This window comes from Lepidochelys kempii, chromosome 3 (genome assembly GCF_965140265.1).
Source record: "Lepidochelys kempii isolate rLepKem1 chromosome 3, rLepKem1.hap2, whole genome shotgun sequence".
NCBI classification, from domain to species: domain Eukaryota; kingdom Metazoa; phylum Chordata; order Testudines; family Cheloniidae; genus Lepidochelys; species Lepidochelys kempii.
Genome location: NC_133258.1, coordinates 191,846,404 through 191,990,582, shown reverse-complemented (window position 1 = coordinate 191,990,582; position 144,179 = coordinate 191,846,404). Strand labels below are relative to the sequence as shown.

Genomic DNA, 144,179 nt, shown 5'->3' with positions numbered 1-144,179 from the left:
CCCCAGTGCTGGAAAAGGAGGAGACTCCCCGGGTATTGCTGCACCAGGGATGACGAGGGGGAACGTTGGGAGCAGATGATGCAATGACCTCCTGGCAGTGTGTGTAGATTGCACTCCCTGCACCCCTGTGTGGGGAGGAGGAGCTGCTCTGTCAGGGACAGGGATGGGGAGGGACCAAACAGGGCGGTTAGTGAGAGGCTGCCTTGGGCCCAGACTCACGGCTGCTCCTCGCTCGGTTCCATTCTGGCCAGGCTCCTGAGGATATTGAGGAAGAAGGCTCTGCAGGTGGCCTCAGAGCCTAAGCCCTGGTCTACACTAGGACTTTAGGTCGAATTTAGCAGCGTTAAATCGATTTAAACCTGCACCCGTCCACACAGTGAAGCCCTTTATTTCGACTTAAAGGGCTCTTAAAATCGATTTCCTTACTCCACCCCTGACAAGGGGATTAGCGCTTAAATCGACTTTGCCGGCTCGAATTTGGGGTACTGTGGACACAATTCGATGGTATTGGGCTCCGGGAGCTGTCCCAGAGTGCTCCATTCTGACCGCTCTGGACAGCACTCTCAACTCAGATGCTCTGGCCAGGTAGACAGGAAAAGAACCGCAAACTTTTGAATCTCATTTGCTGTTTGGCCAGCGTGGCAAGCTGCAGGTGACCATGCAGAGCTCATCAGCACAGGTAACCATGATGGAGTCCCAGAATCGCAAAAGAGCTCCAGCATGGACCGAACGGGAGGTACGGGATCTGATCGCTGTTTGGGGAGAGGAATCCGTGCTATCAGAACTCCGTTCCAGTTTTCGAAATGCCAAAACCTTTGTGAAAATCTCCCAGGGCATGAAGGACAAAGGCCATAACAGGGACCCGAAGCAGTGCCGCGTGAAACTGAAGGAGCTGAGGCAAGCCTACCAGAAAACCAGAGAGGCGAACAGCCGCTCTGGGTCAGAGCCCCAAACATGCCGCTTCTATGATGAGCTGTATGCCATTTTAGGGGGTTCAGCCACCACTACCCCAGCCGTGTTGTTTGACTCCTTCAATGGAGATGGAGGCAATACGGAAGTAGGTTTTGGGGACAAAGAAGATGAGGAGGAGGAGGAGGTTGTAGATAGCTCACAGCAAGCAAGCGGAGAAACCGGTTTTCCCGACAGCCAGGAACTGTTTCTCACCCTAGACCTGGAGCCAGTACCCCCCGAACCTACCCAAGGCTGCCTCCTGGACCCAGCAGGCGGAGAAGGGACCTCTGGTGAGTGTACCTTTTAAAATGCTATACATGGTTTAAAAGCAAGCATGTGAAAGGATTACTTTGCCCTGGCATTTGCGGTTCTCCTAGATGTCGTCCTAAAGCCTTTGCAAAAGGTTTCTGGGGAGGGCAGCCTTATTTCGTCTTTCATGGTAGGACACTTTACCACTCCAGGCCAGTAACACGTACTCGGGAATCACTGTAGAACAAAGCATTGCAGTGTACGTTTGCTGGCATTCAACCAAAATCCGTTCTTTATCTCTCTGTGTTATCCTCAGGAGAGTGAGATATAATTCATGGTCACCTGGTTGAAATAGAGTGCTTTTCTTCAGGGGACACTCAGAGGAGCCCATTCCTGCTGGGCTGTTTGCCTGTGGCTAAACAGAAATGTTCCCCGCTGTTAGCCACAGGGAGGGGGGAAGGTTGAGGGGGTAGTCACGCGGTGGGAGGAGGCAAAATGCGACCTTGTAACGAAAGCACATGTGCTATGTATGTAATGTTAACAGCAAGGTTTACCCTGAAAGAGTGTAGCGACTGTTTTATAAAATGTGTCTTTTTAAATACCGCTGTCCCTTTTTTTTCTCCACCAGCTGCATGTGTTTCAATGATCACAGGATCTTCTCCTTCCCAGAGGCTAGTGAAGCTTAGAAAGAAAAAAAAAACGCACTCGCGCTGAAATGTTCTCCGAGCTCATGCTGTCCTCCCACACTGACAGAGCACAGACGAATGCGTGGAGGCAAATAATGTCAGAGTGCAGGAAAGCACAAAATGACCGGGAGGAGAGGTGGAGGGCTGAAGAGAGTAAGTGGTGGGCTGAAGAGAGTAAGTGCCGGGCTGAAGACAGGGCTGAAGCTCAAATGTGGCGGTAGCGTGATGAGAGGAGGTAGGATTCATTGCTGAGGCTGCTGCAGGACCAAACCAGTATGCTCCAGTGTATGGTTGAACTGCAGCAAAGGCAGCTGGAGCACAGGCTGCCACTGCTGCCCCTCTGTAACCAACCGCCCTCCTCCCCAAGTTCCATAGCCTCCACACCCAGACGCCCAAGAATGCGGTGGGGGGGCCTCCGGCCAACCAGCCACTCCACGACAGAGGATTGCCCAAAAAAAAGAAGGCTGTCATTCAATACATTTTAAAGTTGTAAACTTTTAAAGTGCTGTGCTTAAAGTGCTGTGTGGCATTTTCCTTCCCTCCTCCACCACCCCTCCTGGGATACCTTGGTAGTCATCTCCCTATTTGTGTGATGAATGAATAACGAATGCATGACTGTGAAGCAGCAATGACTTTATTGCCTCTGCAAGCAATGATTAAAGGGAGGAGGGGAGGGTGGTTAGCTTACAGGGAAGTAGAGTGAACCAAGGGGCGGGGGGTTTCATCAAGGAGAAACAAACAGAACTTTCACACCGTAGCCTGGCCAGTCATGAAACTGGTTTTGAAAGCGCCTCTGATGCGTACCGCGCCCTCCTGTGCTCTTCTAACCACCCTGGTGTCTGGCTGCGTGTAACCAGCAGCTAGGTGATTTGCCTCAGCCTCCCACCCCGCCATAAACGTCTCCCCCTTACTCTCACAGATATTGTGGAGCACACAGCAAGCAGTAATAACAGTGGGAATATTGGTTTCGCTGAGGTCTAAGCGAGTCAGTAAACTGCGCCAGCGCGCCTTTAAACGTCCAAATGCACATTCTACCACCATTCTGCACTTGCTCAGCCTGTAGTTGAACAGCTCCTGACTACTGTCCAGGCTGCCTGTGTACGGCTTCATGAGCCATGGCATTAAGGGGTAGGCTGGGTCCCCAAGGATACATATAGGCATTTCAACATCCCCAACAGTTATTTTCTGGTCTGGGAATAAAGTCCCTTCCTGCAGCTTTTGAAACAGACCAGAGTTCCTGAAGATGCGAGCATCATGCACCTTTCCCGGCCATCCCACGTTGATGTTGGTGAAACGTCCCTTGTGATCCACCAGAGCTTGCAGCACTATCGAAAAGTACCCCTTGCGGTTTATGTACTCGGCGGCTTGGTGCTCCGGTGCCAAGATAGGGATATGGGTTCCGTCTATGGCCCCACCACAGTTAGGGAATCCCATTGCAGCAAAGCCATCCACTATGACCTGCACATTTCCCAGGGTCACTACCCTTGATATCAGCAGATCTTTGATTGCGTGAGCTACTTGCATAACAGCAGCCCCCACAGTAGATTTGCCCACTCCAAATTGATTCCCGACTGACCGGTAGCTGTCTGGCGTTGCAAGCTTCCACAGGGCTATCGCCACTCGCTTCTCAACTGTGAGGGCTGCTCTCATCTTGGTATTCATGCGCTTCAGGGCAGGGGAAAGCAAGTCACAAAGTTCCATGAAAGTGCCCTTACGCATGCGAAAGTTTCGCAGCCACTGGGAATCGTCCCAGACCTGCAACACTATGCGGTCCCACCAGTCTGTGCTTGTTTCCCGAGCCCAGAATCGGCGTTCCACAGCATGAACCTGCCCCATTAGCACCATGATGCATGCATTGTCAGGGCCCATGCTTTCAGAGAAATCTGTGTCCATGTCCTGATCACTCACGGGACCGCGCTGACGTCACCTCCTCGCCCGGTATCTCGTTGCCATGTTCTGGTGCTGCATATACTGCTGGATAATGCGTGTGGTGGTTAATGTGCTCCTAATTGCCAAAATGAGCTCAGCGGCCTCCATGCTTGCCTTGGTATGGCGTCCGCACAGAAAAAAGGCGCGGAACGATTGTCTGCCGTTGCTCTGACGGAGGGAGGGGCGACTGACGACACGGCTTACAGGGTTGGCTTCAGGGAGCTAAAATCAACAAAGGGTGTGCCTGTACATCAAGGAGTATTTCAGGCAGGACTGCACGGAGGGTTCCAATAAGAAATGGTGCACCTAAGTTATCGTTGTTATTGGAACAAGGAGGTTAGCCTGGCCTCTGATTGATACATGGCTAGATTTACCTCGCTGCACCTTCTCTGTGAGTGACTGCAGTGTGATCTAGACAGGGGAGGAGGCAAATGAGTACAAAACAAATCTGGTCTATTTCTTGTTCTGACCCACTCCATCTATCTTTTACATCTTTGGCTGGCAGCAGACGGTGCAGAAGGACTGCATGCCATCCACATCTCATGGCTGCTTGGCAGAAGATGGTACAGTACGACTGCTAGCCATCTTCATCTCTTGCCTGCCTGGCATAAGATGGTACAATACAACTGCTAGCAATCCTCATCTCTTGCCTGCCTGGCAGAAGATGGTACAGTACGACTGCTAGCAGTCCGTATCGCCTGCCGCTCACCATAAGACGGTTCAATAGGACTGGAGGACTAAAGAGAATGACCTGGTCAAGTCACTCCAAATTTAGTCCCTGCGCCCATGTCTGCCCAGGCGCTCCCAGCCGACGTGGCCAGGAGCACCTCGGACACGACGAGGACAACTACCAATCGTATTGCACCGTCTGCTGCCAGAAGGCAATGGGTTGCTGCTACTGTGCAGCAAAGCCGTACCGCGTCTGCCAGCACCCAGGAGACATAGGGTGACGGTTACCTGAGCTGGCTCCATGCTTGCCGTGGTATGGTGTCTGCACAGGTAACTCATGAAAAAAGGCGCGAAACGATTGTCTGCCCTTGCTTTCACGGAGGGAGGGAGGGAACGGGGGCCTGACAACACGTACCCAGAACCACCCGCGACAATGTTTTAGCCCCATCAGAGTGCTCCATTGTGAGTGCTCTGGACAGCACTCTCAGATGCCCGATTGTTTGCCATTGCTCTGACGCTGGGAGGGGCGCTTACAGGGTTGGCTTCAGGGAGCTAAAATCAACAAAGGGGATGGCTTTACATCAAGGAGTATTTCAGGCAGGACTTCACTGAGGGTTCCAATAAGAAATGGTGCACCTAAGTTATTGTCCTTATTGGAACAAGAAGGTTAGCCTGGCCTCTGATTGATACATGGCTAGATTTACCTCACTGCACCTTCTCTGTAAGTGACTGCAGTGTGATCTAGAAGAATGAGTCCCCTAGACAGGGGAGGGGGGGAAGCAAATGAGTACAAAACAAATCTGGTCTATTTCTTGTTTTGATCCACTCCATCTATCTTTTACATCTTTGGCTGGCAGCAGATGGTGCAGAAGGACTCCATGCCATCCACATCTCATGGCTGCTCGGCAGAAGATGGTACAGTACGACTGCTAGCAGTCAGTATCGCCTGCCCGCTCACCATAAGACGGTTCAATAGGACTGACTGCAGGACTAAAGAGAATGACCTGCTCAAGTCACTCCAAATTTAGTCCCTGCGCCCATGTCTGCCCAGGCGCTCCTGATCGACCTCACAGAGGCGACCAGGAGCACCTCAGACATGACGATGACGGCTACCAGTCGTACTGTACCGTCTGCTGCCACAAGGCACGGGGTTGCTGCTACTGTGTAGCAATGCCGTACCACGTCTGCCAGCACCCAGGAGACATAGGGTGACGGTTACCTGAGCGGGCTCCATGCTTGCCGTGGTATGGCGTCTGCACAGGTAACTCAGGAAAAAAGGCGCGAAATGATTGTCTGCCCTTGCTTTCACGGGGGGAGGGAGGGAACGGGGGCCTGACGATATGTACCCAGAACCACCCGCGACAATGTTTTAGCCCCATCAGGCATTGGGATCTCAACCCAGAATTCCAATGGGCAGCGGAGACTGCGGGAACTGTGGGATAGCTACCCACAGTGCAATGCTCCGGAAGTCGACGCTTACCTTGGTACCGAGGTACCATGTACCGAGACCCGGTGCTGTTGAGGCCCCCGGCTAAGAGTCACTGCCCCTCCCACTCCCCGCTCACCTCCCAAGGGTTACTCCTGTGGCAGAGGTGCTGGGAAGGTTCACACTCTCCTGGCTGGGCCGTTCTTTTCCCTCCAGTTACTTTGCAGTGGCTTTGGGGAGAGGCTCACTCCCAGGATCAGATAGAGGAGGGGGCAGCAGGGTCCAGGGAACAGGCTCTATTCCTACCCTGCCACTGTCTGTCTGGGAAACCTTGGCCTTGTCATTCCCTGGCTCGGTGCCTCAGTTTCCATTCTCGCCAGTCTGGGCCTATTTCCCTGCAGTTTCACGTCCGGGTTGGTACCAGTGCCGCCTCCGCACTGCACGGTCTAATACCAGCTCCTCTCTCCTGCCAGCACCACGACAGCTGCCCTGGAGCCAGAGCTAGAGACCCACCTCCTTCGAGCTGCCCCGCATGCCGTCTTCACCCTGGGCACGGAGAAGGACACCACCCACCTCCAGGTAGATCATGCTTAAATCATGGATCGAAGGGCCTGCTGTCATCCTGCCATGAATCCTGGCTAATTGCCTGCAGTGGGATGTGAATGAGGGAGGCCAGGATATGTGTTTTGGGGGTCTCACCAGCGCTTCCCAGAGACCCTTCTTCCCATCCTGTGGCAGGTGTAGCCCCAGTTTCCCTAGCTCTGAGCCATGGCTCTCCCTTGCTTTGCAGGATCTGCATAGGGTCTTGCCAAACCTCATGGATGCCCTGCTGGGGAACCTGCTGGTAGAGTCCCCAGACAGCGACAGGCTCCACGACATCTTGGAGGTGAGCCCGATTTGAGGGGTAGGGGTAATTTTACCTTAACTCTTCGATCCATTCTCCAGTGTGTCCTCCTAGCTGGGCCCCCAGTGGTCTGTCCTTGATCAGGGCAGTCAGTGCAATGCAGTGTCAGGCCCTTCCTCCTTGATGGACTGAGGAAGGAGCTGGGACTTCAAGCCAGAGCTCTGCCTGGTTCTGTTGAGCAGTAACCATAGGGCCCCTGGCTGGCTTGGGGAGTGAGAGTCTGAACCCCTCCTATAAGATCTAGAAGATCGTCCTCAGAGAAGAGTCATGGGCTCCTTTCTTGAGAAACAGGAGGACCCCAGAGAATGAGCCCTTCTCTCCAAGATACCCTGAGATTCCTGGGGGGATTGTGCTCACACTCAGTCCCTTCACCCAACCAAGGACTTGAGAGCCAGGGAGGGAGTTTAGGGCGGATGGGACCAGCCCCGACACCAAACATTCTTCCAATCTAGAGAGACAATGACAAGTTTTGACCTGCAGGATACAAGCATAGTCCTGGGGGCAACAATCCCTTTCTAAAGCCCTGCGATCAAAGAATTTGATATTCCACCCTGCGCACAATGTCTCAGCCCTCTGGGGATGTGGGACGCGGGGTTCTCATTTCCACAATACGTGCACCTGCCCATTGATCCTGAGCTGCCTCCTTTCCCCGCAGCCCATGAACTACTGGATCATGTCTAGAGTGTCCCAGGAGAGAGTCAGGGCTATTAGAAGCAGCACAGCCCTCCTCAGATTCACCATCACCCTCCCTGAGTTAGATGTAAGTGACCTGTGACCCCAGCTTCCTGACTCCAGGCATAGGTGGGCTGGCTTCAACTGGCTGTAGGATCTGGTGCTGCAGGGGCTGTGGGTTAGGAGTGTTCCTCTTGGGGGGCAGAGTGAGAGCAGAGAATGAGCATGGCTTGAGTCCATTACTTCTTGTCCTGGTTAAGTGGTGACTCTGGGCTTTTAAGGGGACCATGCTCTAGGCTCATGCCTTCGTGTCATCCTGGAGCAGCTGAGGAAGCAAGTCCTCATGGAGGGCCCTGCCCACATCCCTGTGCTCCAGGCTCCCTTGGGAGCAGAGGAAATTAAGGGTCTAGCTCTAGCTTCTATCCTCTAGCATTTCCTGTAGAGGGGCTGAGGGGAAGGAGAGTCCTGTCCCAGGGGGGACTGGGAGCTGACAGGGAAATGCTGATGGAGTCCCCTCTCCCTCTCCCTTCCATTAGAACGCAGCAGAATTCCCCAGGATGGGTCACCGTGTGGCAGAGCTGGCTCTGTTCATCAGTGACCCAGCCAAGGACATGAGCCGGCAGGCCAAGGAGGGGGTTTACCGGCTCTACCAGCTGCTGCTGCACCAGAGGGGTAAGGAACCCAGCTGGGAAAAGGCACCCCATAGAAGAGTGAGACTGGGACCCCAGGCAGTTTCTCTCAGACTGACCCCGTCTGGCGGTTGAGTCTCTCTGTATCTCCGTTCTTCACCACCCCCTGCAATTCTCTTGGGCCAGGCACGCAGCAAGGACTCTGCCCACTGTGCAGCCACCAATGGGATTGGAAGGACACAAGCACGGCAACCAGAATCACAGATGTGGGTGTGTGTCTCTTTCCCGGGGCTGACCATCCATGAGGCTGAAGACCTGTGGTGCTGGGCCTGGCACCAGGAGAGCAGGCTTCTGGGCTACAGGAACACAGCCAGGGTCGGGGAGGTAAGGACACTCTGCCAGGGCATGAGACAGCTCAGGGAGTTGAGGGGGGCAGTGGCTGGGTCCTCTGCAGTGGCTGCCTCGTGGATGCGGCAGAACACTAAACCCTGGTGCAACAGGAGCAGGTCATCCCTTCCCTCAGGCAGTTGCTGAGGGAGAGATCCTGCCTTCCTTCAGAGCCTTCAAGGTAGAGGTCCTTCCTCTTGCCTGGTCTGCCCACAAGTCCTCGTCCAGTCTGTGCACCCCGTGCAGGTGTGATGGAGCTGGGCTGGCTGAGGCCAGAGCAGCTCCTTAACCCCTTCTTCCCGAATGTGGGGTTTGTATTCCCCATCACAAGTCCACACAGAGGGGAAAAAACCTTGAAGATACAGCTTTTCATACTGTTAATGGCTAAAAGGCCTAGCAGGCCTGAGTTCGTATTTTGCCAAGGAGAGCTTTTTGTTATCTTGCAGACGCAGATCTAATGCTGCAGATGCATATTTTGGGTAGCGAATTATTATCTCATGAAGCAGTGACAATGTAAATTTTGAATCCTTTTTTATCCTGGCTTCTCTTTAACTCCTTGGAAGGCGACTTTAGATGATGCTTCATGCAGCAGGCATTCTTTTGCCCTGTGTCGTCCGGGCTTTTCTGTTGCTGGATTCGAGAGGAGGGTTGGTGAGAATGCACTCTGCTGCCTGCAGAACGCTGCATTCTAACCAAAAGTATATTACTTTGGGTCCTGATTTTGTTCTGCTCCCGGAAGGTGAAGTTTGGAAGTTTTTGATGGAGCATGAAACAAAGTGAGAGTCAGTACTGGGAAAAGTCCCCAAAAGACGACTTGAGCCTACCCTGCATCAACCAAATCCAGCCTCTTAATTTCTTTGGTATTGATTAAAAGTAAAATCAATGTGACTCACACACCTGCATAGGGTGTGCATGTGTGAATCCTCCAAGGGCAGAAATGAGATGGAGTGTACTTGAGACTTTATGAGTGATATCGACCCATTCCACAAAGTTGGAAATCATGGCCTTGTGGACAGACAGAAAGGAAAGTGGGTTATTCTTTCTTCCTCCCCCCATGGCAATATAATGAAAATATCCTCTATTTCATTCCATTGGAAGACACTTCCAGACCTGCTGTGTCAAGCCTGCTGCCTGGGACTGCGGGTGCTACAAGTGGCCAGCAGTGGGCCAGAATGAGGAGAACCATGCAGTAGTTTTTGGAGATGGGGCAGTGAGGAACAAGGAGCACCTTGCTTTCTAAAGAGCCAAGGAGGAAAGGAATCATGAGAACAGCCCACGAGGTTAAGAAATGGCAGGGAGAGCCTCATTGATCCCCATTTCAAAGACAGAGAAAGTGAGGAACCAGGTGGGAGAGTGACTTGGCCAGGATCACATTATCACTCAGTGGCAGGACTGCATACAACCCATTCCCTGCTCTCATCACTGGACCCTGCTGCCCCTCCTGTATGACCCCTCCAGCCATCTTCTCCCATTGGCCATCCCCACCACTCTCCAATACCAGGCTTCTTTCCATAATGAAAGCAGGCTTGTAACAGAGTTCACTCACCGATAGGTGCCCCTTCCTGGCAAGGCCTGGTGTCACAGCTTTCTTGCTGGGCTAGCGCCCCCGCTGATAGTCGCTAGGGCACTCTGGCAGTTTTTTGGTGTGGAACTCAGCCCTTCAGCCAGGCGACCGTCTTTTAGTCCGCTCCTTCCTGGGTCGCGCTCATCCCAAACTAAAAGTCCAAAAATGTCTTTAACAGAAACAAGGTCTTCCATCCCTTTGAGGGCTCTTCCTCAGCCTGATTTTGGCTCGGCCTGCCCTTGCTGGCCTTGGGAGCCCTTTCTATGGCCTTGTATGTCCCCTTCCTTAGAGACCATGGGAGAACCAGTCTTACCCTGGACTCTAGGTTGTGCCCCAAGGCCCTGTATCGAACAGCTAGGCCTGCTCCTGTACCTTTGCTGCGGTTTTCCTTGGTTTTCCCCTCAGGTGGAGCTCTCTCTGTAATGCATTTGGCCTAGCTAGCTCCAGGCTTTATAGCCCACAGGCCAAGCCCCCCTCTTATATACCCTTCTCCTTAGAAGCTGGCCCACATGGGGGGCAAGTTCTATTCTTGTCCAAGCTTCATCCCTCATCATCTCGTCACTGTCACCAGCTCTGCGCTTGTACAGCCTGGGCGCACAGTGTCTCCAGCTCCACTGCCAGCTTGCTCACCAGAATTAAGAGGCAATCCTTCTCTTCTGCAGTGTCCCAGCGCTCTTCCTGCAGCCACTCACTCGTTCTCATTAACCACTGCTTGCAGAGCCTCTTCCGAAGCCATTAGCTTCTCCTGTATCCTTTTTGCTACTGCCACTGCATATGCCAAAACCTTTTCAGACAGGGTCTGAGAACGCAGCATGGACTGCTCCACCCTGGTGTTTGTCCCTACTTCAGTCTGCTTCATCTCTGGGCCAACTGTTTTGTCCTTCACCTCCCTGCAGCACCCGACAGGGTGTGTTGGTGGAGGGTCTGCAAGGTCCACGGCCATCCCTGCCACCTCCACGTTACCTGCCTCATGTGGGTTTGTGTCAGAGGACATCTTCTCCTTTCTTTCTACCTTCCTGGGGCCCGGGACCCTCATTTTGCCACTTAGCAATTTCCTAAGCAGGCCGTGTCTTTTCATATGGCCTGTTTCTCTGCACCCAAAACAAAGAACTCTTGTCCCCCATCTTGGCATTAGGCCACGCTTGTACACTTTCTCATGCCCTGCTCTCCTGGGCTAACCTTCTCAGCACAGCACAGCCATGCTTTCCTTGTCTGCTCTTTTTGTCCATGGGCATAGCAGACCCTGGGTTGATTTCCTTTTGCAGGATCTCTCACGGGCATTGCTGCTGCTTCGTCTGTAGCTCCACCTGCACCTCCTTCTACTTCTGTTGGTTTTCTAGGAGCTGCTGGAGAAACCCCTAGACCTGCTTCGGCCTCTTAACCAGTCCCTGGAACTGAAGTGGGAAATCCAGTGACCAGCTCAGTCCCTCCATACACCCGCTTGGGAGGACAGACCTTCCTTCAGCAACCACGACTTCCATCAGCCCTCATGGATCACAGGGGGAATTCAAACCTCCTGACTATGCCAATCATAAACTAATTTACTCATCGTTATGTGCCCCCCCTGGCGGCGAGGCTTAGCATCACAGCCCTTTCACTGGGCTAGTGTCCCTCAGCGATGGTTGCTCCAGCACCATGGCAGTTTCTCTGCCTGGTAACTCAGCCCTCTGGCCAGGTCACCACCTTTAGTCCACCCTTCTGGGGCCCAGCTTGTCTCACACTAAAAGCCCAAAGAGGTCATTCCACAGAAAGAAGTCCTTCTGCCATCGCTGGGGCTCTTGCTCAGCCTGCAGCCCCCTTGCTGGGATTGGTAATCCTCTACGGGTGCGTGTACGCTCCCTTCTTTGGGGCCTGTCAAGGTTCCTTCCCCACTCTGAACTCTAGGGTACAGATGTGGGGACCTGCATGAAAACCTCCTAAGCTTATTTTTACCAGCTTAGGTTAAAACTTCCCCGAGGTACAAACTATTTTAACTTTTGCCCATGTACTTTATTGCTGCCACCACCAAACGTCTAACAGATATATAACTGGGAAAGAGCCCATTTGGAAACGTCTTTCCCCCCAAAATCCTCCCAAACCCTACACCCCCTTTCCTGGGGAAGGTTTGATAAAAATCCTCACCAATTTGCATAGGTGAACACAGACCCAAACCCTTGGATCTTAAGAACAATGAAAAAACAATCAGATTCTTAAAAGAAAATTTTTAATAGAAGAAAAAGTAAAAGAATCACCTCTGTAAAATCAGGATGGTAAATACCTTACAGGGTAATTAGATTCAAAACATAGAGAATCCCTCTAGGCAAAACCTTAAGTTACAAAAAGACACAAAAAAAGGAATCTACATTCCATTCAGCACAGCTTATTTTATCAGCCATTTAAAGAAAACAGAATCTAACGCGTATCTAGCTAAATTACTTACTAAGTTCTAAGACTCCATTCCTGTTTTGTTCCCAGCAAAAGCATCACACAGAGAAAGAGGGAGAGAGAGAGAGGCTTTGTTTCTCCCTCCCCGCAGCTTTTGAAAGTATCTTGTCTCCTCATTGGTCATTTTGGTCAGGTGCCAGCGAGGTTATCCAAGCTTCTTAACCCTTTACAGATTAAATGGTTTTTCCTTTGGCCAGGAGGGATTTTAAAGGTGTTTACCCTTCCCTTTATATTTATGACAGGGCCAGTAGGGGAACCCAGTCCCACCCTAACATTGGTAGCAGCCCAGAGCCCTGTACCCAACAGCTAGGTCTGCTCCTTTTTCTTTGCTGCAGTTTTCCCTGGGCACTTCCTACCTCCCTTCTCAAGTTCCCTCTAGGCTATCCTTGCTGCTCTGAATTTCCTACCTTGTTCTCATTCCTGTTGATACCCCAGCTGGGCTGTATCACTACTGAAGTCTGGCTCTTTGGGCTGGGTGGTACATAGTGCCTCTGAGTTAGGGCTCATTGTGTAATCAGCTTGGCTAAGCCCCAGGCCCCCTGTTACAGGCCTGCTCTGCCCACTCCTACTGTTCCTGGGCTGGGGTCCTTGCTCCCCATTTCAGACCTGGTTTCCAGAGGAGCTGAGTACACACAGACCCCACTGCCTGGAACTGGAGTTTGCTTGTTCTGGTGACTCTGACATTCAGGACCTTCATCATTCAGTGGCTGACAGGTGTGGTGAGGGGGCTGGAGAAACCCCACTGCTGAGTGGAAGGAGGTCAAAGAGTTGGGATTCTGGGAGCTGAAGGGTTCATTTGCTCTGCTGCGGGAAGTGGAGCTGGAGACCAGAGATGCCATGTGAGTGAGACTACCAGATGCTCTCTTCATGCCCGAGGGGCTAGAGCCTCCTACCAGAAATACTCTCATGAGTCCAGATTCAAGGACATCTCTGGGGAACCCCTTCCTACGAACAAAACCAGGGTGGTACGATGATGGAGAAGTCTCTGTCCCAGAGCTGGGAGCCAGGGACGGGGGAAGCTCCCAGCCAGGCTATGCATCGGGGATCCCATTTCTCCCCCAAGAGACCCACATGCCCAAGGAGTAAATGGCTCTTACTTCCATGAGGGAGTGGGGTCTTCCATCTAAGCCTCGTTGAGACCCATCATTGCTTGTTTTGATGGGACAAGGTGACCTGTTCCCACTGCTCCCTGAGGTGGCTCGGCTGCAGGCTGCATCCGTCTGGAATCCCAGGGCCTGGAAGACAGCTGGGAAGGAGGCTCCTATTCACTTCACACCAAGAGACCCCGTAGAAGGGAAATAAAGGGCAGGAGGTGAAGCTAGCCCTGAGCCTCTGTCCAACCCCACCTCCTCAAACGTGGAGCTTTCCCAGCTTCAGTGGGGCTAGGGGCTGTGGCCCTGACACAATGGCCCTTCTGCACCATAAGCGGCGGGTAGAGCTCTGCCTGAGAGCAGCGGGAGTGGGATAGGGGTAGACCAAGGAAAGGGAATGAATGAATGATGAATCTTGCCCATATGCTCAGGGTTTAGCTGATCACCATATTTGGGGTCGGGAAGGAATTTTCCTCCAGGGCAGATTGGAAGAGGCCCTGGAGGTTTTTCGCCTTCCTCTGTAGCATGGGGCACGGGTCACTTGCTGGAGATTCTCTGCTCTTTGAAGTCTTTAAACTACGATTTGAGGACTTCAATAGCACAGATATAGGTGTGAGGCTTTTTTTTTTTTTTGTAGGAGTGGGTGGGTGAGGTTCTGTGGCCTGCGTTGTGCAGGAGGTCAGACTAGATGATCATAATGGTCCCTTCTGACCTAAATAACTATGAATCTGTGAATGGGTGTGAGGGAAAGAGCTCCTGCCCCAGATGAAGGAATTTGGGGGGCAGAGGGAAGGACCCTGCTCCACAGAGAGAGGAGGGAGTTTTAGTGAGTGCCAGGGGGCTTCATTTCCCCTTCCACTAGCTCCCCATTTACAGGGAGCCAGAGCAGTACCTGCAGCAGGGAGCGGGAGTTGCCGGTGGCCTCAGAGGCGCAGCCCCTGCAGTGCCTCAGGCACCTGGCGCACGTGCCGGATGATGCGAAGCTGGCGCATCACTTTGGCCGTGACGTCCTCCTGCTGCAAGGGAACGAGAACCTGTCAGAGACTCCGATGACCCCGAGGAATCAGGGGGGATTAAGGGCACCTGGAACCAGCAGCATTTCCACCCAGCACCTGCCCACCTCTGAGGGATGGATTCACCCTCCTGACCCTCAGAATGGAGCCTTGTTGTCCTTTCTAGTGACCTCCAGTGCCAACCCCCCTCCTTGTAGGGTGAGTTCCTGCCACCTCCCCATCAGTGCCCTAACAGCAGTTCTACCTCCAAACCACAGCTCAAGTTCTCAGAACCTTCTCCTCCAGGTTGGGCAGGGAGGGGGCTCTAGCCGGGGGGCAGGAGGGATTCTGGCAGTAGTGAAGTGGGATGCGGGGAGGTAGAGAGATCTTTCCCCAAGTCATCCCAGCCACTAATGCTGAAGCCGCAGGATGGCAGCCCTGGTGATGGGGCAGATCAGCAGCCCCTGCTGCCTGAATCCTCCCGTTCTCTCTACGTGGTGGCTCGGGTGACTGTGAGGATGTGACTCAGCAGGGAGGGGGGAGTGTTGACCTGGGAATGTGCCCTGGGGATGGGAGACCTGAGAGCCTGTCACCTGAGCCAGGAGGGGGAGGGGGAGGTAACACCTCTGCCCAGGAATGTGAACAGAGGCTGCAGCAGGGAACCTGCTGGGTGGTTTTAGTTTCAGTTTGGGGCTGGGGAGAGGAACACAGGGAACCCCAGGGCTGGGGTCTAAGCTCCCTGCTCCCCCAGAAGGACGTGATTGAGGGGTCCTGGTTGTACCCACAAGCTCTGTTGTGGACTATGTTCCTGTTGTCCAATAAACCTTCTGTTTTACTGGCTGGCTGAGAGTCTCAGTGGATCCCAGGAAGAGGGGTGCAGGGCCTGGACTCCCCCACACTCCGTGACAGTGACATGGACACTTGGCCACTGGGAACTGGGTGCAGCCCTGTGGGACAGGAGAGGCTTGCGGAGGGCACTTAGGGGACTCTTCTGCCCTTCCCAAGAGTGATAGCACCGTGTCCTAAGAACATAAGTCCATGATGCTAAAGCGCTGCTCCAGGGACAAGCTGGTTCCCCCCTCCTCATGGAGGTGAATTCATCTCCCTTCCCAGAAGCACCTGCTCTCACTCTAATTTCCCACCAGGCTCCTTGCTGCCAGGCCAGAAAATGGTGAAAGGATGGGAATGAGGCCTGGGCCCCGCCCCAATCACCTGAGTCTAATGCAGCTGCTTACCTTGTCCCCCACCAGCTGCTGGGCTTCTCCCAGGAGGGAGTAGGTGAGGAGCAGCCCAGCCTGGCTGACACACAGCAGGGGGTCATGGATGGCCAGCACCACCGTCCGGAGGAAGAATCTTCTGTGCCCCTCCGAGAAGAACTTTCCGAAGACCTAAAACCAACAGGATGTGAGGCATTAGCAGATTGCCCATAGCCAGGCTCCAAATCCTGGGGCTAGAACGGCATCTCCATCGAGTGGCCCAAGGATGCAGCCACTGCAGAGGACCCAGCCACGCCCCCCCCCCCCCCCCCGGCACTCCCTGAGCTGTCTCATGGCCTGGCAGAGTGTCCTTACCTCCCCGACCCTGGCTGTGTTCCTGTTGCCCAGAAGCCTGCTGTCCTGGTGCCAGGCCCAGCACCACAGGTCTTCGGCCTCATGGATGGTCAGCCCCGGGAAAGAGACACACACCCACATCTGTCATTCTGGCTGCAGTGCTTGTGTCCTTCCAATCCCATTGGTGGCTACACAGTGGGCAGAGTCCTCGCTGCGTGCCTGGCCCAACAGAATTGGTGCAGCAGCAGCTGGTAGAGCCCCTCTGGTGCAGCAGCAGCTGGTAGAGCCGGTAAACCCCCTCCCTGGCCTGCCAGCTCGTGTCCTTGGCTGGGTCACTGATGAACAGAGCCAGCTCTGCCACACGGTGACCCATCCTGGGGAATTCTGCTGCGTTCTAATGGAAGGGAGAGGGAGAGGGGACTCCATCAGCATTTTCCTGTCAGTTCCCAGTCCCCCCTGGGACAGGACTCTCCTTCCCCTCAGCCCTTCTGCAGGAGATGCTAGAGGACAGAAGCTAGAGCTAGACTCTTAATTTCCTCTGCTCCCAAGGGAGCCTGGAGCACAGGGATGTGGGCAGGGCCCTCCATGAGGACTTGCTTCCCCAGCTGCTCCAGGATGACACGAAGGCATGAGCCTGGAGCATGGTCCCCTTAAAAGCCCAGAGTCACCACTTAACCAGGACAAGAAGTAATGGACTCAAGCCATGCTCATTCTCTGCTCTCACTCTGCCTCCCCAAGAGGAACACTCCTAACCCACAGCCCCTGCAGCACCAGATCCTACAGCCAGTTGGAGCCAGCCCACCTATGCCTGGAGTCAGGAAGCTGGGGTCACAGGTCACTTACATCTAACTCAGGGAGGGTGATGGTGAATCTGAGGAGGGCTGTGCTGCTTCTAATAGCCTGGCTCTCTCCTGGGACACTCTAGACATGATCCAGTAGTTCATGGGCTGCGGGGAAAGGAGGCAGCTCAGGATCAATGGGCAGGTGCACGTATTGTGCAAATGAGAACCCCGCGTCCCACATCCCCAGAGGGCTGAGACATTATGCGCAGGGTGGAATATCTAATTCTTTGATCGCAGGGCTTTAGAAAGGGATTGTTGCCCCCAGGACTATGTTTGTATCCTGCAGGTCACAACTTGTCATTGTCTCTCTAGATTGGAAGAATGTCTGGTGTCGGGGCTGGTCCCATCCGCCCTAAACTCCCTCCCTGGCTCTCAAGTCCTTGGTTGGGTGAAGGGACTGAGTGTGAGCACAATCCCCCCAGGAATCTCAGGGTACCTTGGAGAGAAGGGCTCATTCTCTGGGGTCCTCCTGTTTCTCAAGAAAGGAGCCCATGACTCTTCTCTGAGGACGATCTTCTAGATCTTATAGGAGGGGTTCAGACTCTCACTCCCCAAGCCAGCCAGGGGCCCTATGGTTACTGCTCAACAGAACCAGGCAGAGCTCTGGCTTGAAGTCCCAGCTCCTTCCTCAGTCCATCAAGGAGGAAGGGCCTGACACTGCATTGCACTGACTGCCCTGACCAAGGACAGACCACTGGGGGCCCAGCTAGGAGGACACACTGGAGAATGGATCGAAGAGTTAAGGTAAAATTACCCCTACCCCTCAAATCGGGCTCACCTCCAAGATGTCGTGGAGCCTGTCGCTGTCTGGGGACTCTACCAGCAGGTTCCCCAGCAGGGCATCCATGAGGTTTGGCAAGACCCTATGCAGATCCTGCAAAGCAAGGGAGAGCCATGGCTCAGAGCTAGGGAAACTGGGGCTACACCTGCCACAGGATGGGAAGAAGGGTCTCTGGGAAGCGCTGGTGAGACCCCCAAAACACATATCCTGGCCTCCCTCATTCACATCCCACTGCAGGCAATTAGCCAGGATTCATGGCAGGATGACAGCAGGCCCTTCGATCCATGATTTAAGCATGATCTACCTGGAGGTGGGTGGTGTCCTTCTCCGTGCCCAGGGTGAAGACGGCATGCGGGGCAGCTCGAAGGAGGTGGGTCTCTAGCTCTGGCTCCAGGGCAGCTGTCGTGGTGCTGGCAGGAGAGAGGAGCTGGTATTAGACCGTGCAGTGCAGAGGCGGCACTGGTACCAACCCGGACGTGAAACTGCAGGGAAATAGACACATCTTGACGAGAATGGAAACTGAGGCACCGAGCCAGGGAATGACAAGGCCAAGGTTTCCCAGACAGACAGTGGCAAGGTAGGAATAGAGCCTGTTCCCTGGACCCTGCTGCCCCCTCCTCTATCTGATCCCGGGAGTGAGCCTCTCCCCAAAGCCACTGCAAAGTAACTGGAGGGAAAAGAACGGCCCAGCCAGGAGAGTGTGAACCTTCCCAGCACCTCTGCCACAGGAGTCACCCTTGGGAGGGGCAGTGACTCCCAGCCGGGGGCCTCAGCAGCACCGGGATTCGGGGAACCAGGGGGAGGGTCTCGGTACCTGAGGTTGCCCACAGCAATCAGGGAGTTAGCAAGGATGACGCTGGGTGGAGAGATATCAGGCAGCTCCTCAATGAGCTCCTGTGACACCCAAAGGAGACAAAGGAGCGTGAGATTTGGGCCTGACTGACGCTTCTGAGTAAGGAGATAACACAGCCAGCACCCCACACAGCCCGCAGGTCCCCCCACCTGCCTCCTGCTCCTCCGATTCCTACGCAGTAGTGACCAATCTCAGAATTTCTCCCATCTCTTCTCCCCAATCTTCAGCCCCAGCAATCCCTGGCCTCAGCTACCCCCCCCCAGCACCAGCCATCCCCCATCCATTAGGCTGGGGTGACCGCTGCCCCTCCCATATCTCTGTCCTCCCTCCAGCGGCTGGGCGCCGTGTCTCTCTCACCACAATAATCTCTACAACAGCCGCCTAGCAGCAGTGCGGCTCCAATGTGTCCTGCTCTCTCTGCTGTGCAGCGAGACACGCAGGGTGGATGGCATGCAGGAACATGAGCTGCTGGGCCTCGTCCTGCACCCATCAGGAGTGGGGTTAGGGGAGACAGAGCCAGTTAGCCAGGGACCTCCCTGCCTCACCCACGCCAGCTGCAGGACTCAGGCCTGAATGGGGGGTAGTCCAAATCACCCACGACTCCTACACAAGCAGAGTCAGGAATTGGGACAGTGCCTGTGGGGGGAGGAGACCCTGGCTGGTGTATGACAAACACCCCAATCGTGGGGGTCCCAGATGATGGTAGAGAAAAGTCCCCGTTAGGGCTGGTGGATCATCGGAGACAAGACGGTCTGCAGGGGGTCAGGGTGCTGGGAAGGGGCAGGACAATCTCAGTTCCAGCACAGCTGGGGAATGTTTTCACCTTTTCTTGGCCTTGCAGTTGCTCTTGGGTGTTCTTGACAGCAGCCTCCTCCATGGCAACGTTCACCCATTCCTCCTCCTCGTCCTCCGAGTCCCTGGCGGTCCCTGCACCAGGGACAGAAGTGGGGAGGCTAACTCCTGTTCCACTCGGAGGAAAGACAGGGGCATGGTGGGGCAATGTGCCCCCTCTCCACCTCTAGGACCCGGGGGGGGGGGGATCAGACCCCACACTCCCACCTCTCAGTGATGCCTTCAGCCCCCAACTCCTTCAGGAGCCCAAAGCTAAGAGAGCCCCCCAGACTGTCCTGGACTTCCTGCGTGGTGTTCACCTACCCCAACCTGGAGCATCAAGGACCAAAGTGGAAGCATCTAGTATCGGTGGGGTTTATGTGGCTCAGGCCTGACACCTGGGCTGGGGATCTGCCCGCAAAGCACTGGTCGAGTGCCTGGGCCCAGGGTGGCTTCTCACAGTCCCCTCCTCACCTCTTCCTGAGTCCAGCCTGGCTTCTCAGCTGAAACAAAGCAGCAGCGCCCCTCCCTGAGTCCCAGGAGCTGCTGCTGTTCCATGGGGAGTGGGCCAAGTTACTGGTGCTGGGACAGAGACCCTTCACCTTCTGCCCTGGGGGGGCTGGAATGTCCTCAGTGACCGGGCAGGGCAATACCTCCTCCTGGGAATCAGGGCTGAGCTCCTGGGACCTGTGCTTCCCACACAACAAACCCCAGAGCCACCCAGCCCGGCTCCCCTCCTGGGTTGGGTCCTACCTGCCCAGCCGCATCCTGGGACAGCTCCATTTCGGCCTGGCTGGTGCCTCTCCCATCTCGGTGCCTGCACTGGGAGCGGGTTTCCTCCACCAGAAGGCTGGGCGCTTCCACCTCCTGGCTCAGGCGGGAACTCCTTCCCCGCCAGAGGGGACAAAGGGACCGCTCTGCTCCTGGGGAAGATGGCAGCTGCTTCCCTCAGGCTCTGAGGCCACCTGCAGAGCCTTCTTTCTCAACATCCTCAGGAGCCTGGCTAGAATGGAACCGAGCGAGGAGCAGCCATGAGTGTGGGCCCAAGGCAGCCTCTCACTAACCGCCCTGTTTGGTCCCTCCCCATCCCTGTCCCTGACAGAGCAGCTCCTCCTCCCCACACAGGGGTGCAGGGAGTGCAATCTACACACACTGCCAGGAGTTCATTGCATCATCTGCTCCCAACGTTCCCCCTCGTCATCCCTGGTGCAGCAATACCCGGGGAGTCTCCTCCTTTTCCAGCACTGGAGTCAGTCACAAAGACCACCTGTCACTTTGGAGGAACAGTTCCCACCTCCATCCCAGGCCACACCCCCCCTCCAGGCTAGAGAAGGAACAGAATCCAGGAGTCCAGATTTCTCCTGGGAAACCATTCCTCACGTCATAGTCCCTAGACATAGCAAGCCCTGGGTCTCCTTGTTTCCCATTGATTTCCATGCTCAGCAGCTCACAGGGTCTAGCCCAGTTCAGAGACTCTCAGCCTTGGGAACAGTCTCCCACAAGGGAAGGGCTGGGAGCCCCATTGCTGGGACCTTTCCAAACACACTGGAGATGGCTCTGGAGAAGCCCCTCCCCTGACTGAAAGCGAGGGACTCCTGGGGTCGCTTTGCAAATCCAATCTCCTTTTGGAGAGATTCTCTCCCCCTCTTTCTGCCTCTCCCCAGACAGACGGGGGATGCCACAGAGGAACCCTAATGCCACTCACTTGCTCTAGGTGATAAAGCGATGCATGGTGGATGTTCAGGGTGGCCAGCTGTTGCTCTCCCACCTCCTCATTCTCCAAGCCCAAGGCAGCCTGGAAAGGGTGGTGACCTGAGGAATTACCCTGCCGAGCCAGCAGGCAGGGTGGTGACACTGGGTGATTGACTGGCTGTGAAGAAAGAGTCTGTCTTATTGCCAAGAGACGGAGTAACTCAGCCAGCAGCAGGGGGTGCAGAACATTGCCCTAGTGCAGGGGAGACAGCGCCTCCCAGATCGTGACATCCCAGCACTTTACACAGCTTCCTGGAGCCTGCTGCTTTTATCAATTTCAAAATAATAAAATACAAATCAAATAGAATATTTCAGGTCTTCAATTAGGTCATAATCTGATCTGAGTAAATGTGATAGGACACCTCTTATTATCTCCTGCTCCAAGTGATACTCTCCAATGGATCCCCATCCTCCCCGCACCGTGAGGTAGGTAGGAGCGGATTCTTATCCCTACTTGAAAGAGGGAGAAGCAAAGACTGAGAAAGGAGAATTGACTTGTCTTAGGTCACACAGCCAGTCAGTGGCAGAGTTGGGAATAGGACCCAAGAGCCCAGACTTTCAGACTAACCATTGCATCTTGAATTTCATACATTGAATGACCTGAATAAAGAAAAGGAGTACCTGTGGCACCTTAGAGACTAACCAATTTACTTGAGCATAAGTTTTCGTGAGTTACAGCATCCGATGAAGTCAGCTGTAGCTCACGAAAGTTTACGCTCAAATAAATTGGTTAGTCTCTAAGGTGCCACAAGTACTCCTTTTCTTTTTGCGAATACAGACTAACACGGCTGTTACTCTGAGAACTCAATAAAGTGTTCTCAGATGAACAACCACAGTTCAAAGTAATTATTCACAAAGTATTTTAGAAGAACTGGAATGTTAGAGAGAATCATGAACTGCTCAGAGACAATTAATGCCGAGAAGCAGCAAAATTTGTCAACCATACGACTGGTTAGGTCTTATTTACTTGGTCTTAGAAGAGACCAACAGGACTGAGTCAACTCCCTGTTAATAATCCCCTGCTCAGCCAATCAGGGGAGAGGGGTGGGAGGCTGTGGGTTCTCACCAGAGAGCAGAAAGGATGGCTCCGGTCACCAGTGGGGATCACTGTCCAAGCACTATTTCAGTTCCACATTTTTGGGGAACATCCCACAATGGGAACTGCAGAGCACCCCCGGACACACACATACACATACCCCTCTCCTGGTGGTGGGATGGGGAACAGAGGTAAGGACAAAAGAAGTAAGAGATGAAGAGAAAGGAGGAAGGGATGGAGGAAAAGGTAAAACCAAAAGGACACACCCTAATCTCCCCAGTGATTCTAAGGGACAAAATCCTAGGTGGGGAATAAAATTCTGCCACCTTAAACTAGCGTTTTCCATGCCTAGATTTCAGCTGGCACCAGATGGATCAGACTGAACAGGTTCCAAACCTCTCAGAGGCTCTTACCTTCTCAACAGGGACATCTGTTTTCTCGTAAAATCTGTAAAAGGAAAGGAGGAAACTCCAAGGAGATTTCTCCTCGCGCTCACGAATGTAAACCCTAATACTCTCTCAGTCCTCAAAGAGAGACCTTGAGTAGGAATCTTGCTGAAGCAAAGCCACGGGGATCTCTTGACGTTTCCCTGGCCCTGTGCCCCTGTCCTGTCTGGATGATGTCAGCATCTCTCTGTGAGGTCACCACCTTCCCATCACGTTTGACCAATAGGCTGAGCTCCTGCAAAAGGCCTTTGTGATCTCACTGCCACACCCATCCCTCCCCTCCACAGCTAATGTCCTGCTGCTGTCAATGAGGGTTCATTCTGGGAAGCAAGCCAGCTAGACACAGTGGTGCAGGGAGTGCAATATACATACACTGCCAGGAGTTCATTGCATCATCTGCTCCCAGCGTTCCCCCTCGTCATCCCTGGTGCAGCAATACCCGGGGAGTCTCCTCCTTTTCCAGCACTGGGGTCAGTCACAAAGACCATTGGTCACTTTGAACAAGCAGCTTCCTCCTGCCATTCCAGGCCACACTCCCAACCCAGGCTAGAGAAGGAACAGAATCCAGGAGTCCAGACTTCTCCTAGGAAACCATTCCCCACGTCAAGGTCCACCTCAGCCAATCGGGGTAAAGGCTGAAGGGCGGGAGGCTGCGGTTTCTCACCAGAGAGCCCAAAGGATGGCCCCGGTCACCGGTGGGGATCACTGTCCGAGCACTATTTCAGCCCCACATTTTTGGGTGGCCATCCCACAATGGAAGCTGCAGAGCACCCCCCGGGGGACACAAACACACACCCCTCTCCTGGTGGTGGGATGGGGAACTGGGGAAAGGACAAAAGAAGTAAGAGATGAAGAGAAAGGAGGGAGGGATGGAGGAAAAGGTAAAACCACCCAAAGGACAAACCCTAATGTCCCCAGTGATTCTAAGGGACAAAATCCTAGGTGGGGAATAAAATTCTGCCACCTTAAACTAGGGTTTTCCATGCCTAGAATTCACCTGGCACCAGATGGATCAGATTGAACAGGTTCCAAACCTCTCAGAGGCTCTTACCTTCTCAACAGGGACATCTGTTTTCTTGTAAAATCTGTAAAAGGAAAGGAGAAAACTCCAAAGAGGTTCCTCCTCGTGCTCACGTACGTGAACCCTAATACTCTCTCAGTCCTCAAAGAGAGACCTCGAGAAGGAGACTTCCTGAAGCAAAGCCACAGGGATCTCTGGACATTCCCCTGGCCCTACGCCCCTGTCCTGCCTGGCTGATGTCAGCATCTCTCTGTGAGGTCACCACCTCCCCATCACATTTGACCAATAGGCTGAGCTCCTGCAAAAGGCCTTTGTGATCTCAATGCCACACCCACCCCTCCGCTGCAGAGCTGATGTCCTGCCGCTGTCCAGACACTTTGGAGGTTTCAGCTACTAGTACCCTGTGGATCATCCCACTCAATGAGGGTTCATTCCAGGAAGGAAGCCGGCTAGACAGTAAAACATCAGAGGCTGCTCCCAAGGCTACACTCAGTTTTTCAGAAATTAGGAGACTGTATGGCCAGAAGAGGCCATTAGAGCATCTCATCTGACCCCCTGCATATCACAGGTCTCCTGTAGACCACAATAGCTCCTTTTGGGACAAACACGTTCCAGGTAGGCATCTAGTCTTCATTAAATGACATGAAGAGATGGAGAATCCACCACTTTCCTTGGTGGCTAGTTCCTGTGGTGAATCATCCTCGCTGTTGAATATTTGTTCCTTATTTGAAATATGAATTTCTCTCTTTTCACCTTCCAGCCATTGGGTCTTGTGATGCCGTGCTCTGCTAGATTAACGACCCCCTTCATATCCCATATTTTCTCTCCATTAACGCACTTCAACACTTCAATGAAGTCACCTTTCAATCTTCTTTCAATAAGCTAAACAGGTTGAGCTCTTTCAATAGCTCACTAGAAGGCATTTTTCTCCACCCCTCAGAACATTTGGTGGCTCTTTGCTGCCCCAGCTCCAAGGTCTCAACATCTTTTTCAAATGAGACCACCAAAACCGTATTCCAGGGTATGTCTACACTATGAAATTAGGTCGAATTTATAGAAGTTGGTTTTGTAGAAAGCGTTTTTTATACAGTTGATTGTGTGTGTCCCCACCCAAATGCTCTAAGTGCATATAGTCGGCGGAGTGTGTTCACAGTACCGAGGCAACCGTCCACTTCCGGAGCGTTGCACTGTGGGTAGCTATCCCACAGTTCCCGCAGTCTCCACTGCCCATCTGAATTCTGGGTAGAAATCCCAGTGCCTGATGGGACTAAAACATTGTGGCGGGTGGTTCTGGGTACATATCGACAGGCCCCTCTTCCCTCCCTCCTTCCGTGAAAGCAAGGGGAGACAATCATTTTGTGCCTTTTTTCTTGAGTTACCTGTGCAGATGCCATATCACAGCAAGCATGGAGCCCGCTCAACTAACCTTCACCGTATGTCTCCTGGGTGCTGGCATACGTGGTAATGCATTGCTGCACAGCAGCAGTTTATTGCCTTTTGGCAGCAGACAGTGCAGTATGACTGATAGCCGTCGTCGATGTAGTCCTGGGTGCTCTTTTAACCGACCTCGATGAGGTCAGGGGCGCCTGGGCAAACATGGGAGTGACTCAGCCAGGTCATTACCCTTTTAAGTTTCGTCTCATGGCGATTCAGTCCTACCGGCAGTGCACTGTCTTTTAATCAGCAGCCAGAAGATGATGGCCAGCAGTCATACTGCACCATCTTCTGCCGAGCACCCAGGAGATGATGATGGCTAGCGGTCGTACTGCACAGTCTGCTGCCAGCAAGATGTATAAAGAGAGATGAAGTGGCTCAAAACAAGAAATAGACCAGATTTGTTTTGTATTCATTTTCTCCTCCCTCCCTCCGTGAAATCAACGGCCTGCTAAACCCAGTTTTGAGTCCTATCCTTGAGGTTTTGAGTTCTATCCTTGAGGGAGTCATTCTGTTTCTCGCAAAGCCACCCCCTTTGTTGATTTTAGTTCCCTGTAAGCCAACCCCGTAAGCCATGTCGTCTCATGTGATCCCTCCCTCCGTCAGAGCAATAGCAGACAATCGTTCCACGCCTTTTTTCTGTGCAGACACCATATCACGGCAAGCATGGAGCCCGCTCAGATCACTTTGGCAATTAGGAGCACATTAAACACCACATGCATTATCCAGCAGTATATGCAGCACCAGAACCTGGCAAAGCGAAACCAGGCAAATAGGCAACATTAGCGCGGTGACGAGAGCAATGAGGACATGGACACAGACTTCTCTCAAAGCACGGGCCCTGGCAATGTGGGCATCATGGTGCTAATGGGGCAGGTTCATGCCGTGGAACGCCGATTCTGGGCTCAGGAAACAAGCACCGACTGGTGGGACCACATAGTGTTGCAGCTCTGGAACGATTCCCAGTAGCTGTGAAACTTCTGTATGCATAAGGGCACTTTCATGGAACTTTGTGACTTACTTTCCCCTGCCCTGAGGCGCACGAATACCAAGATGAGAGGAGCCCTCACAGTTGAGAAGAGAGTGGCAATAGTCCTGTGGAAGCTTGCAACGCCAGACAGCTACCGGTCAGTCAGGAATCAATTTGGAGTGGGCAAATCTACTGTGGGGGATGCTGTGATGCAAGTAGCCAATGCAATCAAAGATCTGCTGATATCAAGGGTAGTGACCCTGGGAAATGTGCAGGTCATAGGCGATGGCTTTGCTGCAATGGGATTCCCTAACTCTGGTGGGGCCATAGATGGAACCATATCCCTATCTTGGCACCGGAGCACCAAACCGGCGAGTACATAACCAAAAGGGGTACTTTTTAGTAGTGCTGCAAGCACTGGTGGATCACAAGGGATGTTTCATCAACATAAACGTGGGATGGCCGAGACAGGAACATGACGCTCGCATCTTCAGGAACTCTGGTCTGTTTCAAAAGCTGCAGGAAGGGACTTTATTCCCAGACCAGAAAATAACCCTTGGGGATGTTGAAATGCCTACTGTTATCCTTGGGGACCCAGCCTACCCCTTAATGCCATGGCTCATGAAGCTGTACACAGGCAGCCTGGACAGTAGTCAGGAGCTGTTCAACTACAGGCTGAGCAAGTGCAGAATGGTGGTAGAATGTGCTTTTGGACTTTTAAAAGCTCGCTGGCGCAGTTTACTGACTCGGTTAGACCTCAGCAAAACCAATATTCCCATTGTTATTACAGCTTGCTCTGCGCTCCACAATATCTGTGAGAGTAAGGGGGAGACGTTTCTGGTGGGGTGGGAGGTTGAGGCAAATCGCCTGGCCGCTGGTTTCGCACAGCCAGACACCAGGGCGGTTAGAAGAGCACAGCAGGGAGCAGTGCGCATGAGAGAAGCTTTGAAAACCAGTTGCATGACTGGCTAGGCTACGGTGTGACAGTTCTGTTTGTTTCTCCTTGATGAAACCCCCTGCCCCTTGGTTCACTTTACTTCCCTGTAAGCTAACCACCCTCCCCTCCTCCCTTTGATCACCCCTTGCAGAGGCAATAAAGACATTGTTGCTTCACATTCATGCATTCTTTATTCATTCATCACACAAATAGGGGGATAACTGCCAAGGTAGCCCAGGAGGGGTGGTGGAGGAGAGAAGCACCAGGAGGGGTGGTGGAGGAGGGAAGGACAAGGCCACACAGCACTTTAAAAGTTTAAAACTTTAAAACTTATTGAATGCCAGCCTTCTGTTGCTTGGGCAATCTTCTGTGGTGGAGTGGCTGGGTGGCCAGAGGTCCCCCACCGAGTTCTTGGGCGTCTGGGTGTGGAGGCTATGGAACTTGGGGAGTAGGGCGGTTGGTTACACAGGGGCTGTAGCGGCAGTCTGTGCTCCTGCTGTCTTTCCTGCAGCTCAACCATATGCTGGAGCATATTAGTTTGATCCTCCAGCAGCCTCAGCATTGAATCCTGCCTCCTCTCATCACGCTGCCGCCACCTTTCAGCTTCAGCCCTCTCTTCAGCCCACCACTTACGCTCTTCAGCCCGCCACCTCTCCTCCCGGTCATTTTGTGCTTTCCTGCACTCTGACATTGTCTGCCTCCACGCATTCGTCTGTGCTCCGTCAGTGTGGGAGGACAGCATGAGCTCACAGAACATTTCATCGTCAGTGCCTTTTTTTTCACCTTCTAGTCTTTGCTAGCTTCTGGGAAGGAGAAGATCCTGTGATCCTTGTAACACATGCAGCTGGTGGAGAAAAAAAAAGGGACAGTGGTATTTAAAAAGACACATTTTATAGAACAATGGGTACACTCTTTCACGGTAAACCTTACTGTTAACATTATATACATAGCACATGTGCTTTCGTTACAAGGTCGTATTTTGCCTCCCTGCAGCGCGTGGTTAACAGTGGGGAACATTTCTGTTCAGCCACAGGCAAACAGCCCAGCAGGAATGGGCACCTCTGAATGTCCCCTTAAGAAAAGCACCCTATTTCAACCAGGTGACCATGAATAAGATCACGCTTCTTAGGATAACACAGAGAGATAAAGAACGGATGTTGTTTGAATGCCAGCAATCATACACTGCAATGCTTTGTTCTACAATGATTCCCGAGTACGTGCTACTGGCCTGAAGTGGTAAAGTGTCCTACCATGGTGGATGGAATAAGGCTGCCCTCCCCAGAAACCTTTTGCAAAGGCTTTGGGAGTACATCCAGGAGAGCCGCGAATGCCAGGGCAAATTTTTCATTCAACATGCTTGCTTTTAAACCATGTATAGTATTTTAAAAGGTACACTCACCAGAGGTCCCTTCTCTGCCTGGTAGGTCCGGGAGGCAGCCTTGGGTGGGTTTGCGGGGGTACTAGCTCCAGGTCCAGGGTGAGAAACAGTTCCTAACTGTCGGGAAAACTGGTTTCTCCGCTTGCTTGCTGTGAGCTATTTACAACGTCATCATCATCTTCTTCTTCATCCCCAAAACCTGCTTCCGTGTTGCCTCCATCTCCATTGAAGGAATCAAACAACACGGCTGGGGTAGTGGTGGCTGAACCCCCTAAAATGGCATGCAGCTCATCATAGAAGCAGCACGTTTTGGGCTCTGACCTGGAGCGGCCGTTTGTCTCTCTGGTTTTCTGGTAGGCTTGCCTCAGCTCCTTAAGTTTCACGCGGCACTGCTTCAGGTCCCTGTGATGGCCTCTGTCATTCATGCCCTGGGAGATTTTGAAAAATGTTTTGGCATTTCGAAAACTGGAACGTAGTTCTGATAGCACAGATTCCTCTCCCCATACAGAGATCACATCCCATACCTCCCGTTCGGTCCATGCTGGAGCTCTTCTGCGATTCTGGGACTCCATCATGGTCACCTCTGCTAATGAGCTCTGCATGGTCACCTCTGCTGATGAGCTCTGCATGGTCACCTGCAGCTTGCCATGCTGGCCAAACTGGAAATTGAAATTCAAAACTTCGCGGGCCTTTTCCTGTCTACCTGGCCAGTGCATCTGAGTTGAGAGTGCTGTCCAGAACGGTCACAATGGAGCACTCTGGGATACCTCATGGAGAGCAATGCTGTCTAATTGTGTCCACAGTATCCCAAATTTGACCCAGCAAGGCCGATTTCAGCGCTAATCCCCTTGTCGGGGGTGGAGTAAGGAAATTGATTTTAAGAGCCCTTTAAGTCGAAGAAAAGGGCTTCATCGTGTGGACTGGTCCAAGTTTAAATCGATTTAACACTGCTAAATTCGACCTCAACTTCTAGGGTAAACCAGGGCTTACTGATGCTGTGTCACCTCCCTATCCTGCTCATGGCTCTGCTCCTACGTCTAATGATGCCTTTAGCCCTGTTCACCACAACATCACACTGGGAGCTCATGTTGACGGGCTTCTCCACTATGGCCCAGAAAACCCTTTCAGAGTCACTGCTTTCCTGGACACACTTCCCCATTCTGGAGGTGTGACCAGCATGCCCTGTTGCTAGCTATAGGACCTTGCATTTGGCTCTGGTCAAATTTCTTTGCTTTGAATGGGTCCAGTTTGCCAAATGAGCCAGATCCCTCTGTATCACTGCCCTCTCCTCATCATTAATTACCACGCTGCCAGTATTTTGTCACCCATCAATATTATCAGCAGGGATTGTATGTTTGCTCCTAAATCACTGATAAAAATTATTTTAAAAAATTTGTCCTTGAGAGCTTCTTCAGAGGCTTAGTACCCAGGACCAGCGCCCCACAGCACAGTGGGAGGAGACTCTGGCTGGTCTGTGACAAACACCCCTATTTTGGGGGTCCCAGATCATAGTGGAGAAAAATCCCTGTTAGAGCTGGTGGATCATCAGAGACAAGACCCTCTGCAGGGGGTCAGGGTGCTGGGAAAGGGCAGGACAATCTCAGTCCCAGCACAGCTGGGGAAGGTTTCTACCTTTTCTCGGCCTTGGAGCTACTCTCGGATGTTCTTCAGAGCAGGCTCCTCATGGCCATGTCCACAGTCACCTCCTTCTCGTCCTCTGAATCTCTGGAGGTCCCTGCACCAGGGAGAGAAGGGGACAGGGTGACTCCTGCTGCCACGTGGGGAAAGGACAGGGACATGGTGCGGCAATGTTGCCCCTTCCCACCTGCGGGACCCAGGGCAGATCAGGAACCACACTTCCCCCTCTCAGTGATGCCTTCAGCCCCCAACTCCTTCAGGAGCCCATAGCAAAGAGACCCACCCTCCCCCACAGTGTCCTGGACTCACCTGCCCCCACCTGGAGCATTAAGGACCAAAGTGGCAGCATCTAGTATCAGTGGGGTTCATGTGGCTCAAGCCAGACACCTGGGCTGGGGACCCGTCCCCACAACACTGGTCGAGTGCCTGGGCCCAGGGTGTTCACAGCCCCCTCCTCACCCCTCCCTGAGCCCAGCCTGGTTCCTCACCTGGAACAAAGCAGCAGCGCACCTCGGCCTGGCTGCTGCCTCAGGCCCCGGCGCTGCTGCTGTCCCATGGGGAGTGGGCCGAGCTGCTGGTGCTTGGACAGGGTTCCTCCACCTCCTGCCTTCGGGAGGCTGGAAGGTCCTCAGTGACTGGGCAGGGCGATGCCTCCTGCTGGGAATCAGGACTGGGATTCTGGGGCCCGTGCTTCCCACACAACAAGCCCCAGAGCCACCCTGCCCGGCTCCCCTCTTCGGCTGAATCCTGCCTGCCCAGACACATCCTGGGACAGCTCCATTTCAGCCGAGCTGGTGCCCCTTCCACCTCAGCACCTGCATCCGGAGCAGGTTTCCTCCTCCAGAAAGCTGGGCGCTTCCACCTCCTGGCTCGGGCGGGAACTCCTTCCCCACCAGAGGGGACAAAGGGACCGCTCTGCTCCTGGGGAAGATGGCAGCTGCTTCCCTCAGGCTCTGAGGCCACCTGCAGAGCCTTCTTTCTCAACATCCTCAGGAGCCTGGCCAGAATGGAACCGAGCGAGGAGCAGCCGTGAGTCTGGGCCCAAGGCAGCCTCTCACTAACCAGCCTTTTTGTCCCTCCCCATCCCTGTCTCTGCCAGAGCAGCTCCTCCTCCCCCCACAGGGGTGCAGGGAGTGCAATCTACACACACTGCCAGGAGTTCATTGCATCATCTGCTCCCAACGTTCCCCCTCGTCATCCCTCGTGCAGCAATACCCGGGGAGTCTCCTCCTTTTCCAGCACTGGGGTCAGTCACAAAGACCACCTGTCACTTTGGACAAGCAGCTCCCTCCTCCATCCCAGGCCACACCCCCCCTCCAGGCTAGAGAAGGAACAGAATCCAGGAGTCCAGATTTCTCCTGGGAAACCATTCCCCACGTCAAAGTCCCTAGGCATAGCAAGCCCTGGGTCTCCTTGTTTCCCATTGATTTCCATGCTCAGCAGCTCACAGGGTCTAGCCCAGTTCAGAGACTCTCAGCCTTCGGAACAGTCTCCCACAAGGGAAGGGCTGGGAGCCCCATTGCTGGGACCTTTCCAAACACACTGGAGATGGCTCTGGAGAAGCCCCTCCCCTGACTGAAAGCGAGGGACTGCTGGGGTCGCTTTGCAAATCCGATCTCCTTTTGGAGAGATTCTCTCCTCCTCTTTCTGCCTCTCCCCAGACAGACGGGGGATGCCACAGAGGAACCCTAATGCCACTCACTTGCTCTAGGTGATGGAGAGATGGATGGCGGATGTTCAGGGTGGCCAGCTTTCGCTTGCCCTCCTCCTCATTCTCCAAGCTCAAGGCAGGCTGGAAAGGGTGGTGACCTGAGGAATTACCCTGCCGAGCCAGCAGGCAGGGTGAGGACACTGGGCGATCGACTGGCTGTGAAAACAAGAATCTGTCTTATTGCCAAGGGACGGAGTAACTCAGCCAGCAGCAGGGGGTGCAGAACACTGCCCTAGTGCAGGGGAGACAGCGCCTCCCAGATCCTGACTTCCCAGCACTTTACACACCTTTCTGGAGCCTGCTGCTTTTATCAATTTCAAAATAATAAAATACAAATCAAATAGAATATTTCAGCTCTTCGATTAGGTCATAATCTGATCTGAGTAAACGTGATAGGACACCTCATACTATGCACTGCTCCGAGTGACACGCTCCAATGGATCCCCATCTTCTCCCCACCGTGAGTTAGATAGGAGCGGATTGTTATCCCTACTTGAAAGAGAGAGAACCTAAGGCTGAGAAAGGAGAATTGACTTGTCTGTCTGACAGTCAGTGGCAGAGTTGGGAATAGGACCCAAGAGCCCAGACTTTCAGACTAACCATCGCATCTTGAATTTCATACATTGAATGACCTGAATAAAGAAAAGGAGTACTTGTGGCACCTTAGAGACTAACCAGTTTATTTGAGCATAAGTTTTCGTGAACTACAGCATCCGATGAAGTCAGCTGTAGATCACGAAAGCTTATGCTCAAATAAATTGGTTAGTCTCTAAGGTGCCACAAGTACTCCTTTTCTTTTTGCGAATACAGACTAACACGGCTGTTACTCTGAGACCTGAATAAAGTGTTCTCAAATGAACAACCACAGTTCAAAGTAATTATTCACAAAGTATTTTAGAAGAACTGGAACGTTAGAGCGAATCATGAACTGCTCAGAAACCATTAATGCAGAGAAGCAGCAAAATTTGTCAACCATATGACTGGTTAGGTCTTATTTACTTGGTCTTAGAAGAGACCAACAAGGACCTGAGTCAACTCCCTGTTAATAATCCCCTACTTAGCCAATCAGGGTAGAGGGGCGGTAGGCTGCGGGTTCTCACCAGAGAACACAAAGGATGGCCCCGGTCACCAGTGGGGATCACTGTCCGAGCACTATTTCAGTCCCACATTTTTGGGAAACATCCCACAATGGGAACTGCAGAGCACCCCCGGACACACACATACATACACACACACTGGGGAACAGGGGTAAGGACAAAAGAAGTAAGAGATGAAGAGAAAGGAGGGAGGGATGGAGGAAAAGTAAAACCAAAAGGACCCGCCCTAATCTGCCCAGTGATTCTAAGGGACAAAATCACAGGTGGGGATTAAAATTCTGCCACCTTAAACTAGTGTTTTCCATGCCTAGATTTCAGCTGGCACCAGATGGATCAGATTGAACAGGTTCCAAACCTCTCAGAGGCTCTTATCTTCTCAACAGGAACATCTGTTTTCTCATAAAATCTGTAAAAGGAAAGGAGGAAACTCCAAGGGGATTCCTCCTCGCGCTCACGAACGTAAACCCTAATACTCTCTCAGTCCTCAAAGAGAGACCTTGAGTAGGAATCTTGCTGAAGCAAAGCCACGGGGATCTCTTGACTTTTCCCTGGACCTGTGGCCCTGTCCTGTCTGGATGATGTGAGCATCTCTCTGTGAGGTCACCACCTCCCCATCACCTTTGACCAATAGGCTGAGCTCCTGCAAAAGGCCTTTGTGATCTCAATGCCACAACCACCCCTCCCCTGCACAGCTAATCTTCTGATGCTAGCCAGACACTTTGGAGGTTTGAATTACTCCCTGTGGATCACCCCACTCAATGAGGGTTCATTCTGGGAAGCAAACCGGCTAGACAGTAAAACATCAGAGGCTGCTCCCAGTGCTACACTCAGTTTTTCAGAAATTAGGAGACTGTATGGCCAGAAGAGGCCATTACAGCATCTCATCTGACCCCCTGCATATCACAGGCCTCCTGTAGACCACAATAGCTCCTTTTGGGACAAACACATTCCAGAAAGGCATCTAGTCTTCATTAAACGACATCAAGGGATGGAGAATCCACCACTTTCCTTGGCAGCTAGTTCCTGTGGTGAATCATCCTCGCTGTTGAATATTTGTTCCTTATTTGAAATATGAATTTCTCTCTTTTCACCTTCCAGCCATTGGTCTTGTGATGCCGTGCTCTGTTAGATTAACGAGCCACTTCATACCCAATATTTTCTCTCCATTATGGCACTTCAACACTTCAATGAAGTCACCTTTCAATCTTCTTTCAATAAGCTAAACGGGTTGAGCTCTTTCAATAGCTCAGTAGAAGGCATTTTTCTCCAGCCCTCAGAACATTTGGTGGCTCTTTGCTGCCCCAGCTCCAGTGTCTCAATATCTTTTTCAAATGAGGACACCAAAACCGGATGCCGTATTCCAATCTCAGTCTCACTCATGCTCTGTCACCTCCCTATCCTACTAACCACTCTGCTCCTACGTCTAATGATGGCTTTAGCCCTGTTCACCACAGCATCACACTGGGAGCTCATGTTGACGAGCTTCTCCACTTTGGCCCCAAAATCCCTTTCAGAGTCACTGCTTTTCTCGACACACTTCCCCATTCTGGAGGTGTGACCGGCATGCCCTGTTGCTAGCTACAGGACCTTGCATTTGGCTCTGGTCAAATTTCTTTGCTTTGAATGGGTCCAGTTTACCAAATGAGCCAGATCCCTCTGTATCACTGCCCTCTCCTCATCAGTAATTACCACGCTGCCAGTATTTTGTCACCCATCAGTCTTCTCAGCAGGGATTGTATGTTCGCTCCCAAATCACTGATAAATATTATTTTAAAAAATTTGTCCTTGAGAGCTTCTTCAGAGCCTTAGTACCCAGGACCTCCTCCCCACAGCACAGTGAGAAAAGGCCGTCCAGCCCTGCTGGTACATAGTGGAGAAGCACAGAACAAACACACCTTTATGACCTGTGCTGTCCATAGGCTCTGAAAAACATGTGGGGGTCAGCAGCTTACAAATGCACTACAGGCCTGTGTTGTAGACAGGTCCCAATGGTGTCTCGGTTTCCCACCCTCTAAAATGGGGAGAGCCAACAAAACCTTGATTAGCTCTATTTGATAGTTGGGGAAACCGAGGCACTCAGCATTGAAGACACTCACTCATAAGCCCAAATGCAGGAATACAAAATGGCAGGTCTTCTGATAGCCAGTCCTGGGACCTAGCCCCGCTTATCCTGGCCTCACTACTCTAACTTTGGTCACAGCCTCCTTGGCTTTTCCTCCATGTCCCTTAACCCCACGTCACTGCAGAAGAAAGATTTTCTGTTAGCCAGCTGGCTCTAATACACGTGGATGTCATTCCAAAAGACGTGGTCTTGCTCAGTTCCATTTTATGGTTGGCGGAAGGAACCACTTGGTGACATTCTAGGGCCTGAGTTATACGGGCCAAAGGATTTCCTCTTCCATTGTGTCGTCAGCACCTTTGAGAGGAAGAAGTTGCTGTTAGCCCACAGCTTTCCGGTTTCAACCTGTCCCAGGGTGACATGGCCAGGAAAGGGGTTTGAGCTGAACTGCACCTAGCCCAGGTTATGCAGCTCCCTAGGGTGAAGGGAATAAGTGTGCGGGTCACGTGACAAGAAGCAGTATATGACTCAGACTCAGGCCTCTTGAGAGATATAAGGGCAGCCTGTGCTCAGCCAGGAGAGAGACCCCAAGGGGCGTAGGCATGGGAGGGGCTTGGATAGTCCTTGTAAGGTCAGGGACAAGCCAGCTAGGGGACAGGCTGAGAACTTAGGACAAGACCCTAGGAGGGAACAACATGGTAGTTCAGGTGATGGGGCAGACAGTCCACTTGGGTTAGGCTTTCAGGGCCAGACACCCACAGGTGTCCAGTGATGAGAGCAGGGAATGGGTTGTATGCAGTCCTGCCACTGAGTGATAACGTGATCCTGGCCAAGTCGCTCTCCCACCTGGTTCCTCACTTTCTTTGTCTTTGAAATGGGGATCAAGAAAGTGTTTGATCCACTGTTCTTGCTTCCCAAATCCCTGCCGTCCTTGCCCCACACAGGCCTTTGCCCTGTTCCTCAAACTTTCATGCGCATGTTAGTACTGTGTTGCTCCCAACTGCAAGGTCTCATGTACACTCTCCTGCCAGCAAACTGAAGCCGCCCCTTGATCCAGAACAGGAATTGCAGTTCCTGTGCACTGCCCTGAATGGAGTATAGACCATGGGCATGGGGAAGGCAAACACTCACATCCAGGGAGATCATCAGCCTACTCCTCTGCCCCAAGAAGGCCTCTGGTTTTTGCTCTTTTCGGTAGCCGAAGCTGCTGAGTTGGGGGTGCGGTGGACAGAGATGGGAACAGGCCAGAGGATTAATCAAGTGTCAGGGAGAGACTCCCCCTCTGTGGGAAATTATGTTGCCCCTCTGTGGGGAATCCCTTCCTTGCAGATGCTGTGCTTTGGTTCCTGGACTCTGCCAGGAAGTCCAGCTCCCACCCCTAGCAGCTTAGCTGTTCCCTACCTTGCTCGGCACCAAGCCCGCTGCAGAGAATTGCTCTGGGAAGGACTGCAGAGCCAGCTGTCATCCTGGCTGGTGTAGCCCCAGGTTTCATAACCCTGACCCATGGTCTCCGTCCCCTGACAGGCTCTGAAGAAGGCCTGCCCAGAGACACGGATGCCATGCTGAAGAGCCTGCTGACAGCAACCCCCAGCACATACAGACTTCAGCACATCTTGGAGGTGAGCATAATGGGCAGGGGCAGCAGGAATCTTACCTTAGTCCTGGGGAGGCCTGGAAATGAGAGACTGGATGATCCACATTTCCATTGGGTCCTGCTACCTGAGAGCCATTGGGCCACCCGTGGTCAGGGCAGTCAGTGCAGAGCAGTGTTGGGGTCTTTCCTCCTTCAGGGCCAGAGGGAAGGTGCTGGTGCTCGACAACAGGGCTCTGCCTGGTTCTGTTGAGCACTAGCTCCAAGGCTGCAGGCAGGCTTGCGGAGTGAGAGCATCAGACCCCTGTGAGGTCCAGGAGAAGGTCCTCCGAGAACAGCACTGGCTCCTTCCTAGGAAGCTGCTGAGATTCTCAAGGAGGGATTAATCCCTTCTCTCCCATGCACACAGAGGATTGTAAGGAGCAGGTCGTTGTCCTTTGTCCAACAGAGACCTGTCCTAGGTCTCACCCACAAACCTGGGAGAGAGCTGGGAACTTGACTGGGTCCTACCCCAGCACTTGCCCTGGTACACTCTCTTCTCCCCTCCCCCCTTGGCGATTTAGCTATGGCTCTATGAACGAGAAACAAACAGGAACATCTTCTCCATCTCTAAGCCAAACTGGTTTATTAAGTCTGACCGCTCAACATATTTTAGGGGGCGTATTTTCAGTACATGTACAGAACTCATTATACCCCACTTGGACCTACATCACACAAGGATAGTCATGACCAGATTGTTGTCAGCTTTCCAAACATAAGAACGGCCATACTGGGTCAGATCCAAGGTCCATCTAGTCCCATATCCTGTCTTCTGACAGTGGCCAATACCAGGTGCCCAAGAGGAAATGAACAGAACAGGTAATCATCAAGTGGTCCATCCCTTGTCGTTCATTCTCAGCTTCTGGCAAACAGAGGCTAGGCACAGCATCCTTCCCCATCCTGGCTAATAGCCATTGATGGACCTGTCCTCTATGAACTTACCTAGTTCTTTGCTGAACCCTGTTATAGTCTTGGTCTTCACAACATCCTCTGACAAGGAGTTCCACAGGTTGACTGTGCGTTGTGTGAAAAAATACTTCCTTTTTTTAGTTCTAAACCTGCTGCCAATTAATTTCATTTGGTGACCCCTAGTTCTTGAACGATGAGAAGGAGTAAATAACACTTCCTTATTTACTTTCTCCACACCAGTCATGATTTTAAAGACCTCTATCATATCCCCCCTTAGTCGTCTCTTTTCTAAGCTGAAAAGTCCCAGTCTTCTTAATCTCTCCTCATTTGGAAGCTGCTCCATACCCCTAATCATTTTTGTTGCCCTTTTTCTGAACCTTTTCCAATTCCGATATATCTTTCTGAGATGGGGTGACCACATCTGCACACAGTATTCAAGATGTAGGCATACCATGGATTTATATAGAGGCAATATGATATTTTCTGTCTTATTATCTATCCCTTCCTTAATGATTCCCAACATTTTGTTCACATTTTTGACTGCCACTGCATATTGAGTGGATGTTTTCAGAGAACTATCCACAATGACTCCAAGATCTTTTTCTTGAGTGGTCACAGCTAATTTAGACCCCATTATTTTATAGAGAGAGTTGGGATTGTATTTTCCAATGTCCATTGCTTTGCATTTTTCAACACTGAATTTTGAACATTGCCATTTTGTTGCCCCGCCAGGTGGGATCCTTTTGTAGCTCTTCGCAGTCTGCTTGGGACTTAACTATCTTGAGTAGTTTTTTTTATCACCTGCAAATTTTGACACCTCACTGTTCACTGTCCCAGCCTCTCACACAGATGTATCCTGCAGCAGTCCAGCTGAGGGAGCAGTGGGGACAGGTGATCTCATCCTGTCAAACCAAGCAACATGGATCTCATTGAGGCTCAGATGGAAGATCCCATGCATCTCCTGGAGGTAAGAACTGTTCACTCTTCCTGCCACTTGGGGCTCTTGCAACAAATGGGGGTTCCTGCTCCATATCCTGGTTGGGAGCTTTCCCTGCCCCTGCATCTCAGCCCTGGCACAGAGACCTATTTCTCATCATGATATCCTCCTTTTATTCTCAGAGGATGTGTCCAGGATCCTGGATAATGTTTTCTGCAGGAGGTTTGAGCAGGGAGAGATCACTCACTGTCTTCAACCCGGGTCTGCAGGGTTCATGGGAGCAGCCACACTCCAACCCTCCACCTGGAAGTCTGCTGAAAATTGCTTACCTAGGACCCATGAAGTTCAGCCCCAGTTTGAGGCTTTATTCCTGAGGTCCTATTGGAGGAGTCCCAAAGAAGCTAATTGGCCCTCTGGCCCTGCTTAAGACAGCAGCAGGAACAGGAAGCTGACTGAACACCAGGGCTGCTCCGTGTTCTGGACCGTGTGCTGCCTGTTTCTTCTGCCACTCCCCTGGCTTGATTTCCTGGCATCTGATTTGTGGTTGTGATCGCAAGTTTGTCTTATGCTTCTGATCTTCCAGAATCCTGACCCAGCTGACTTGCAACTCCTGTCATGTGAGTGTGGACTCTGGCTCTGACCAGTAGGTCTAGCTGCCCTTGACCCACCTGTGACATTGACTTTTGGACAATTTCTCCAATGTTCTTTTTTGCTTGTCCGGCAAGATACACCAGTGCCTTGGCTCCCAAAGTCCTGAGGGATAGCGCTTGTATTGCCCCCATCCCCATCCCAGCTGCTTTTCCTATGGGAATCTCTCTAGAGCAGAGGAGAAATCTGCTCTTCTCTTAGGATCAGTCCCAGCAGTAATTCCACCCTGGCCGCAGCTCAGCTACTTTGTTTACCTGGGATCAGGAACCACTTTTGAAGCCCTTAGCTGGTGGATGGAGGTGGGAGCAGAGGCTGAAGCTCCAGCAGTTTCCACCAAAGAACACCAGCCTGTCTTTCTATCGTCTGTCTAGGGCTCACCATCCATCTTGGAGCTGAACACCAGATAGGAGCTGATAGATGTTCATGTTCTTGTGTGTGATGGAGCTGTGTGCCAGAGAGGGCCAGGAGAAGATGCTCCATGTGTGGCCAGGACCAGGCTAAACAGCCCGTAATGCTAGGTGAGTCAAACCATGGCCACATATAGACATCTTGGGCATCCATGGGGACTGAATCTGGGCGCTTCGCTGCCAAGAGCACAACTCACTCCAACTTGAGTCATTATGGTAGTGACCCCTGCCAGCCCCTCTGAGGGGCGGGGGGGGAGGTCAGTATTAACTCTGTTAGCTGAGGCACAGGGATGGAAAGCAACTGGCTGCAAGGTCACACACAACATCACTGACAGAGGCAGGAAGGAAGCATGGTACTGATACCAGTCCAGCTCCAACCACTAGACTTCACCTACTTCCAAAGCCAGAGAACCCAGGAGCCATGACTCTGACAGCTAGATCTTAAATGACAAGACCAACCTCCCTCCCACTCAGGAAGCCACAGAAGGGACCATCTGCTGACCTCCCCTTTGTAATGCCACTGTCAGAGACCATTGGTAGTGGGTGCCAAGTGACTGAGCAGGGAATTCCTTGAAAGACTTCTAGAGACTTGCAGGTGTTTCATTGTGACCCTCTGGAAGCTGTGGAAAGAGAGCTACATTGAGGAGACTCTTCTGCTCTAACAAAGTGTTTCTGTTCTCCTAGACAGTCAGCCAGTGAGGCCAGGTCGCAGAATGTGGAAGAGCTGTTTGGCGATGGGTTGGAGGATTCACCATGTAGGTGGCAGCAGCTGCTGTGCCCTCATCTTGCCAGGTCACATAGCTCTGCACCCAGGCATATTCTGCCGGGACATTTCCCATCACCTCCCTCAGCTCGAAAGCACCTTGGGTGGAAAATTTTCCCTCCTACAGTCACACCCACCCAGCCCTGTCCCTCTGCCAGTTTCTCCAGCCTCAGCCCATGGGCCCCAGGGTTGTGAAAATGCCCCTGGGTGTGTATGGTCCTGTCCCCGCCATGTCCTGGGGAGAGCAGCTGGCCCCAGACCACAGGGAGGGATCCAGCAGTGGCCCAAACACCAACTGACACCTGGGGAGCCAGCAGGGCTGGGCAGAGTGGGACGGGCCATGGGGCCTTGCTCCCTGCCTGGGATGGGGTGGGGCTGGCCGGTCCAGGCTAATGGGGTTGTGGGCAGCCCCATTAGGGCCAGATCTGGACCTGCGCCAGGACTGTGGTGGTGTCAAACCCCAAGCCCGTGAGCACCAGGGGACACTGCAGGGTGAATGGGATCCCCCTGGGCCCGGCCTGCCCCAGATCCCTCTCCGCTCAGCCAACGCAGCCTGCCCCAGATCCCCCTGGGCCCAGGCCACCCCTACTCCAACAGGACACACCTGGGGATCAGACTGTGACGAGATCAGCTCCTGAGAAAGCCCCAGCTCAGACACTCACAGGGACAAATTTGCCCCGGAGCACAGAGTGACACTCACACGCTGACAGCACACACCTGAACATACTCCGCACCCAGATGCATACCCTTGCACTTTGCGCACACACACACGCCCACTGCTCATACACATTGAGCACACACACACTGATATACACTGCACACACACACACACACACTCCGACTCTCTCTCTCTCACACACACGGCAGGGGACACACCCAGGAGAGACGACTGTGCCGCACGTCCTCTCCAGCCCTTGCCTTTCCCCCAGACCCTGAGACTCAGGTGTTGCTGGGGGTAGGAGGGGGCAGGACACAGCTCCCACTGACTTGGTTGGACATGGGCATCTCCAGAAGCCAGGCCTGCCCCTCCCCTGGCTGGGTTGCTGCCCCTCGTGACATCCAGGGACTTGGTCAGGGAACCCATCTCTGAGGGGAACTGGCTGGGGCTGGGGGTTGTGATTATGGGGTACCCAGGGCACCCAGTAAGGGGGTAGATTCACTGGGGCACTAGGGCCATGCGGTTGGAGAGTCTAGGAGCCAGGACTTCTGGGTTCTATCCCTGTCTCTGGGAGAGGAGTGGTATCTAGTGGTTAGAGCAGCGGGGCTGGGACCAGAACTCCTGGGTTCTATTCCCATCCTTGGGGAAATACTGGGTTGAGCATCGCAGGGGCAGGGGCACCAGGCACTGGGGCTGTGCGGTTCTCAGTGTCTCAGGACCCTGCCCTGTGCCTGTTTCCCACCTAACTCCCTGCCCCACCCAACATCTCTGGGCCTCTCAGTGGGAGGACCTGCCCCATCCCAAACCCAACTTCCAAGTTGGGATCCATATAAGAACACTCGAAGGGGAAGGAGATTCAGGGATGCTCAGCTCAGTCAGCAGCTGGATCCATCTCTGAGGGGAGCCCCAGGAGTCACATGAGCCGAGAACAGACCCCAGACAGAGGGAGGGTCACTGTGGATTGAACCCAGGGAGGTGGGAGCAGAATTGAGCCCTGACCCCACTGCACACAGGGATGACTCCGCATTGAAGCTGGGGATAGAGATCAGAAACATTGCAAGAGAGTGAATGCCTAACCCTCCACCTCACCCTAACCGTAACTCTAATCCTAACCCTAACCCTGAAACTCATCCTAACCCTAATTCTAACCCTAAACCGCACCCTCACCCCAACCTTAACTCTACCACGAACTCTAACCTTAACCCAAACCCTCACCCTAACCCTACCCCAATCCCTAACTCTAATCCTAACCCTAACCTTAACCCTAAACTTCACCCTCACCCTAATCCATGACCCTAACCTCTAACACTCACTCTCACCCCCTTCCTAACCCTCACCTAAATCCTAACCCTAACTCTCAACCTCACCCTAACCCTAAACTTCACCCTCACCCTAAACCTAACCCTCAGCCTTACCATAACCACTAACCCAAATCCTAACCTTGACCCTCACCCCAACTCCTAAACCTAACTCTAATCCTAACCCCTAAACTAATATTAAGCCTAACCCTCACCCTAAATCCTAACCCTAGCCCTTAACCCTAACTCTCAACTTCACCCTAACCACAATCTCTAACCCTCACCCTCAATCCTAACCCTAACCTTACCCAAACCCTAACTCTAAATGCTAACATTCAACCTCACCCTAACCGTTAACCTCACCTTAACCCCTAATCTTAACCCTAATCCCTAACTCTAATCCTAACCCTCACTCTAAATTTAACCCTAACCCTTGCCCCTAAACCTAACAAACACAAACCCTAACCGCTCTCCCGTACTCTCACCCCTAAACCTAACCCTAATCCGAACCCCTCACCCTCACATTAACCCTAACCCTCACTCTAACTCTAATCCCAACCCTAAAGTTAACACTAACCCATCTCATCCTAACCCTCACCCTAACTCCAAACCACTAACTCTAACCCTCAACCTTACCCTAGCTAAAAACCCTAACCCTCAACTCTAACCATAACCCAAACCCTCACCCTAACCCTCACTCTAACGCTCACATGAACTCTAACCCTATCTCAAACCCTACCCTTAATCTAACCACTAACCCTCACCCCGATTCTAACCCTAACTCACTATTGCCTCCTCTCTATATTAGGTTCTCTGTCCAGCTCTCTTCTTTTCCTTCTGAGCCAACTGCTCTTAAACCTCACCCATCAGTTTGCTTGGTTCTCATTGTAAAACATTTTACAATACTTTGTATGAAAGATGCTCTGTCAGGGCTTGTCTAAACACCATTCTATCGGTTTAAAACCCATGTAAATTAGTATGCCCCCAGTGTGGATCCAATTATAAGCACCTGCAATAGAGGTTGTGACAACTGAACTATTTCAGTTAAAAAAAAATCAAGTTTTATATCAGTACAAAAACTGCGTATAGACCAGGACTACAAAATGAGCTTAAGAGGAGGTGGTTTATTGCACCAGGCTACTGCTTTCTCCTCATTGCTCTTCTGTGCAATCCCTTTTGTTTTCCATTCTCCCACTGCTGCTTCCCTTCCATGAATTCATTTACCCTTTTCCTGAACCCACCTGTACAATGTCCTCTGACCTCCCTGCTTTTCTCTTCCCCTGAAGAATTCTCTAACACTTCCCCTTATTACAAAGGCTGGACTCAAGCAGTCAACAGTAAAGTGATATGTAGAAATCTCTTTGCCCCAGGAGCAAAGAGGAAGCATTGTCAACTAGCTGGAGGCTGGGTGAGGGTAAGAGGATGACTGAATTCCCTTCCTATTGTATGTGGGGTTTCAACTTTAGACTTAAAGAGGTTTATTGGGGAAACTTAACCCTTATTTCCATTTCAAGGAGAGTTCTACTATAATAATTAATGTTAAAATGGCACAGGGGGGGCTGTAACCTGAATTAAGTCAGAGTAAATCCAGCTCAGTTACTCATAGTATGCATCCGATGAAGTGAGCTGTAGCTCACGAAAGCTTATGCTCAAATAAATTGGTTAGTCTCTAAGGTGCCACAAGTCCTCCTTTTCTTTTGGCGAATACAGACTAACACGGCTGTTACTCTGAAACCTGTCATAGTAGTTTCTGCACTAGTAAAAGATAAAACTTAACTGCTGATTTTTGTTTCTGTGACTGAATACACACTAGGAGCAGGTCAGGGGACTAGGAAGGAGGTACTACTACAATCACTCTTGTGACTGTAACCGTACTTCAAGTAGAACCTGATGGTAAAGAAGGCCAGACTGAAAGAGTTCATACCCAGTAGCTTTGATGCTTATACTGTAGTCAATCCCCTCCATTTCCCATGCCGGGGCGATTTTTCACTCTAGTGGACTCTTCACTGTCACAGGTTTCTGCTTCATATGAATTTCAAGTAAAAAAACCAAACAAACGTGTAAATGTTTTTTCCATTTTTTTCAAAAAGTGCATAATGAAAAGTCAATCCAGGACTTAACATCTGTTTAACTTAGCAGATGTTTAAAAATAATTACATTGTATAGTTTATATCTCATTTAGGGTTTTTACAAGAAGCTGTTCTGATAAAGTGAAAAATAAAAATAAACTCTGTATTTATACATTTTTTCCAGTGAAGTTTCTACTACATATTTGCAAATGTCACTGGTGTGAATGGCTAAATATTTACAGTAAAAACAGTCAGTTCTGTGCCATTTCTTGCTATTTAAGATCCATGTCTGGTTTCTTATCTTTCCAGTTCTGCTTCCAGTATTTCTCCCCATGTATCAGCATCCATGGGATACATGCTTTTTTCTGGTAAGCCACAGCGTGAGTGAATGTTGCTATATTTTCCACTCAGCCATTCATGCTTCACTTTGCTCTTCCAGTAGTTTCTCAGTAGAGTGACCTGATACAGAGTAAACAGTTAAAAAACCTTGAAAAAGTTGAATAAATTAAGCAGAAGTCAATGTAAACATTGGAAGTTGGGAGAACTCAAGTTTTACACCAGAAGAAGCATCTGCATAACACATTTGGGTGTCTGGGACCTCAATGCAATACATAGATGTACAAATGCCCTCTAGTGGACCAGGGCTTTAACTTCACATTTTCTGTGTAATATGAGCATCATTCTCACTTCTCAAATCTTCTGCCTCTCATCCCCACCCTTTCAGGCTAAATCCCTACCCTAAAGTAAAACTTCTAAAATATCTTTCTATTTCTCTTCCCTATCCTGCGAGCCCCAAAATAATCTAAACTCTCTTGTGTGCTCATGCAGCAGGGTGGTTGGGTTTCTCTTCCCTGCTCATGCAGGTACTAACTTATTGACGTTTTGACACACGTAGCTTGTTACCTCAACCCTGGATATAAGGAGGTAGAAGTAGCTGTCTGGGAGAGGGATCTAGGGTAGAGAAGGCCTAAGGGAGGAGACTTGGAAATGGCCATATAACCGGAGAAAGACTAGACTAGGATTTGTGATATTTGCTTTGTTAATGAAGTCAGATGCCAGGAAGGTGTTGAGTTTGGATTTCAGTGTGTCTACTATCTTCAGAGCAGCGTGAGTATTCCATCTGCTCACAGCCCTGCCTCCTTATGAGCTCTTGCCTCAAACTGAACTACTAAAACACTTCCTCAGAGAGGAAATGAGTCTGAAACTGTGTAACTCTGAGTTCACTGACCAGTGATCTATGCAGAGGTAGACTTAAAACCCCAAAAGAGGTGGCTGTATCCTACTTTCTTTCAAACTAGTGCTGGTTCAGGGTGGTGGTTGCAATGTCTGAATTCATTCCCTCTCTGATCTGCTATGTCTTGCAGGTGATAGCTGTCATAAAAACGGACATACTGGGTTAGACCAGTGGTCCATCTAGCCCAGCAGCCTGTCTTCTGACAGTGGCCAGTGCCAGGTGCTTAAGAGGGAATGAACAGAACAGGTAATCATCAAGTAATCCATCCCCTGTCACCCATTCCCAGCTCTGGCAGAGGCTAGGGAAACTTCAGAGCATGGTTTTGAATCCCTGCCCATCCTGGCTAATAGGTCCATCAATGGCTATCCTCCATGAACGTATCTAGTTCTTTTTGAACCCTGTTATAGTCTTGGCCTTCACAACATCCTCTGGTAAAGAGTTCCACAGATTGACTGTGTGTTGTGTGAAGAAATACTTCCTTTTGTTTGTTTTAAATTTGCTGCCTATTAATTTCATTTGAAGACCCTAAATTCTTGTGTTAGATATGAGAAGGTGTTATTTACTCTTATTTAATTTCTCCACACCAGCCATGATTTTCTAGACCTCTATCATATCCGTAGTAGTCTCTTTTCCAAGATGAAAAGTCCATTTTATTAATCTCTCCTCATATGGAAGCTGTTCCACACCCCTAATCATGTTTGATGCTCTTTTCTGTATTTTTTCAAATTCCAATATACCTTTTTTGAGATGGGATGACACATCTGCATGCAGTATTCAAAATATGGGCATATCATGGATTTATACAGAAGCAATATGATATTTTCTTATTATCTACCCCCTTTCCTAATTATTCCCAACATTTTGTTAACTTTCTTGACTGCTGCACATTGAGTGGATGTTTTCAGAGAACTATCCACAATGACTCCAAGATCTCTCTCTTGAGTGGTAACAGCTAATTTAGATCCCATTGTTTTATATGTATAGTAGGGATTTCCAGTGTGCATTTCTTTGCATTTATCTACATTGAATTTCATCTGTCATTTTGTTGCCAAGTCACCTAGTTTCATGAGATCCTTTTGTAGCTCTTCGCAGTCTGCCTGAGACTTAACTACCTTGAGTAATTTTATATCATCTACAAATTTTGCCACCTCACTGTTTACCCCTTTTTCCAGCTCATTTATGAATATGTTGAACAGTACTGGTTGCAGTACAGACCCTGGGGGGACACCACTATTTACCTCTCTCCGTTCTGAAAACTGACCATTTATTCCTACCCTTTGTTTCCTATCTTTTAACCAGTTACTGATCCAGGAGAGGACCTTCTTATGCTGTGAGTAGGGCTCTACCAAATTCACGGCCATGAGCATCACAGACTGTGAAATCTGGTCTTTTGTGTGTTTTTACCCTATACTATACAGATTTCATGGGGGAGGCCAGCATTTCTCAAATTGGGGGGTCACAAGGTTATTTTAAGGAATCTGAACCCAACTCTGAAGGAAGCAATGCAGAAGTAAGGGTGGCATGGTATGGTATTGCCACCCTTACTTCTGCACAGCTGCTGGCAAGGCACTGCCTTCAGAGCTGGGCACCTGGCCAACAGTTGCCACTCTCCAGCTGCCCAGGTCTGAAGACAGCACAGAAGTAAGGGTGGCAATACCATACCATGCCACCCTTACTTCTGCATTGCTTCCTTCAGAGTTGGGTGGCCGGAGAGAGGCAGCTACTGACTGATGGCCCAGCTCTGCAGGCAGCAGCGCAGAAGTAAAGATGGCAATACCATACCATGCCATCCTTACTTCTGCGCTGCTGCTGGCAGCGGCTCTGCCTTCAGAGCTGAGCTTCCGACCAGCAGCTGCTGCTCTCCAGCTGTCTAGCTCTGAAGGCAGCGCTGCTGCCAGCACCAGTACAGAAGTATGGGTAGCAGTACAGCAACCCCCGCTACAATAAACTTGCAACCCCCCACAACTCCTTTTTGGGTCAGGAGCCCTACAATTACAACACCATGACATTTCAGATTTAAATAGCTGAAATCATGAAATTTACACTTTTAAAAATCCTATCACCAATGACCAAATTGGACCGTGAATTTGGTAGGACCCTACTTAGGAGAGCTTACTTTGCTTAAGAGCCTTTGGTGAGGAACCTTGTCAAAGACTTTCTGAAGATCTCAGTACGCTATATCCACTGGATCACCCTTGTCCACATGCTTGTTGACCCCCTCAAAGAATTCTAGCAGATTGCTGAGGCATGATTTCCCTTAACACTTTTTGTAGACTCTTCCCCCAACAAATCATGTTCATCTATGTGTCTGATAATTCTTTTCTTTACTATAGTTTCAGCCAATTTGCCTGGTACTGAAGTTAGGCTTACTGACCCATAATTGCCAGGATTGCCTCTGGGACCTTTTTTTTTTTTTTTAAATTAGCATCACATTAGCTGTCCTGCAGTCATCTGGTACAGAAGCTGATTTAAATGATAAGTTTAGTAGTTCTGTAACTTCATATTTTAGTTCCTTCTGAACTACTGGGTGAATACCATCTGGTCCTGGAGACTTATTACTGTTTAATTTATTAATTTGTTCCAAAACCTCTCTAATGACACCTCAGTCTGGGGGTAGCCATGTTAGTCTGTATCCACAAAAACAAGGAGTCCGGTGGCACCTTAAAGACTAGGGGATTTATTTGGGCATAAGCTTTCATGGGTAAAAAACTACTTCTTCAGAAGAAGTGGGGTTTTTTTACTCACAAAAGCTTATACCTCAGTCTGGGACATTCCTCAGATTTGTCACCTAAAAAGAATGGCTCAAGTTTGGAAATCTGGCCCCACTGATTGTTTAGCAGGCTTCCTGCTTCTGATGTACTTAAAAATGTTTTCGTTGTTACTTTGAGTCTTTCGCTGGCTGTTCTTCAAATTCTTTTTTGGCCTTCCTAATTATATGTTAGCTTGCCAGAGTTTATGCTTTCTCTATTCCTCAACAGGATTTCACTCAACATGTTCAGCTCCTCCTCACTGTTTTGAGTAGCAGCTGCAATAGTGCTGGGTAAGGGGGTTCTAAAGCAGCTGGTTCTTTGACCCCTAGCTGTATCTAGCTTAAGAGGTATGTAGGGGCAAAAACCTCTAGATCAGCGATTCTAGGAACCCCTTCTCTCCCAACAGTATTTCACTGAAGTAAAATTATGGGGATCATGTATGTAAAACTTTGTCCCTTTCTCAATGTGTTCCATTCCAGAGCTGGACTGATCACTTCTCAAGGATCAGGTAGTTCATTGTCTCTATGATACTCTTATTTTTTGGCATTTCTGCACAGACTGCCAGTTGTGATGGTGTTTGTGATACTATTTCACTACAGCCTGGTCTACACTACAGAGTTAGGTTGATACAAGGTGGCTTATTATGATCTAATTATTTCAGTGTCTACATTAGAATGCTGCTTCTGACGAAGTAAGTCACCTGTTACGCTGACATAACTCCACCTCCATGAGAGGTGTAGCGCTTATGTTGATGCAGTTAGACAGTGATCAACTGACACGGCCTGTTGGCTGTCAGCCCCAAGGGGGGGCTGTCAGCTGGAGTCCTTCTACTCTCTGATGGTGATAGCCTGAGCTGTCAGCTGTGGGAGCTGGCTTGCAGCTGGGGCCCCCAAGCCCTGGTGTGGAGAGCTGGGTGCCAGGTGAGCCCTGCACCCCACTGACAGCTTGGGCTGGTAGGCTCCAGAGCTGTGTCCTATAATGCCCCACTTCAGTTGGTGGAAACACTCCTGCCGACTGAAGGAGCAAGTGGGGACGTGAACTTCCTCTTTTAATTACTGTGGTGGCTGTACTTCGACTTAGGTCAACTTAATTTTGTAGTGTAAACAAGCCCTGAGACCTCACTGGCTGTAACTATTAGATGGTAACAACTTTGAGTTGCTCTTGACCTTGGATGGATCAGAAATGCTGATCAGAAGAGAACCTCTAATATCTTAATGCTCATCCCAAAAGCTATCCAGTTTCCCAAAGCTAGACAGTCCATGTTCTTAAATTTACCTTCCATGAATATCCATTTCCTCTATCACAGTCTATCTCTCGCTGACAGACAGCTCTTACAGTTAAACAGTGGTGTTTCCACAAATAGTCACTGTTCTCAATTGCACAATTCCAGCTCTTGCATGTCATTGCAGCTTTGCATAAGCTCTGAATATCCAATTCACTGAAAATTTTAAAACTGACTTCTGGAGGCAGCAGCGTCACAAAGTCCTCCCGACTTTCTTCTTTTTTCTTGGCTGGTGGAAGGATGGTCAGTTCTTTACACGAAGCGACTGCCTGTTTGTTCTTCTTTGAGGCTTTCTGCATAATTTAAGGCCTCAATACACCCACCATGAGTAACCCTGGGGGTGAGGAAGTACAGTGGTCACTAAACAGCCTGACATGTAGGTGGTTACATGCCGTTATCACGGATCTCAATTACATAATACATGGAGTTAACTTTCACCAAGTTAATGCATCCGATGAAGTGAGCTGTAGCTCACGAAAGCTTATGCTCAAATAAATTGGTTAGTCTCTAAGGTGCCACAAGTCCTCCTTTTTTCTAATTTTGAAGGTTATGTTAAAGCGTCTCACATATTAAACAGTGGGCTGTGCCTTGTGCCCAGGCTGGCCCAGCCCTCAAGCAGTGCCGGGTGGGTCACTGGTGCTCTCGTTTGCCCAGCACTCAGCAATCACTCCATTGTTGTACAGGGCCCTGTGCGAAGGCTAGGCTAGCCGAGCCCCAGGTGTTAGGCCAGAGACTGACGGGTGCCCGGCCTGTGCTCAACCATCAGGCGCCCTTTGCCGAGCCCAGCCCCGCCGGGGAGCTCGCCTGGCCAAGCCGTGGCTGGAGCCAGCTCTCATCCCCCCCAGCCGCCGCCGGCGAAGGCAGGTGGAAGGAAACTCCAACCCCGCAGGCCGCCCCCCTACCTGGCCCCACGCTGCTGCCCCCAGCTGACGGTTTAAACGTCTCCCCCATTCGAACGTGTTTGTTTACCCCACCGGCTTCCCGAGGCAATGCGCATGCGGAGGGGGCTGTTGGGGGCGGTGCACGCCGGGATTTGTAGTTTCCCCGCGGCGACGCTCACGCGCGGCCGGGCGGGGAGGGTGACAGTTGGAAACTACCCTTTCCGGGATGGCCGGCCCAGGGGTGGGCGGCGGTGCGGGGATTTAAACACAAACAGCGGCCGCCGGCCCCGCCTCCCGGCACAGAGGGAAACGGAAGGGGGCCGAAGGGGACAGCGGGGCCTGCTCCCTGTCCGCAGGCGGAGAGCCCCCGTCCCAGCGACGCCCATGCCGGGCTTCGAGCTAGCGCCCGCGGACGGGGGCTACCCGGTGGCGCTGCCGCCCGGCCAGACAGTGCTGGGAAGAGGCCCCCTGCTGGGAGTAAGTCTGGCTCCTCGCAGGGCGGAGGGGGGGCTCCCTGACCCCGCTGCCCAGTACGGCCGCTGCAGCCCCCAGCCCAGGAACCGCCTCTGGGGGGAGGCCTGGCGCGGGCCTGCCCGGGGCCCCAGGCTGGCCCGGACGCCGCGCACCCCGCTGGGCGAAGAGGCCTCTCCCCCACCGCTGGGTGACGCTCCGACAGGGAGCCATTATCCCTGTCAGCTGCCCCGTCGCTGTGCAGGCCCCGGCGTCGGCAGCCCCGGCCTGGGGCAGATCTGACACAGCGGGAGGCTTTTATTCGCCTTCTCTTTGCCATAGAGTCTGGGGCCGGAAGGGGCCATGGGCTCAGCTGGTCACCAGACCCACCAGTATAGCCCAGGCTCTCAGACTTCACCCGCTGACCCCAGGGCTGAGCCCCGTCTGGGGGAAGGCCTTATGGGGAATCCGGGGAGGTGGGCGGATGGACGCCTGCCCATGTCTAACGGCCCTTCCCCCAGCCTTGTCGGAGGGACCACTGGGCCTGGGAACCAGATGGAGAAGGTGGGGGGGAGCAACTAAGGAATAACAGGGTCAGGAGCGAGGGTCATAGGTTCAAAACTAGGGATTCAGAGGAGGACACTGAGCAGAGAAACCTCTGACAGTGCCCACTGTTCCTCAGAGCTGTCTAGGGATCCAGCGGACCTCTGCCCAGATGCGTGAAATCAGGGAGGAGCGGAAATAGGTCCCACAGTCGCAAAGCACCCACTCATCTATCATCCTCCTCCTGGTGTTGTAGATGGCTACCTTGGCCAGGGCCAGGAGGAGGTTAATGAGGCAGTCTTGCAACTTGGTGGGGCCATGGACAGAGTGTGCAAATATAAACAGGTGTGGGGAAAAGTGCTGCCAGAACATAGGGGCTGCAACCTGGTGCATTTGAGATAAGCATGCACCAGGTTCTCCCTCACAGCACAAAAGGGGCAGGCGTTGGGGATGGGGGTGAACTGCACTAGGTACACGCCTGTGCTCACGGTTTCACAGAGGGGCCGCCAACCGATATCCCCAGCAGGCTGTGGGACCAGGGTGGATTAGAGGCTGGGGAAGGTGGAAGCAGAGCCCTCCAGCTCCTTTCAAGCATTTCTCCATAATCTGGAATGGTAGGAAACTTGTGTTAACAAAAACGACGATTCTCCTTTAACGTGACTCTAGGAGCTGGGGCTTTAAGAGAAACTCTAAACATTGAGACTAATAAATCGTATGGGTTGGTGATGCTGACTCATTTTCCTGTTTGCATAAACATCTCCTGATTCTCTCCCAAATCAGAGGAAATTAGGGGTCAAACTGTGGAGAGGGAATAGCATCAGTCCCCCAAACTTTCTGCTAACACAAACTAAGTTCTGCTCTGAGACATGAAAGCAAGAGTTCACTTTTCAGCAGCTGACAAGAACGTCTGAGGAACAGTTGGGGGTGCGGGGGGGGGGAATGGGGAAATAGTTTTACTTTGTGTAATGACCCATCCACTCCCAGTCTTTATTCAAGCCTAAGTTAATTGTATCCAGTTTGCAAATTAATTCCAATTCAGCAATCTCTCCTTGGAGTCTGTTTTTGAACTGGGAGTGGATGGGTCATTACACAAAGTAAAACTATTTCCCCATGTTTATTCCCCCTGCACCCCCCACTGTTCCTCAGACATTCTTGTCAGCTGCTGGAAATGGCCCACCTTGATTATCACTACAAAAGGTCGTGCCCCCCTCCGGTAATAGCTCACCTTAAATGATCACTCTCCTTACAGTGTGTATGGTAACACCCATTGTTTCATGTTCTCTATGTATATAAATCTCCCCACTGTATTTTCCACTGAATGCATCTGATGAAGTGAGCTGTAGCTCATGAAAGCTTGTGCTCAGATAAATTTGTTAGTCTCTAAGGTGCCACAAGTACTCCTTTTTGCGAATACAGACTAACACGGCTGCTACTCTGAAACCTGTCAATTTTCTCAATAGTAACTTCAGGTATACTTGTAACAATAGGTTGGTAATAACATTTCAGAAAGATGTGACTTAAATTGGCAGTGTCTCTTTCAACAAAACTTTTTTTGCAGGTAGGTTCGAGGTATGTCTACACTATGGGTGCTACAGTGACAGCTGTACAGCTTTAGCACCATAATGTAGACATGTCCTACATCTATAAAGGGGTTTTTCCACATCCCTGAGTGGCAGTAGCTGGGCCAGCAGAAGAATTCTTAACTTAGAATTCTTAAGGTTGGCTTGACTATGGTGCTCAAGAGTTCCTTTCTTACACCCCTAAGCGATGTACTTATGTCAGTCTCAATGTTCAGTGTAGACCAGGGCTTGTACTCACTTCACTCAGCCATATCAGCACTTAGTGCCTAATTGCTATGGTACCTTTCTCTAGGTGGCACATGTGGCTGCATTTACATTTATATACAAGTTTGTTAAGTAGTTTTAGATATGGGGGAGAGAATTCAAGATAATCTAATACAAATGGTGTTAGTATTTTTAAACTCATTTAAAACAGTAGGATACATTTTTGCCCTTAATTACACCCTATACAAACCAGTGGATTTAACTAGGGGGAGAATTTGATCAGCTGTTTTCTGTGTTTAATTTACTCTTCTGTAATGCTAGTGCCCACACTCAGAATAGTTTGCATGAAGGTGAGAAAAGTGAGATTGACTAGAAAAGGTTGTGAAACTGATCAGTGTGGATTCATCATACTAGATGTGGAATGCAAAAAGGAAACTGTGCAAGTAGTGGAAAGTAAATAAAACTTTGTGTTCTACACATTCTAATATACCAAATTACTTAACATTCCATCTTTTTTTCCAGCTCTGAGGTGTACACATGTCTGCATAATCCCAGCCCAGAGGGCTAAGCACCATATTAACTACCTGGATGGATATATCCCATTTATGCTGTTAAAGAAGCCATCTGCTGTTGTTTGTAGTGGTAGGAAAGGAGTAGTGAGGGGAGGGAACAAGTCCTTTTAAAATAAATTCTTCGGGTTGCATTCAAATTGGGCCTTTTTCACATTTAGATATCCTTTATTGCCTGGGGTTTTTTGCACTGAACCATTATTTTGCATTTGTCCCTTTGACTGGTCTTCCTCTGAAGAGGGCAGATACATTTTTCCAATTGAAAAGATGGCCATTTGTTGTTTCTCTCGTACACCTGGGTTCACTTTTGTATTTTAAGAGCATCTATAATGTAGTTTTAAGCTGAGTTCTTGGCTGGTTCAAAGAGTTGTGCACAGGGCAGTGTTTCTTCATGGGATGTATTTCATAATTGGACCACTAGGCTGTTACTGATCTATGCTGTTGAATTATATTTGACTTTAGTTTAACTGAGGCATTTTTTCATTTTGTAAATTTTTATGGCTTGAATATATTCCTTACTAATTCATAGAATACCTCCCAGCTGACTTCTAATATATTTTACTTTGTCAGCATTTGCTTTAATAAGAACTGCTTTAGTTGCTTATCTGCATGCTTAATTGATTTTCAAAGGTTAAACTGGTAGCTAAAGAATGGAGGAGGACTGCTTCATGAGGCTCCCAGACCTGCTGTTGTAATATGTTAGACTTAACTGCTCTATGATCTTTGGATTACTGAAGAGCTGAGGAAGGCTTGACTTGGGGGAGGCTGCAGATAAGATCTTTGCAAGCAATGCTTCCCCTATTTAATGTGGGGATGTGTGAAAGATTTATTTGGATCACTTTCTCTGGCTCTGGAAATGTCAGTAGATATGAGCAGGGCATTGGTAGTGGGAACACTTCTTCCCATATTAACTACATTGTCCTTCTGTGGAAAGAGATGAAATCATGTCCATTATGTCAAAACCTCATTTGTAGAACTGGAGTATGGCTGAAAAAATGTAAGACACCTACTAGCCAGAGACCAGTAGGAAAGATGAGCAGTGGTGGGGGAGTTTGAAGGATCCAAAGGCAACACTCTGAGAATTCTAGCCCTCACACCCAACTGTTGGTAGCAGGGCTGGTGCTGGGATTCTTATCAGTGGACTCGGCTCAGATGCTCCGGTTTTCGTATTGGTTTCTGCCTAGTGGGTGTTGGAAAATTGAAAGCCATACCAGCAGCCTCTGGCTGATAAAAAAGAAAGAATATTCTCCCAGCTTACTCCCTCAGAACCTCCTGATTGCTGCAGAGCCATGCTGGCTTGGGTGTCTCTGTTGCTTTACCCCGCCTTCACTCTCAGCAATCAGAGTGGTGCTGGGAAGGATCTATAGATTGAGGTGGATCTCTGTTACGCTCCCCAGGCCTCTGTTTTGTTTTTTTTATTCTAATGCTTACATCTGCTAGTGTTCATAGCTTTCTCAAACAGCAGAGTGTAACTGATCTATCAGTTGTTTGCAGATGAAGAGCTCTGTGTCACTTGAAAGCTAGTTTCTCTTACCAACAGAAGTTTGTCCCATAAAAGATATTCCCTCATCCACCTTGTCACTGTTACCTGTTTCATTGACCACAGGTTCTTAATAGCAAAGGACACTCTGAGTCCTTTTGATTTCTCTCTGTCACCTGGCAAAACTAAGAGCAGCAGAGATATGGGAACAATGTCTTCTAACTCAGTGTAAATTCTTTTATTTCTATAAAGGCTAGATCTATGAACATTGTAGGCGAAAACCATGGAAGTTGCAGACCCCAGCTCAGATAATATCCACTACCAATAGATGGAAGTACCCACAATGACTATCCCAAATATCAATGCAGGTCCCATGATCACATGTGTTTGGCTTCCTCACTGACATATAGCCGACGTACCCTGGGACCACATCAGCACACACACACACCCAGTTATGATGGTGATGTAGTCTGCTACCATCTTTGTTCATGGAGTCTGTTGGTTCTTATTCACATACCTCAGATGGGCATGAAGAATGCTTGGCAGTCTGGCAGAATCATGGACACTAATGTGCTACTGCACACCTTCCAAGCACCTTGAGGTTATTGTGTGTACAAGGGTCTATGACCATTAGCCATTAATTAGGATCCTGTGGTATCAAGGGTTTGTTTTTGCCACAGTAGCAGCTTGATGGATTATTTTGCTAGTTAATTATCTTGTTTTGAATTGGACTCTGATTCCTCACAAGGATAGTAAATTTTGTTGTTCCTGTCCAACAGCAGTACACATTCTTATTGTCATGGGGTTTCTAGTGACTTGGACCTAATAGGATGTTCTCAGTAATCACACAGCACCTTGTTTCTTACTTTGAGCAAGGGGTTGGACTAGATGACCTCCTGAGGTCCCTTCCAACCCTGATATTCTATGATTCAATGATAACCCTGCTATATATACACCATACACATGCTTACTGTATTCCATCTCTGGCTTGGAACATTTCACACAATGTGCCACCTCTTAATTTATGCTGCTTTTGCCATTAAGGGTGTGAATTTCTCCTGGACTCATACCCATTCCCTTTCTCCCATCTGTGACACCCCGTTTATGTCCCGATTTAGTGCGCTCTAAACTGTTTCATCTTCCTTCTCAAGATAATACATTAGGACCCTCTCCTGAAGTAGCACATTTATGCTTATCCTGTGCAAGCTTTGTTTCTTTCCCTAGCTTTGCTCTTGCAGCACTTGTTTAATATTTTGCATGTAATGTTTGTAGTAAGTGCTTACAACGAGAGGAAAAAGTCTGATTTTTTTCAATTGAATTTATACTGGTCAAATTTAACAGGTTTTACCTTCAGTAATCTCTCAGATGTATTTTCTTGTATAATAATCTCATATATAACGACTGTGTTTTCTCTTATGAATTTATTTGGTTAAGTGAAGTAACATAGTTCCTCACTAGAGGTCACAACATACACTTGTAAGGCTGGTAGCAGTTTTCTGCCAGTTTGAATACACATCTTTAAACCTAATAAACATTGAGAGAAATGAATTACAGTTTCCTACAAAGATGTAATTGGATCTTTTTGCTGTCTTGAATGTCACACTTAAAGGAAATGCATGAACAGGAAAAACTTTCCTTGCAAATAGCAGCAGGTTTCTAGTTAATCCATCAATATTAGTTTTGCTGCACATACAGAAGAGAGAGCTCTCTCACTGTAATAAATGATATTAAAACAAATGACTCTGGCAAAATCTCATTAGAGCGCCAAACGAAAAAACAGGAGAATTAGCATCTATTACATTGGATTAAAAATTATCTCAATTTTTTAATATATCAATTTTTTAAAACAATGAGTTCCTCACAAAATGTTCTTGTAATGCCAGTTCTTAGGCGCTAACAACTTTTTTCCTGAGTTTTGTAAGCCTCAGGGTACTGTCTCTATTTCAGTTTTTGTGTCAGTGTTTCTAGGTTTAACTGTTTGTCTACTGTGGTGATGGTGGTGAAATTTACTGGAGTTACCCTGAAACTTTCTTTATAGAAAACATGAATTCCTGCTTTCTGTGTGCTAGTAGCTTTGAGACCAGCACAGCACTCTATAACATTTCAAGACACATTACTGTCTCTTCTGAGTAGCATTGTCAGACCTTGAAAAATCATAAGATTTTGACAAATGGTAAATTCTGGGGTTTTTTGCTTGCCTTTGGATTTTTGAGCTGGCAGGGCTCATATTCTCAAGCTTTTCTCCACACTGAGGCTAGAAAGTTCATTTCTGGATTTAAAACAGTATAACTTCAGGCACCCAGTTCTGAAAATCTTGATCTTAACGTTTTAATCTAGTTCAAATTACGAATTCTTTTTTTTAAAACTAATTGTGTTATGTGGAACTACTTACAAGGAGTCAGAAACCTACAGCCTGCATGAACTGTACTCAATGAAACCTTTTAATCTGCCTATTGGTTTATCTTGATTTGATTTTTGTTTGCTGTAATGATTCAAGATATGAGTGCCATAATTTGCTCTTATCTCAACGGTCTGTCTTCTTTTCAGATTACAGACAAGAGAGTATCCCGAAAACATGCCATATTGGAAGTGGTGGGTGACCAGCTTCGCATCAAACCGGTAACTTGACTTTTTTGTTGTTTCTGTAACAGTCAAGCTACACCAGAAAAAAGCTACTTTGATATCAGATACACATGGATCTAAGTAATGCTTAATGAAAATCTGTGTAAGAAGTAGAAATTGATCAGGAATGTCTGAAAATGAAGCTACTGAATTTAATGTGGTGATCCATAGACTCAACACTGCTTTTTCTAAAAGGTGATTGTGGGGTGAAACTGGCATTCTCCAAGGATGGGAACATGGTTTACAAACATCAGTATACTCATTATACCTGTCTGGTGTTATCCCCATTTTTTCGAGACTGTGAGTTGCCTCAGTTCACAGGGGGGGGGAAAAAGGATGGTAGAGTAATGAACAAGAGACAGTTCTCCTGACCATGCCCCCCTCCCCTCATTCTGTACAGACCACCCCTTTTCTCATTGGCATATCTGTATTCTGCCATCAAATGATTTCCAATAATTTACTTTTATTTTTGTCTTTTACAACAGTGTAACATTAGAAATACCTAAGAAATATAGAACATAATTATGGAAATGCTGATTGTGACTCCATTGTTAGTTCAGTTTTCCACTTAAAGCAGGGATAAATCCTCTTTTGTATGAAAAATAGTGCATCCTCACTAAGTTTACAGCACTTACTGAGTACAGGATGAATTTTCTGAAAATTTGTAAGAAAATCTGATAATTTCTTGAAGTGAAAATTAAATTGAGTCCTTTAAGAAAATTAACTTTTATCATGAATGATCTTAATGGAATAACACAGATTCTTAAGAACATAAAGTTAAGAATAGCCATACTGGATCAGACATTTGGTCCATCTAGTTCAAGATCCTGTCTTCCCACATTGGCTGGTGCCAAATGCTTTAGAGGGTATGAACAGAACAGGATAGTTCATTGAGTGATCCATCCCGTGTCATGCAGTCCCAGTGTCTGGCAGTCAGAGGTTTAGGGACACCCAGAGCATGGGATTGAGTCCCTGACCATCTTGGCTAATAGCAATTGATGGAAATATCCTCTGTGAAGTTATCTAATTCTTTTTTGAACTCAGTTATACTTCTGTCCTTCACAGTATCCCCGGCAACAAGTTACACAGGCTGATTCTGTTGTCTGAAGGAGTACTTCCTTATATGTGTTTTGAACCTGCTGCCTGTTAATTTTATTGGGTGACCACAGATCGTGTGTTATGTGAAGGGGTCAATAGCACTTCCTTATTCACTTTCTCGACACCATTAATGATTTTATAGACCCCTCAGATCCTCCATCAGTCATCCCTTTTCCAAGATGAACAATCCCAATCTTTTTAATCTCTTCTCATATGGAAGCTATTCCATACCCTTATCATTTTTGTTGCTCTTTTCTGTACTTTTCCCAATTCTAGTAGATCTTTTTGAGCTGGGGCGAACAGAACTGCATGTAGTATTCAAGGTGTGGGCATACCATGGATTTATATAGTGGCATTATGATATATTCTGTCTTGTTATCTATGCCTTTCCTACTAATTCCTAAAATTCTGTTAGCTTTTTTGACTGTCGCTGCTTATTGATTGGATGTTTTCAGAGAACTACACATGATGACTCCAAGATCTTTCTTGAGTGGTAACAGCTAATTTAGACCCTATCATTTTGTATGTATAGGTGGGTTTATGTTTTCCAATGTGCATTACTTTACATTTATCAACACTGAATTTCATCTGTCATTTTGTTGCCCAGACATGCAGTTTTCTGAGATCCCTTTGTAACTCTTCACAGTCAGCTTTGGACTTAACTATCTTGAGTAGTTTTGGATTGTCTGCAGACTTTTCCTCACTGTTTACCCCTTTTCCAGATTATTTATCAATATGTTGAACAGCGCTGGTCCTGGTACAGATCCTTGGAGGACCCTATTCTTTACCTCTCTTAACTGTGAAATCGGATCATTTATTGCTATCCTTTGTTTCCTATCTTTTAACCAATTATTGATCCATGAAAGGACCTTCCCTCTTATCCTATGACTACTTAGTTTGCATAGGAGCCTTTGGTGAGGGACCTTGTCAAAGGCTTTCTGAAAGGTCAAGTACATTATATTCACTGGATCACCCTTGTCCACATGTTTGTTTGACTCCCACAAATAATTCTAATAGATTAGTGAGGTGTGATTTCTCTTTACAAAAGCCATGTTGACTCTTCACAAACATATCGTATTCATCTGTGTGTCTGATAATTCTGTTCTTTACTATAATTTCAACCAATTTGCCTGGTATGGAAGTTAGGTTTACTGGCTTGTAATTGCCAGGATTGCCTCTGGAGTCATCTGGTACAGAGGATGATTTAAGCCTCTTTCAGGACTTGCTGCTCTAACAAGCAGTCATTAATGATGTTTAGAAAATTTACTTCTACCTCCTGTTCTGAGGTGACATGTTTCCAGTCAACATGAGGATAGGTGAAATCCCTCATTCTTGTTGGGTTTTCTGTTTTTGTAGCCTCTCTAATCTCCCTGAGAATTTCACAATCACTGTCACCGTCCTGGGCACGGAGTGTAATCCTACTGCTATATTCTTTTTATTCAAGCATGTAATTTTGATTCATTTAAAATTTTAAATATGGTGTATATATGGTGAATAGACATATCTATTCAGGGGACACCATCATAGGGTCTAATCACATCAGCCACACCATCAGAGGCTCATTCACCTGCACATCTACCAATGTGATATATGCCATCATGTGCCAGCAATGCCCCTCTGCCATGTACATTGGCAAAACTGGACAGTCTCTACGTAAAAGAATCAACGGACACAAATCAGACATCAAGAATTATAACATTCAAGAACCAGTCGGAGAACACTTCAATCTCTTTGGTCGCTCGATTACAGACCTAAAAGTGGCAATTCTTCAACAAAAAAACTTCAAAAACAGACTCCAACGAGAGACTGCTGAATTGGAATTAATTTGCAAACTGGATACAATTAACTTAGGCTTGAATAAAGAGTGGGAGTGGATGTGTCATTACACAAAGTAAAACTATTTCCCCATGTTTATTTCCCCTCGTACTGTTCTTATAAAGTGCTGGAAATTGCCCACCTTGATTATCATTACAAAAGGTTCCCGCCCCCGCTCTCCTGCTGGTATTAGCTCACCTTTCCTGATCACTCTTGTTACAGTGTGTATGGTAACACCCATTGTTTCATGTTCTCTGTGTATATAAAATCTCACCACTATACTTTCAACGGTACGCATCCGATGAAGTGAGCTGTAGCTCATGAAAGCTTATGCTCTAATAAATTGGTTAGTCTCTAAGGTGCCACAAGTACTCCTTTTCTTTTTGCAAATACAGACTAACACGGCTGCTACTCTGAAACCTACTAAATAACCTTAGTAGAGCATTTGGTCAGTTCCTGTAGAAAGGAACTCGCAAAGTTAAGTTCTCATCAAGAAGCACTTAAGAAACAATGCATCTTGGAATGCTCCAATCCACATAAAAAGTCTTCCTGGAGACATTCAAGATACCATGCGGGCAATGGCTTCTGCCTGTAAAAACTGAGTGTCATGCATGGACATGTGACTTGCCCAGGTGACCCCAGAACTCCATCTTGGAGCTGGACTTTGCATAGGAGAGAAGAGGGGGTCTCCACCCACAAGAGAAAGTCTATTTAAGCCCATGGGAGACCCCTCCATTTTGTCTTCAGCTGGCTAAGGAGGTAGCCTCTCCACTCCTAAGGATACCTGAAAGAAAGTGGAACAAAAGACAGTAACTACAGGGGGTGTGAATGATTGCTGGACCTGGACTAGAAGGAGATTAGTCTGTAAAAGGAAACTTACTGGAACTGGTGAGGTTTCGTCTGAATTCAGTTTCATTAGACATGGACTTGTGGGTTTTATTTTATTTCGCTTGATAATTCACTTTGTTCTGTCTGTTACTACTTGGAACCGCTTAAATCCTACTTTCTGTATTTAATAAAATCACTTTTTATTTATTAATTAACTCAGAGTGTGTTTTAATACTGGTGGGGGTGTGGGAGGGGAACAGTTGTGCATATCTCTCTATCAGTGTTACAGAGGGTGAACAATTTATGAGTTTACCCCGTATAAGCTTTATACAGGGTAAAACAGATTTATTCAGGGTTTGGACCCCATTGGGAGTTTGGCATCCGAGTGTTAAAGACAGGCACACTTCTGTGAGCTGCTTTCAGTTAAGCCTACAGCTGTTAGGGGACGTGGTTCAGACCTGGGTCTGGGTTTGCAGCAGGCTAGTGGGTCTGTCTCAAACCAAGCAGGGTGCTGGAGTCCTAAGCTGATTGGGCAGGAAAGCAGGGGCAGAAGTAGTCTTGGCACATCAGGTGGCAGCGCCCAGGGGGTTTCTGTGATCCAACCCCTCACACACATGCCCAAGCCACCGGAGGCATCTCTGTTTGAGGAGTGTTTGCATGCAGTGTCGGTGACTGTGTCCCTCCAGGAGATTCCAAAAATTTGACGAAGGCAATGCATGTCAAAGCTGTTGAGCCTCTTTTCCTGATGAGCATATAAGGTCCGTGTCTCGCTCCCACACAAAAGTGTGCTGATAACACATGCACACAGATCTTTGTGTGTTCTGTCAGTTTGTTGTTTTGCCAGTGTAGGTGTGTTGTGGCAGGTTTTCCAATGTGGATCTTGAGTTCTGTTTCAAGTGAAAGGTTGACTGTGAGAGTGGACCCCAGGTATATGAACTTGTGCACCACTTCAAATTCATAGTTGTTGATCTTGCTTCCTCAACCCCTGGAAACATTATGCTCATATTTTTTAGGCTTATGGTAAGCCCAAAGTCTTGACAGGCTTTGGAAAAACTGTCCATAAGGTTTTGGAGATGAGCTTCTCTGTGGGTTGTCACTGCTGAGTCATGAGCAAAGAGGAGGTGTTGGTTAAGGGCCTCTGAGTCTTGGTTTTAGATCTGAGTCTTGCAAGATTGAACAGCTTTCCATCAGATCTTGTGTGCAAGTAGATTCCCTCAGTTGAGGAACCAAAAGCTTGTTTTAATAGTAAGGAGAAGAAGATCACAAACAGAGTTGTGGCAAGTACACAGCCTTGCTTAATTCTGCTACAAATCTGGAAGGCCTCAGAGACTGAGCTGTTGTATTGAACTATGCCGTCCATGTTTTCAAGGAAGGATTGAATCATGCTTAAAAGCTTGTGGGGGACATCCAATCTTTTTTAGAAGTGCAAATAGTCCACTTTTACTGACAAAGTCAAAAGCCTTTGTGACATCATCGAAGGCTATGTAAAGGGGATTTTTTTTTTGTTCTCTGCATTTCTCTTGTAGTTGTCTCAGTGAGAAGATTGTCACGTGAAGAGAAGGGAGTTACTTTATAAGTGGAGAACCAATGTTGAAGGCCAATTCAGTCAGAGTGGATGTGGTCCACTCCCAATAATTGATGAGGAGGTGTCAATACCAAGAGAGGGGAAATTGCTTTTGTAATGAGCCAGCCACTCCCAGTCCCTATTCAAGCCCAAATTAATGATGTTAAGTTTCCAAATGAATTGTAGCTTTGCAGTTTCTCTTTGAAGTCTGTTTTTGAAGTTTTTTTTGTTGAAGAATAACTACTTTTAAATCTGTGATAGAATGTCCAGGGAGATTGAAGTGTTCTCCTCCTGACTTTTTTGTATGTTACCATTTCTGATGTCCGATTTTTGTCCGTTTATCCTTTTATGTAGAGACTGTCCAGTTTGGCCAATGTACATGGCAGAGGGGCATTGCTGACACATTGTGGCATATAACACATTAGTAGATGTGCAGGTGAATGAGCCCCTGATGGTGTGGATGGTGTCATTGGGTCCTATGATGATGTCACTAGAGTATATATGGGGACAGAGAAGGCAATGGGGTTTGTTACAGGGATTGGTTCCTGGGTTAGTGTTTCTGTGGTGTGGTGTGTGGTTGCTGGTGAGTATGTGCTTCAGGTTTGGGGGCTGTCTGTAAGTGAGGATTGGCCTGCCTCCCAAGGCCTGTGCGAGTGAGGGATCGTTTTCCAGGATAGGTTGTAGATTGTCAATGATGCACTGGAGAGGTTTTAGCTGAAGGCTGTACGTGATGGCCAATGGTGTTCTGTTATTTTCCTTGGTGGGCCTGTCCTGTAGTAGATGACTTCTGAGTACCCGTCTCGCTCTGTCAATCTGTTTCCTCACTTCCCCAGGTGAGTATTGTAGTTTTAAGAATGCTTGATAGAGATCATGTAGGTGTTTGTCTGAGGGATTAGAGCAAATGCAGTTGTATCTTAGGGCTTGGCTGTAGACAATGGATTGTGTGATGTGTCCTGGATGGAAGCTGGAGGCATGTAGGTAAATATAGCAGTCAGTAGGTTTCCGGTATAGGGTGGTGTTTATGTGGCCATCACTTATTTGCACTGTAGTGTCCAGGAAGTGGATCTCTTGTGTGGACTGGTCCAGGCTGTGGCTGATGGTGTGGTGGAAATTGTTGAAATCCAGGTGGAATTATTCAAGGGTCTCATTCCGGTGGGTCCATATGATAAAGATGTCGTCAATATAGCATAAGTAGAGGAGGGATGCTAGGGAATGAGAGCTGAGGAAGTGTTGTTCTAAGTCAGCCACTCTTCAAAGAGAAACTGCAGAGCTACAATTCATTTGGAAACTTAATACCATCTTTGGGCTTGAATAGGGACTGGGAGTGGCTGGCTCACTACAAAAGCAATTTTCCCTCTCTTGGTATTAACACCTCCTCATCACTTATTGGGAGGGGACTACATCCACCGTGACTGAATTGGTCTTCAACATTGGTTCTCCACTTGTAAGGTAACTCCCTTCTCTTCATGTGCCATAATATATTTATGCCTGTATCTGTAATTTTCACTTCATGCATGTGAAGAAGTGGGTTTTTTACCCACGAAAGCTTATGCCCAAATAAATCTGTTAGTCTTTAAGGTGCCACCGGAGTCCTCGTTGTTTTTGTGGATATAGACTAACACGGCTACCCCTTTGATACTTGAAAACGTTGTGTTGATAATAGATGTTTAAGCTCTGAAGCCGCACTGTGATTCAGGATAGATTCAGTCTGCAAGGGTCCGAAATCTGTTTAGGACAACTTGGGCAAAGGCTTTTCCCATAAGGCTAAGAAGGGAAATGTCACGATATTTGTTACTGTAGCTCCTGTCACCCTTGTTTTTATAAAGAGTGATGATCATAGAATCAAAGAATATCAGGGTTGGAAGGGACCTCAGGAGGTCATCTAGTCCAACTCCCTGCTCAAAGCAGGACCAATCCCCAACTAAATCATCCCAGCCAGGGCTTTGTCAAGCCTGACCTTAAAAATATCTAAGGAAGGAGATTCCACCACCTCCCTACGTAACGCATTCCAGTGTTTCACCACCCTCCTAGTGAAAAAGTTTATCCTAATATCCAACCTAAACTTCCCCCACTGCAACTTGAGACCATTACTCCTTGTTCGGTCATCAGCTACCACTGAGAACAGTCTAGATCCATCCTCTTTGGAACCCCCTTTCAGGTAGTTGAAAGCAGCTATCAAATCCCCCCTCATTCTTCTCTTCCACAGACTAAACAATCCCAGTTCCCTCAGCCTCTCCTCGTAAGTCATGTGTTCCAGTCCCCTAATCATTTTTGTTGCCCTCCGCTGGACTCTTTCCAATTTTTCCACATCCTTCTTGTAGTGTGGGGCCCAAAACTGGACACAATACTCCAGATGAGGCCTCACCAATGTCGAATAGAGGGGAATGATCATGTCCCTCGATCTGCTGGCAATGCCCCTACATATACATCCCAAAATGCAATTGGCCTTCTTGGCAACAAGGGCACACTTTGACTCATATCCAGCTTCTCGTCCACTGTAACCCCTAGGTCCTTTTCTGCAGAACTGCTGCCTCGCCATTCGGTCCCTAGTCTGTAGCAGTGCATGGGATTCTTCCATCCTGAGTGCAGGACTCTGCACTTGTCCTTCTTGAACCTCATCAGATTTCTTTTGGGCCAATCCTCTAATTTGTCTAGGTTCCTCTATATCCTATCCCTACCCTCCAGCGTATCTACCTCTCCTCCCAGTTTAGTGTCATCTGCAAACTTGCTGAGGGTGCAATCCACACCATCCTCCAGATCATTTATGAAGATATTGAACAAAACCGGCCTGAGGACTGACCCTTGGGGCACTCCACTTGATACTGGCTGCTAACTAGACATGGAGCCATTGATCACTACCCTTTGAGCCCGACAATCTAGCCAACTTTCTATCCACCTTATAGTCCATTCATCCAGCCCATACTTCTTTAACTTGCTGGCAAGAATACTGTGGGAGACAGTGTCAAAAGCTTTGTTAAAGTCAAGGAATAACATGTCCACTGCTTTCCCCTCATCCACAGAGCCAGTTATCTCGTCATAGAAGGCAATTAGATTAGTCAGGCATGACTTGCCCTTGGTGAATCCATGCTGACTGTTCCAGATCACTTTCCTCTCCTCTAAGTGCTTCAGAATTGATTCCTTGAGGACCTGCTCCATGATTTTTCCAGGGACTGAGGTGAGGCTGATTGGCCTGTAGTTCCCAGGATCCTCCTTCTTACCTTTTTTAAAGATGGGCACTACATTAGCCTTTTTCCAGTTGTCCGGGACTTCCCCGGATTGCCATGAGTTTTCAAAGATAATGGCCAATGGCTCTGTAATCACATCCGCCAACTCCTTTAGCACTCTCGGATGCAGCGCATCCAGCCCCATGGACTTGTGCTTGTCCAGCTTTTCTAAATAGTCCCGAACCACTTCTTTCTCCACAGAGGACTGGTCACCTCCTCCCCATGCTGTGCTGCCCAGTGCAGTAGTTTGGGAGCTGACCTTGTTCGTGAAGACAGAGGCAAAAAAAGCATTGAGTACATTAACTTTTTCCACATCCTCTGTCATGAGACTGCCTCCCTCATTCAGTAAGGGGCCCACACTTCCCTTGAGTTTCTTCTTGTTGCTAACATACCTGAAGAAACCCTTCTTGTTACTCTTAACATCCCTTGCTAGCTGCAACTCCAGGTGTGATTTGGCCTTCCTGATTTCACTTCTGCATGCCCGAGCAATATTTTTATACTCATCCCTGGTCATTTGTCCAATCTTTCACTTCTTGTAAACCTCTTTTTTGTGTTTAAGATCAGCAAGGATTTCACTTTAAACCAAGCTGGTCGCCTGCCATATTTACTATTTTTTCTATACATCGGGATGGTTTGTCCCTGTAACCTCAGTAAGGATTCTTTAAAATACAGCCAGCTCTCCTGGACTCCTTTCCCCCTCATGTTATTCTCCCAGGGGATCCTGCCCATCAGTTCCCTGAGGGAGTCAAAGTCTGCTTTTCTGAAGTCCAGGGTCCGTATTCTGCTGCTCTCCTTTCTTCCCTGTGTCAGGATCCTGAACTCGACCATCTCATGGTCACTGCCTCCCAGGTTCCCATTCACTTTAGCTTCCCCTACTAATTCTTCCTGGTTTGTGAGCAGCAGGTCAAGAAGAGGTCTGCCCCTAGTTGGTTCCTCCAGCACTTGCATCAGGAAATTGTCCCCTACATTTTCCAAAAACTTCCTGGATTGTCTGTGCACCGCTGTATTGCTCTCCCAGCAGATATCAGGGTGATTGAAGTCTCCTATGAGAACCAGGGCCTGCGATCTAGTAACTTCCGTGAGTTGCCGGAAGAAAGCCTCGTCCACCTCATCCCCCTGGTCCGGTGGTCTATAGCAGACTCCCACCACGACATCACCCTTGTTGCTCACACTTCTCAACTTAATGCAGAGTCACTCAGGTTTTTCTGCAGTTTCATACTTGAGCTCTGAGCAGTCATACTGCTCCCTTACATACAGTGCAACTCCCCCACCTTTTCTGCCCTGCCTGTCCTTCCTGAACAGTTTATATCCATCCATGACAGTACTCCAGTCATGTGAGTTATCCCACCAAGTCTTTGTTTCCAGTCACATCATAATTCCTTGACTGTGCCAGGACTTCCAGTTCTCCCTGCTTGTTTCCCAGGCTTCTTGCATTTGTGTATAGGCACTTGCGGTAACTTGCTGATCGTCCCTCTTTCTCAGTATGAGGCAGGAGCCCTGCCCCTCTCGCGTGCTCCTGCTCGTGCTTCCTCCCGGTATCCACTTCCCCACTTACCTCAGGGCTTTGGTCTCCTTCCACTGGTGAACCTAGTTTAAATCCCTCCTCACTAGATTAGCCAGCCTGCTTGCGAAGATGCTCTTCCCTCTCTTCGTTAGGTGGAGCCTGTCTCTGCCTAGCACACCTCCTTCTTGGAACACCATCCCATGGTCAAATAATCCAAAGCCTTCTCTCCGACACCACCTGCGTAGCTATTTGTTGACTTTCACGATTCGACGGTCTCTACCCAGGCCTTTTCCTTCCACGGGGAGGATGGACGAGAAGACCACTTGCGCCTCAAACTCCTTTATCCTTCTTCCCAGAGCCACGTAGTCTGCAGTGATCCACTCAAGGTCATTCTTGGCAGTATCATTGGTGCCCACGTGAAGAAGCAGGAAGGGGTAGCGATCCGAGGGCTTGATGAGTCTCGGCAGTCTCTCCGTCACATCGTGAATCCTAGCTCCTGGCAAGCAGGCATCTCTCATTTCTTGCGGCACTTAGCCTTCTTTCCAGCACAGGCAGAGCAGTTTCTGAAGATGTTGCAGTAGAATAGGTTTTCTGCATTTTATGACCTCTGATGGTATGCAGTCTTTTCCAGGGGTCTTTCCATTGGGGAGATATATATGACAAGGCTAAGCTCTTCAACAGTTGGTTCATCATTGAGTTGGTTCATAACAGGAAGGCTTTCAGTGGTGTTGATGGCTGCATCCCTAACAATATTTTCATAAGAGTAAAGATCAGAGTAGTGTTCCACCCAGTGATTCATCTGCTTGGTGTGGTCGCTGATTGTTTCCACTGTTGTTGATTTCAGTGGGGCTCTCTTCTTTGAAGTTGGACCCAAGATTTCTTGATCCCCTCATACATGTTTCTGACATGCATAACACTGTTTAAAACTGCCCTACTGATAAGACTGGCATCCGATCTCACCTGTTCCAAATACTATATAAGCATATATATAATGTAGCCATGGGAATGATTATAGGACATGTTGTCATGTCTGGTATGCCTATGTTCTCCAAGACTTCGTGTGATGAATAAGAGGGAGCAGATGAAGTTTTAAGCAGAAGTTACTAGTAACTACTGCAAATTACTTGGAAGCTTCTTCAACCAAATCACAAACTGAATATTGACAAACAACTATGAGCCTCTAACGTGTATTACATGAATATCTATGCAGCACTGACTGAACTCCAAATGTCCTGATCTAGCGATCAATGTCCTTGGAGTAGACTCTCAAATGGACTTCAAGGGGCAGTCTCTTCCTTATGTTCCAAAAGTCCAGGCCAGATTTCTAGCCAGAATATTTTTAGGACATTACTATCTAGTCTAGATATTAGAATATGCTATATTTTATAAATTATTTCTGCAGTATCTTTCAGTATAGTTTCTTCATTACACCAATAAATAGGGAAAGGAAAAAGAAAATATATCAATACGTCTGTCAGTTTTCCCGCAAATCATCTGCGTGTTTGCATGTGGCATTGTTTTAGTCTTATGCAAAACAGGCAGTTCTCTTTAGCTAATGTTGCTTTACTTTTAAGATCAAATCTGTTCATATAGCTGGTAAAATGTTGGTGCTAATACACTTTTCCAAAGTAGTTGGACCAGCTGCTGTTGCAGTTAATGCTCACCCTTATTTTCACTAAGATAATCAAACTTTAAACCTACCATTAAAACTGAAATATAATGCTAAAAATTAAAGGTAGATCCTGAATTCTAGTTTAAACTTCAGATCTAGGGAGTGAGAGAAACCAAATAGAATCTAATAGTTTATTTTCAGCTGAAGATATTCTGTTTAAATGTACCATCTGAACAATGTAGCAAAGGCTTGTCAAGCAGTGCAGAGATTTTTAGGACAAGTGCTGTACCATTTACCAGTGCCTTATTCTAAACATGACTGACTGAAAACCTTTTCAAGAGGGACAACATACTGTGGTGTTACTGTACATAGGATTAAATATATGTTTTTGCACTGAATGCTGGCCAAATAGTTGGGACGTATCCAAAGAAAAATTTGTTGTGTATTAACACAGCAGAGAGTCCACTCAGTTTTTAAGTGATGCTCTCTTCACAGCTTTGCATTCAAGAATATAAAATAGCTTTTGAACTGAGGGAATGGTGTTGGTTCCTAAACTGCATATTATACCACTTAGGTAGTATATAATTTCAGGACTGGCTTTTTGTTTCTAAAGCAGTGTAGTACTGTGGGACAGTGTTTTATTTCAAGTCTGTTCTGCTGTTGAGGAGAGGCAAAATATTTCTCCGACTAAGATAAGTGACTGAATTTTGGTGTGCTGACTTGCTAGCAGTAAACAAATTAATGTGACATCAGGATATTATGATTAATTGCTTTATTGAAAATGAGTGATTTGGGAAATAATATTCAAAGAGCAGGATGTATAAATATCTTTCCCAACTATTCCCAGGGTAATAGTCATATGAACTAGGACAGATTTTAACATTTGTTAAAATGAAAGAATCAAACTGTAGATGTCTTCTGACAAGGTTGTTTGTTGACGGGTTGCTGTTCTGCGGCAGCTTTGGAATCTCTAACTCCCTCCCATACATCTGAAGTCATAACCTAGAGCACGGGTTCTCAAACTGGGGCTCAGGACCCCTCAAGGGGTCACAAGGCTATTACATGGGTGGTCGCGAGCTGTCATCCTCCACCCCAAATCCTGCTTTGCCTCCAACATTTATAATGGTGTTAAATATATAAACACGTGTTTTTAATTTATAAGGGGGGTCGAACTCAGAAGCTTGCTGTGTGAAAGGGGTCACCAGTAAAAAAAAGTTTGAGAACCACTGACCCAGAGACATAACTGTCCAATTTTGTGCAGTTCTGTATGACCGTGACATTACCCAGCGTACAATCTGGACTGATGAACAGCTGCGTCCCCTCAGTTCTCTCACCTGGGGTGTCTTTTACACTGCTTTGCTTAGAGCTACCATTCCTAGTCTGCTCCCTCTCAAACTCCAGCATGTAAATTACTCCCAGTTATACTCTGAGTGCTACCGTCAGCCACTCTTGAATTACACTGCAAAGTAACACCCGCAGATTTCCAGTCTTTCCTCAGAAATGTACATCTTGTACTGCCCAGCTCTCTCCTGGACAACACAAGCTCATAAGATTTGTCACTTTGTTAATGGAAAATAATATGCACAAATCCTGTTATCCGAAATGGAGTTTCCCAAACACTTCAATCTAAACACACTGGTTGAGATAAAACAAGTTTAATTAACTACAAAAGAGAGATTTTAAGTGATTACAAGTAATGAAGCATAAAAGTCAAACTTGTTACAAGAAAATAAAAGTAAATCTCAACTAATGCCTAACTTAACAAGCTAGAGTGAATTCAAAGCAAAGGTCTCCCTCACTACATATTTTAGCAGTCTTACTGGCTGAATCTTTCAGTCAGGATCCCTCTCCCAGTCCAAAGCTGTTCCCTTTGTTCTTCAGGTGTTGTGGATGCTGTGGGTAAAGTTAAAAGAGCAATAATTTGGAGCGTCTCCACTCTTTCCTTTTATAATCCTTTCTCTTCTTTGAGAATCATCTCCAGCTGAGATTCAGGAGACATAAAGTCTGTGTCAATCCGAACCCTCAGCTGTTTTTGTCAAGATGTAGATTTCTGCTCATGTCCTCTTTCCTGCCAAAGAATGGTCAGTTAACCAGGTGATAGTCCATTTAATTTGTTGACACCTGCTTGAGGCGTTGGATAACCTTTTTGTCTCTGGGTGGTTTGTGACTCTTCCCCAGACTCAGAACATATCATTAGTAATATCTTGCAGTAGAATCCTATAACTTTACATAGTGTTGCTTCACATTTTACCAAGAGTTTTCAAATGATACACAAGGCATACTTTGTATGAAATTTATCATAGTCATGTAAAAGGGGTGAACATAGGGGTATACCTTGTCACCCATTTCATGCCATTTTAATAGGTTGATTTGCATATTTGAAAATAACTATAATAACTATAAACTTCCATTTAGAAAAAATGGCAGTTCAGTGCTAGTGAAAGGCAGTGGTGTGACATCCCTGATGTATGAAATTCTATATATATTTGGACAAGTTTTCTACTGCTCTGTCAGCATGCCTTAAGGCTAGTCTGGGGCAGAGCATATTCTCTAGAGCATTGGTTCTCAAACTTATTTGATTGTGCCCCCCTTCTGTGTGTCTGTAGTCATTTACACCTCTCCCCCAAGTACATATACCATCATGCAGCTGCGTAGGGAGAGTGGAGAGCAGTGGCTGCTGGCTGGGCACTCAGCTCTGAAGGCAGTGCACCCCAGGAGCAACGCAAAAATAAGGGTGGCAATGTAAAAAGTGATATTCGTCAATATCACTTTTCACAGCAGACTTAGCACCCCCTTGCTGCTGCTACTCCGGGGCTGACAGCTGGAGCTCTGCCATCTCCAGGGGAGAGACGAGGGGAAGAGAGGCTGAGCTGCCTCGCAGTGAGGGATTGGGGAGTGGGGGAAGGAGAGCACCAGCCCGATGAGGGATTGATTAGGCAGGAGGGAAGAGAGTCCTAGGTCAACAGGGCTCTGGATTTCTCCTTTATCCCTGCCTCCTGAGTGTCCATGTCCCTTCTGCATGAGACCCAGCCACCTGGGGCCAACAGCCAGAGCTTTATAATAATAATAATTAATAATAATAATAAAAAAGGCAGGGTGGGGGAGCACAGAACCTGCACCTCCCTTGGCACATTCCTGTGCATCCTTTGGGAGGCCTACCCCATAGTTTGAGAACCACTGCTCTAGACCAGTGGTTCTCAACCTATTTTCTTGTTGTGTGTTTTCAGTGGTCTGCAAACACATGCTACAATGAAGTACCCGTCCTGTTCTTAAAGGGACAGCTCCTATTAACTGAGCTACACGCTATTTTTCATTGTATTTCTAATGTAACATCCCAATTCATTTGTTTTGCATTATAAAATTATTGCAGTTACTCAAGGGACTTCACATTCTTCACAGAAATAATGTGTATGTATTCATATATGTATAATTTGTTTATACTACATACAAAATGCTATACTAAAAGAACATGAAGTTTGCCAAGTCAAGCACTCACACTTGGAAATGCCTGAATTAAGTTTGCCTGAGCATTATGGTACAGTATGTACTTTCATGATTGCATTCTATTTTTTTCTCCTGTGTGGTTGGTCGGCAAGATTTGGACCCAGGATCTTCAGATGCACAGCATACACTTCTTCTGCTTGAGCTAAAGAAGCAACTAGAAGCCAAAGTAGGCTAATGGAGAGTAGAGGAAAATGATGCAGTTTGCTGGTGTGTTACACAACTATTTGTGATAACCAGCACACAACTGCTGTATCAGGATTACTGTGTTATCTTCCTACTTTTGGTAGCTGAGTGTTGTTTAGTGGTTAGAGCAGTGATTACAGATGGGGTAACCAAGCTCATAGGGCTGGGACAGTCATTCTGAAAGATAGTGTGGTCAAGAAGATAGCACTTGGCGCTTTCATAGTAGAGACCTAGGTTCTATTCCCAGCTCTGTCAGAACTGGCTTTGTGGAACTTGTACAACTTCTCACTTTGTAAAAGGCTGTTTGGGGGAATGTTGTTTGCCTAGTTGTTTGCCTCTGATTCTAGGGCTTGTCTACACTGGCAAGTTTCTGTGCAGTAAAGCAGCTTTTTGTGCTGAAACTGCAGACGTGTACACACTGCCAAGCCACTTTGTGCGCAGAAACTCCTCAGTTGCAGCTCTGCAAAAAAACCCACCTCGATGAGAATTGTAAGGCTATTTGCACAGAGGCTCCAGCGCTCTATTGCCAATGTAGATACTTGATTGCTTTCTGCGCTGTAATTGGCCTTCAGGGCTGTCCTGTAATGCCTTAAGTGACCATGCTCCTTGTTTTGAACTGGGCTGCCTTGGAGACATGCACCCCTCCCATTTCAAATCAAAGTTTCTGACAGCTGTTGCTCCGGGACACAAAGCAAACCATTAATGTGGAGTGCTCCTGCTGTTGAACACAGAGAGGTGTCTGTGTGTGAGAGGCTGATGTCGGGGTTTCCCCTCCCCCTGCCTCAGGACTGGTTGCTTCCTCCCGCTGTCTGAACTTACAAGACAGCATGCTGACACACTCTGTCCCCCAAAACAGTCTCTCTCTCCCCCACCACACATACTCCCTGTGTCACGCTCTTCCCCGCCCCCACACTTCAGTTGAAAAGCAGCTGGCAATGCAGTAGGATGCCCATGGAACAATGGGATTGGGAAACCTGCATCATGTGATGCTGGGCCTGCCCCATGAGGCATTGCAAACCTTTCCCAAAGCGCCCTGCTGCCAATTGCACCGTGGGATAGCTACCACAATGCACTGCTGTCTTTGCCATTGCAAGAACTGCTAATGTGGATGTGACAGCAGTTTAATTCCAGCATTTGAATAAAAATGGTATAACTTGTGGCGCAGAAACTTGCCAGTGTAGACATACCATTAGAGGTGTGAGTGAAGCTTTGGTCAGTGATTAGGATTGTCAACTGTGCAGCAATACGAACAGCACTCAGCTGAAGAAATGAGACAAGTACCCATGTGTGACGGGTTCCCCCCGGGGTGCCAGCTTGAACTGGGGTAACACTGAGCCCCCCAGACCGACTAGCCTGGGCTTCCTTTACACTGTACTGCTGTGACCAACCTGCCAAGCCCCCTCCCAGGCTCCAGCACACACACCCTGCTACGGTACATACAGATGCTGTGATCAACTCTGCACAGGGAGGCTACAGCTAAGGAACTGCCCAGCTACTCAAGTGCACACCCCCTTCTTAAGGGTAAACCCAAAATTATACCATCTTGCGCTGCACAGAGATCTGTACAGCGTAAACTCCTGACAGTTGCCCCCCCCTCAATTGTGGAGAAGGATATGTACAACAGATTTCTGCCCCAAGTTATAAATTCCCACACACTGGCTTTAGACAAAGCAAAAGTTGACTCGGGGGGGGGGGGGGGGCTTATACTGGCTGGACCTCCTGAGCAGCAGCCCTGTGTGGGGCAATCTGTGTGCGGGCAGCTCAGTTGGGGATCCAGGTGGAGGGGCGGTTTGGCTGAACAGGGACTTGTTGGGTGGGTTCTGGGTACAATGGTAATGGGATTCTGCAGGGGGGTCCAGGTGAAGGTGGTTTGGGCTCAGCATGGGGGGGTCTGGGTGTGGGGGATTAGTGGGGGTTCCAGATGCTGGTGGAGTGGTGCTCAGTGGGGTGGGGAACCAGGTGCAGCTGGTTGGCACTTGGTGGGGTGGGGATCTGGGTGTGGGTGGCTCGTCAGGGTGGTCCAGTTGCAGGGGGAGTGGGGCTCACTGGGGTGGGGGGGCTCGGTGAGGTAACGGGGTCTGGATGCATGGGGGTTGGGTGGATGGGGGAGCAGCTCCCTATACAGGGATCCCTCCCCCTGCAGCTGAGGAGTGATGGATGCAGGAAGCGAGTGTGTGTGGGGAGTTCGGAGAGCTTCCTGCAGCTGGGGAAGAAATCTGGGGGTGGGTCTGACCTGGCCCCGGATGCCATGCAGGGAAAGAGGAAGTCCCATGCTCCCCAGCCAAACTGGGACTAGCAGCTGATTCTGGCACAGGGTAGGAGCCACTGGCCAGGTCTTCCCCAGTGCCGCCCTGTGCCCCACAGTGATTTACCTCACCGCTGGCTGCCCTGGGCATCTGAAACATAATGCTGTGGAGAGTCACATGACTGCTCTTGTGGCTTCCCTTTGCTTCCCTATCAGAAAGTCATTCTTCTGCGGGGAAGCAAAGAATCCCTCCAGGAGTAGAATTTTCAAGCTTCTGAAAGTTGTTACATAGTTTATGCTGGCTTGTCTGGAAAATTAAACTACTGTTTGCCTTTCTTGCACCGCTAACAACTTGATTGTAACTGAACAACTTAGATCCAATTTCATGGCTTCTGAGTCATCACAGACCTCTGATCAGAGTGCACATTTGAACAAGTTCTACCTCAGACCTTTGCCGTGTTCTTCTCCCAAAGCATTAGTTGTGTGGCTGACGCACAGTAGGCCCATATTTTCCCATCTCGGACTGGCGGTTAATTTCTACTGTTCTTTTCTGCCACTCTTCCTTCAGCCTCTCTTTCCTCTGATTCGTAGTTCAGGGCTGCTGTGCTTGATGTCACTCAGAATTTGTCTACACTGCAGTAAAATAGGAAAAACAGAGGTGTTAAAGAACTTTATTTTAAAAATTGTCAGAAGTTGCAGGAGTTGTCTTCAAGCAGGATAATCGTGGAGGACCAATCATAGTTGAAGAAGGATAGAGTACCACTATTTTTTTCCCCAATTCCCTAGACACATCAAAGACAAGTAATGACTTTAACTTTTACATTTATCCGGAAGAGCACACAACCTTTTTTCTTGACAGAGTTCATAGGTATTTTTCAAAAACTGTTTACAGTTAGAGGAATGTGGAACAGATCAGAAGATAAGATAAATGTGTCATGCTTCTGAAATTTAACCCTGTGCTTTTTATATTGCAGGAATAGAATCTTATTGTGATGTGCGTATGCTGTAAGGACAGGGAAGTTTTCAGAGATCTTCACTTTATTTTCTTGTCTAAATAAATTAAACAAAGTTCATACTGTTATCTCACTCCCCATCACTGAATTATTAATTTTAATTATTCTCTGTGAATGTAAATAAATGCCATCTGTCAGCCAGTTAGAAATGTAAATAAGTAGTGATTGCAATCTTTGCAACTACAGCTTGTAGAATTGAACGGAGAAGCCGAGAAGATGACCTAGGTGACTTTATTCTATAGGGAACAATTATAATGCTGAGGTCACCTAAAATTGATTAGTAGTACCCAAGTGCTTAACTTTATTAAGTGCCATTGATTCCAATTGGACTGTTTAGTGTGTGATACACAGTACATAGATAATTTTTTTTGCAGGATACAGGCCTAGCTCTTCCTAGCTGCGGACTCTCCCAGCACATTGGACAGTAGTTCTTATGTACGCAAGCTCATAGCAAACATGATTTTCTATAAGCTTTCTCCATGAAAATCAAAGTAGTTTTGATGGCTAATAGAATTAAATGCACTAATTCATATACTTCATCTAATATATCCTGTGTCTAAAATCTTAGATATTCACAAAGGTAGGTAGTTTTGAAGTCTGACTGTTGAGACTAGAGAGATCAATAAAAGGTTAATCTACAAGAAGGGCTGGATTAACCCGTCCCTGGTCCCTAGGGAAACATACACTTCTGGGATCCTGCCTTCTAATCTGAATAACAGCAGCAGCCTCCGGTTCCTTTTTTTTTATTCATTGCTGGTCCCAAAAGAGGCATTGTTTGCTATAATAGTCACAAAATGACGGGAAATGCAAGCATAAAGGTGGGAGGACACGGAGGAGGAGAGACGGAAGGAAGGGAAAAATACACTTCAGTGATGTTCCCTCCCATACATGCCATTGCAGTAAATTCCCATCCCAGACAGTACGTTTACTACTGTTGTCTGTACACTTACTACTAGTGGCTTCTTTATCCAGTGCCACCTTCCTCTCCTTTACTATGTTGGGAATGGAAAAGTGAGTCTCTGTTGTGTGGTGGAAGGGTGAGGACTATCTCTTCCCACTCATCCACTGGTGCAGATGTGTGCGTGAACTGAAAAAACTTCACTCACTTGAGTGAGTGGTGGCGTTACCTAGCACACGGGTCATAATACCCCTCAAGTAAGTGAAGTTCTTTCAGTTCACGCAAAAATCTGCATTGGCCAAAGCAAAACGTTGGTCGTTCTCCCCCCGCCCTCCCAATTGGGGTCCTACTAAGCATATGCCTAGTTTGCCTATGAGTTGCTCTGGTCCAATCTGCAAGGTGTAATTTATCAAATGAGTCATTTAAAAGGTTTAGAACACTGAAAATATTGGATTTTTTTTTCAACATTTTCCCCAGAATTAAATCTTACCTAGACCTCTGGTGTAAAATTGGTACAGGAATTATTTCATCTTCATAGAAACCAAACAAAATTTAACTATAAATGGAAATATCAACTCAGCCTTATAGCTTCTATTGAACAGCTACCAGTACATACATAATATCGATATAAAAAAAAGTTTATAAGTGGGAATCAGTTGTTTTTTCTAATACTGTACTTTATTTCTATTTAACATACTAACAACTATTCAAAGGTTGCAGCCGTATCTGGAATGGTGTTAGTAACTGAGTCAATGCTTCGCTGCGTAATGTAAGCTACTAGGATTCCTACGGCATAGCACATGGTGTACCAATGTTCTTTTTTAAATTGACAGGTCCATGTAAATCCTTGTTTTTATCAATCACCTGAGAATAGCCATCTATTACCATTGGAAACAGATGAATGGCACGCTTTGAGCCCAGGTGACAGCTTTTCCCTGTTAATCGACAAATACATTTTCAAGGTCCTCTCTACACACTCAGATGTGGAAAGCACACTAAGGTAACGATATCTGATGTGGAAAAACCAATAGTAATACTAGTTGTAACAGAAACTTGTTAATTATAGTTTTCTAAGGCACAACAGATCTTGAATGAACAAAAAATAAATCCAAATAAACATCTGCTTAAAGTCAAGTTTAAATTATTTTATCTCTTCATTAAGAAGATAGAGGGAAAGCATGAAGTAACTAGATCAATCCATATCCGATATATACTGCAGTCCCAATCCTGGAGCCCCAGTGAGTGATTTATTGTAGTATCTGGCGGGGAGGTTGTGGGGAATGAGAAACATGTACCTGCTTTATCATTCGTACCTGTCAGTGTTTTAATAAATAGAATCAAAAGCGCTTTTGTATCTCATGGGTGAGATTTTCAAAGGCATGGCACCCAACTTCCATTGAAAACCTGTGTTGTAGAAAGTGTGGGGAAAATTGAACTTTACTTAAATAGGTAGTATAATGTTAAATGTAATTTTAATTTAAAAAATAAGCTTTGCTTAGCAACCAATAAAAGGATTCTATGTCCATACATCCTGATCTTACAAGTAGGAATCTTGTTTTAAAGACATTTTAGATGTAACCCTTTAGATCTAACTTTTTTTCTGGTAAGTGAGTTACCAAAATATTTATTGGTGGAGGAGCAGAAAAATTACCACGAACACCACTCTTGGGGGACAACTGATTTGAAAGAATGAAACATTTACATTGCTGATAGACACTGTATGTCAGATGGTTCCTATAGTAACCAAAAATTACTGCATACCTTACATTTTCAATCCATTGTGCATTTTCTTTGATACTACACACTGTCCAAGTTGTGGAGAGGAGAGAGCTAGTAGACGGGCAAATGTTAAAGTACAGTTGAAGATCCTGAATCATATTTTAAACTCTTAGAAATTTTTAAACTTCAGAATTTTTTTTTAAAATACACTGACTTCTAGTTTTCCCAAGGGCACTAAAGTTGTCCACAAGCCTCAAGACTGGAACAGCCAACAAGATTTCTGTTTTTTAAAAAAAGCAAAAACCTTTGTAAAGATTGAAAAATGTAAATAGATGAGTGTCAAATTTCAGCCTAGCGCAAATGTTTATCAATTGCCAGCTATTTTATGACAAAACAATGTATGTTGAATTATACAAGTGTGTAAGTAGAAATTAAACCTATGCGCAAATACCGTGCTGAATTAGGCCCCAAATGAAGAAGTGCATTTAATTTATTATATATAGTCTTGTTTACTATTTCTGATTTATAAAGCAACAACAATCTGTACTCTCTACTTTGAAATAAGCTAGTAGGAGAGAATGAAAAATGAGCTACTGCTACAGGGAATGAAAAATGAATGTTTGTTTGAGATATGAGAGCTGGGAATGAAAGTTGGCTTTTCTTTCTGTTCTATTTTAGGATTTTATGCTGCTGATTACTTCTGTAATATTTGTATCTTTTAGAATTTGAATAACATACTTCAAAACCTGTATTCATTTTATGGTAAAAATTATCATTTACAATACTACTACTGCGTTATTGAAAATTAACAGCTCCTACAGTTAAATGAAGGCAGAAACCAATTTATTTTATGGTCAGTAATGCAAATCTAGTTTCACCTTGTCATATTGGGGTTTTGTATGGTCTTGGATCGTAAGTTGTGCTGACTGATGATTTGTTGCTTTTAGGCAACCATGTAGTTTGTTGCCTAGATACATCATAGTAAAAAATTGCCAACAGACTTAAGAGAACGTTATTCTAGCACCATTAATATGTATGGTAGATGCAATACAGTAGAGGTTTCTTGTTGGTCTCTTAATATCTGAAACTGAGGTTTGCTTCTATGTTATGACATTTGAGTGGAAATAGACATTTAGAATACAAATAAACTTGTGTTCAGTTCAAATAGATAAAGGAAGTTTTTGAATTTTTTTTCCACTAAAAGATGCATTTTAATATACTATAGGAAAAATAGCAAGATTGCTGCAGATGAAACAGCAAATAAATCCTCTTCAAGTGGTCATCCTATCAAGATGTCTTGTGATCCATCTTTAGTAGAATTAACATCATGTTCCAATAATAACATACAAGTGAAAGTACATTCTCTATTGGAAAGGACAGCAGAAATTCCAAAAAATGAGACTTCTTCCAAGAGTTTGGTGGGTGTTAATATCTGATTAAATATTGCAACATGTCTGTATTTTTGGAAGGGTGGTCTGAAAATCGGGTAAAATGAAAATTGTTTTTGTTCTTGTCTCTGTACCTTTTTAAAACCCATCATGGGGGAGTAGGTTCTTTGACAAATCAAGAGGCTGTTTGAGAATACATTATCTTGATTTTATGTACTATAATAGAATTTCCAAAAAATTTTTGCTTATCACAAAAGCCGTAAGCTGACGTGCCTGAACTTTTCCTTATACCTTATAAACAGGTGCAAAGCAGTAAAAGATTTCTTCAGAACAAAGAATGGCTTTGTAAGTGAGTGATATCAGAAATAAAATCTGTATTTTGTGGGAGAAACAAGTGTTGAGTTCTGCTTATGTCCTTACAAATCCTGTTGCGTTCCAAAGCACCGTGATATACTGAAAAAAAGGGTAAGGTCAGGACTCTGACTGTGAACAGGGACGTGCCCCAAAAGCCATTGCCTAGGGGAATGTACAACACAACACAGTGCTTGTACCCTGCTGAAAAGCCTCTGAAGTTCACATGTATCTAGAACTGTCGACACACTGTTCTGGGTCTAGGTCAGGGAATAAGATCCACATGTATTGTTCACACAGCTTCTTCCAGTTGGTTACAGCTCTGGAACTGTGTGTTCAGGATCAGACAGAATACAGAAAAAAGGTTCATATTACCCTGCTTTTGTAGTGTTAATGTTTCCTTATGTTTGTGGTAAAGAGGCTTAGAGCCAGAGTTTGCAAACAGAACCGAATTTTCAAAACTCTAATGTCTTGTTATCTTACTCTGGCGGAGTAAAAATGGCTTTCAGATAGTGTAATTATTGAGATGCCAATTTGATTTTATTTTTACTACTGTTGCTTTTCTAATGGAGAAAGCAATATAATGCAAAGACAGATGCAGGACAATTGCTCTTTGATAACATACTATAGCTGATATTTTTCTTTATAAGTACAATTGAAATGCCAGCCTTCATCACACTTACGAGACTTCCAAAATATATTTTATCCCTTCTTAAAAGCAGAGGTTGTCCTGGTTTAAAACTGACTATACCAGTCAACGATCATGTCATAAACAGAGTTTGTATGTTTTTCTTGTTTCTCTAGCCCAGTTCTGGAGTCTTTGTTTCTGAGCATAACTTAACTGGGAGCGAAATAGCCACTTGAGAAATGCTGAACATTTTTGCATCTCCCATTCTGTATAGTAATTCAGTGTTCCTTACTCTCACTGTCTCCAGGCTTTCTGATGCTTCAGTGGCCACAAACCATGTGGCATCGGTGGCAAGGTATCAGTGAGATCTTTTATGAACCTTTTGGTCTGTAAATGAACATAGGCTTTCTTCTGAGTGTTAAGGAGGTTTTAACTGTGGGAGTAAAGAGAGGCTTCTTTAAATACTGATTGGCTGAGAGAGTAGGAGGTGCCAAAATGTTCAGCATTATGACTGACTTTTGCTTCCGTTAAGCTGTACCTACAAGAAAACCAGGTCTGTTTAGGCTGTTTATGAAGACAAAGCTGCTTACAAATGTCTTTTGAACAAAGTCTTTTTTTCATAGTTTCTGTATCCTAAAACTAGAAAAAAAAAAAAGTACTGTGGTACTAATCAACAAACATTATTTCAGTTTTTTTCTGCTAGTTGTAACGAAAGTGAGGAGCTAAAACCTGTCTGGAGGAAAAGGATGCTTCCATCTTGGATGTTGCAAGGAGACCTCATGGTTCAAAGTCTTTCAACTCCAGTCACTAAAAGAGGTAAGTTAGTAATGCAATACAAAGTACTTATGACAATATGCATATTCTCTGCTTTAATCTCTTCTGACCCATTGATATGGGAAAGTGCAGGTATAAACTGATTATTTTTCCCCCACGGAATCCTCTTTACATTCATCTTTATAGTTTGACAGATGGCTGAACATATTCGCTTCTGTTGCTTCCTTTGTCTCACGTTATCGTCTCTGGTGTTTGCAGCATGCATCCAAAGAGAGGGTGAGTGAGCTAACAGTAAGCTGATGTTTTAGCACTTTTATTTTGACCTGTAAGCCTGACACGGAGGGCACATTTGCCTTCCCAAAAGCTTGTTGACAATTTCTTTCTTTTACATGTTTGGTTTTGTTAATTCTTTTTCTTGATAGATTACACCTTGATGACAGGTTTACCTATATAACAATACTGGTCAGTTTTATAGTGCCTGTTATTCCAAAAAAACATGTCTTGAAGTTTTTTTTTCCAAATTTCAACAGCATCAGCAATACTTCAGCAATCTTTCTGCAATTTGTCCAAGGCTATGGAAATAGGTGTCAGTGTATTTAGCATATCTTCTACATTTGTCTTTAGTTTGTTGTTGACTACTTTTATCATTCTCTAGTATAGAAAGACAAGGTGGGCAAAGTAAAGTCTTTTATTGAACCAACTTCTGAGCTACACACCTTGTCTCCTGGGACCAACACAGTTACAACAACTCTGCAATTTACCAGTATAGTAAGACATGGTAGGCAGCCCAAAAATGAGTTCGCTAACCAGTTCTTCCAGATTATTCAGACAAGTCTGCAGCATCATCTTCAAAGTCATTGCCTTCCGAGAAGCATTTTTCATAATATTTCATTCTGAGAACCAGACCTTGCATCTTTTTGCGGCACTGTTTATATTTGGCACGTGTTCCTTTTTTTAACCCAGAGGTACAGGGATTTCTTGAAGAGATTCCCTGTTTTATGACTTGCAGCCAGTGCTGTTTTTTTCCTCTAGTTCCCAGATGTTGAAGTCAACACTAGAGGCTGCACTCTGAAGAATGTTGTCCCTTTTTTCCCACCCTGTCCTTTGCACTGACACCAGCATTGCTTCTTTCTGGTTGCACACGTTGCTCCTTCTCTCTTGTTACATAAGTCCCCTGTTTGTTTGTATCTCTGTCTGTGTACACATGCAAGGAGCTACAGCAAGGCCATTAATTTGAAGTGGCTTGAAGCAAGGGCTGGTAATTAGTGGGCAGATCACTGTTTTCCCACAAGCTAGAGAGTAAGTTTTCATGGTGGGTGGAGTCATAAATATTCAGAATTTGAGAACTGAGCCAAGCAGAGCTAAGACAGGGAGAAGAGTTTGTCTCATCTGCAAATCAGATCAATAAGCTCTCTATTCCTACATCCAGGTCATTAATAAACAACACCAAACCCTAAAGAGATCCCTGTAGAGCCTCACTTGGGATCTCCCTCCAATCTGATGTCATTCCATTCTTTGTTTGTGGTTGTTTAATCAATTATGTATCCACTTAATGGTGGTTCAGCTAAGGCTGCATTTCTCCTGCCTACTTATCAGAATGTCATGTGGGACTATGTCAAAGCCTCGCTGAAGTCCTGGTATATTATGTCCACTGCATTTCCCCCTATCCTTTCTATCAAAGAAGGAAATCAAGCTGTTTTGGTATGATTTGTTCTTAGTAAATCCATGGTGGCTGCTAGTGATTACCCTTTCATCCTCCAGGTATTTTCAAATTGAATGTTTTATACCTTGCTCTAGTAGCTTCCCAGATATCGAAGGATTGGTCCTTTGATTGGTCTATAGTTTCCTGGCTCCTTTTCCCTCCTTTTTAAAGATGGGCACTACATTAGCCTTTCTCCAGTCTTCTAGGACCTGTCGTGAGGTCTTGAAGATTGCATTCAAGGTTGGATCCCATAAATGTCCTCCTTTTCTTTTTCTTTAAGGTGGTGGAGTAACAAGAGGCAAAGGGAGAGGAAAAAACAATATGGAACCATCAAAGTCAAGAGCAAATGTGCAAGGGAGAAAACGGTTAGCTTGTGAAGAGCATTTAGGGGATTTCAAAGAGATGGGACAGGATCAGGGAAAAAAGAGCAAAACTACTGAAGAGGAAGCCACTGGCCCCCCATCACGGGTAATGTTTTTTGTATGTTGCTGAGTCCCATTATTTCAATATTATTGAAGTGCAGTTAGCAATGTTAGAGCTTTAAAACTGGTTCATCTCTTATAACTATCTTCAGCTTTTTATCTCATGATAAAATGTTTATCCCAGATAAAACGTGCCTTACCAGTGTTGTACAAACTAGAAACAGGAATTACTTTAAGGTAAAACAAGAAACCTAGGATATAAAGTACTGTTAAGATTCTTCTGTCAATGATCTGCCACCCCTAGTGCTAACTGTACTACCCGTATCCGTGTTTTGGGGTTCAAAAATTGAAATATACCATAGGATAATCTGAAGGTTTTTAAAAATTAGTGGTGATAATTTGGTAGTATTTTATGTTTTAATCCCATTTACTAATGGCTTTTTTCCAACATATGTTAGAAGGTAACAGATTTTGGCTTGATGGTTTAGTTTTAGAAAAGATGAAGAAACCTCCATGTCTTTATTTTCTGTAATTTTTCCTCTTATTGATAGTTATGTTTTTTCTGATACTTTTACCTTCTGTGAATTTGCTCAGGTTTTTGTGGTTTGTTTTGTTTTGTTATTTTTGTCAGTAGCACCATTTACCAGCGTTGAGATTAGTGCAGGGAAGAGTGGAAGGGGATTTATTTTTAATAGCAGTGATTTATTATAAGATATAGTTTTGTTGTCCTCATGTATGTTTTTGTGGCTTGTATGATCACCTGCTGAAATGTTATTTACCTCAGTCTGTAGTTCTAAGACTTCTTTATGGCTTCCCCTCCACTATCATAAACATTCCATAAATTTTCTCTAGTTCATAGAGGAGGCAGGATGTGAAGTTTTTGTTATAGGGTATCTTGGTTTTTAGATTTTAATATGTGATTTTGGTGGAGATGCTGGTAGTGTGGGAAAGCTAGGTCAGGCAACTGGGCTTTACATTTTCTTTGGAAGGCACCCAGATTTGTGGTCATTCCGATCTCTTCCAGAAGTGAGTTCTACAGTTGTTGACTAGTTGCCAAGAAAGCTGTATGGATCTGAATCTTTGGGTTGCCAGTTCCATTGTTTCAGTGGAATTTATCTGTTGTGGGATGTCATGATCAGTGACTGGCCCCTAAGGTAACTTGGGCAAATTTAATAGGAGTGCTTTAAAAATTAAGACAAAAATCTTGAATTTGATTTAGTGTTCAACAAGAAGCTAGTGAAGAGAACCGAGCATAGGGTGACGTGCTCTTGGCTCAGTATTGCTGAGTGAGCAAGCTGCTGTGTTCTGAACCAACTGGAGCTCTTTTAAGGCTGTCAGTTCTATTTCTAGATCCAGAACGTTGAAGTAATCAAGACTAGAGGCTGCAAATGTATCGAACACTATGGTTAATTTTTAATCCTGCACATGGAAAGAGGCTGCTTTTTTTTTGCATCCATGACTTTTTTTGATAGATATCCAGAAGCAGTGAGGATTGTAGGAGATCATGAAGTCTGTTGGACGGTCACAACAATCTGAGGGCAAACTCCATCAATGGAAGCTGATGATATTGAGGTGACAGGTTCTTCAGTGCTTCCTTCGGTCTGCCAGCATCACTGTAATCTTTCCTTGATTCAGCTGATACCTGGTGCTATCTAATGTGATGGGAATATAAAGCTTGGTTTTGTCTGCAAGTTGCTAAATCTATAGAGGTGCTGTTTTGCAATCTCCGCTAGCTGCTTTGCAAAGATGCTGAGCAGACTATAGCAGAGGCTGGATTCTTTGCTATTCCCCAGGAAGGGATCTGGAAATTGAGAAGCAGGTGACTGTCTGGATGCAGTCTTATTGAAGCCATCTTAGTTCAATCCTATAAACCTCATCTGTGAGGCAGAGCAGCATTATTTCATGGACAGCTACATTAAGTGGTGTGGGTAGCTGCAGAAATTGGAGGATTTCATAACTTATGTTGGAGAAAAGGTGGCAATTTTTGCTTTTTCCATGGCTAACTCATAGATTTGCAAGAATTCCTTGTGCTTGAGTGTCTGCCTGTGCTGTTGCCTTCAGTGCTTGAGTTTTCTTCTTTCCTTCTGTCTCAGGTTATCTGAGACCCATGGTGATCTGGGAGACGAGGGGAATAGACACCTGTTTTAGCCTCAGTGGCTGTGTTTGATGCCTGGGCGGTGTCATCTATTTCATGTCTTTTTTTGTGGGATGGAATTTCCTAAAAAGATGTTTTGGGATTAGACTAAATCATGACCTTTTGTGAGTAGGCCATTTTAGTAGGTTCTTGTTGCTTGGGTGGGGGGAACTTTCTGATCTCAGTCCAAAGCAGGTGCCTGTTGGTCAATAAGTTTTTCCTACCTTATCTGTAGCCATGTCCTAGGCAAAAACTAGCTCATGTGTGAGCTGTTTTTTTTTTTTTTCACTACTACTACTTGGGTGACAAGCTGAGAAGTAAAATGATAATGAGTTAACAAATGCTGGTGAAAGAACTTTTGTTTTCTGGCAGCAGAAGTCATCATTTTATTGTCAATATAGTGGCTGTTTGAGTTTTCATAAACACAGAGCGTGACATACAGTATGTGCCTTAGTTTTGTTTTGCTACACAGAGGAAACAAGAATTCACATGGCAACTTCTGCAAAACGTTGTCACCATTTTCTTTCTTGCTGCTAGGATTGTAAACATAATTACTGGCAACTAATTATGAAAAAGCCACATTTTGTGATAAGATAATGAGGCTTTCCCTGAAAAATGTTTGCCTTTGAACATCTATTTAAAAAAAAAAATCTTAAAAAGAAAGTCTTCTACCAGTCACTTGATTTGATTTTAATGGTTAAAAGATCTTTCTTACATCAAAAATTAACATGTGAATTTATCATTATGGGCATGTCAGAGATTTTTTTTAACTATGCATTTTCAGCCATTAAACTATATTGTGATCAGATTACACTGCGAAGACTGTCCACATTATTTTACCTTTAATGTGTTTACCTTGGAATAAGCTCATCATGAACAGCTTAAACCTTATGGATTGTTTCTTGTCTCTTGATGTAAAAATATTCAGTTTGCCAGACTTAGTATTTCAAATGTGGACTTAGAAGTGTTAACAACACTGGAGAGAGAAAGATTGCATGGAGCATTCCTTATAAGGGCCACCCGGCTTTGTGAAAAAGTTAATTCCTTAGTGCGGTTGGAGAATTAGAACAGAAAGTCCCTTCTCTTTAAATAGAGAGTAAATGGCGGAGAATCTACTGTCAAAATACAACCCCTGCATTAGGCAGAAAAGACATGGCTTATACTCTCCCAGGACTTGAAAAATTAACCATGCACCTACTAGTTGGAGAATGAAGCCTATTATCCACACAGAACCCATCCTTGGAAGTGAAATTTCACTCTGTTACAGTAAGTTTGGAAATTATGTGTACGTACCTTGAGATCTGTATTTATGTAACAATTTGAAAAAAGCCTTTCAATATTAATTTAAAATGTTCAATATTCATGAAACCCTATCAATATTAACTTAAAATATTACATTTTACAACACAAAGCTAGGGCTGCCAACTTTGGTTGGATGAATTCCTGGAGGTTTCATCACATGACATAATCTTCAATTAAAGATTAATCTTTAATTCCTGGAGACTCAAGGACAATCCTGGAGGGCTGACAACCCTACTTAAAGCATGCATCGGACTTCACAGGCATGAGACAAAGTCCCCAAGGAGCTTATAATGTAACAGCCTGCTCCTATAGATGTTTACTGCAGAGCACAGTGCTTAACATGATAAGCTTCCCTATTGAGTAGTGTACCCTAAAAGTACACTTTCCTCATGACAAATGATATAGCGAATGAGTTATAGGGTTGATAATGGAACTCTGGTTGCAGCTCTGAATATGAAGCTGTACTGAGTGGTTCCATATTCAAAGTAGCTTTTAATTATCTTTAACTCAAACACAACGTAACCAGTTTTCTTTAGACTTTGCAGAAAAAAATTAGCTGGTTGAATGCCATTCTGCAATTAATTCATTGTTTCAAACATGGAAACACTAATTACTAGATGAGCCATAAAACCCTAGTGCTTCAGCCTCAGAACATTATTCCACTATTACCATACTTAGCTAGGGGAAAAAAATCTCATATAGGGTTGAAGTACAGAAGTACCTCTTCGATTCACTCTAAGCTGCAGCCAGCCAACAGAAAGTGCGTGTTTGACGTGATTGCCATGACCATCACAAGTAATAAAACGGTTGTCTATAACTTTACTTAATTGCTCTTTTCTTCAGTGAGACTACTGTGCTTGGAAGTAAGTGTTTGTAGCTTAATTAGACATAATATAGACAAAGGAATGGATAAAGGGTTGCTGTGGGGGAAAATATCATACAAGATAGAGGGGGATGTTAGTTGGGCCATTCAGTCAATCTCCCTGCAAATGCAGGATTATTACCTAGCGCACTTTTTGTGTTTTGTGCAGTCTAGTTTTAAGTCTCAGACAATGAGGGTGGTCAATAGGTGGACTGTGGCCCAGATCCAGACTGCCAGATGCTTTTGAACAGACAGCAAAATCTTTTTATTTACTTATTATTATCATTGTTGTTTTTGTATTGTCTCTGGAGTCTGATCTTGACTATACCTTGACCAAGAAATTTGGACCTTGACAAAAAAGTAATTGACTACCCCTGTTTTAACTGCTCCTCTTGTGAGACTATACAGCAGGGGTGGGCAAAATACGGCCCATTTAACATTTCTGTCCAGCCCGCAATGACTAACATTTTTGTCCTCGCGGTGCAGCAGGGCACTCAGGCAGGCTGCCTGTATGCCATGGCCCCATGCTGATCCTGGAAGCGTCCGGCTGCTGCTGGCATGTCTCTGCGTGCCCCTGGTGGGGGGAGGGGAGGCAGCTCCCAGGAAACTGGAGGAAACCGGCCCATGGGAGCTGCAGGGACGGTGCTTGCAGGCACGGGCAGCGCACAGAGACCTGCTGCCCCCCTCCCCACAAAGGGGCGTGCAGAGACGTTGCAGCAGCAGGCTGCTTCTGGGACCGATGTGGGGCCACAGCATGCAGGCAACCTGCCTGAGCCCTGCTCCGCCGCCGGCTGGGAGCTGCCTGTGGTAAGCGCCTCCCAGCCAGAGCCTTCACCTCGCACCCCCTCCTGCACCCTAACCCCCTGCCCCAGGTCAGAACCCCCTCCTAAACCCAAACTCCCTCGCAGACCCCGCACCCTCTACTGCACCCTCAGTTTTTGCGCGAATTATTTTATTAGGTGACACTGCAGCAGAGGGGTAGGATTTAAAAATTTCATTAATATAGTAGAAATGTGCAGCCCGTGATGACTTACCAAAATTCATGGAGTGGCCCCCTTGTGAAAACTATTGCCCACCCCTGCTATACAGTATATCTAATTATCAGGAAGGCTTACTTGATATTGAATAAATTTTATCCCACTAGTCATATCAGTGTTTATTTTTGACATTCATTTGGTTAGTTTCAGATTTTTAAAGGAACGTGCGCGCGCACAAAAAAGAGTCCAAGCTGCTAAATCAGAGAAATACCACAAACTTCTCAAAATCATATTACTATGAACTGAAATAAATGTACTGGAGGGGAGCCTTTCTACAATTAACACTGTAGACCTCATAACAGTTTTGTAGTATATTAAAGCACTATGTAATGTGTATATACAGTCTGTAGCATTTGTGTTTCTAGATTAGAGCTGCATGAATAACTGGTTTTTCATTCACTGGCAGTTCCAAAAAATTGTGGAAAACTTCATATTGGGTGAACCCAAACCTGAAATTTTCTTGAATTTTTGTTAAATCAAAAAGTCAGAAAAAAATAGTTTGGAGTTGAGTGAAACCTTTTATTTGAAACTTTTTGTTTGCTTCAGGTATTTTTAACGCTTTTTCAGTAGTGCAAAGGAAATTTTGGAAATGAGCTAGAATGACAAGGGGATTTAGGTGCCATTCACGAAACTGAGGAAGTGCCTGTGTCCCCCATTTATACTTAAGTCAAATTGCTAGGGCGCTCACCTGGGATGTGGGAGACCCAGATTTGAATCCACACTCTAAAGCAGGGACTGAACGCAGGTGTCTCCCTTTTAGATTAGTGTCCTAACTACCAGGCTTTAGTGTCTATCTCTCTCTGTCTTTGTGTGTCTCTCTCATCCAGTGAACATGGGAGGGGGGCGATCTGAGTTAAAGTCCCTGCCCCAGAGCAGGGATTCAGATCTGGGTTTTCGAGCCTATGTGAGGGCTCTAATCACAAGGCTATTGGTTTTGTGAATGTTGCCTACATCCCCTTCTGAATCTAGCCCACGAAATCAAAAAGTTTAATTTTGGAAATGTTGAAAAAAATAGTTTCAGCATTTCTAATTTTTTTCCACCTGAAACAAATTGACAAAATCTACATGAATTTGCAAATGGTTTTGATTTGACCTGAATCTGCATTTTGGACTGAAGGAAGTTTCAGCCAAAAATTTTTCCCAGCCCTAGTCCCGGATAGTAAATAGGGGAGCATATGCCTTATAGAAAGAATCTTACACAAGTTATTGAGATAGAGGCTATACTATGTATGTATATATGTATGTATTTATAACTGAGAGAGACCTCACAAAATTAAAAGGAAGAATTTGTTAGCCAAAGGTTCCAGCTCTGACCACAATAGTTTTGACAAACTCTAATCTGTTTCTTGATAAAGATAGAGTCCTGAACTCAAGCTTCTGATTTAAATTTTATTATAAACACAGAAAAGATTTGTTTTAAAAATTGTACTTGATTGTATCATCTCCTCTGTAGGAACATATGTCCTGAATGTTTATGATGGCAGAATCTGAAACCTGCTTACATTCAGAAGTACATTATTCCATGAGTGGTCCATAGAACTATTTGCACAGTAAGGCACTCTAAAGATTGTTGTGATCTTTTATTTTCTATTTCACAGGATGCATCGGGAATACCTCTTAGCAGGGCTATGAGGAAAGTGGAAGAGAATGATGATAAGACTGTGTCACAAAAGATTGAAAGTTCTGTGGAGAAAAGTGATTGTCAGCTCCACAGCAAGAGGCCTGACCACAGGCTAGATGCAAAAAGCCAGTTCTCCACTGACACAAATAAAATGAACGAAAGGGAAAACAAATATGAGGTAATCCATTCTGCAAGCCAACAGACTCACCAGGACAAGCCATCCCACTCTCATGTTTCCCTAGCTGACACTCAAGAGCTTGATTTAAATCAGGATCCTGAAGCTGAAGATTTTAACTCAGCCAGAAGCACAGATGCTCTACAGAGTTCTAAACAAACCAAGCAGAAGAGAACACCCTGCATGTATGGGACAGGTTGCTACAGGTAAAGTGGAATTGTAATTAAGCTAGGTTTCAGAGTAACAGCCGTGTTAGTCTGTATTCACAAAAAGAAAAGGAGTACTTGTGGCACCTTAGAGACTAACCAATTTATTTGCTAGATTCAAATTACGCTAGCAAGTTACTACTTACCCCAAATGGGAGATAATGGTCAATTCATTAGTTTCCTTTTTAAAAATATTGTAAGGAAAGGATTAGAAAAGATCAAATAGAGTAGCAATCTTTTTAGAAGCATAAAAAGGGATATTCTGGAAATGTTACTGACCAGTCAATATAACCTCAGCAGGGGGCGAAATAGGTCAGCAAATTAGAAACCACAGTTCAATAAGCAATAGAACAACTTGCACCAGGCAGTTGCAAGTACAGTAGAGAAAAGGAATTGAATTGGAGAGAATGGCCGACGTGTGTGTATTTTATTAACCGACAAAGATTTTATTAGAAATTGTAATTTTATGTATGTGCATTTGTTGAAGCAATTGCATGTTCTATCTTCTCCCAACAGTTAATTCTTCTTCAAGTAGTGTCCCGATGGGTACTCCACTCTAGGTGCACTTTTGCACCCTGCACATTTGATCAGAGATTTCTCATAGCAGTGTCTGTTCGGGCTGTGCACGTGCCAGCTGCCCTCAGTTGCTTCCCAGCTGCCTCGGCCCAAGATGGATCTCTGGCCGTTGTCCCCATTGAGATTACCTCAACTGTGTCCCAGTTTTTATTCTAGTTCGTAGCATCCGTGTAATTAGTTAGTAAGTAGTAGCAGCTTTCATTTCCTAGTTTAAAAAAAAAATGTTTTCCCATATATATTATATAGATATTACTTAGTAGATGGTTCTTGTTCACTGGGAGGTTATCATACGCCTATGTTTCAGACGTTGATTTGTCATGCTAAGAAACAGTCCTGGTAACCAACAGGCACTCCTGGTGCATCTGTTGTCTCAGGGAATTACACGTTGCCCAGAAGTGTAACTTCTGTCTGTCGTTAGAATCTAGAGCCAGAAATAACAAGGAGATCAAACTTCCCCTCCACATGATGAAGAGCTCTCTGTGCCCAGCTTTTGACCCAGGTCAAGGGTCCCCTCTCCCCATCCTTCTGGGTATATTGGTCTCCGAGCAAGTCTGCTGCCTCCACTGTCTCTGAGCCACGCTCCTCAAGGGCATCTAAGAGGAAGACCCAAGGCTCCTCTCATAAATCTTCCAAAGACCATGCTCAGAGTTCTCCAGGTCAGGAATCTACCTCAAAAAAGCCGTTGTCGTTAGTACTGAAGTAGCTGAAGACACCATCTGCTCTCCAGTCCAGTACCCATGAGGCTGCTGGTTCCTCAGGTATCGAGGGCACTGCTAGACCAAAAACCAGCCAAACCTCAGGCCTGGAAAGATCATCAGTACTGTCAGCAAACCAGGAAAGATCATCAGTAGTGTCAGCAGACTGAGGTGGCAAGAAGAGCTCTTCCTCTCCTGCCTCGGTACTGAGGAAGCCTGCTCGAGTTCCTACTGCACTTCCCTTGGAGGGACCGAGACTCACTGTACTTTCAGCTCCTTTTGCCACTATTACCTTGGTGCAGACCACAGACTCGGTACAGCAGGAGCTTTTGTTTTCCCAGGGACCTGACTGTATCTGAGATGCCCAAATCTCTGCTGTTCAGCTCTGGCATATTTTCAATACCAAGATCACCGGAAATTCACCTGGTATCGATAGTTTCATCTCATTTCTCTGGGTGCTCCATCAGTCTCTAGTGAGTTTAAGGAACAGGATTCTGATGAAGACCTTGTCTCAGTTTCCCAAATATTGGTCCAGGGCTCTCCTCCTCACCCTTATAGAGGCCCCTTTCCAGAAGTCTCTGAGCTTATGACCACTCGTGGCCCAAGATCGCAGCCACCATCTCACTGGTTTGAACACCCATGGGTGCCCCCTCCTATAACACCTTCTTGGCCATACTGGGATCCTTGGTTAGACTATTGCCAGAAATTTTTTAGGACTTCAGGCACAGCCCATCACAGAGAGAGGCAGCCTTCATTGCCTGCCCTCTCTAGGAGTCCTGATCCTCAAGAAGAAACCTCTGAGATGCTGAGCCCATGAAGAGGTCTCTCCTGCAGCCAACATCTCCTGATGAAGCAGTTTTGCCTCCTCCTCCATCCTTGGTCAGTGATTTTAAGCAGTTTCAGGATCTGGTCAAGAGAATTGCTGACTCGCTCTGCAGATATCTCTCAAGGAAGTTTGCCTCCTCATAAGCTGCTTGACATCCTTCAGAAAGCCTCATCTGCCTGCATAGCCTTAACTGTCAATGAGACCCTTCTGGACCCCACAAAGATCATTCAACACATCTGAGTTTCTATTCCACCTACATGCAAAAGAGTGGATAAGAAATACTACGTTCCAGACTGAGTTTTTATTTTCTCATCACTTTTTTAATTCTTTGGTGGTTAACGTAGTTAACAAATGTGGAAGGCAGCATCATGCTAAATCCACACCCCATGACAAAGATCGTAAGCGTCTAGAACTACTTGGTAGAAAATCTTATTTGTCAGCCTCCTTACAATTTAGAATTGTGAACTACAAGGTGTTAATGGTGAAATATAAATATATAAACTTCACCAAACTGAACTCTTTTGTGGACCACCTACTGGCGGAGCATGGAAAGCAATTCAAGGCAATTATTGGGTAAGGCCAACTGCTTGACAGAAAATCACTACAAGCAGCTCTCTTGATGCTGTTGATACTGCCACCTGTTTGATTTCTACAGTGGCAGTTCTGAGAAGGGCTTCCTGGCTCCAGCTCTCCAGATTTTCTAAAGAAGTCCTTAATAAGGTGGAAGACCTCCCTTTTGATGGTTCTAAACTGTCTGCAGATAGCACAGATGATTCTCTGTGCATGTTAAAGGACTCCAGGGCTACTTTGCATTCTCGTGGGATTTATACACCTGCCTACAAAAGAATGTTCAGCAATTCCCAGACAGCTGAGAGATCCCATACTGCCCAATTCCCAACCTCCCAGAGGTGGTATGAATCACATCAGAAGAGAGAGAAATTCCAGAGAAGGAAACCATCCACCTTTCAGCTTTGACCTCTCATCCTTTCATCTCCAAACAGTAATTTTGATGGGCTGGTCCAGGGTCTGAATTACTATCCTCATCCTTACCAGCTGTATCAATTCACCTGCCTTCCTCCCTTTGGCACCTGCCTTTACCACTTCAGGCAGGCTTGGAGTCTATCACTACAGATAAATGGGTGTTGGAGGTCATCTCCACAGGGTACATCATCCACTTTTTCACTCTTCCATCGACAACACTTCTTTTCAATCCCTCTTCAGGGACCCCTCTCACAAGAACTTGGTTCGTCAAGGCAGAGACTCTCTCCTACACTTGGGGGCTACAAAACAGTTCCCATGCAGCACAGAGGAAAGGGGATATGTTCCAGGTTCATTCTGGTAACAAAAAAGAATGACCATTAGAGACCCACCACATATTCTATATTCCATAAACAAGAGCTGTGTCCTGCTCCAGAGGCAGTCTGGGTCACTGATCCCGGGGATATGCCTTTCACCTTCATTGGTTGTCGGATCTACTGAATGCATTCCCACCCACTCCTCAAATAGCCAAAGTTCTACTCAAAATAAAAAAGAACAAAGCCAGAGTCATCCTAATAGTTCTGACCTGTCCCAGACAAACATAGTTTCCTTACCTGTTACAGCTGACCGTTCACTCTCCAGGCCGCTCCTCATCTCCTCTACTGGGAAGATCCTTCGCCCCAGTCTCCCTGAGTGCTTCGTCTCAAAACATTGTTGGTTGATGGCTCTTGGGATTAGAGACAACCTGATCAGAGGAGGTAAAAAAGTACTGTTACCCAGCAGAAAACAGTCTATTCGCTATGCATACTTTCAAAAATGGACAAGATTTGTCTGTTGGTGTGACCTCAAATGTATTCCATTGATGACCTCATTGCTGCCAGCTATACTGGACTGTATCCTAACACTAAAAAGTTTGGGACTATTGCTGAGCTCCATTAGAGTCCATCTGGCAGCATCATTGCTTTCCATTCTCAAATAGAGGGTTATTCCATTTTTGCCCACCCAACAACAGTGAAATCCTTCAGGGGGTTTGGAAATCTCTTTGGGACCTCAGTCTGGTTCTTAAATGCCTTACAAGACCACCATTTGAACCAATGGCTACTTGTTCACTCCTCCATTTATCCATGAAAACTGGATTGCTGACAGCCGTCATGTCGGCAAGCCCCCCTTTCACAGTATTTTTAAAGGACAAGGTCACATTGGTGATCATGCCCCAGATTTTTACCTAAAGTCTCTGAGTTCCATGCTTTGGGAGAATGAATTTGAATCTGCAGACAGTGATATCACATCACCTTTGTTCCAAGGATAAGATAGTGTCACTAATGGCTATGTGACAGTTTCCATTATCCCTAATCACAACAACTCCAGATTTGCTTTAGAATGAAATAAATTGGGTCAATGTTCAATTCAGTTGTGAGCCAACCCCATTGTCTAGGCTCTCTCAGGACAATAGTAAAGGCTAAATTCTTACATGCTGATTTGTTTTTCATGTGTGTTTGTGCCAGCCCAAATGGTTCTCCCTGTCAATAGATGGTTGTTGGTCTGCTGCTGCTGTTGTTTGTTTGCGCTGCATTAATGCCTAGATGGGGCAACCAAAATCAGGCTCCCTCTGTACAAGGTGCTGTATATACATAGTACAAAACTGTCCCTGCTTCATGGTGCTTACAGTGTAAATAGACAAAGGGTGGTGGAAAGACTGTATATCCCCATTTTCCAGATGGGGAATAATCAAGTGATTTGTCCAGGGTTTTAAAAGGAGTGTGTGGTACAACCAGGAACTGAACTAGGATCTCCAGAGTCCCAAGCCAGTGCTTTAACCAAACCACAATACCATACTTTGTCTCAAGTAGTCTCAGCTTAATTTACTCAGCTTGAGTCTGGAAGCTGTTGCATCCTTTATACAGGGACAGTTGTGTTTCATGTCTGCACTTCTTAGAAGGGACAGATATAGAACCTGTTGTCTGAACTGGCAGAACAGGACCCACAGGAACTCTTGGCTTTGCATACACATTTTTTTCTAAATATGTTATATGTTACTCCCTTCTGAAAATGGAATATCTTTAGTTTTCCTTAAACTTAAACTTAGCCCAGCATTTGATAAGCCTCTCTAAGTTCTCTCTTCCAGTAAACTTAATGATGGAGTATGTTACTATAGACACATGCTAGCATGTCAGAACTTTAGATTTAAACTCTTCAGGTTTACAATCAATAGTGTAATAGCTATGGTTTGTGATTGCATTTTTGTTAATAGGACTCCAATGGTGGTGATACTGTAGCAGCAAAGTCATTGTTTTTTTAAAAAATTGATGTTCCAAATGACTTTGTTGCTTGTATACCTATCAAAAGCCTTCTAGGAAATCAATGAGAATTAAAATCCAATCTATTGATTCAAATCAGCTCGACTGACTTTGTAACTGGTTTGATTAAAGACCCTTTAGCTAGTCAGGAATCTTAAAAAACTGTAGTAAATAGCTCATTGTCACAGCAGGAAGATTTTTCCTGGTGGTTAATTCCTTTGATTTTTGGTAACTGTCATTTTTTGTTCAAATGCTTTGTTTAGCAGCAAGTTGGGTATATAATAACTAAAATTTTCTATAAATTACTGTAAAGCTGCAGGTATTAAATAACTCAGGTATATCAAGTATAATTTTAAAGCTTTTATTTTACAAAGCCGCATAGCTTGTGAATCTTTATAGGCATATAAAATACTCTTGTAAGTAATGTACTGAACTTACTTACACAAGAAAAACCATGTTGTTCTGGTCAGCTGAACATTAGTGTTCTCCACTGTCCAAGAGTTTATTATAGAATTCAGCCATTTCGACAGTGTAGCATATGGGTCATTCCCTAGTGTAATGGATGTGGTGTTCCTTTACTTTTGTCTGAATTGTTTTGTGCCTTAGAAAAGTAGAAAGTTAACTGTAAGTACAGCAATGGGGAGAATGAGTAGATTGTTCTTCTGCTGTCAAGAAGGGAAACATTGGCTTATCTATGGTATATAATTTGATGCTTTTATTGTGCATGCTGGTAACATTGAGCAGAACATGAAATGAAAGCAGAACAGCTAGGACTTCGTCAGACAGGACAGGGTAGAGTTTAATATTTTATTTGCCCTGATGGCCATTTAAGCTTCTTCACACATAGTATGTAATTTGACAGTTAACTTAAATCACTCAGTGTCCCTAAGAAATCTGTATGCTTGATTGAACAAAAAATGATCAGAAAGACCTCCTCTGGTGAAAGGCCAATTATTCAGTGATCTTCATGTTTTGTATAAAGTATCCCTAAAAAGAAAACTGACATATAAAATTCTGTAACTTCTAGACATGACTGCTGTTGGATTTGAGGCATTAGATAGAAACCTACTGCTGTCTGAATCTTGGAGTGGAAATGAACATAAAAATCAATTCAAGAGCATTATTTTCTTTTGGATCGTTCTGGAAGCTGTTAGTTAACCTTGGTGGTCTTCTATTCTCCTTGCTTATCTAGGTAACATATTAGCATTACCTCTAGAAAAATAATTGAACCAACTGACTCTAGGAAGGTTTGGTTTGATGATTATTCTTAAACAAAAAAGGTCAGTTGATTTCCCAAGACATCATTAATTTGGTTGTGCTTAATCTGACGGAAGGAAGTGATGATGATCTCTAAAGGGTTCGGTGGTAGTTTAAAAAGATAAAATGACTGTTAAATGCAACTTTAGAGTGTCTGTCTGCAGTTAGTGCACGCAACTTCAAGTGTGGCCTAGTGGGTTGAGCAGAACACTGAGTCTGGATTCAAGTGGTATAGTTGACAATAACTAGCTGTGTGACTTTTGACAAATCACTTACCTTATCATCAGTTAACCCATCTATAAATGGGTATATTTGTATAGTGCTTTGAAATCCTTGTACTACATAAAAGTACATTATGCTGTTAATAGTTTTAGTATCTGGTCTCAGATGTAGCAGAAGCTTCACAATCACCTGCTTCAAATTTTTGAGTTTCTGCATGGGTCACAGGATTGGAGTAAAATGAGCTTAATATGATTGTATAGAGCACTTTGTAGAAGCTACAGCTGAAATCCCCAGACTTCTCACTATGGTGGCACTGATGTGCTGAGGCTGGTAGTACTCAGTGGCTTTCGTGGTCGTATAGATGATTCTTCTTAGGGGTTCATGGCCACTATGACAATCGTGGAGTTGTCCCACGTGGCTTCTGGCTTCGTGTATATAGCAATCCTACTGTCTGAACTAGTGTCTGGAATGGGATTGTAATTTATGAATGTAATGATTGCATCTTACATGTCATGGTCCAATAATTATATCTTGCAGTTTGAGATTCGGGCATTCCTTTTTTTGTCAGAGAAAAGAGCCTATTTTCATGGTCTGCTCAAGTAGACTGAGGAAGATGCATTTTGGCATCTTGTACGCCTGTCAGCGAGAGAGAGAAAGACAAAGAATTGTGTAAATATGCCTATAGGTGTTTGTATTTATTTATGGATTTTAAAAGATAAAAATTGCGAATACAAAAGAGGCTGCAGTTTAACTGTTTAAGTAGGGCAAGTAAAACAGCAATCATTAATGTGTATATTGTATGGAAATAGTTAATTGAAACATACTTTGGAAGATGACCGCTAAGGGAGATGTACTATAGTAGGGTAGTTTACTGTTCTAGGAACTGATCTGAAGAGTTGGGTGTCAGGAAAATAAGACCCAGCTATTCCTAAGTAAGGACTTGTCTCTACAACTGGGTTATCAGTTTTGTAGGTATCTTGTAATAGAGTTTTACCTCTCCATAGAAAGACTTTTTTCCTCATGTCCCATCTTGGTACAGAAGTACTGAAAAAAGCACATGAAGTTTGTATCAGGCCATTAGTTACCATATACTACTTCAATTTGAAGTCAATGGGGAAAACTCCTATTTAACTTTTATCGGAGCACAATCAAGTCCCGTGAGCTAAGACAAAGAAACTGAAAACTTTTATATGATTTGCTATGAAGATAGGTCTTAAATGACTAACATTACAGAATTGAAGCTTACCACGACATACAAAGCCACAAACAGATGAATAATTATGCATTGTGGAATATAAACTTGCTTGAATTAGCTGCACAGCATTCCCCATTCCTGTATGCACATGAGTAGTGAATGTCATATTGTTTACTTTTACTTACATATGTTCCTTAATATCACAGGAAGAATCCAGTTCATTTTCAGCAGTTCAGTCACCCTGGTGACCGCGATTATCATGATGTGGCGGTTGTAAGTCAAGATGATGATGATGACAGACCTGAATGTCCATATGGAACTACTTGTTATAGGTAAGAAACATAATTCAATACAGTTGTCTGTCTATTTGTAAAGCAAGACATATTTTAACTGGGAGCTATGCAAACAAAATGACGATACAGTAGTGTGTAGTTCTTGAAATTAAATCTTGGGTATAGCTTACTGTTGTGGCATTTTTTTGATAGGGTTATGTTTTATTGCCATCTGAAGCTTGCCTTGAACAGTCCTATAGCATTTTTGTCACTAATATTATTTGTTGCAAAGGTACCTCTGATAGTGACCTGATCTAACAGGTTTCAGAGTGGAAGCTGTGTTAGTCTGTATCAGCAAAAACAAGGAGTCGTCCTTGTGGCACAATAGAGACTAAGGGATTTATTTGGGCATAAGCTTTCGTGGGCTAAAACCCACTTCATCAGATGCATGGAGTGGAAAATACAGGAGGCAGGTATAAATACACAGCACATGAAAAGACAGGAGTTGCCTTAACAAGTGGGGGGTGGGGTTGTCAGTGGTTAACGAGCCAATTCAGTTAAGGTGGAAGTGGCCTATTCAATTGGCTTGTTAACACTGACACCCCCTCCACTTGTTAAGGCAACTCCTGTCTTTTCATGTGCTGTGTATTTATACCTGCCTCCTGTATTTTCCACTCCATGCATCTGATGAAGTGGGTTTTAGCCCACAAAGCTTATGGCCAAATAAATTTGTTAGGCTCTAAGGTGCCACAAGGACTCCTCATTGTTTTTGCTGATCCAACAGGCATGTTAAAAAAGATAAACCTTACATCCACAATGGGAATGTCGGTGAATAAGTTTCCAAAGTTATGGAGGTTGAAGGTCTATCTACCCTTTATATCCTTTATTTGAAAGAGAGAATGATTTACTCATTCACTACAGCTTATCTGACAAGTGCTTTTTTTTGGTATGCCATGTTGTTGTAGCCATGTTGGTCCCAGGATATTAGAAAAGATGGGTGAAGTAACATATTTTAAAGGCTCAAGTTCTGTTGATGAGAGAGAGACAAGCTTTCAAGCTTACAGAGCTCTTCTTCAAGTCTGAAGAAAAAAGTACACATTCTTTTTGGGCTAGCATTAGTATCCTGACTTCTTATACTCGTGTCTTACATCTAATCTGTCACAACAAATACAAATATTTTAATATTCAACACTTTGATTTCTTAGAATAACATGCACACAATTTAATTCACTTTTAAAATATGTCTTGATAAGTAGTAAAGTCCACCTCATGGTGTGAAAGTTCTGCATTTTCTTTTAATGTATATTTAGAATTTGGACAATTGATTGTTTGAAAAGATATCAGCAAGTTTCACTTCACTGCTCAATATACACAGTTAGAGGTTTATCCAGCTGAAATTAATGGCTGCTAGACTTACTGGGCAAAGTCATGTCTTGAAAAGTTGTCAGCATTTCTATTGGGACGTACTGATGCATGAACAACTTCCTTTAACATTACTGACCTCTATACACACAAGTCTAAAAAAAATTCCCCATAGCTTGTTTGGAAACTGGTGACTCTAAAGATGTTCTTAAAGTGCAGTTCTCCTTTGAAAAATGACAGAACCAACACAGCTTCAAGAGAGAGAGTTGGATGCTGTTTTGGTTTGTGCATCAATGTAATTTTTATAAAAACGAAGGAGTCCTTGTGGCACCTTAGAGACTAACAAATTTATTTGGGCATAAGCTTTTGTGGGCTAAAACCCACTTCATCAGATGCATGGAGTGAAAAATACAGTAAGCAGTATATATATTACAGCACATGAAAAGATGGGAGTTGCCTTACCAAGTGGGGGGTCAGTGCTAACAAGGCAAATTTAATTAAGGTGGAAGTGATCTATTCTCAACAGTTGATTACTTTTGTAGTGCTAACGAGGCCAATGCAATCAAGGTGGACATCGCTCATTTCCAACAGTTGACAAGAAGGTGTGAGTGTCAGCAGAGGGAAAATTACTTTTTGTAGTGACCGATCCTCTCCCAATCTTTATTCAGGCCTAATTTGATGGTGTCCAGTTTGCAAATTAATTCCAGTTCTGCAGTTTCTCCTTGAAGTCAGTTTTTGAAGTTTTTTTGTTGAAGGATGGCCACTTTTAAGTCTGTTATTGAGAGTCCAGGGAGATTGAAGTGCTCTCCTACTGGTTTTTGAATGTTAGAAATCTTGATGTCTGATTTGTATCCATTTATTCTTTTGCATAGAGACTGTCTGGTTTGGCCAATGTACATGGCAGAGGGGCATTGCTGGCACATGATGGCATATATCACATTGGTAGATATGCAGGTGAATGAGCCCCTGATGGTGTGGCTGATGTGGTTAGGACCTATGATGGCTCCGGGGTGTCAACGGCGCACAGTGGGGCTAAGGCAGGCTCTCTGCCTGCCCTGGCTCCGCGCCGCTCCCAGAAGCAGCCAGTATGTCCAGCTGTGGTTCCTGGGGGTGGGGTGGGGCAGGGCAGGTGGCTCCGCAGTGCACTGCCCTTGCCTGTGGGTAGCACCCCTGAAGCTCCCATTAGCCGCCAATTCCCAGTGGGAGCTGCAGGGGGCAGTTAGGGTGACCAGATGCCGTGATTTTATAGGGACAGTCCCGATATTTGGGGCTTTGTCTTATATAGGCTCCTATTACCCCCCACCCCCATCCTGATTTTTCACACTTGCTGTCTGGTCACCCTAGAGTCAGCGCCTGCAGGCAAGGGCAGTGCACAGAGCCCTCTGCCACCTCCTCCCCAAGGGGCTGCAGGGATGTGGTGCCATCTGCTTCCGGGAGCAGCACAGGTCCAGGGCAGGCAGGAGCCTGCCTTAGCTCAACTGCACCATGGGGCTGGCAATCCTGTGGGCCAGACTGAAAGCCCTGATGGGCCAGATCTAGCCCGCGGGCTGTAGTTTGCCCTCCCCTGGGCTAACTACATTTTAAGAACCATTATCTGTCTCTAAATCAGGGATGGACGAACTTTTTGGCCCGAGGGCCACATGGGCGTTCTGAAACTCTATGGAGGGCCGGGTAGGGAAGGTTGTGCCTCCCCAAAGAGCCTGGCCCCTGCCCTCTATCTGTCCCCTCCCACTTCCTGCCCCCCTCAGAACCTCCGACCCATCCAACGCTCCTTGTCCCCTGACCACCCCCTCCCGGGACCCTGGCCCCTAACCACCCCCCCCAGGACCCCACCCCCTATCCAATCCCCCCCTGCTCCCTGTCCCCTGACTTCCCCGACCCCTGTTCACACCCCAGCCCCCAGACAGGCCCCTCCAGGACTCCCACACCTATCCAAACTGCCCTTCCCCCTCCCAGAACCTCCACCCCATCCAACCTCCCCCTGCTCCCTGTCTTCCCCCTGGTATCCCTTGCCCCTTATCCAACCCTCCCCTTACCATGCTGCTCAGAGCAGCAAAGTCCCGCCGCCCGGCCAGAGCCAGCCACGCCGCCGCCGTGCTGCCCAGCAGGAGCGGTGGACCAGAGCACTGGTGGTGCATCGCTCTGAGGCTGCAGGGGAGGGGAGACAGCGGGGGAGGGGCTGAGGGCTAGCCTCCCCGGCCGGATGTGGCCCATGGGCCGTAGTTTGCCAACCTCTGCTGTAAATTGATATTTAGAATAAAAAGGACCTGGCTGATGTTTTGAATGCTTTGGTCTGATTGGGACAGGATTTTTCAAGTGGCCTGTTGCTTCAGGATTTTATCACTATACTCAGCAGATGATTTTTCTTAAGCCTTTGAGCTCCAGCTCAAATTGTGTTCTCCTGTTGGGTTTGAAGCTAGAACTAATTTGAATATCAATCCCCCAATCAAAGGGAAATATCACCTGAAAAGAAAGAAGAAATGTAACCTAGACATTTGAATTGGATTAAAAGAAAAAGCAAGAAAAGGTTTCTTTTAAATCCATTACCCAAAACAATATTTACGATTATAATAAAAATGGTACAGTTTGACATGAGACTAAAACATTTTCTTATGTTCACCTTGAAGTGTAACTGAGGCTTTTCATAATAAAGTTCTTTCTATATTGAATTGAAAAACCACTACCACTGAAGTCTCCTTTGTAAATTAGCAATCCATTACTCTTGCACTTAGTGTCTGTTCTGTTAAGCTTTGGTCATATGATGTACCACAAGCCAGTGTGACAAGAGGTCCAACTCCTAAACTCCTCTCTTTATTAGGAGTTGTTTGGATGGAATTTTATAAAAATAGAAGGAAACTGAAAGGACAGCTCTTACTTGTAATTTCCAGTGCTGTTGCCAAAGTACATTTTCTTTTAGCCCTAACCCCAAAACAAGTCTATTTTCTTTACCCTGGTGTTGGGGTTCTTAGAGGCAATCTTCAGATGCAGAAGTTCCCTTTGTTTTCCACTCTTCTTCCTTCAGTGGTCTGCTCTGGGTGTCAAAGGCTACAACACAATTAGCTTTTCCTAAAGTTCAAAATAAGCAGTTGCAAGGGGTTAGCAGATGACTGAGGCCAGGTCTATACTACAGACCTATAGCAGTATAACTACTGTGACAGGGTTGGGCCAGATGGCTACAGGAGAGTGATAGAAGACAGATATATTAGCCCCAGGTTAAGCGGTAAGGTAACAGGGGCAGTTCCAGAACAATCAGGAACTTGCTGGAACCAGTTAAGGCAGACAGGCTAATTAGGACACCTGAAGTCAATTAAGAAGCTGCTGGAATCAGTTAAGACAGGCAGGCTAATCAGGGCACCTGGTTTAAAAAGGACCTCACTTCAGTCAGGGAGGGGCGCACAAGGAGCTGAGAGTGAGAGGGCGTGGTGCTGGAGGACTGAGGAGTACAAACGCTATCTGGCATCAGGAGGAAGATCCTATGGTCAGGATACAGAAGGTGTTGGGAGGAGGCCATGGGGAAGTAGCCCAGGGAGTTGTAGCTGTCACACAGGTGTTACAGGAAACACCGTAGACAGCTGCAGTCCACAGAGCCCTGGGGTGGAACCCAGAGTAGAGGGCGGGCCCAGGTTCCCCCCATCCCACCAACTCCCTATTGGATACAGGAGGTGTTGACCTGGAGTGTGGGTCCCACCAGAGGGGAAGGTCCCTGGCCTATCCCCCGACCCACTAGGTGGACCAGCAGAGACTGCGGAGATTGTTCTCCCTTTCCCCATGCTGGCCAGCGATGAGGTTAGCTGAGTGAATGGCAGGTTTGAGCCACTAGCAAAAGTGGCCAAACTGAGGACTACCGTGAATCTCTGAGGCGAGCAAATCTGCCAATAAGCGCAGGACCCACCAAGGCAGAGGAGGAACCTTGTCACACTACGTTGCCCAAAGGTGTGAAAAATCCACACCCCGTGGTAATGTAGTTATACAGACCTAACCCACCTAATAGACAGTGCTGTGTCAACATAGCTACCCAGTCTTGGGAAAGTGGATTAACTATGCCGACAGGAGAAGCTCTCCCGTCTGTGTAGGAGTATCTTCACTTAAGCACTACAGTCGCTGTACTAAGCAGTCAGGAATTAAGTGTGTTAATTCTGCTGCAGCTCAGGACATGCATTTCCCACCCCACTATCCTTGTGTGGAACTCCACTGTCTGGCCAGCCGAAGAGTAATAGTTATCCATCTAAACCAGTGGTTCTCAACCTGTGGGCTGCTTGCGGCCCAATCAGTGCACAGCTGCAGTCCATGTGACCTCCTCAGGGCTGTAACTAGAGCTGAGCAGGAGGGACACCTGCCCCGGGTGCAGAGCTGCTGGTGAGGATGTAAAATGGGACAGCGGAGGATTGGGTCCAGCAGCAACAGCAGGAGGCTAGGGAGCTCAGTGCTCCCCTCCTCCCTCGCAGGATCGTGGCTCCAGTGACCCTGGCTAGAGCTAACTTCCCAGTATTAGGATCACAGGGGCAGGGTGGGCTGCATGGCTGAATTATGTGCAGCCAAGGTAGGAGACCAATGGGGAAGGGGTGCAGGGGCCTGGAATGTGGGGGGCAGGTGCAGGGGTCCAGAGACACGGGGAGGGGAGTTCAGCTGGTGCATGGGGGGACAGACTGTAGGTGGGGGGACTGGTGACTGGGGGATGTCCCTGGATGGGGGACTAGATACTGGGGGATGACCCTGGATGGGGGACTAGATACTGGGGCACAGTCCCTGGATGGGGGGGTTGAGTACTGGGGGGCACTCCTTGGGGGGCAGTTGCTGGGTGCTGCTGGGGGGCAATTCCTAGATGGGGGCTGTGTGCATGGGGGGCAGTCCCTCAGGTGGCCGATATGTCCTGGACAGGGCACCCTGTCTCTGGAGGGCAGGCACAAGTTTTAGCCCAGTGTTGCGGGGGTCTGGATGCTGGGGGGTACAGTCCCCAGGGTTTTGGATGATGTGGGGGGAGGCAGTCTGGTGAGGGGATGGGGGACAGTCATTTGGTGGAGGATCTGGGTGTATGGGTGACAGTCCCTGACTGGGGGATTGGGTGCATGAGGGGGCAGTCCCTGGCTGGGGGGGGGCTGGGTGCCCCGCACTGTGCAGGGCTCTCCATCTTTGCAGGCAGGCTCGGCAGCCGTGCTCTCCAGGGGCTCTGCCCTGCCACACCGCCACCAGCAGTGCAGAATTGAGGGTGGCAATACACCATGCCATGCCACCCTTGCAGTAAATTAATTTTAACAGTTAATATTTTGACTTACTTTGCTAATTTAAAATGCCTGTGGTAGACATGTGCCAGTGTTGAAATGAAAGGTGCTATATCAATTTGAATTGTATTGCTGTCATATAACAAATACTAAACTTCTTTTTTGTGTAGCTGTTCAGGTAGTGTATATATTGTGTGGATGAGGCCCACATTGAGAGCTGCATATGTGGCCCACAATAGTAAATAGTTTCAGAACCACTGATCTAAACATTTTACCAATCTAACACAAATCAATGGCAAAAGTGCTGCTGAGTGATATTAACTGGTAGTATTATGGTGATCCTGCTTATCATAGTAGCTACTGTCAGCCTGCCATGTAACAAATTTAAATTGTTTGTAACCCTCATGCAACTGGGGTTGGAAATAAAGGTATTTTACCAGCAGTCCTGTGTTTGTCTGTTTGTTTGTAGTGCTAGGGGGGTGTTAATTCCTAGGTCTATAGGGGGTGCTAGAATCATAGGCCTTTGGGATATATTACTTTCTCATACTGCTACTGCTTTCTGTCAGTTTCTGTTAAACCATAAAGTTGTTGTTTTAATTGTACAGGTTATACTGTTGTCTAAACTAGACTAAAACAATTGATGGGAAGATGTAGAAATCTGTTCAAGCTTCTTTTTAGAAGAATCTGAAAACTAATTTATGTGTTTATAGTTATATACAGACCTTTTTAGTACTTTACCATATGATTGTAATATATTAGAATGATTAAATGTGTTTTATAGTAATTTATTTACACTTTAAATTGGTTTAGACAAAAATGGTTTTTCAAGTTCATGCTTAAAATGTTAGCTGAATTTCTACTTTTTCAGACTACTGGAATATAATTTAATAAATGTATTTTTTACTAGTAGTTTAATATATATTGACATGTCAAAGAGCAAAATAAGTTGCTAATCTGTGCTAATAATGCCAAAAACCAAAATCTTTTCAGTTATTTATGACTGGGTATCATTAACAGCTTTAAAAAGGGTTTCCAATGGTTTTTTCCCCACCTTTCTCTTGTTTGTAATATCTTAGATGCATACAATATTTTTTTTTCCTGTTTTTATACCCTAACACTTGGTAAACTTCAGTTATTTTAGTGTTTTATATGCATTTTTATGGAGTACCAGCTAATTTAGCTCTGCTGAGTGGACTTTCTTGTCTGTGGTGTAAACACAGTTCTAGGAGTGTGGTGCTTTCTGCCATCTCTGCTGTGCAGACTAAAAATATTGTGAAATTATGATTGAATGTTACCTGTTCGGGATTTTGGTTCATTTAATTTCTTAGCAGTAATGTAATGTACAGTTGAAGAAGCCTAGAATCCATATATTTCCCATCAGATTATAACAATCTGAACGCAAGTATGTGGCAGTCACTGTAAAAATTGGCATCCGTGAGTGCTATGATCTGGCAGGTGTTTCTGCACCTCTGATCACTGTGCACTCTACCAGGGCGCAGGCTTCATCTACGGCATTCCTGGCTCAGGTTCCCATCCAGGAAATCTGCAGAGCAGTGACGTGGTCCTCCATACACACTTTCGCTGTGCATTACGTGATTACTCAGCAGGCCAGAGACGATGCGACCTTTAAAAGAGCAGTACTCCAATCAGTGGACAGCTCCGACCCCTCCTCCTGAACTTGGGCTTGGGAGTCACCTGATTGGCATGGACATGAACAAGCACTCGAAGAAGAAAAAACGGTTACTCACTTCTCGTAGCTGTTGTTCTTCAAAATGTGTTGTTCATGTCCATTCCAATACCCACCCTCCTACCCCTCTGTTAGAGTAGCTGGCAAGAAGGAACTTAAGGGGTGGAGGGTTGGCAGGGCTCTATATTGAACACCATGAAGGCGTGACTTCGAGGGGCGCCTGGGCCAACCCAATGGATGCTGCTAGGAGAAAAATCTTCCAGCAATCATTCATGTGCGCACCCACACACCTGATTGGAATGGACATGAACACATAAGAATGGCCATACTGGGTCAGACCATACTGGGTCAGTCCATCCAGCCCAGTATCTGGTCTACCGACAGTGGCCAATGCCAGGTGTCCCAGAGGGAGTGCACCTAATGGGTAAGGATCAAGTGTTCTCTCTCCTGCCATCCATCTCCACCCTCTGACAAACGGAGGCTAGGGACACCATTAATGGACTTAACCTCCATGAATTTATCTAGTTCTCTTTTAAACCCTATCATAGTCGTAGTCTTCACAACCTCCTCAGGCAAGGAGTTTCCACAGGTTGACTGTGCGCTGTGTGAAGAAGAACTTCCTTTTATTTGTTTTAAACCTGCTGCCCATTAATTGCATTTGGTGGCCCCTAGTTCTTATAGTATGGGAACAAGAAAATAACTTTTCCTAATTCGCTTTCTCCACACCACTCATGATTTTATATACTTCTATCATATTCCCTCTCAGTCTCCTCTTTTTCAAGCTGAAAAGTCCTAGCCTCTTTAATCTCTCCTCATATGGAACCCGTTCCAAACCCCTAATCATTTTAGTTGCCCTTCTCTGAACCTTTAATAATGCCATCTCGAAGAACAACAGTTACGAGAAGGGAGTAACCATTTTTTTTTTTAATGTTCCACAGGATTTTGTAAGGAAAACGCATAAATGCATCATAGCCTGTTGTGAGAAAGCAGGATGTCTATCTCACTGAATAGGGGATTGTTGGGGCTTCTGACATTCAGAAAGATGTGGTGATCTTTTGTTGCTGCTTTTTGGTGACCAAGAGACAGTTGAGGCTTTTGGCTCTGGGGAGTGGATGCATCTCCTTTTTCCTTCCTCCTTTTGGGCAAAGCAGTTAGGTGACTTTAAATTTGGGATGATCAAGAAATTTTTTAATAGTAATTGTCTGTGCCAATATCTGCTACCATATCTGCACTGATGGAGCACAATAGCTTGATCTCTCTCCTCAAATAAGGAGGGAGTTAAATACTTTAGTTAAATACTTTAAAATGCCAACATTGTCACCCGTCCTCTTAGTCTTCATTAGTAATACCTGGAGTTGAATGGGGCATTTGACATTTCTGAATTTGTTTCCAGCTGTCTCTAGAATCAGGCAGATCTCACTTCAGCTTGTATTCAGTTCACATTTTGAAGGTTGCTTTCACAGCTACAAAGACTCCTGCCTCCACATGAATGTGTGGATGGTTGAAATAGCAGTACTGAAAATGCTTCTCCTACACAAGTACTTAATAATTTAGTCAGTAGCTCCCAATTCTCCCATCAGTTCCACAGCGGCACTGAAAGGGCCTATACTCAGTGGCACGTTTGCAAGACTGACCCTCACACAGAGCTTCAACAAACTCTTTTCTCAGATAAATAGATATTTCCCCCCTTTTTAAGTGCATATCTTGTTTGAGTTGGGTTTTTTCATTTTATTCAAGAGTTTTCTCAGATTCTGGAAAGCATAAAAATAATTCAACTGAATACTTCAGTGTAAACATGCTGTAAAAAGCAGAAGCAATATGATTACTGGAATTAATTTTGTTTAATACTTTTTGAAGTAATGCAAACAATGTGGATTCTCAATTATTTGTGTATATTTGAAATATCCAAATTTCTATGAGCAGTCAGATTTGTTATTGCTAGATAAGAAATGCTTATCTTCATACTTGTCTCTGAACAGTTTTCAAATATTGTTTAATGTTCAAAGTGACTAGTGAATGAAAATCATCCAGATATGAAAGCATATCTGGGGACATGTTTTCTATTTTTCTGAAATGTAGCCATTTTAGAACAGTACTCTTCATCTGTTAACATTGCTGGTTGTGGCTGGGCCCACTTGCTCCTGTCTCTGCTCAAGTCCATAAGCAGTTGAGAGAGCTTTATGCTGGTAAAACATTCAGTGCAGTTTATTTACAATGTTGTTTCCCACTTGTACACTATGCAGCCTTATTCCTATGATTTTAGGGAGTCCTTAGCTCCTGCGGCAAGCAGTGAAGAGCAATCTCTCCCTCCCTCTCACCTGCCTGCTTTCCCTCTCCTACTTGGTTCCTGTGCCTTTTTGTATTCTCTGCCTAATGGCTAAATTAGCCTTCCAGCTCTCCTCCACCCACCAATGAGGCACAGCTCTTCTTAACAAGGTCTATTGTACAGTGTTTAATTGGAGCTGTGGTGACCAGAGTGCTGGCTCAGCTGTTGCCCAGCACTCTGTCACACAGGTTATGAACAAAATTAAGTCCATAAAAAATACATTATTGGAGCCTTGAAAACAACTCTATTGTGGGTATTGTTTCAAGTATATACTTCAAGGAACCTTCTTTTTTCTTCTTATTATTGGAGTGATGTGTTGTAAAACCAATCAGAATGCTTCCTCATCTTAAATTTTATTTTGTATGAGGATTATTTTATGAGTCTTGGTTATATTAGCACATTAGATTACATTTGTAATTGGGCATCATAACTTCTGTAGCGGATTTATTTTTCTCTTGCAGTGAATTGCTGCTGTATTATGGAGATTTTTCATAATAGAGTATCTAATTCAGAGCATATTTAAAATGTAGGCCAGGAAAATCACATAAAATGTAGTTTTCATGTTCTGGATTGGACTAATTTACAGGCAATCTGAAATTGACAGGTTTTGGAGACCTATGTTAACATATCCATGTATGTACTATTTACTTTCCTCACACTTCCAGGCACTATTTATTTGTACCACTTTTTATTCTGTGGATCCTGAAAAAAATTGGAAGTGAACTGCTGGCTAGGTAGGTGGTGTAAAAGGTTTTGGTTTTGTGGAACATCGGTTTCCCCTTCTGCTGAGATGGATACTGTATAGCCCTTTCTCCTCATAAAAGGGAAACCAATTTTCCCAGTGATAGGCTGGGTAGAGTAGTCAAGTTTCCAATTTTATATATTTTATTAATAAAACTAAATAAGCAAAAGCATAAAATACATATAAACAAATCAAATTAAAATAAAGTGGGTTACTATCAAATCATCAAATTTTATCTAATTAGTTTGACTAAATCATATCAAATAAACCAATAATTCCTTATCTCTGTTGTTTCCCCAAGTTTTTAGTCTTATTTAGCTATTTACCCCCATTATCAACCTCAGTGCCAAATACTTATACAGGGAGGGTCAAATCCCTCCCAGGCTGAAGCTTCTGCATAAAGTGTCCCGGAGGGCCACAGAACTTCTGTTGGTCCACGGGGGCAGTAATATTTGTATGTATAGAGGCTGGTGTGCATGGGACTTGCATCTCAGTTCACATTTTAGGTGCTAAGTTAACACAAATAAATAAAGCTGTGCAACAATTATGGTTGGTTGTATTAATTTTTCTTTCTTTAAGTGAATGAAAATAATTTAGTTGTGCATGAAGCTTTGATATTTAATGCTATTTCCATTTTATCAGTTGTACAGAAGTTATATTTCTGTTCATTCTTTTACTGGCTTCACGGTAAAGGGACAAGAGATTATTGCTTGTCACTTGTGAAGTTTAACTTGAATAAAAATTACATTGAAGTGAGAGGTTTCAGAGTAACAGCCATGTTAGTCTGTATTCGCAAAAAGAAAAGGAGGACTTGTGGCACCTTAGAGACTAACCAATTTATTTGAGCATAAGCTTTCGTGAGCTACAGCTCACTTCATCAGATGCATACTGTGGAAAGTGTAGAAGATCTTTTTATATACACACAAAGCATGAAAAAATACCTCCTCCCACCCCACTCTCCTGCTGCTAATAGCTTATCTAAAGTGATCACTCTCCTTACAATGTGTATGATAATCAAGTTGGGCCATTTCCAGCACAAATCCAAGTTTTCTCAACCCCCCCCCCCCCCCACACACACACAAACTCACTCTCCTGCTGGTAATAGCTTATCCAAAGTGACCACTCTCCTTACATTGTGTATGATAATCAAGGTGGGCCATTTCCAGCACAAATCTAGGGTTTAACAAGAACGTCTGGGGGGGGTAGGAAAAAACAAGGGGAAATAGGCTACCTTGCATAATGACTAAGCCACTCCCAGTCTCTATTCAAGCCTAAGTTAATTGTATCCAATTTGCAAATGAATTCCAATTCAGCAGTTTCTCGCTGGAGTCTGGATTTGAAGTTTTTTTTGTTGTAAAATAGCGACTTTCATATCTGTAATCGCGTTATCAGAGATATTGAAGTGTTCTCCAACTGGTTTATGAATGTTATAATTCTTGGCATCTCATTTGTGTCCATTTACTCTTTTACGTAGAGACTGTCCAGTTTGACCAATGTACATGGCAGAGGGGCATTGCTGGCACATGATGGCATATATCACATTGGTGGATGTGCAGGTGAACGAGCCTCTGATAGTGTGGCTGATGTTATTAGGCCCTGTGATGGTGTCCCCTGAATAGATATGTGGGCACAGTTGGCAATGGGCTTTGTTGCAAGGATAGGTTAAAGAGTGAAAGTTAATTTTATTCATACAATACTTTTATTTATTCCCTTGCAGCTTTACTACCAGCTGTAACAATACTTCATTAAATTTACCAGAAGGAATAATAGATGTATAATTATGCAGTCATGACAAGTTACAATGGAATATGCTTTGTTCCTGAAGTTCATTAAATGAAGAGACAAACATGCTTCCCCAAGGGTAATGATAAATATGTATTCCTTTGTATTTAGTAAACATTCATCAGATGAAAACTCAGTTCTTTCTGTACATTGTGTGGCAAAATACCTTGTTCTCCTCAGTAGGCTTAGTCCTTTTTAGCCTTGGAGACTCAGGTTTGGGGCAAGGCGAATCCTTGTAGGTGGCACAGGATCCTGCTACTCCTCTCCTCAGTCAGTCCCTTGTGCTTGTTTTCCTTCCCTTCTGGGACACGAGTGCAGCCTCTCTACTGGGAAGGTTTGGTGTCTTGCTGCAAACGGCCTACTGGCAGCTTCCCTGCTCCTCTCACTCCCTCACTCTTTTCCTCCTTCCACCCAGGGGAGGGTTTAAAAAGGTCCCAAGTAGTTGGAGTCAGCTGAACCTAATTGGGCCCTAGCAACCCCTTTTCCAGCTGAACCTTATTGCCCCATGGTTCTCTCTCCTCAGTGGATAGGGAGGGGCCTTTTAATCCCCTGGGACTAATTACTACCCCCCTTTTGTAGCTGTTTGTCCTGGGTTTACCACAATAGTAAATATTATTGTTTCTTAATTAGCATATTAGCATACTATTGCCATATTTTATTCTTACCAAGCCAGCTTAATTTTTTGTTGTTTTGACCTGTAGGTAAGGGCAGGAATAACTTGTTTTTCTTCTTGAATTTCAAGACTTGAGATTGTTAGAAGTTTCAAGATGTGTGTGTTGTCTACAGCTTTTCTAAGCTAGCAAAACTGCAGTGATGTGGAGATGTGATACAGGGATTTTTCTTGTATAAATTAAAGATATAGTTAACTTATTTTGGAAGTGTCCCTTATGAAGAGGTTATTGCCTGCCAACAGCTGAACTTCATTCTCTTTTGGACAGTTTAGTGAATAGCTACTGGAAGGCAGAAAGAGCTATAAAACAGCAGTTATTTAATCAATTGAAGAAAATACATGCAACAAATATGAATTTTCAAATTTTGGCATTCAGTGTTCATGAACTAATAATGCCATAAACTTGTTGTTTGACACTCACTATATTTTTCAGCAAACTCGATCAAAGTGTTTGAGGAGGCATAAACAAATCTTGTATTAAGCAGTGACATACAGGAGAACGATGCAAATGCTTGGTGCCACTACAGTCAAAGATTCACTAGTTCAACTCCCTTGAATTTCATTGGTGATTACCTCTGCTTCCATATGAACGATAGTGAGAATCTCGTATTCTGTGTGACAAACCCAATCCATTAGATATCGTGGGTTTCATTCTCAGTGTGTGTGTATATATAGATCTAGTCTTGTATATAGCACTTCAGAAGTCATTGACTTAGTCATCTAGTGTTTTGGCAACAGTTTTCATTCAGTTAAATGTCACTCTGTGCTTCAGACTTCCTTGAAATCTGATATTTTGGGAAACAGTAGTTACAAAATCACAAATCAAATAAAGTGCTTCTTCTCTTAGCAAGTTGTTTAACAAATTCAAATGAGTGCTTTTTAGAGACTACCTAGACTTTTTTTCTGTGAAATTTCAAGAAAATTAGATTAGTTGAGCAACATGGATTCACAAGGCAGTTTTTGTAGCAAGAGTGTTTTTTGTAGATTATATTAAAGCTTCAACTAATAGCAAATGTTACCGGGTGTCATAAATAACAAATAATATCACATGCTTAGCGATGTGCACTCATCATCATTGAGCAGTGTGGGTTTCAATAATTGGTGTTTTTAAAAAACAAAGAAACATCCTAGTGGTATATGGCTGAGTTGTTTTCCTTGAGTTTTGCTCCAAAATGCATGCAGTTGAACTGCCTTAGGCTTTTTCTGTGGGGAGCCAATTAATACTGGAAGCTACTTTGTCAAGCCTTTGTTTAGAAAGCCTTAACTATATTTACAAAATAGTTGAGCCCAAGATTAATTAAACTAGGGATGTAAGATGTTAACCAGTTAACCTGCCTGAACCGTTAACCCCCGGGCCAGCCGGCCCCAGTGGCCACGCACCAGCCAGTCCTTTAATCGGTTAAACGTTTAAACAAAATATTTTTAATCGTTTAAACGGTTAATTTTTTTAAATGGTATTTACATCCCAAGTTACAACACACTTTCGTTTAAGAATACTTAAGCTGGACATGAACGTCACATTTTAAAAAGTGCATACAAATGAGGCTAAAACTGAATGTCCTTAGTTCATTTTTACATAGTTCTCATGCAGGCAAAACTCATTGACATCAGTAGCTTTGCCTGAGTAAGGACTGAATAGGAGTTTTAAAATTTGGGGTAACATAAATTTTTAACTATGGAATAAAAATTGGTGAGTAAATGCCATGCAGGCGAGGAGCCCTGGGCTGACAAGGTGGAAGATGCATCTGACCCATCCTCAAATTATAATTGACAAAATCACTTACATAGTCAAACATAAATATAAAATGAATGTGAACTCCCAAAATACTGTCGGTACTCAGTTACAGAATATCTATATCTGTTAATACAAGATTTGAAGCAGCCACAAAAAACTGAGAATTCTCGTCTCTCTGTAATGTATTCATGAGAATTGTTGTCTGAGCATTTGCATCAAAACAACTTTCTGTTTTTGTATATTGCATGTATTTTTAGAGGTGCTGAGCACCAGCAGTTCCAACTAAAGTTAATTGCTGAGGGTGCTCAGCATCTCTGAAAATCTAACCCCAAATCATTAGTTGTCCTGAAAAATGTTCTGTAGTATTCGAACACTGTTTAAATGTGTAGTAAAACAGAAAAGATTAAAATGCAGCCAGAAATATTCTGTTTTTCTGTCTGCTGAGAAATACAGTGATGTGGTCAGTCCCTGATACAAATTGTAGAACAAAGCACAATAAAGATAATTTGGCAGAATACACTCTTCAGTATGACACAAAAGTGAGACTTTGATGTGTTAAAAACAACTTTTTATTGTAAAATTGGACTCATGCATGTTGTTCTGAAAATCCTCATGAACATGGCTTAACTTAAATGTCCCTTCATATGCGGCGAAAAATGTAGTGTGAAGTTCTGAAATATTAAACTGTGTAAACTATTGTCATAAACTGCTTCACTCTGAACACTTGTAAAAACATTGTTAAAAAGAAACTGAAACTAGTACTGTATATTAAGACTATGAGGTTGTTCCAACAGAAAGTTAATCTTTCTGAAATAGCAGAAGTAAGATTAAATAGGTATAGTAGCTATCAAAAGGCTAGATGGAAAAAAGATGAGAGAACCTCCATCAACAACTAGGGTTGCCAGGCATCCGTTTTTATCAGAATGCCCGGTTGAAAAGAGACCATGGCTGCTTGTGTCAGCGCTGCTGAACGGGCCGCTAAAAGTCCGGTTGGCGGCGCAGCGGGGCTAAGGCAAGCTGCCTGCGAATCACAGATGTGGCCGGCGTGTCTGCTTCTCAGAGCAGAGGCAGCCACAGCGACTCCACATGCAGCCCCCCCAAATGCTGGCTCTTCAGCTCCCATTGGCCGTGGTTCCCGGACAGTATGCAGAGCCCCCTGGCCCCTCCACCTAGGAGCCGGACATGCCACATGCTTCCTGGAGCCCCCTAAGATAAGTGTCATCTGGTCCCCAACCCCCTGCCCCAGCCCTGAACTCCCTCCCGCACTCCGAACTCCCTCCCAGAGCCCCCTGGTGTACCCCAAACCCCTCATCCCCAGCCCCACCCCAGAGCTTGCAAACCTTCCCACACCCCTGCCCCACCCCTGAGCTCCCTCCTGCACTCCAAATCCCAGAGCCCTTGCCCCCTCCCTTACCCCAACCCCTGCTCCAGCCTGAAGCCCCATCATGCACCCCAAACCCCTCATCCCCGGCCTCACCATGGAGCCCTTGCCCCCAGAGCCGCTGCCCCAGCCTGGTAAAAGTGAGTGAGGGTTGGAGAGAGTGAATGACTGGGAGAGGGGAGATGGAGTGAGCCGGGGGTGGGGCCTCAGAGGAGGGGCAGGGCAGGGGTGTTCGGTTTGGCGTGATTAGAAAGTTGGCAACCCTAACAATAACTGAAAAAAACACTGTCTTGTACGGAATGTTACTTGTGTTAGTTAGCTATCACGCACTAGACCTGCAACTTTGAGTGGAAAATAAGAAAACCAAAAGAAAAGGGACAGACACCATCAAATGAGGGGGGGGCAAGCCCCCACTCTTGGAGTCCTTTGTCTTATATTTGTCATCCATAGGTTACCACTGGTCATGTGATGGACTCCTGGAACTTTCCATGGTTTTCCTCCAAAACCCTCACACATCTCAGGACTTATCTTATCTGGAGAATGTTTTTCTATAGTCCAGGCGCACGTTATCTCTAAACAGTCTGTGAACCTATCAGTAGAAGTCCAAGTTCCCAAAACAAGTCAAAGTAGACTTATTCTCTTAGCAAGACTCTGGTTAGGAAAATTAGGCCTTCCCATAACTCCACACAAATGGTCTATTATCCTTAGGCCATTAGTCTTTTTCCCAAAGCCAGGCTTTGTTAATGGGTGGGTTCCACTGCATTGACTGACAGTACAATGTAGTTTCTGAAAAGGGGGGAAGGCCTGTTTTGGGGAGCAGAATGGACGAGCAAAGCTCAAGGAGACCCCAAGATCAGTGGATTTAGACTTTTTTCTCCTCAGATCCTCTGGTTCTGGAGGTCCTGTAATTCTTTCCTCCAGAGGGGAGCCTTCACGACAAATACCACATACTGAATCTAATGAAATTTTGAGAGTCCTGTTGATTTTATCATGGGAGGTACAATTTGGCTCTTAGAATTGTAGCCCTGATCCAAAGGCCATTGAAATCACTGGAAAGTTTCTGTGTTAGCAATAAATTCAGTGAGGAGGACAGGGTTACATCGTTTGTTTAGGGATATTCATAAACAAAGAACTGTAGAAACTAGAATTACAGACTGTAGATCCAATGTCCTACATTAAACAGATTTAATGAAAAGTTACTTTTGTCTTCAAAATTGCACTTTTGAGCAAATATGCTAGTTGTACATATCTCATTTCCTCTGTAGGCCAGATATCATTTGTTTCATACTTTGTGGCTTCACACTGTTTTAATTCTATTATTAAAGGATAACACTGTCATCTAAGTATGGGGTCCCCTGTGATTCATGGTGCAGGCTTTCAGGATCTTGCATGATTTTGGCGGGGGGGGGGGGGGGCGGGAGGGGGCAGTGTTTTTATGACTCTAGAAGCTTTGTGACACCTGTAATAAACATTCCAGTCAATTGCATGTGATTGCCACTCTTTATTTTTCCTCTTTCTCAGTGTGCAAGTTGAGTAAATAATTAGCCCTTCTGACAACTTCTATGAAGACAACTAATTATACAAAAGATTTAAGATGATGAAGGGGTAGCAAATTAATCTTGATTTTTTTTTCTTGTGAAGTGGGAGGTGATTTTATTTTTATCTATCACCATATTTCTACATAAAGGTAACGAACTGTCTTCTTCCTCCCTTGCACTGATCTCTGCTATTAACACTCTTGAGTTATTTCTTATTGATGTTAATGAGATTTGAAAACAACTTCAAGGGAAAGTTGAGAGCACTCCTGTGAAATTAAATTCTAAACAAAATATAATTCTTAATATTGGTTTACTAATTAAGGTTCATTACTGCAAGGTGCTGAGTACTCTAGTTCTGATCCAGCAAAGTACATGAACACGAGTGGTCCCATTGACTTCAAGTGCTGTATTGCTGGTGATTAGAAAAAACAAACAACCTATCTTGGGTGCTAGCTTGACTGATTCTTGGGGCTGGGAATTGAGAGGAAAAAATAGTTTTTACTTGTAAATGGAGCATATTTGCATAGAAATCTGTGATAGATGATAAACAAAAAACCCAGCAATAGTGTTTTTAGAGTCTGTTTCCAGCGTACAAATCCACTTTATGGGGGATTTTTTTCAGTGTGTACACTTCCTGCAGAATATTCAGCACATGAACACTGTCTACAATGGCATTTGAAGTTGAATCCTCTTTGACGTATATGAAACTTAAATGTAATAAGTAATTAAAATGTAAAATGATTAATTTTTAAAAATAATTGTGCATATTCCTTGCTGAAGTCAGATATTTATAGTATTATATGTCTAACTTTAGCCTTTTAAAAATATATTTCCTACCCCTTTTGTAGGGTATGTGCATGGGTTGGGCATTGGAACTCATTTAAAAGAGTCTGGGAAATGCAAAATGATGGTTCTTAATAAATCAACATTGTGACGGGGTCTTTGGAGTGCAGCCTGGGCTGTGGGACCACTGAGCCCTCCAAACCCACCAGTCTGGGCTGTCTCTCACACTATGATGCTAATGTCAAGCTACAAGCCTCTGACAGGCACTGCATTTACATAGATATCCACAGTACTCAGACATCTCAATAACACATATAGCGATACTTCATAACTTCACATACAATGATAGTACATACAACCCAACAGGATATTAATGTTCAACAAATCAAATGATTTGAATATGACTTTTAAAATGATACCTCACAAGGCATGCATTGTACAAAACATACAATCATATCTCAATGATGAATATGGGGGTTCCAGGGTGCTATTTGGAGGTACAGAGTGTCACAAACATGAACCTATTCTGCTTTTGAAAATGGTGAACAAACTGTGCTGAACAAATGAGGCGTGTAGGGGAAGGATGGTGCCGTGATTAGAACACTAGCCAAAGACTTGGGAGGCCTGGGTTCAGTTTCCTGCTCTGTCACAGATTTCCTGTGTGGCTTTGGGCAAGTCACTTATTCTCTGTGCCCCTCAGATCTCCATCTGTAAAGTGTGGGTGATAACATAAAAATAGCCATACTGCGTCAGACCAAAGGTCCATCTAGCCCAGTATCCTGTCTTCCAACAGTGGTCAATGCCAGGTGCCCCAAAAGGAATGAACAGAACAAGTAATCATCAAGTGATCCATCCCGTCACCCATTCCCAGCTTCTGGAAACAGAGGCTAGGGACACCATCCCTGCCCATCCTGGCTAATAGCCATTGATGGACCTATCCTCCATGAATGTATCTAGTTCTTTTTGGAAAGACCATATGAAATAGGAAATACTAAGATGAATATACTAAAGATTGAGGCACTGAGGTACAGTAATGGGGGGGGGGTCTATAAGTGCCATAGATAAATACATATGAGAATGCTAATTCTAGAGAGCTAAAGTCAGTCATATTGATTATTTTAACATAAAAGGTTTTTGGGGGGGGGCTGTTTCTTTTTACTGTTTCTTTATATTGAGAGAGCTGCAGATAAGTGATTTGAAACTACGTAGTGATTAATTTAAATTTCATTCACATTCTCTGAAGTTTGATGATTACTTCCATTGTGCAGTGAATAATTCTTGAATGAAGAAACGTGGAATGCAAGGGCAGGAAATTATTTTATTGTATTGGTTTTCATTCTTTGCAGGAAGAATCCACAGCACAAGCTTGAATATAAGCACACTGCACCTCCAGGTAAAGACTCTTGTTCAAAACTTTAAAAATAAGAACAGTGATACACACTTAAAAGGGGGTATGAAATGGTTTATGTTTCTGTTAAGCTTTACTCATTTGTATTTGTCACTTACTATACTCTGTAATGTTGCCATTCCTAATGCTTTAATTCCTTTCCTGCAGTTGTCCACAGTAAAGATTATTGCTTTTCTACTTTACTTAAGATTTATTTCACTAACTATTTTAGATGTCTTTTCATCTGAGTAACCTCACCAGGTGGTTCAACACTAACAGTATGACCTGTACATGCATGGCTTTTATACCATACAGACAAACACCAAGAAGTAGTAGATATTTGAATCAGTTGGTGGTTTTTACTCCAAACACTGAATGGAACAAAAATTCCATAATTTGAATTACTCTGATTTTTAAGACAGGGCAATCCCAATAAAAGGAAACAAATGATGTACCAGGCTATTGACTTTGCCACAGTATTTACTACTAATTAAAATGTATATCTAAAAAAGAGTTCAGTAATATTACCATACAGCGAGCCATACTGTTTTGCAGTTGTATTGGCATAAGAGTTCACAGTTCCTCTTGGGGTTTTTTTTGTTTTTGTTTATTTCTGGCAGGGGATCTGAGGAAAATAGTACAATGAGAGAAGGGGTTAAAAATGCAGAATATAGTGCCTGTGATATTTGTTTAAAAAAGCTTGTCTATTTTCTAGATCAGTGGTTCTCTGCATCTGAGATACCAAGTAGTTCCATATTTTCTTTGGGGAACTTAGAGTTTAATTAGGATGGAATCTAAGCATTCATTTAAAAGCTGTTTTTCTTGCATTTCAGGTAGAAGTAATTAGATTTATTGAACACAGCATTGGAAAATATTGCAGTTTGATATTTTTCTCTAAAAATGTTATCAAATTTTCTTTTTTTAAGTTTACTAAGCTTTTTCAAGAAAAAAATATAAATCCATCTATCACGCATACAAACAATGCAAGATTTTTAATTTAATACAACTATGCAAATGTAATGCCACTCTGTTCAGAGTTTCCCAAGAGTTAGGGATCACGGCAACGTTATCTCTACAGGAGAAAGTGCAGTTATTTCAATGACCCAGATCTGAAAAATTAGCTCTGTGTAACTCAAAAGCTTCTCTTTCACCAACAGAAGGTGGTCCAATAAAAGATATTACCTCACCCACCTGTCTCCTATTTCAGTAATAGAATAATCTAAAAAAGTAATGTAAACATTGAAACATTTTGTTATATTTACAACTTTTTAAAATGTTCAGCTATTGTGTCCCTGAAGGATAAACAAGAAACCAACATGCCTACAGGGTTGGAGCTCTGGGAAGGAGTGTACTCAAGCAACGGTAGAGTTATGGGGTGCTGGCACTAGTCTTGGAGTCCTATCAGTTGGATTGCAGGGTCTCAGCTCTCAGAAAGGGGTGTTAGACAGAGGATCTGTACCCTGAGGGTGTGCCCAGAAACCCCCAGCCAGAAGCAGTGCCTGGCCCTGTTCAGACTCAGAAAGCTTAAAACTCACAGGACCCAGTGAAGTGAAACCGAAACACAGCAGCCTAGTGCAGTGCTTCTCAACCGGAGGTCTGGGGCCCTCTGGGGGGTCGCAAGCAGGTTTCAGGGGATCCGCCAAGTGGGGCCAGCGTGAGATTTGCTGTGGCCCAGGACAGAAAGCTGAAGTCCCACTGCATGGGTGTGAAGCCCAGGGCCTGAGCCCCGCCTCAGGGGCCAAAGCCTGAGCAGTGCAGCTTCACAGGGGCCCCTGTGGTATGGGGCTCCAGGCAATTGCCCTGCTTGCTACCCCATAACACCATCCCTGGCTTTTATATTCAGAAAACCTGTTATTGTGGCACAGGTGGGTCGTGGAGTTTTTACAGCATATAGGGGAGGGGGACGGCTCAGAAAGGAAAAGATTGAGAACTCCTGGCTTAGTGAGCTCTACCAGGCCAGTGTGAAATCATATACAGTAGCTCCTCACTTAACATTGTAGTTATGTTTCTGAAAAATGCAACTTTAAGCAAAACAATGTTAAGCGAATCCAATTTCCCTGTAAAAATTAATATAAATGGTGGGGGGGGGTTAGGATCCAGGGACATTTTTTTTTTGCCAGACAAAAGGCATTATATACATTTTAAACAAGGAATTTAATACAGGTATAAGTTGTAAACAGTTTTAAACAAGGAATTTAATACTACAATCATTGCTGAGTATGAAGCAATGGGAGGTGCCCCCGCCTTTCCCCACACAGGCACAGCCCACTGGCACTGAGGATGTAGGCAAGGAGGCTGAAGTTGCCATAGGCTAGGAGAAGCCATTGTGCAGCAGCAGCTTCCCCTATTGTGCAAGCACCAGGGGCTGGAGGCTTAACCCTCAGCCCGCCCACTCCACCCCTTCCCCCAGACCCTACCTTTAACCCACCTCTTCTCCCTCCCCCACCTCCTCCCCTTTTACTCCGCACACTGCGTCCTCACTCCTCCTCCCTCCCTCCCTCCCTCCTTACCGTGGCAATCAGCTGGTTTTGCGGCATTCAGGAGGGAGGGGGCAGGAGCGAGGACTCAGCGCACAGGCTCCCCCTCCCTCCCCTGCCTCCTGAATGCCGCAAACCAGCTGATTGCCAGAGGGAGCGGGCAGCGTGCAGGCTCCCCCCTCCCTCCCCTTCCTCCTGCCCATGGCAATCAGCGGGTTTGTGGAATTCAGGAGGCAGGGGAGGGAGGGGGGAGGCTGCACACCGAGTCCTCCTCACTTCTACCTCCTGAATGCCTCAGACCAGCTGATTGCTGAGGGCAGGAGGCAGGGGGAGCAAGGGGAAGGTGCTGATCCGCGAGGTCCGCCGGCAGGCAGGAGGCGCTTGGGGGAAGAGGCGTAGGGGAGCTGATGGGGGGCTGCCAGCTGTGGACAAAGCAGGCAGCCAAATGACGTTATAGTAGAGCATTGCACAACTTTAAACGGAGCATGTTCTGTAATGGAGCAGGGACGTCAGATCAAAACAATGTTAAGCAAGATGACGTTAAGTGGGGAGTTGCTGTATATGCTTTGCTGGCACAGAAAAGGTGTGGGATCAAACATGGAAAAGGTGTTCATGAGAGGATTACTATCTCGGGAAGTGGTCAGTAATCTGAAAAAGACCAGTCTCATAAATACATAAATGTACATAGTAAATACAGTCACCATGACAGTTACATTAAAATGTGGGAATGTATTCTTTATTTTTGCGGTCTCAGTTATTGATACGTCACAGATTTCTTCTAGATTGTAGTTTCCTTGATAATAGTGGGGGGTTTTTTTCCATTTAGAAACTGAAACAAGAAGAACCAGACAGAAAACTACTAAAAGAGGTTAGAAAGTTCTCATTTTCTAAATGGACCTGTTACTGTTACGTTGGAGGGTTTTTTTTTCAAAATCATGTACATGAAAGACAAAGCAGGTTAAATGTATTAGTTTCAGTTAGAGATGGTGTAATATTGAAGCACTTTATTATGAATGCTACTTGCTAGGTCTCTAGTTGGGGAAAGTGCATTATTTTCTTTTAGTGAATACCCCACTTTGTACTGCATGTGAAAGTCCTTAAATTGGGTGTTCTATGTAAACGTGTTCCAGATAAGCAGACCTAGTTTTACTCTGGAAACGGCAAAGTATCTTTTAACTTGAAAGATGAACACTGAGTGACTTAAACCAATTAATTCCCTAATATTGCCTAGAGGTAAAAGGCAATAAGATAAAAGGAATCAGTATTTCAGCTACAACTGTTTAAAGGCTGGCCAGTAAAGGCTGACTGCCCCAAACATTGATGTATTCCTTTTTGCATTAAGCCGTTTTCTAAAGAACATGAAGGCAATTCACTTCGTGTGCATGTATGCGTGTGCCATTGAGTTTTTCTTACGTTTAATTTTGTATCTGAAATATTGGTGCCTCATAAGATGTTCTGAATTAAAGGTTCACTAAAATGGAAGTGTAGTGAAGAGTTCATGCTTACCAAATGGAACACTGCTTGATCATTTTTTATCCGTATGTGAAATATTAACGTTCTCTTATAATGCTGTCACTAAAGATGTGTTGATTTGTTTTAAATTGTTTATCTCTCGTTTTGAACAAACGAGATACAAAACATATGTTTATATTTCTTAAAACAATACAGCTACTGTCAAGTGCGGCTTCTTTGAGTAGTGTCCCTCTGGGTGCTCCACTGTAGGTGAATCTGTGCCCCTGCACCTCTAATTGGAGATTTTAGGGAGCAGTGTCCGTTCAGATTGCACATGCTGTCCCTCTCTGACGGTCTGCCTAGAGGCTATCTACTGCTGTGCTGGGGAACCCCTTGATTTCCTTCTCAACCACCTTTGGCGTCCAAGGGAGCAAGAGTTGTCCCTTCCTTATCTGCGTCATTAGCATAAGTAGTAGTATACTTATAAGTAGTATACTTATAAGTAGTAGGTTTTGGTGCTTTTGTTCTTTTGTTGTTCTTAATAGTTAGTGTTTTATTGCCCAGTTGGATTAAAAAAAAAAAGAGCGAGAAGAAAAAGAGCTTCAGTTTACATTTTTCTCTTTTTGGGGGGGGGTCCCCCATTTGTTCCCTTAAGGGTGTTTAGAAGACATTCTAACTTCTTGCAGTTTAAAAATAAAAAGAAGAAAGAGGAAGAAGTGGCAAGAATATTTCTCTTCTGTATTCTTCACTGCTAGAATGTGATACTACCCTCCCACCACCTGGGGTATACTGGCTCTCCCCTGCTTCAAGAGATGCCTCTCCTTCAAGGAGTCGATTCCAGACATTCTGGACAGACATTCTCACTGTGTCCGGTGCCTGGGGGAGGTCCCATATCCCTGAAAAGTGCTCCCTCTGCCAGCAGCTAAAACAAAGGTCTCATAAAAAACAGGAGCTGAAGTTAAAACTCCTCCTTGTGGAGAATGCACTTCAGCTATCAGAGGACTCCGGTACTGACCCCCGATCATCCCTCGAGCTTTCAGCTTCAAAGGGGAGGTAGAGTCAAAAAAAACCCCAGCAGATTCCCCCTGTAAAGGCTCGAGGGAAAAGGGCTCCAAGACCTCAAACCAAGTTGTTGGCCAGCCAGAGGGTTCCGCAGTGTGATCAGCCACCTCAGTACCTGTAGCAACATTGTTCGGTACCCAGAAAGGGCCTCTGCTGTGAGCTCAGCCGCACTGCCTAGAGACACCAGGGTCTCAGGCTCTCAGGCAGGAGTGCTACTCACTAAGGAGAAAGACAATTACCGTACTGTCTCTAAAAGCGGTACCAAGTTAACCTTCAATACTAGGTGTGACAAAGCTCCTGTCGACAAAGTGCTCTGCACATTTACAACCATCGGTACCGACGATGTACCACGGACACTCCTCTGTGGTACCGAGTGGGCCAACAGTACAGCAAGAGTTCTGATGCCCTAGAACCCTGACAGTTAGGGAAAAACCGCAATCCCCATTGCTTGGTACCCCTGGAAACCTGTTATAACAATATCCTTTGGCAAAGAGTTCCACAGGTTGACTGTGCATTGTGTGAAAAATAGATATAAAAATAGAGAGAAAATGCAGTGTGAGAATGCAAATTTATAACATGTATGGCTGTTAAAGCAATGGATAATGGTGGTAAATATTGAAGGAAAGTAGATGGATGGGAGATCCAGGCCTGGTCCTACAAAGGGATCTGTGAGAGACCCTTATGTCTGCATAGTATGTGAATTTGTGATCTCATTTTTTCAGAGAGAGTCAACAAGGGATCTGAGTGATAGATTCTTTCTTCTTGATAGCTGTATGGCAGTAGCAAAGGATCAGCCAAGGAGTAGGTGGGAGACTGAATTGGCACAGAGAGAGACCAGAGCGGGTGTAGGAAGAGGTGATTTAATAGAAGTAGTTTGTAGAATGCTCTTGAAATGAAGAGATTGATTTTTATAGTGGATACAGAAGTGAAGTTTTTCTCCTTTGCTCATGTTTCAGTGGGCTATGCTGTAGATTAGAATTCTGATGTGTTAGTAATCAATGTCCCCTGCCTATGCAAATTGTAGTAATCTCCATTTTGCCACTGATGATGCTGACAGACGCTCTACCACTGCCAGTGACAGGTAACTCTGCCACTGACGATGCTGATGGATGCATTGCATCTGCACAGAGACCCGTTAAAAACCCTTTGATTGCCCCCATGAAGCCCATTGGGATCATGGCCAAAGAGAGCAATATGTGCTTAATGCTTCAAACTGGTTTTAAACACTTACATCTGCAAAACTTTTATTTTTAAAATCATGTATTTAATTTCCATTACTTTACAAAATGGACATTTTCCTAACAAAACAGCTGCATTTGTTCAGGCCCCAAACTTATTGTGAAGAAGCTAAATTTGAGCTGCCAGGATCATTACAAAATTGATGTAATGGAAGCTTACTATAAACTTATCGGATCTCTAATATTGCACAATTTGTCTATATTTGAAACCTCCGTTTTCTGCAATAGGCAATGCTTGCACCCTGCTGCTCTTGCTAATGTATCAAAAATCATCTCATTATCCTCTTCTTAAATGCATTAAATGCTTTATGCATTGGTGGAAATGGTGTAAAATCTTCATCAGTTTATTTACTACGTTTTTTTTCCTCTTCCTTGAATTAGATTACTGGTTACTCTGATTCACATGCTATAGGCAGGTGATATTACACGAAAGCTTATGCTCAAATAAATTGGTTAGTCTCTAAGGTGCCACAAGTCCTCCTTTTCTTTTTGCGAATACAAACTAACACGGCTGCTACTCTGAAGCCTGATATTACTTTATTACTCAGCTGACTGTCTAGTATTGTCATGGAGTGCTGGTCTCCTCTGCTACTTAATGAAGCTAGTTTTCTTTGTGTCAGTGTTTATTTGTCAAAGCAATTATTTAACAATTACTGGTACTGCTGTATGGTCAAGCAGCAAGTGGAACAGGGAAGTTGCATTTATTTTCCCCATCTCAGTTGCTGCACTTTTATCTCCCCTCAAGACCCATTTAGTCCCAATCTCTTAGCATGTTGATACTGCTGCTTCACTGGCCAAAAGTTCATTTTATGGAGTCTAGTTATTTTACTAAGATGTCATAGGCTGTAACATTAAAAGTTTTTTAAAAGTGCTCAGGTGTCAGTGGGATTTGAGCACTTCTTTGAAAATCTGGCTACGTGTACCCTAAAAATTCCCAGTGGCCTGACTCATCAGTTCTTTAGCAGTTTACTTTTCTAGAGGGCTCCCACTCGAACATAGCAGACTGAAATGGATTTCATGTTACCTCCCAGTAGTTCTGTGAGTTTTGCTCTGTCAACAGATCTTCGAGAAAAGAGAGCAGATCATTTTCTATAGAAATGTTCACTATAGAGTTTATCAATTTATGGAATTGTTTCCAAACGTTGGTGAGAGAGTAAATGTAACCCTCACAACTGCAATTGGTTAATGTATTTCAAATGTAGCCTTTGATTAATGTCAAGTGCAAAATTCACAAGTCACTAATAACAGAATCTTTTACTCAGGCGGCTATATAAATTTATTATAGGAAATGAGACTGGTGAATCACACAGACGCGAGGATTTTATTTGGTATTTAAATACATACAAGTAAAATCAAAGTAATAGAAAAGCAATATAAGTGTAGCAGACAAATCCCCTGCAATGTGTATTCTCTCAACCGACGGAGACCCATCAGACACATCAGAGAAGGAGCAGATGGAAGGAAAAGTAAATGGAGAAGCACCATAAGTAGGAATGAGGTTGCAGGTTTTCACCATCCTGTCATTCTGATGTCCCAACTGGGGGTTGGTATGACCACCTTTTTATACCCTTTTCCCTTACATCCCCCCACATTTAGGACTATATTTGATGTAGGTCGCGGTCCCCATCCATATTTGTCATTCCGAGGGATGATAATTAAGGTTCTGGTTGCTAGCATAAGCTATTGGAATCATATATTTCCCAATATTTCCAACACGTTAATACAGATACTGAAAATCATAGACTATCAGGGTTGGAAGGGACCTCAGGAGGCCATCTAGTCCAACCCCCTGCTCAAAGCAGGACCAATCCCCAACTAAATCAAAATCCATTATTTCAAGCTTAAATTTCCCTTTTGTGGTTTATTTGTTTATCACAAGGTGCATATTGCAAAATCTTACATCCCTACATCAAGCATATTAGGCTAATTGTCTAGGTCTTAGAATTTTTGCAAAGACTATAACAAAATTTTTTGCATTTGTTTTCCCTACTTGTACTACAGCTTTAATTATTTTATTATCAACATTGTTAAGCATATTAACTTTCCCTAACCTATAGGTTATAGTTTTATTTTAAGAATAAACTTGGCAGGGTTAGGTCAGGGGTCAAGGGCCAACACAAAGAAAACATTGCTGGGCTCTACCTCTCCAGCAGGCGGATGGGTGAACCCAAAGATCACTGGCATGTGCACGCTTTGTATGTAAAATGTGAGCCACTGATGACACTGTGAATCTGAGGTGTATGCCAGATCTTTTCACAAATGCTCCTTTAAAGCCTTAGCAGTGGTCCTGCATGTACTGCTGTGAAAATGGTGGACAAGAATGGTTGCTTCCCTGACCTCCACAAAAATACCAAGATCTGCTCTACTTAGAGCCAAATCTGCCCGGAGGATAGGTACATACGATTCCTATTAGGATTTTGGTGCAGGTTACATTTGTATGTCTGAGGGCAGAATTAGACACATCTTTCCCATCTGAATCCAGGTTCTGAGTTGGCTCACAGTAAAATCTCTCTTTTGCATGAATGAGATGACATTGTATCACCACAGAATGAAGCGCAAAACAAATGCAAGATTCTTTAATTGACCTGTAAACTAAACTGTTAGATTAGGTTTGTTGAATGTATTTTAGAATGGATGGAAACCCTAGTTCTTCTTCGAGTGCTTGCTCATGTCCATTCCATATTAGGTGTGTGTTCTCGCCACATGCACCGGTGCTGGAAGTTTTTCTCTCAGTGGTATCCATAGGGGACCGGCTCTGGCACCCCCTGGAGCAGCACACACATGCCACGGTATAAGGGGCGCTGCCAGCTCCCCCCACCATCAGTTCCTTCTTGCCGCCAGTGATGGTGCTGGAACGTTTGCTGCTTTGGCTAGCATTGTGTTTCGTTCAGTGTTTCTTCCAAACGTTTTCCTGTAAAATAGTTGTAAACGAGTTAATAATTCTCTTAGTGTTAGTTCTAGTTAGCGGTCCCAGACGGGACTCAGCCTCAGGAAGGGATGTGCCCCGGTCCCCAGGCTTTAAGCCCTGCGATCATTGTAAGTGGCCTATGCCCATCGGCGACCCGTACGCTAGTTGTTTGAGGTTTCTAGGTGAAGGACACGTAAGTTACAAGTGAATCTGTAACAAACCCTGAACAAAAAGGGAAAGACATCCGTCTCAGGGTGCTCCTGATGGAGTCAGTCCGACTCAGCCCCGAGCATCACAGCATTGGTGTGGAGTGCCCTGCTGGCACTGTTTTTGAGCCAGCACCCATCCGCCTCCCCGGCTCCAGTCAAGAAGCCGAAGAGAAGCGTGAGGGGATGATCCCACACTTCCCATAAGACAAAGGACAGGAGGAGAGCCAAGACCCGTGCCGGGCGAGTCAACGCCACCATCAGGGAGTCGGGCCCCCGCTCAAGTTGAGCAGTCCAGTCCATCCCACACTATGCCTGCCACCCTAGACAGTGACGAGGGTCTCCATCATCTAAATGTCCCGTTGACACCAGAGGCCCTGCAGGCAGCACAGGACAGCACAGCATCCTGTCACTACCAGTGCCTCCCACACTGGCTTTACCGGTACCCCGGTCTAAGGGTAAACCTCCCTTGGGATCTTACCGTGTGTCCCCACCTCAGCGGCACCGCTCCCCATGATAAGGGACATCCCGCCAGCACTTGCCCACTCAGAGCCATCACGCCTGGGAGGCAGACTCAACGAAGCCCTTTTCGGTCTCCGCACCCTCAGCACCGACAGCGAGATTCAAGGTGTGGCTTGCTGGTAACCTGGTGCAGACCTACCAAGGAATGCGCCCCCCGGAAAGAGCATCAAGACTGGCCTTTAGTGTCCCCACAGCCATGGAACTGGTCACGCGAACCATCACTGAATGCGGCCACCAGTCACCAACCCACCTTCGCCAATCCCTGCAGTCGGGGAGATCCTCCCAGCGACTGGCCCACTCCCGGTCCCATTCCAGGTCCTGGTACCGGTCGAGTAGCATGAGTCATAGATCACCGGTTTGCTGACGGTCCCAGAGTTCCCACACAACGTCGAGGCCTCAGAAGGCAGGAAACACCCCCTCCCCCACCAGGTCCATAAGCAGACAAGGGAGCAGCCTGCTGGACCACCAGGGAACGTGGTAGCACCCACAGCACCGGCGTCATCCTCATCGTTGCCAGATGAAGCCATCATGGGTCCCCCTCACCCAGTTCCACAAGATGATGCTAAGGCTCATCAGGAACTATTGAAGAGGGTTGCCTCCAACCTGGGGCTCCAGGCAGAGGAGCTAGAGGAGCCATCGGACTCCCTGTTTGACAACGTCTGCTCCACGACACCTGTTAGTGTGGCTTTGTCCCTGCACGAAGGGGTATCAAAATTATTAATGCCCTGTGGCAAACCCCCTGCTTCCTGCCTCCCATTTCAAAAAGGGCTGGACGTAAATACTTCGTGCCAGCTAAAGGCCATGAGTAACTCTACACCCACTTGGTCCCAAACTCTCTTGTAGTTGAGGCTGTTAATCAAAGGGAGAGGCAAGGGCAACCCGAACCTACGCCCAAAAATAAAGACTCGAAGAGGCTGGATCTGTTTGGGCACAAGGTTTATTCATCTTCTAGCCTTCAATTGAGATTGGCCAACCACCTTGTCCTCCTTGGCCACTACGGATTACAATATGTGGCAGGCCATGTCCAAGTTTGAGGCTTTCGCTTCCCAGAGGGTCCAGGAAGGAATTCCAGGTGATCCTTGAGGAGGGCACTGCACGAGGATGGCCCTCCAGGCAGCTTCAGACACGGTGGATTCCGTAGCTCGCACCATGGCCTCAGCTATCTCGATGCACCGGGCATCCCGGCTGCATCTCTCTGGCCTGTCGACAGAGGCTCAGCTGTCAATGCAGGACCTTCCCTTCAATGGTCAGGCCCTGTTTGCAGCACAGACTGATAGTAAGCTGCATGCGCTCAAGGACTCCTGCACTACCCTGAAAACTCTAGGGCTGTACGTCCCCGGTCCAGCCCATAAGCGGTTCAAACCACAGCCAACTCAGGGCCAAGGGAGCCAACCCCGGCAGGAGCCGCCCCACAAAAAGAGCAGGAGCTACAAATGCCACCTGAGCCACCCACCCCCTCCCTCAGCCCAATCAGGCTCGACCTGAAATAAGCAGGGGAGCAAGCAGGCTTTTTGAGGGTGCGCTAGAGGGTGACCTACCAGATTATACACCAGATCTATCTTTCATGCCTTTCTCTAACTACCTTTCCTTTTTCCTCCCAGCATGGACCACCATAACCTCAGACCGGTGAGTGCTCAGTACAGTGGTGCAGCGTTATACCGTACAGTTTTTATCCCCCTTCCCCATCCCTCTTCAGGGACCCCTCTCATGAGAGTCTCCTCATGCAGGAGGTAGAAGGGTTGTTGCAGCTGGGTGCGGTGCAAGAGGTTCCCTGTGAGTACGGGAACAAAGTGTTCTATCCCAGTACTTCTTATCCCAAAGGCCAAGGGCAGTCTACGGCCCATCCTGGATCTACAAGACCTCAACAAATACCTAAAGAAGCTGAGGTTCTGCATGGTCTCCCTGCCCTTCATCACCCACTCCCTGGATCCGGGAGACTGGTATGCCACCCTTGACTTGAAGGATGCATGCTTTCATATAGGCACTTCCTACGCTTCAGGGTGGGATCAGACCACTGCCAGTTTGTGGTCCTCCCTTTCAGCCTAGCGACAGCACCAAGGGTGTTTACCAAGTGCATGTCGGTAGTTACGACTTACCTCAGGCACTGGGGTATCCAGATCTTCCCGTACCTGGATGACTGGCTGGTCAAAGGTCAATCCAGATGTCAAGTCCAAAGGGATGTCTCAGTGTTGCAGGCCACATGCTGATCCCTGGGCCTGCTGGTAAATGACAAAAAGTTGACATTAGTTCCAGTGCAGAAGCTAGAGTTCATTGGAGCGGTGCTCGACTCCACCTGTGCTAGAGCATTTCTGCCCCAGGAAAGGTTCCAAGCATTGGTGGACCTCATCGCGGGAGTCTCCGCATTCCCCCTGACCACGACCAGGGTTTGTCTGCACCTGCTGGGACACATGGCAGCATGTACTTATGTCATCTGCCATGCCAGGCTCCAGATGCAGCCCTTATAGCAGTGGCTGGCAATGGTCTATTCCCAGTCCAGAGATCACCTGGAAAAGGTCATTACCATCCCGTTGACGATACTTACCTTGCTGCAATGGTGGACGACCCACTGTCGGTCCTGGAAGGAGTTCCGTTCGACAGCCCTTGTCACTCCATCTAGCTGATATTGGATGCCTCGGACCGAGGCTGGGGAGCGCATCTCGGCAACCTCCAGATCCAGAGCATGTGGTCCCCGGAGGAGATGACATTGCACATAAACGTCAAAGAGCTCAGAGCAGTACGATTGGCCTGCAGAGTCTTCCTACCGCACCTGGCAGGCGAGGGAGTGAGAGTGTTGACGGACAATATGGCCTCAATGTTCTACATCAACAGGCAAGCGGGAGCATGCTCATTGGCTCTCTATCAAGAGGCTCTCCGATTGTAGGATTTCTGAATTGAGCACGCGATCCACTTGGAGGCTTATCACCTCCCCGGTGTCAGGAACATGCTGGCAGATCACCTCAGCAGATCCTTTTTCTCTCACCACGAGTGGTCACTCCATCCAGAGGTAGCCCGGATGCTCTTCCAGAGGTGGGGAACTCCCCAAGTGGACCTGTTCGCCGCCAGACAGAACAGGAAATGCCATCGCTTCTGTTCCCTGCAGGGTCTGGGCAAGGACTCCCTCCCTGACACCTTCCTCCTGTCATGGTTGGGGGGACTGATGTATGTGTTCCCGCCAATCCCGCTCATCAGCTGAGTCCTGTCAAAGATCAAGAGAGACAAGTCCCAAATTATTATGATCGCCCCGGTGTCGCCACACCAACATTGGTTCGCTCACTGGTGGACCTGGCGGTGGCCTCTCCCTGGACCCTTCCTATCCAACTGGATCTGCTCTTGCAAGATCACAGACCTCTCTTACACCCCAATCTTGCCCCACTCCACCTCACAGCGTGGATGTTGCGTGGTTAAACTCAGAAGAGCAGGCTGCTCTAGCGAGGTCCAGATAATCCTCCTGGAAAGCAGGAAGGCTTCCATTAGAGCGGCCTACCTGGCCAAGTGGATGAGGTTCTCCCACTGGGCATCTGAGCATAGTATTTCTCCAACGCACTCCTCCTTACAATCTATCTTAGATTACCTGCTCCATTTTAAGAACCAGGGGCTGGCCCAGTCCTCTGTCAGGGTGCACCTTGTAGTTATCTCCACTTTCCACCTGCCGCTCCAAGGTCAGACGGTATTCTTACATGACATGTCAGTCCGATTCCTGAGAGGCCTCGAGAGGCTTTACCCACCGGCCTGAGCCCCTGTCCCACAGTGGGACCTTAACTTGGTTCTTTCTAGGATTACAGGCCCGCTTTTTGAGCCTATGGGCTCCTGCTCCCTCTCCCACCTGTCATGGAAGGTCGCTTTCCTTGTAGCCATAAAATCCGTGAGACAAGTGTCGGAGATTAAAGCTCTCACATCGGAACTGTTGTATACCATGTTGTGTAAGGACAAAGTTCAACTGCGACCCCATCCGGCCTTTCTGCCGAAGGTGGTGTCTTCCTTCCATGTTAACCCGGACATCTTCCTCCCAGTGTTTTGTCCCAAGTGGCACACCACCAGTGAGGAAAGGAGGCTGCATGCCCTGGATGTCAGACATGCCCTAGCATTTTATCTGGAGCATACCAAGACCTTCCACAAATCGATGCAGCTCTTCATCACGACAGCGGAGAGGATGAAGGACTTTCCAGTGTCTTTGCAGAGGATTTCCAATTGGATCACCTCCTGCATCCAGACCTGTTACGAGTTGGCATAGGTCCCGCCACCACTAATTGTGAGGGCCAGCTTGACCAGAGCTCAGGCGTCCTCGGCAGCCTTCCTGGCCCATGTTCCCATCCAGGACATTTGCAGAGCCATGACGTGGTCTTCAGTTCACACGTTTATGGCACATTACACCATCACTCAGCAAGCCAGAGATGACGCTGGGTTCGGCAGAGCTGTGTTGCAATCTACATGTCCATGAACTCGGACCTGTCTCCGTTGGCAGTGTTTGAGAGTCACCTAATATGGAATGGACATGAGCAAGCACTCGAAGAAGAAAAGACAGTTACCTTTTCTGTAACTGGTGTTCTTCGAGATGTGTTGCTCATGTCCATTCCATGACCCGCCCTCCTTCCCCACTGTCAGAGTTTCCGGCAAGAAGGAACTGAGGGTGGGAGGAGCTGGCAGCACCCCTTATAATGCAGCATGTGTGTGCTGCTCCAGGGGGCTCCAGAACCGGTCCCCTATGGTTACCACTGCAAGAAAAACTTCTGGCACCGGTGCATGTGGTGAGCGCACACACCTAATTTGGAATGGACATAAGCAACACATCTTGAAGAACACCAATTACGGAAAAGGTAACTGTCTTTTCCCGAGAGGCCATGAGTAGCTTTGAAATGCTTTAATTGAAGATCTTTCTGAGACCATCAGTGGTTGATCTGATTTCCTCACATTATTTGTGCTTACTTCTGCTATTACTGAAATACTTAGTCTGGCTGTTCCTACTCACCATGCTTCTTTGAGACATGTTTGCTTACAGTATCTGACTTTAGGCGCCACCCCTCTGGCACTGCTGCTTCAGAGGTAGCAAATGCAGTTGTCGTGCAGTCCAGTTTGGATCATCTGCATAGTGAAGTCCTATCAGTTAATAGTTTTAAGTCCCACTTACATTAAAAATAAGTCTGAGTTTTTTATGGCGTGTGCAGCTACAAGAAATACAATTCAAATAACGTGTCCCTTGTCAGCTGTAGCAGGGGTATGTGTGTGTACACAGGCAGGTGGCCAGCTGAACATGAATATCTGTGGCAGGGTGATGGTATAACTCAGTTATTTTAGAGAGTCTACATATTAAAGATGCAAGGCACTTTCAGTGAGAGTAAACTCACATTTTGTTTCTTTGTGCTCATATGTCTTTCTTCCTGTTTATTTTAGATAACTTAGATTAATTAAAGTGCTCTTAATTGTTGCTGGAGACTAGGTGGGTGAGATAATATATTTTATTCGATCAACTGCTGTTGCTGTGAAGCTCGAAAGCTTGTCCCTTGCACCTGCTAATTGGTCCAATAAAAGATATTACCTCGCTTGTCTTGTCTCTCTCATACCCTGAGACTAACACAGCTGCAACACTACAATCAACAATGGTTAATATTTGCTGACTTTTTCTAAAAATGTCCTATCTGCTGGGTCCAGTGGTTGCTCCCAAAGGTCAAAGCCTGTAAAAGGCTAGGATCAGCAAGTTCACATTTGAGACTGTCCTTGTCAGCTGTGAATACTGTATCTTGCAGGCAGATACAGTTCCATTAACCTTTAGTACATGCTGTGTGGCACAGCTGCAGTGTTAAGCAGAGTAGAGCTGACATTTCCATATAAATATATTTAAAGTCTAGCAACCAAGAGAAGGGCACTGACTAGATGACATTTGACATGTTTCGTTCGTAATCATTATCCTAACTGCCACCAGAGGGACTGCTAATTGCTTAGTGCCTATATAGAATAAGAGGCCAGGGTTTGAAACATTATCTAAGGGTAGAATGGTGGTGGATCAGAGCAAAAAGGGTCAATAAGGTTTCATGTAGTCACTGATTCTGTTCACTGTTTGAAAATTTGTGCCTGTCCATTCTACAGCTACCCAGATGAGTGGTCTGCTTTCCCTATCAGCTATATGGAATCCTCTTACGAAGAGCTTTCGTATCTCTAGCAAGCAAATTATCTAGTTCCCAAGAATAGCTTTTTTAAAGAGGATGTGCTGCATCCTCTTGGAGCTTCTTTTGTGTAAACACATTTTAAATAAAAGAGCCTCAAGGTCATCTTGATAAATGTGGTGCCACTAGAAGAGACGGTTTTGTCAGAACTGCTTGCTTAATAAGCTGCCTTAAGAGCCATGGGATTGAGTAAACTTCGTAAGGAACAATAAAAACACCTACGCTGTTCTTTGCTGGAGACTGAAAACGAAGCAAGAAAAAATGTGGCTTCTTTTTTTTTTTTTTTTTGGTACCATTTTTAACTATTTGTAGGAGAGTGGCAGAATATCAATAGGCTGATGAAAATAGCCAGCAGCTCCACATAACAGTTCACTTAAAGATGATACAAGTAGTGCTCTGGAAGTGAAGGGGGATTTTTTTTAAGGTTCTGGGCTTACTATACCCAAGAGGGCCAATCTGCCATCTTTACTCACATTGAGCAATACACTACTCTCCAAAGATCCCATATATTTCAGTGGGGCTACTTGATGAGTAAGGTGCTATTCAACAGGCTTAAGAGGTCCAGAATGTGGTCTATAATAGGTCCAGTATCATATAATCATCAACCTGTATTTTCGTTCTTGCCAAATACTCTTGAAGCAGGTAGTTGGTTTTTTTTCTTAACTGGGCAGGGTGGGAGGTGGTTAATGGACAATTGTGGGAGACTTTTCAGAAGTTCTTGAGCACCTCCAGCTCTTACTAAAGTCATTGGGAGCTGCAGGTACTTATGAAAATCACTCTCATGAGAAGACTCGATCCTTTCAAAGAGAGGGACACAGTGGAATCAATATATTCTTTTCTTCAGTTTTCTGCTGCTTTTCTTTTTTCTTCTTCTCCACCCTCCCGTTGTTCAATCCTGTATGCCTCCTTATTTCCAATTTTTCCTTCCTTTGTCTTGCAACTTTACTGTATTTTCACACCTTTTCTAATTGTTTTGTTTGAAATGGTGAGGATTTTGTTTTTACCATATTTAGGACACCTGCCACTTATCTGTTCCCTTATGAATCTACTGCTCCATGGGCCATTAGTGACTTTTGTAACAAACAATACCATTTTCAGCAGTGAAGTTAGTGGGGTTGGGTGGAAATGATTAGTTGCTCCTTTTAGAGCTGATGGTAGGTGGTAAAACAGCAAGCAAGATGGTAGATTACAGCCCAGATTGGCAGAGTTGGCAAGTATTTGATTCCTTTCTAGGCACACACATCATAACTGGATTGTCCAAAGCAAGTAGTTAGATCCAGAGGACTGTGGACTAGGTTTTCTTGGATTGTACTCTTGTCTCCTCCACAGATTGCTGTGTCTTCCAACAAGTCTTTTAACTTCCCTGTGCCATTGTTCACCCATCTGAAAAATGAAAGTAATATTTTATAGTGGTGGTTGTGACATTCCCCAGGGTGCAACTTGAACTGCTGTGTCCCCTTATCTCTCTAGACTGGAACGCCTTTTACACTGCTTTGCTAGTGAACACCAAACCCTCTAGGCTCTGTTCATTCACAGCCACCAGCATGTTAAAACACTCCCAGCTGAATGCATGAATGGTATGCCCAGCCTTCCATGAATAGATACAGGGTGACACCCATATATCCCGCAATCCCAGCCTTGCCCCCCAAAAGATGTGCGTCTTGTTCAGTAACCCACTGGACTGTACAAGCTCATAAATTAGTCTGCCATTCCAACAAAGGGTAATGAATATGCACCAGCCCAGTTGACCTGAGTAGAGAGTCAATCAAACGTGCTGGTTTAGATAAAACAGTAAAACAAGTTTATTAACTAGAGAAAGATTTAAAGTGATTAAAAATGATAAGGTATATGAGTTAGAATTAGTTACAAAATAAATAAAAGGATAAACACACAAGCTAATTCCTAAACTTTACCAAGGCCAATAAGTTTAAAAGCAAAAAAGTTTCTTTCACTCACAAGCTTTCAGCAGACTGTACTGGCTGGAAAAACCTCCAGGGCAGGATCACTCCCCCAGTTCAGTGGTGCACCTTTGTCTTTCAAGCAATCTTGCTGCTGTGAGTAGAGACGGCGAAGGAGAGGTCTAGAGGCATTTTCCCCACTTCTTATGCTCTAACCCTTTGTACTGGAAAAGTCTTTCCTGGGTCATGAGGTCAGGCAGTTCCATGGCATATGTGAGCTGCCAGCTGTCCTTCAGATGAACTGTAAATTTCTTGTTTACAACTCCCCTGCTGGTGAATCTCCAATCTTAGCACCTAGCTTTTAGCACCTAGTTGGCCTGCCAGGGTGCCTTTGTCTTTGAGAAAATGGACTGAGGGTGTTACCCAGAACTACAGCATATTTCAGTAACAATCATATAGCAAGATCTTGTAGCACCATATCCAGTTGATACACACATGTTAACAGGACAATTACGTTCAGTGGATTATGAGTTTTCAAATGATACAAGGCATACTTTGTACAAAATATATCATAATCCTATAAATTGGTGAACATGGGGTACATGATGTCAGATGGGGTACAATGTTTCACAGTGATGAGAAGATTACTTAATACATGCTTTGGGATCATTGGGTGCAAAGTGCTAGAAATATAACTAAGTGCAAAGTATTCTATTAATAGAACAGCTAAATAATCCCATAAATAGTTTTGTAATGGTTGTAATAATTTCTGGTAAAAAAAATAAAAGTGAAATTACTGTAACTCTTGAGCTAACTGCATTATAATAAGCACCTCGTAGATCTAGATTTTTCCACAGCACTTGAAGTCTATACTTTAATCTCTCTGCATTTTGCCCTGCACAGGAAAAAGTGTTTTGGAGGAGGACAGCGATAATGATGGTGAACCGAATGAATATGATCTGAATGACAGCTTTCTAGATGACGAGGAGAAAGAGGAATATGACCCTACTGATGAAGATTCCGATTGGGAGCCAGATCCTGAAGACAAAGATAACGAAGATATTGAAACACTTTTGAAAGAAGCACAAAAATTTATTAAAACCAAAAAGTAGTTTTGTCCAAATGATGTGAAGTACTTACAGCATACCTGTTTACAGGATTGGTGGGGGCTGGGGAATGACTTTGAAAGCCAACTTTACCCGTGCTTGAGACACTACAAACAGATTTTTAATGAGGAAAAAATGAGCAACAGCTTCATTTTCTTTTGATACACATTGTTTTGCCTTCAACTTCTTAGCTGATGAAGTCAAATCATAAAGTCTGGGATTATATTGTGGTTTAACTGAAGACTTTTTTTTTTAAAACATCTCTTTTCCAACTTCTTAACAGCTCATATTGTCAGAGGGAGGATTAATGGGTTTGAATGTAGCTATTAACATTCCTCGTGAATATCTTTCTATGCTTGCAAACAAATAAGGATTGTCGACCTACCTTAAGGAGGTTTATAGTTTTGCGAAAGTGTAATATATTCCATGCTAAATAAAGAAAAAGTAACATTGAACAACTTTTTTTATGGCAGATCAAATCATTCTCAGTTCAATAGGAAGTCTTTGTTAAACCAGTTATTTTTATTAGTTTGTTATTCAGCTATCCTACACTATCGTATTAAGTTTTACCAGGCTGTTAATAGTGGATGTCTTCACCTTATAATTGCACTTATTTCTCTGACATTCCTGGTGTAAATTGCTAATTTTGAAAACTGTCTAAATAACTTGGGAAAAACCCATTTTTTAAAATTTATGCTAAATTTCAAATTATGTCCCCAAATCAATTCTAGTGTATCTTTTTTTTCCAGTTAGTGTACACTGATGATACTGTCAATTTATGTTTAAATGGCTGGTTCTACAAACTGACTAAATTATGCTGAGCTTATTTAAGTGAAGCTTGTAGTTTGTTTGCCTAATGCTTCCCATTAAGGCCCTGTTTTCAATTGGCTTGTAACTTTCCCTAACTTTTAACCTTTTCAGACTGAATGTTAATGGAAAGTTTCAGCAAAAATGGTTTAGCCGTTACTGAATACAAGGTTAGGAGAAAATACATTATTTTGCCTGGATTTAAAAAATATCTTAAAACCATTTTGTTGAGAAGATCCAGCACATCCATTCTTTGGAGCAGGGATCTGAAATTTAGCAGAGGGAGGGGGTTGTCTCCCTGGTTTCAGGGATGTGCCTTTTGCCGTCCTGGTGAAAATCTGCCCATATTTAGTAAAGAGCCTCCATACTTTGCACATGCTCACTAGAAGCTTGTTAGAGTTTGGCAGCTGACTTCTCTGAAGATTGCGTCTGCGCTGAGTATGCTCCACCCCCTCACAGCGCCTGCATTTAATCAGGCTGCGCAAGCACCATCTCCGCAGAATGACTGAGCATGCCCCTCTCCAGGGGCTCTGTAGCACTTTCTCTACAGTTGCTTCTCCCAGAGGCCATGGGTCACTGTGGTGCTCAGTACAGGAACTGAGAGCAGAGTCTTTTCTGTGCTCTCAGTGATCTTCCTGGTGAAGCCTAGGCAGTGAGGAAGAGGAGGAAGGGACTTGATTGGAATTCTGAGGGGTGAGGCACAAAGGGGGTTGGGGGCAGCATGGTTCCACATGTTAGGATTGTTTTTTGTTTCCTTTTTTTAAAAAATGAAGCTATGGCAGAGGAAAAAATAGCATGTGATCATGTAATTAAAAATTGTATCATAGCGTGTATGCACAAGGAGGCTGAATTAAGGTTATGTGGGCATTCTTTATGCAGGAATTTACTAACTTTTGAAGGCTTGACTTTGCAAATATAACATTCTTGTAACGTTGGGGAGTTTTGTATGTAATAGTATGTATATTGGCTTGTATCTCCATGTCTGCAAAGGCACTACGGGTTTTCAGAAATGTTCTCAGCCATTAAGATTTGTGATTTGACAATTATTTAATTTTTTGAAAGGGCTTCAGCGAAGGAGTTCAAATAACCTGCTAGTGTCTAAATCTGTATTGAGCTGTATTTGGAAGCAATATAATATTTTCAAAAATTGTGCATCAGAAATCTGGCTCAGACTTTAGAAGATTGAGTATAAATGATGACTCATGATCTTGTTCTGCATGTTGAGAATTTGGGAATAATTTGTTTACTGTCAGAGTTGTTTCACTTGAAAATAATTCTAGTCATAGATGAGTTTTCTGAGTTTATCTGATTTCATATGTGACCTTAGCAACATTCAGCAAGCAGAAACATTCTGTTCAGTAGTGTGACAATATGAATGTCCATCTGAGCCGCTCCAAAGAGTTGAATTAGAATTTTCTATTAAAATAAAAGTAGCGATTTTCATCTGTGGAGGTTATCAAGGTCATACATCTAATCACAAAAACAAATCTAGAAATCACTTGTAGCTTTACATAATATTATTAAATATAATCCCCCCAGGATTGAAATAAAAATTATATGGAGAGGGTAACTGACCAACTGTTATCAAGAGCCCGCCACAGTTGTTATAGTAGTATGCTGCAGTATCGTCTGCTTAAGTCAAGCCTGAGTTCTGATATTTTTCCTTTCTGTCTCCCGCTCTCAAAAGCAAAATAACTTTTCCATGCTTCCAGTCTGAAATGTGATGGATTTGTTGTAGCTCACGAATGCTTATGCTCAAATAAATTGGTTAGTCTCTAAGGTGCCACAAGTACTCCTTTTCTTTTTGCGAATACAGACTAACACGGCTGATACTCTGAAAAATATCAATCAGATACTTTCTTCCCAAAATTTCTGAGGTGTAAATGAGATTCCCCAAAGTATATGTATTCCTTTTTTCCCCAAGCTTTCCACACATTGCCTGCTAGTGAGCCAGATCTGGCCAGTCAGGTGGTGGCCTTCCCATGCTAATAACTTTTGGTCACTGTTAACCTAGACCACATTAGACTGGCCAGTGAGGGGTCAGTTGCTCTTTATCTCATTACCATCCCCTGAGCACCCTATTATTTCAGATTTAAAATCGCTGACAGAAGTTGAGTTCTTGTGCAGTGGTGGGAGCCGAACTCAAAAGTTTGTATCTAATTTCCTGACTCTCGTCTTAATTTTTTTTAGACTTTTGGGGGGGAAGCCTGGGAGGAAAGTGGGAAAATGTTCTAAAAACATAAGTCATTTAATTTCCAGAGTAAATATATGTGGCTATGTCATAAATATAAAGGGAAGGGTAAACACCTTTAAATCCCTCCTGGCCAGAGGAAAAACCCTTTCATCTGTAAAGGGTTAAGAAGCTAAGACATCCTCGCTGGCACCTGACCAAAATGACCAATGAGGAGACAAGATACTTTCAAAGCTGGAGGGGGGTGGTAAACAAAGGGTTCTCTCTGTCTGTGTGTTGCCTTTGCCGGGACCAGAGCAGGAATGCAGGTCAGAACTCCTGTAAAAAGTCAGTAAGCAATCTAGTTAGATATGCGTTAGATTCTGTTTTGTTTAAATGGCTGATAAAATAAGTTGTGCTGAATGGAATGTATATTCCTGTTTTTGTGTCTTTTTGTAACTTAAGGTTTTGTCTAGTGGGATTCTCTATGTTTTGAATCTGATTACCCTGGAAGGTGTTTACCATCCTGATTTTACAGAGGTGATTCTTTTACTTTTTCTTTAATTAAAATTCTTCTTTGAAGAACCTGATTGCTTTTTCATTGTTCTTAAGATCCAAGGGTTTGGGTCTGTGTTCACCTATACAAATTGGTGAGGATTTTTATTAAGCCTTCCTCAGGAAAGGGGGTGTAGGGTTTGGCGGGATTTTGGGGGGAAAGACGTTTCCAAGTGGGCTCTTTCCCTGTTATATTTGTTAGATGCTTGCTGGTGGCAGCAATAAAGTCCAGAGACAAAAGGTAAAATAGTTTGTACCTTGGGGACGTTTTAACCTAAGCTGGTAAAAATAAGCTTAGGGGGTTTTTCATGCAGGTCCCCACATCTGTACCCTAGAGTTCAGAGGAACCTTGATAAGCTAACATGCAATATACCAATGCATAAAGATCTGCATGAGTTGAGCATATAGAGGAATATTATGCCTCCTAAGAAGTAGTCAGATCCTAGGAGCGAATAAATTGCCCACGTAGCAGTGTCTGGAATTACTAAAATTCTACTTTGAAAATTCTGACTAGGAATCCTCAAATATTCAGCTCCATTTTCTCCTTCCATCTCCTTTTCTGCTTGGCTCTTCTAGGTAGGAGGAAGACTGAGGAAAGGAGTAGAAAAGTAGGGAGGATCTGATTATATGAGAAAAGACCAAAAAAATTATTCCCATTGGTTGCCAATCTGCTTAATTAGCATATGGGGAAGAGCTAATGGATCTCCAGGCATGACAAAGCAGGACCCAGAAAATAGTTTAGAACATAAGAACAGCCATACTGGGTCAGACTAAAGGCAAATGTATTAACTACAAATATAGATGTGGCATGTCTTGAATCTTGTGCAGATTGTGCAAGGTGATTTGTCCCCTGATGCAGAAGGGGCAACGTTAGAGAGGACTGGAAGCAGGCCAGGTGGTTGGTCTCATGGCACCAGTTATTATAAGCATGATGGGAGTTTTGTGAAGGAGGAGAGGCTACATGATCCTTGGGGTGAGTTTGTCTGTTAGTTGTATGCTTGCTAAATCTGGGGGTTTGGTAGCTAAGTACCTTTGTGGATTGGGACATAAGTGAATTG

At 45.6% G+C, this 144,179-nt stretch overlaps 2 protein-coding genes and 1 long non-coding RNA gene across 8 annotated transcripts; 1 reads left to right on the top strand and 2 right to left on the bottom strand.

Moving 5' to 3' along the window:
• Nucleotides 1–17,774: 17,774 nt before the first annotated feature.
• LOC140908342 (uncharacterized) lies at nt 17,775–19,596 on the bottom strand. The gene is made up of 3 exons (XR_012157840.1): nt 19,423–19,596; nt 18,051–18,156; nt 17,775–17,839 (listed from the first exon to the last, which is right to left on the bottom strand). It is a non-coding gene; the product is annotated as an uncharacterized lncRNA (long non-coding RNA).
• Nucleotides 19,597–43,353: 23,757 nt separating this feature from the next.
• Nucleotides 43,354–50,486, bottom strand: FBXO48 (F-box protein 48). Of its 2 annotated transcripts, XM_073339437.1 has the most exons (3): nt 50,397–50,486; nt 49,488–49,828; nt 43,354–44,687 (listed from the first exon to the last, which is right to left on the bottom strand). In XM_073339437.1, the coding sequence occupies exons 2-3, from the start codon at nt 49,791–49,793 to the stop codon at nt 44,526–44,528; spliced, it is 468 nt and encodes a 155-aa protein (XP_073195538.1). In that variant the 5' UTR covers nt 49,794–49,828; nt 50,397–50,486; the 3' UTR covers nt 43,354–44,525. The 2 variants fall into 2 exon arrangements, with proteins under 2 accessions (XP_073195538.1, XP_073195537.1); XM_073339436.1 differs by lacking the exon at nt 50,397–50,486 and having other exon boundaries at nt 49,488–50,365.
• Nucleotides 50,487–50,595: 109 nt separating this feature from the next.
• Nucleotides 50,596–142,175, top strand: APLF (aprataxin and PNKP like factor). Of its 5 annotated transcripts, XM_073339431.1 has the most exons (11): nt 50,597–50,852; nt 57,749–57,820; nt 78,145–78,311; nt 80,256–80,448; nt 82,087–82,213; nt 84,154–84,341; nt 91,229–91,632; nt 99,885–100,010; nt 120,522–120,568; nt 123,866–123,907; nt 139,387–142,175. In XM_073339431.1, exons 1-11 carry the CDS (start codon nt 50,760–50,762, stop codon nt 139,593–139,595), a joined length of 1,668 nt encoding a protein of 555 aa, XP_073195532.1. In that variant the 5' UTR covers nt 50,597–50,759; the 3' UTR covers nt 139,596–142,175. The 5 variants fall into 5 exon arrangements, with proteins under 5 accessions (XP_073195533.1, XP_073195532.1, XP_073195534.1 ...); XM_073339432.1 differs by lacking the exon at nt 123,866–123,907 and having other exon boundaries at nt 50,596–50,852; XM_073339433.1 differs by lacking the exons at nt 120,522–120,568; nt 123,866–123,907; nt 139,387–142,175 and adding an exon at nt 113,004–113,079.
• The last annotated feature ends 2,004 nt before the right edge of the window (nt 142,176–144,179 follow it).

What these genes read in the sequence shown, in the direction of transcription:
- FBXO48 (XM_073339437.1), bottom strand. Translation starts at nt 49,793, where the DNA reads ATGCAGAAAGCCTCAAAGAAGAACAAACAGGCAGTCGCTTCGTGTAAA. An exon ending in GAAATGGATATTCATGGAAG is followed by an intron (nt 44,688 to 49,487) that starts GTAAATTTAAGA and finishes ACTCTGTATCAG; the next exon opens with GTCACTCTACTGAGAAACTA.
- APLF (XM_073339431.1), top strand. Translation starts at nt 50,760, where the DNA reads ATGCCGGGCTTCGAGCTAGCGCCCGCGGACGGGGGCTACCCGGTGGCG. An exon ending in ACCAGCTTCGCATCAAACCG is followed by an intron (nt 57,821 to 78,144) that starts GTAACTTGACTT and finishes TTAAATTGACAG; the next exon opens with GTCCATGTAAATCCTTGTTT. An exon ending in TATGGGACAGGTTGCTACAG is followed by an intron (nt 91,633 to 99,884) that starts GTAAAGTGGAAT and finishes TTAATATCACAG; the next exon opens with GAAGAATCCAGTTCATTTTC.